Source organism: Acipenser ruthenus, chromosome 11 (assembly GCF_902713425.1).
Source record: "Acipenser ruthenus chromosome 11, fAciRut3.2 maternal haplotype, whole genome shotgun sequence".
Taxonomy (NCBI): Eukaryota; Metazoa; Chordata; class Actinopteri; order Acipenseriformes; family Acipenseridae; genus Acipenser; species Acipenser ruthenus.
Window position 1 is genome coordinate 34,476,095 of NC_081199.1, and position 144,179 is coordinate 34,620,273.

Below are 144,179 nucleotides of genomic sequence, written 5' to 3' on the forward strand. Positions count from 1 at the left end.
ACTGCTGCCCTACTATGGACAAGGAAACACTACCCACAGGAATTTCTCATTCATTTCAGTGAGATGTGTTCAGAAGGTGGCATTGGTCTAACACTTGAGAGAATATTACCCAGACGTTAATACAGAAAATCAGTTTCTTGTGTGCTACATTTTTTTTAACATCATCTAAACATGATAAACCTGGCCATTGCTTTTCATTCAGTACTTTGGGTATGATTTTTTGTGGAGTAGTAGAGGTCACTTGAAATAAAAGGCAGTAGCTGAAAATGTAATCTTTTCCTTCATGCATCAACCAGTTCCCACTTCAACAAATATATTTTTTCCAAAAGCATTTTTTGTTAAAATAAAGTTTATTTTCACAAATTCAATACAGTTCATATATTATCGGGCATTTTCCCACATACAATATTACGTTTTTCATTTGCCAAGCCCTTTCATTTAATTTCCAGTTGGTCTGAATTTTTAAATTCAGTATTCTAAGGGAAAGCAACATTTACACCCCCCGACCAATTATTACATAGAAGATAGAACCAATTCCTCCACACTGCCATAACTATGCTGGCCAGGAGCTCAGCATGGGCCCATAATCGTACCCACACTACCTGCCAATCTTGAGCTGTAATTGACCAGCCAAAGACACATATTTAGTGAACAGGATGACATCCTCCTCTTTTCCTTTCACTTTCTGGGGTGTCCTTGCTACACAACACAGTTTACCCCTCCTCCAGCAAAGCATCTGAGGACTGGACTTGTCAATACCACTTTGTAATTAGCTAACCTAAATGTGACATATTGAAGATGACATTTCCTCAACTGTTGTGCTGACTGGAATATCTGCCACTGTGCTAAAGGGTAGTGACATTGCTATGGGGTGAGTCACTGGGAGGGGAAACCCTTTAAAAGGTGATGCATTTCACAGTTAATGCATCTCCCTCGTGATTCACTTTCTCACCTCTGATTCTAAATCGAAGGCAGTTGTGGAGAAGGGTCATTAACCCTTTCTTGAGTGGACATTTTTTGACACATGGTGTTGAAAACTTCCAGCTGTCCTGTTGAGTTTTGTGCTGCTCATACTAACTCAGATGCTGTAAAAGCTTAAAACACAGTATACAGTCCACACATTAAACCCAGACAATGTAGTGTAGTCATTTTATTAAGAGGTTCACATTACTCATGAAATGTGCATTGTTAATTTGTAAAACACAGGCACACATTAATATTTAATTACAATATTCCAGAAATAAAGTTTTAAAAATATTTTCAGCATGTAATTATTAATATTGAACATCCATAATGTTTACACTTTTATAATTTTTTTCACTCGTGTGAATACTGACAGATAATGTATTTCTTATTATACATGTATCGCATATTTTTCCTTAGTGGTGCATACTATATATATATATATATATATATATATATATATATACACACACATACACACACACATAAACACAGAGAGAGAGAGAGAGAGAGAGAGAGAGAGAGAGAGAGAGAGAGAGAGAGAGAGAGAGAGAGAGAGTACAGCATTTCAGCCCATAGACTGAAATTGATCAAAAAAAATAAAAAAATAAAGCATATTATTTCGAATGAGCAACAAAAGTAATATTTGTTTGCTGAAGGCTGTAAATAGGTAGTTCACAAACTCTTTAAAATGCATCCATATTGTATTGTTTAAATTGACATTTATTGTTCTGCACATTAGTGGAAGGAAGAATTTCAACAAAAAATAAAACACAACCTTTTCTGACAGAATAGTTTTGTAAGCCCACTTACCCTGTATTCCATTGGTTATGTTTAGTACAGATTCACTGAGTAAGAAACCCCAATATTTTACTTTTAGCTCAAAGCTCCAAATACTTTAAACAGAGCAGCACAGAGCTGTCTTTAAAGTTGCTATGTTGTTTTTCAGTTAAACAATTTACCACTAGAGGCAATACTTGTAAATAAATTGTCAGAACAAATAAATGCATTATTTAAAATAAACTGGGGAAAAAAAGGATGATAAGAAAAATATTGAAATAACAAAAAAAAAATTGAACCTCACTGGTCTCAGCCATAGCGGTAAAATACAAATTCCAAATTCTGTTGTTTTAGGCTCTACTTGGGTCCAAATGCACATGTTCTGCTATGTCAAGACAAATTAAAGCCACAAAGAGCAAGCTGTGATCATCTCTTCCTTGGTACAGGAGCCTGTTAAGGGCAGAGTGGATTGACACCAGGTCCCATTTAATAAAAACATGCTCTTAAGGAGAGGAATTGGAGTTCATACATTTACAGCTTGGGGAAGGAGATGGCATAAATGACAGGGAATTTGCACTTGATGCTCTCAGAAGCCTCCTGCTCATTTTCAAAAAAGCATGAGTAGTGTTCTTAAAAACAGGAACAATGGTGCAAGAGAATCTGGGTTTGCCAAAATTTAGTTTGATTTAGCAGCAACACATGTTCAAAATGCCTCCTTTCATATGTTCTGTTATAAACACTGCACTCCTGAATATTTCTTTTTTATACTTGAAAGTCTGGGTAACAAATACAGTTAATCTTTTCCTTGCTAGAGAGAAGATGCAGGAGTTTGTTGCCTTCTCTCTGACGGGAGTCGATTTTCTCTAGTCTGAATTCAGTAGCTGAGTGCTGTTTTTTGGTCATCAAGCCAGCGTGTTGTACTCTCGTTTCAGGAACAAATGTCTCAGTATGTTTCGAACAGATGCTATTCGAAAACAAGCTTTCCACAGAGACTGGGGTCACTATATGTGATAACAATATTTATTAGTAGCGGTCCACACCCCTTTATCATTGAAGTGGAAAAATAAACTGTGAAATTATGTTAGAAATAATACTTGACAGAGTGTGCAATCCTTGTATGATATACAGGTGTGTTAAGCATGATGCAAAGTCACATGCTTTTATAAAATAGGTATCGTTTGGTTAAGAAATGGTAATCCGGTCATGAAATCCAATTAGTAGTGCGATTTTTACTTTGGTCTTTGTCAACCAGAGTGCTCAGTTATTTTCTACATGTTAATTACTGTACTTGATCTGCCTTACTGTATATTTCTTATTTTAAAATGAATGCATTTCATTATTTTTTATTGGAATTTTGTTTAGTACCCAAAGATTAAACATGCTTTTTATATATATTTCTATATTGTGAATTGTAGTTTGCCTGTGTTTTTTGTATGAGAATAGCAGCGCACATCTTTTGGGGTTCATGATTTAAGATCCAGTCTTAAGTTTGAATTTTGTTTTCTTAGATTTCTACCCAGACATAGAAATCTGGCACAACATTGTACCTGCATTAAAAGAGCTGATCATGGATTGCTGTTGACAGGTTTGGGAGAATCCAGAAGCTGCAGTTTTATTTCTCCTGTCAGATGAATGAGCAGGATTTGGAGATTTAAAGATAGTGAGAGCTCAAGTGTTTGTGTCGCTCTCTGGAATTAATCAGTTAAGGTTTTGGATCTGAACTTAAATGTCAAACATTTGGTTCCCAATTTTTATAAGCGATTTCTTTAAGCAGAACAACACACTAATCCTGCATTCACATATACAGAAGGTCAAAGTTGGTCAGTGAGCCAAGAAATACCATATCAGGGTTCCTTTCCTCTTCAATTGAAAATCATATAAATTGTGGAATTAGTGTATTGATTGAATGCTACAGCTTCAAGCAATCACTTCTACAGGCTTGACAAGATTATTTTATCCTACTTTTCTTTTATTATTATGTGTTATATTTGAGTCATCCTTCAGGCATATGAAGTGACAGCTTGAATTTACTCAATAAAATCTACCAGTTAGGAAACCTACTGAGCCGAACAAAAGATGAAAACGATTGCGTGGGGAAGGTGCACAGTTTGTGTAAGCAAGCATGGCACTCTGCTAGAAAGGAATATTAACTGAAATTAAATGCTGATCGATACATTTCTACGGAAACAAGTGGCAAATTTGTAAGATCCACTGCGCGTACATAATGCCATCTCACAGAAATCTTTAAATATTGCAGATATTACAGGGGGAAAACAATGAGTTTTGCTAATGTCCTCCATTAAGTTTAATTGCAGTGGTTCAGGAAGCAATCAAACAGTATTTAGTGTTCAAAGGAACCTGCCTGCTGCCTAGAAACATATTTTGGTTACATTCAATAAATGTTAATATTATTGCATGTATGGTGTAGCTTTGTTTTATTTGATTGTATCTGCATTTTTACCATGGATTTACCCTGAAAGCACAAAGTCATTCATGTCAGCAGGTTATAAGAATGTTGGTAGGTGCACCTTGCGGCTGGTAGGTGCAATCTTTTGTCTTGAGAATCACTCAGGGCTTGAATTTAAGCGCAGGATCGCGGGAATCGTGCATTTTCCAAGTTGCTCCTGCATATCTGCAACTTTCAGTGCTGGAAAATCCCGCAGAGACATTTTAAGACACCAAGCTACTGTATTTTTCACCCAATTTAGAATGCCTGAAGCTCTACAACAATGTCTAAGGAAGTGGGTGTTAGTGACGAAAGCACTATGAGCCGCATTCTGAGTAGTTCTGGTTAAAATAAATAAATACATAAAAGTAGCCCTGGATATTTTAAGTGCTGCAAGACTTTATTCTCTCATACAATATTCTCAGCTGCTATCTTTAAGCATTATAGAAACTCAGTACACTGCAGTAAGTAAACAGTTTTGAAAATAAAAATGTGATATGAAGTCTATGTAGGTGTTGTTTTGCAAGCAGTGACTTTTGCTTTAACTCTTGAAACTCAGCCCCATTAATTTTGGGGCGCCAGCGCACCGAAGGTTATGCACATATTACTGTATGCACTGTAAAAGTACAGACTAGGGGCTTTCCAAAGACCTATTCAGTGTGTGTATGCGGTACTCCTAGCCAGAACTACGACTGCCTGATGTTAAGCCTCTCATCATGTGACAGGGTTCACAGCTTAGGTATTGTTTTGAGTCTATTGCTCCGTCATTGTAGCAGCTAGACTGAAAGGGGTGGTATTGTTGGAAAGCTTAGAAGCTCAGCACCCCCAATGTTAATTTCATATTGAGGTTCAATGGTGCAGTGTTTTTTTTTTTTTTTTTTAGCCATCAATGATTACAATATATATAGCAGTGACCAAACAGTTTAAGAAGTTAAACATACATAAATGAAAACAGTGAAAAACAGGTGGAAATAGGGCTGAGTGTAAAGAGTTAAAAAAAAAAAAAGAAATGGAGCGCTGGTTTAAAAGAAAAGCACCTTTTTCTTCTGCTGCAAAAACTTCACGTCAGGCAATGGCAAAATCAATGAAGAATGCTCTGCCTCACAGTGATGAACAGCTGTAGGTCTCCTGAAAGCAGCTTATTTTAAAGAAACACCAGTGTGAATGATGGTGCAGAAATATATATATATATATATATATATATATATATATATATATATATATATATATATCGTTTTTTATATGCAAAAGTGCCTTTTTTTGTCATTCCCCCATAACATTTTGGAATCCCCCCCATTGGCTGCAGCATAAGGGGGAAATCCCCCCAGCACACAAAAATGAAATTCAAGCCCTGATCACTTCTTCAGAGGGCCCTTAAGTGTTTGTGTAAAAGACCCGAAAGTCCAGTGCACAAACTACATAATCTAATTTCTAGACGATAAACTGAAGTTCTAGAAGCTGGCTTCTTTTCTATATTTGTGACATGTATTGGTTATAGCTTGCTGCATTAGGCAATAAAAAGCTAAGAGGATCATTAAAATAGCTTGTCATTGTAAAGCGATTCATCTAGTTCTGTTTGGATGAGAACGGACACTTCCAGGAAAGCTCAGTTTTTGGTGCCAAACCCTTTTTTTTTTTTTTTTATGTCAGTCGCACAGGTTAAAGCTATAATTCAAAATACACTATTAATGTGACAGAAAGACCACAATGAATTTTGATACAAAAAACTCCTGAAAATATGATATGGATGGCAGATAAAAATGCAGAATGACCATGTGACATTCAAATAATGTATAGTATTAAATATCACACCTTTCAGTTAAAGCAATAACTACTAAATTGTGGAGATTGTAGGTGGCAACACTACAAATTCCAACGCTGATTTAATTACATAACCAGAGAAGAAAAATAGATCCTTACATCTACAGATTTTTTTATTATATATTTATATTTATTGCATTTATGAGGTGTTTTTAATACAAAATAATGTGCAGTACAAAAGGACAAAGCACAATACATTTGTATAGCATGTCACACATACAACTGCCACAATCAGACCATTTAAATAGCAGTATGCACATAATACAAAAGCAGCAATTTTATAGTTACATTAAAACCCACTAAGCTAAGAAAGCCATTTTTATAAAAGTGCGTTTTTAGTCTTGACTTGAAAACTGTAACAGTCTCAGCTTCCCTGTCAAACGAAGGCAGAGCATTCCATAATTTAGGAGCTCTACAAGAAAAAGCCCTACCTCCCGTGTTGCTTTTGTTGACCCTAGGAATAACCAGCAGCTCTGCATCCTGTGATCTCAGAGTGCGGTTTGGAAAATACGGGGTCAGTAACTCCTGCAAATAACTAGGTGCTAATCCATTCAGGGCCTTGTAAGTTAACAGCAAAATCTTAAAATCAATTCTATACAGCACAGGGAGCGAATGTAAAGAGGCAAAAACAGGGGTAATATGTTTACTTTTCCTGGTTTTAGTCAGAATCGTAAAGGCAGTATTCTGAACAAGCTGCAAGCAAGATACCACATGTTTTGGGACACCAGAAAAAAAGTACATTACAATAATCAATTCTAGATGAAACAAAGGCATGCATTAGTCTCTCAGCATCAGATACGGAAATAATTGGTCTAAGTTTGGCTATATTTCTCAAATGGTAAAAAGATGACCCCCAAACTCTTAATTTCTAGTTTAAGTTTTGATGAGTTACTGCAAGGGTCGAGCTCATGTAATCCTACATTTCCTTTTCAGTTAGTTCTGTGATCCCACGAGCATACCCTCTGGTTTATATGAATTCAGCATTCTGTGACATCCAATGCTCGATGTCTGTAAGGCAAGTAGCTAATAACACCAAGGCAGAAGAAATTCCGGGTTTTAGGGGTAAATATAGCTGGGCATCATCAGCATTGCAATGGAAGTTCTCTCTGTGTCTGCAGATAATGTCACCTAACGGTAGCATATATAATGAAAACAGCACGGGACCTAGAATGGAGCCCTGTGAAACACTACAGGCAACTTCTGATAATGCCGATTTTACCTCGTCAATAGAGACAAACTGAAACCTATCAGACAGATAAGGTTTGAACCAGGATAGGACAAGGCCAGAAAGTCCTACAGTGCTTTCAAGACAGTTCAGTAAGAAAGAAAAAAAAAACCTGCCAAGTCATCCAGTCTTCTTTAATTGGCTTATTAACATTTCCAGAAATTAAAATGTTAATTTACAATCTGTTTGGTTAAAATTCAGAGCGTGTAAGTTTTCTTTTCCCCCTTCAATGGTACTAGTATGTTTTTATTTAAAAAAAATGGGACATGAATGTCGACAAATGGATATCATTCATTCCACTGTACCTCTGCATTACGGGTTCCAGTACAGCAATGAAGTCACATAGAAGTAACCTTTAAAATAGATCTTTATATTGCTTGATGGCATTGAGCTGGGTCAAGGAAGATTTTGTCAAGGAAGTATGTCTTAAAAGTAATTTTGAGAAATTTGAAAAAGATTAGAATGATTACAGGGGAAAAAGTTAAATTTAGGGAACTAATTGGATGAGGTATTTCAGCAGTCCATGGAGAAAAAAACAAATGACGATTGGGTAATGTTTTGACCCATTCCACATTTATAATCTTATTTGTAATGGGTTTCAGTCCCTCTATGGTATGTGTCAGCCTTACACCTGATTTTTCAGACCACCAGATTGATACTCTTAAGTAAATAATGGTCCCTATACAGTGTAGGGTTACTCTCGCGCACCATACAGTAGGTCATTTTTATAAATGCAATCACTATTTTGTTTTCTCTAAAACTTTATGTATTACTGAAAAGTCCAACCACATTCTTCACACTAACTACATTTGTTCATTATAAGCCAGATAATGTGAAAAATAAACTTTTATTATATATTATCCTGCTCACAGGCTTTTTTGATTTCCCAAAATTCCATTAATTCTTCCCAATACAATATTTAAGTTCCCTTTATAAAATGCCTTTATAGTAGTTTTTATTATTTTTTTATATATAAATAAATGCATGGGTAATGCAACTGACTTTGTTATAACTGGATACCAGGGTTCAAGCTCCTCTCCTCCCACACCACTTGTGAATCTCTTGAAATTTGGGGGAAATGGTACTCCGTTGTCATGAATACCATTTTCATATGGGGAAAGCCAAGATCAGCTGTTGGCAAAGTACTGTGCATTAACATTTTCGAATAGGCGAGTTGAAAGGACTGTACATTCAATGCTAATACACCAAAGGGTTAAGAAATGTTGCACATGCCTACTTTGCTGATAGACAAAACACCACCTGCAAAGACATATAAAGTAAATATTTCCTATATGGTGAATGATGACACGTTGCATTCAGGTGATTTTATAAGGAAGCAATACCTGCCTACCGAAAACAGGACAAATTAAACTTTGTAGCATTCTGCTATTTGAATGACCTACGCAGTGGAATTACAACAGCAAACTAATCCTTTAGGAGAGAGGGCTCTATCAATCTTTGGATTTTTCTAATGCGGAAGCTACTCAATTGCATCTCAGAAATCAGGGAGGTAATTACTCATGCAGACAGCACAAAATGAAAGAAAAAAAAAACAAGTTCTGCTGAGTATCCCTTTTAGAACAAGCAGCAGAACAAGCAATGTAGCTGCTATAATCAGTCAAATTCTTCCACTAATTTTTCAGGTGGTGAAGGCTCTGGTAAGAAAACATGCTATGAAAGTTAACAAAGCAAAGGGGACTTAATTCATTTCAGCAGGTGCCTGTTAGTGACAAACACTGTAATACTCTCTCTCTCTCTCTCTCTTACATATATATATATATATATATATATATATATATATATATATATATATATATATATATATATATATATATAACCTTGGGAAATATCTGTAATAAATAAAGTCACTTTCAACCTGAAATAAGAAGGGTTTCATTTAAGAAACAGATGGCTCTTTGATCTCATGTTCTGAAAATAACCCTTAGCAGCCAAAGAAATAAGAACCTCCCTTCTATGTGCAAAATAAAGCCTTTTCTTAAAAATAAAATAATTACTACTATAGTTACTGCAGTAAATTCTAGAGGAAAATAAAAGAAACATTTGGTTGTTAAAACTTTTTTTTTTTTTGTGGAATATGGCGTTAAAAAACCCCACTAAAATGGTAAACCGCACACAGTATATGTTGTCATTAACATTCAAATGTCCTTTTTTTTCACTGACAAGATCTTGGCTTTTTAGAAAGTGTTATGGTGATGATGGTCCTGCTGATGATGGGTAATATTATGTTTGATTGGATGGTGATATACTGAACACATCACAATTGTTTTCCTGTAGAGTGAGATTGACCTGATTAATAAAAAGCACATTATACAGTACAGACTTCTTCAGTTTACCAATTTGAGTTAATACACCCCATTCCTCTGATTGTGTGAAGGTTGTTGCTGCAAGGTTCAACTCTCAGAGCTGGTCAATTACTGTGAGATATCTTGCAACCCTTTATCATTAGATTTTAATTAGTTTTTAAGAGCACAGATTATAAAGTATGCACTTATAGACTGTGGTCCAGACTTTGACTAGAAATACGGTGCTTAGGTCACCGTGAGCAGACGACCTCCTATTTTTATATATACTCTTAATCCAACACCACCATTCAAACACCACTAACATCACATATAGAAAGGTTGCTTGGGTTTCAATCTTAGGTTAAAAAAAAAAAAACAATAAGATATTGGAATTTGTTTTTTGGCAACATTTAAGTACAAAATATATAATGGCAGATGCATAAGAAACAACCTGAGCCTGAAGTTCCTCGACTGTATTGGGTGCGTTCTTCATTAAAAAAAAAAAAAGGCTTTAAACATCTAGTGAAACTTTTTTGTCAGCCACTCCATTTTCCACTTTATTAAGCCTTTTAACACTAACTGTGACTAAAAAGTGAAAAGGTTCTTCAACAACTGGGGGTAGGCGGATTGTAGGATATTAAGCATACTTAAAAATGGCTCATAATAACATCCCAGCAGTATAAAGGTGCCTGTCAGATCTCTGGTTAAAGTGACTTTTCTCACATTGTACATAACTTTCTGAAGTCCGCTGGAGGCTGACAATCGTTGACTTAGGCAGTACAGCAGGTTCAAAAAAGGAATGTTTTCTGTGTGTCTTACTAAGATACTTTAAGCATTCTGTTAAAACTTGTAATGAAGGGAAAAAAAATATATATGAGCTTTTGTAGTACCGTAATCTGGGGCTATTTTGGACAGTTTTGACACATTTTTTGTAAAACCTTTTTTATAATCCATTTTTTAGAACTAAATTTGTGATATATTTACAGGTATACCTTAGGGCTATATAATAGAGTTGAAACATTTTTGTAACACGTGACTTAAAGACCCTTTTTTTTAAAATGTGTCCAATGTTCCAGGGCTTTGTGGAGTCTTTCGACACCACTTCAAAACTGTGACTTAACCATTAAACCTTCCTCATTTCAACATTGGACACCTGAAAGTTTTTTTTTAAGAAATAAACAAAAATACTGGAGTTTGTCCACAGGAGAAAATAAATTGTGCTTTTTTGGCCAAAAAAACAAAACAATTTTGCTGCGGAGGCAGAACTCTAAACCCCTGAACTAGTTTTTTTTTTTTTTTTTGCTTTCATTACTCAAAAAGCTGTTGAGAACAAACATAAACTGAGTAATGTTAACCTGTAAACAAATATTTGGGTCCTGTTTTTTCTTTATTTCTTTCATTTTTTTTTTTTTTTAAAGTTTCACTGAACACTGAGATCATCAACAGGCCTTCTTCAAACTGGACAGCGCCTTTTCGTTGAGTTCCGTATATGGTAGTTTCGAGCACCAAGTTTTCTTTTATACGTTTGAACCATCGTCTCTGCACTCTAATGCCCTTCCGCTATGAGGATTTCCTAGTCTGAAATTCTTATCGCGAGATTTAATGTTAACACCCTCACATGATCAGTGACGAGATGAAAATCACATGTGGGATAAAAAGTAGTATGCGGTATAATAACGTAGTACATTCAAGGATAATAATAATTTTATTATCCTTGGTACATATGCAGAACTATTTCTGTCCCGAGTTACCCCAAAGAAGTCGCAGTACTTGGAGATAACACTGGACAGGTCATTTTCTTGGCCATGTAAAGGCTACAGATTAAAAACAAAATGTCCTCAAATCAGTGATTTGTGCAGATTCTGACAATACAGAGCAGATCTACCTGCGAGCTTCAGGCTGGGCTGTACAGATGAAAGTTTGACGACGTTTGTAGTCGTTTTAACGCCTCCCACAAATCATACAACAAAGGTAAGTAAATCCAAGAATAGAATAAAACTAAACTGCTCATTAGAAAGCTAAGAACCAGAGATTTAAAACGTTGTATAGTTTGTTTACGTTTTTTAAAAAAAATAAAACGTAGTGTTTTATTTTAAATTTCTGTCCAATGTTCAACGACGTCCAAAATATCCCCGGATTACGGTACGTAAACATTTAGAGCTCTATGTATCACTGATTTATCTTTCTTATATTGACTTTTCGTAGGTTTTTGTGACTTCGTAGACTTACTTTAAAGTCATTTTCACTCCAGTAAGTTAGTTTCATCCCTGGTGCAGAAGTTTCATTACGACTGTTCGTTTCAAAGTACTTTTGTATTCAAATCTCATTATAATATCGAAGTTTCGCGTTTACGACTTCGGTTTGTGTCATTTGACGCATGCCTCTGACTGGTGTAGATTGAACAATCTGTTCATATGTGAAACTTTCTGTTTAAACGTGTGCATTTAGTTACTTAAATATATATATATATATATATATATATATATATATATATATATATATATAATTACTAGTCTATATTAAATATCAATGGCAATAAATACATTTTATTTTGGTTTATTATTTATGTTAAAGCATACTGCTTTTGCACTGGATATTACTTGGTGGAATGATAGGCAGTGATACGCTGCTCTTTCTAATTGCTTTTAGGTAGGAAAAATATCAAACATACACCACGAGGTTCTTCACATAATCTAAACAAACTATACAGGTAATACCACTCGAAAGTAAACATTTTACACGTAGTTTGAAAGCAAGGATAGCAAAAACAGCCTTCATTTTTTGTCCCGTCAGAAAAAGTAAAATTGTGAAGTCGACCCTTGTTTTTAAGTACAAAACTGCATCGGTGTGCTCAGCAAGATAATAGCAGAGTAATTTATTAGGTTGTGTTATCAAAAATAAATTATTTATTATTATTTGGATTATTTTGTTTAATCATACTGATTGTGTGTTTATCACGTTTATCACGTTTAAATGGTAATAGCTGATCTACTGAATCTGGCTTTTTGTACATTTACATGTTATGATGACAATATAAAGAAAACACGTACTTGTTACCATTTGCAATAGGCCTGTATTATTACTGTATAAGATACAAAATCCAAGCAGAACAACTTGACAGAGCTCACATATATTCAGTATTTTCTCAAATTGCCTCCAGTCGGAGCACAGTGCAGTAGGCTACAGTACGGCGGGGGCAGGTGTTGGCTGAACAATACTGTACTGTAACAATTAGAAATAAAAGTTACTGACAGTACATAGACAAATGGAACCCGACGAAAAGTATTTACCTCCGTAGCCTGCTGTATGTACTGTACTTATTTCCTTTACTTAACTAAAATATACATAAAACAACATTTTTCTGCAATATTCTTAAATTAAATTAGAGCGCTGAAAGCGTGTAGGGAAGCAATGGTGTGGGTGCAGCATTACCATGCATATGTAACATGTTAAACTTCTATATGTAGAAACAAGCTTAGTTTTATTCATGCTTTTCGTGTTGGGGACCCTTTGTTTTAGATTACATTTTGGTTTGTTTTCGCTGTGCCCGGGGTCTGCATGTTTGCGCTACATTATTACATTGTAATGTTTATTTTACTTCCGTAAGTTCTAAATCGTGACTTTCGGCGTTGCGAATCTCTTTTTATAATGAGATGCAAACTACGAACTCTCTTGTATAATGAGCAGTAATGTATCGTGTTCGTAAACTTGCGGTCAAATTACGATAATTGTTCACGAAAAAGAGCTGCTTGGTACATCGCACGCAGAAATTCTACGTAGGACGGAGGCTACGAATTCGCAGTATTTACGAACACGTAAGTAATATTAGCCCCTAGCCTGTATTTCCAACCATAAAGCATGCATCCTCCATTGTACCTTTTTAACTCACTTACCTGAACAAAATCTCTCACCCAAGGCCTCTCTGAATAAACAGGAACTTCAGATGTGAAAATACATTGGCTTCACCAAAAGTTCAACTTGCCCTCTGAAGGTGGCAATTCCTTATATGTCTCACTAAGCTTTTCAGTAAGCCCCTTACTATAAGATAAGTATGGTTATACACTAATTGGTTTATTTTTCACAAATATCCCAAAAGGGAGTTGTCATGATTGATGGATAAATTCACCAACCAACAATCTTCTTTTGAAGCCTATAGACCAACGCAAAAGGTCTGCATTCTTTGAGGAACCGGTACTATAAATCTCCATGTTTTGACAGTGTTACCAGTACTTATAGAATTTGTCTAGCAGAACATAATGGCCTTTCTAATGTACTGTAAGCTAAAACACATCTGGCAGTGTTATTTGAAAGGTTTCAAACAAACATTTATTGTACAACTTGTATAAGCTGGTTTGGTAAATAAAATCTTGTCTGTCAATTTTTTGTCGAAATAAAAAATTGTAACTTCACTCAGAAATCAAATAAGTAACATCATTTTTCATTGCATCATATGTAAAAGCCACAAGCCGGTGACCAGTCACAGAGTTCAGAATCCATAGCGGGACGCAGTGAATCATCAGACACTGCTTGTACAGTGCAATATGTGTGAATATTATAAAGACCACTCCATTTGTGTGGTAGGATTCACACCTCCATTAAAATGATCAATAGACTATTTAAAGCCTCAAGAGATCAATATGCTTGTCATTTTATAATGATTTTAAGAGGCTGTCAATGCCCCGCTTATTAAAATCTGTTTTCAGATTATCAAGAACATGCATTGGATTCTGTGAGTATACTATTTAAATAGTGGCATACATTCGTTTCCTACCTCTAGCAATACAATTCTTATATTGTGGTATTTAATTCAACAAAACTGCTGAAAGGTCATGCAAAAGAAGAATGTCATGCTTCCTATCCTCTCCTAAGGTCTCTAATAGATTTTTTTTTTTAATTTAGTAAACACTCGTCTCAAGCAAAGGGAGCTAAATGGCTGTTCCCTTTCAATTCGAAGATGACCACCAACATTACTTTTGGAATATGCCTGCCACAGGTCAGGTACTCACTGAGCATTTTATGTCAGAGCTGCAGATAGGCCCCTCTGTGGGGTGACGTCCTCGGTGCTGCCTACCGAGGGATTAAACATTAAACCCGCAGAGGCCATTTCCTCTTTTGCCTCTCACTTACGGTAAAGTAAGCTTAACCTGTGTGTTTTTGAAAGAGCTCTTCTGACACGACTGCAGTTCCCTTGCAATCGTGCTGAGAGTTGGCCTTGCTGCTTTCGTGGAATCAGCGGCTCCATTTTGAGTTGCTTGCGTCGCAGGCTGCCTGTACTACGACTGTCTGTCGTATGTGAGTGACTGCCTGTGCAGTATTGATTAAAGTGTGTGTGTGTGTTGTCTTTTCAGCCTTCACTTTCAGGGAGAACACCATTCCTCCGCCAGGGCGCAGCTTTGCCGTATTCCCACTGTTGAGTGTCTCCGCCAGCTGCCGTTTACATAGCTTGGGTGAGAATATAAAATATATATATATATATTTTATATATATATATATATTTTGTGTGTTGTTGTTGTGCGTCCACCTGTGTGTTGACCCTGCCTCACGACCCTGCTTTGCCTGTGTGCTGAAAGCGTTGCAGTTGAAAAAACAAACAAACAAAAAAAACAACAACAGCCAGTCAGTAGTGGCGTACATCAACCACCAGGGAGGGCTTTGGTTCCTGGGGTTACACTGCATATCCTTTCGGCTGTTGAGCTGGACACAGAGGCACTTCTATCCCTCCAGGCTGTCCATCTTCCGGGAGTGGTGAACTGGGCAGCGGACCTTTCAAAGGAGGGTCCTCAACCATCAGAATGGCGACTGCACCTTCAGGTGGTGCAGCACATTTGGTAACGCTTCGGGGAAGCCCAAGTTAATCTCTTTGCCACGGCAGAGATGACCCCTTGACCCCTGTAGTTCTCCCTCCGCAGCTGTGGAGGTCCACTAGGCGTCGACACCCTAGCCCACGAGTGACTCAAAGCTCTTTTGTACACTTTTCTGCCGATACCACTGCTCCCTGCCTTCCTCGAGATGGTCAGGAGAGACAAGGCGACAGTTCTCCAGGTGGCCCACAGATGGCCCAGGAGATATTGGTTTTCAAACCTCTGCCAGCTGCTGCAGGGCCATCCCTAGGAGATCCTGCTGCGCATGGATCTCCTCAGTCAGGTGAAAGGCACCCTGTAGCACCCAGAACCGGGGTCCAACTGTGGGTCTGGCCCTTGAATGGGACCGCCAGTCCGCCTTAGGGCTCTCGGACGCAGTCGTCAGTACACTGCAGAACGCTAGGGCCTCCTCCACAAGAGTGTTACACACCTATAAGTGGAAGTATTTTCAAAACTGGTGCATGACCAGAGGTCATGACCCCATTTATTGCCCTATAGCAACTATTTTGCAGTTTCTGCAAGATCTATTAGAGGCAGGTTGATCCCCCTCTACGTTGAAAGTGTACCTAGCAGCCATAGCTGAGGTCCTCCGTCTCTGGCCTGCTTGTTATCCCTGAGCAAAAGTGCATGACGCTTCCACTGTCGCTTTCTTTAAATCAACTCTCAAGACCCACTTGTTCTCTCTTGCTTTCCATGCTCTTTAGCCTGATACCTGCTATTAGCTGCTGTGTTGTAGCTACTATTTCATGTATTATGCCACTATATATATATATATATATATATATCGTGTATTATGCATTTTTCACTGTATTGTATTAGGCATTGTTACCTTACTGTATATCATGTATTATGCACTTCTCTGTATTTAAAGTATTATTGATTTTGGTGTTACTGCATCTTGTAAAGCGCTTTGTGATGGTGGTCCACTATGACAGGTGCTATATAAAATAAAGATTGATTGATTGAATGATATCTGCATGCCATGTCCCCATTGACTCAGTGTCCCGGGTGCTCATATACAAGCGACCCGTTTTCTGAAGGGTGCTCTGCGGTTACGCCCTCCTAAGAAGGATGTCCTCCCCGAATGGAATCTAGACATGGTACTGGAGGCTCTCACTAAGGCTTAGTTTGAGCCTATCAGTGGAACTAGAGGCTTTCTATCCCCCTCCTTTTGCGGAGGAGAACCACCTGAGATTGAATTCCCTCTGCCCTGTTAGGGCATTGAGAGATCATATGGATAGGACGAGAGCGTTGGATCCATGCTTTGATGCAAAAGAGGAAATGGTCTCTGGGGTTGACTGTTTAATCCCTCAGCCGGCGGTGTAGCATTGGCTACATCACAGTAGCAAGCAGAGTAACTGTTTGTTACAGCGGGACCGAGGACGTCACCCCATGGAGGGGCCTATCGGCAGCTCTAACATAAAATGCTAAGTGAGTACCTGACCTGTGGCAGGCATATCCCAAAAGTAATGTTGGTGGTCGTCTTCTCTTCAGGGCCCTTGTCTATTCAAGGATTACTTAAGACATGACAGCCTTTGTCGACCAGTGGACTCTAAGTGGCATGCTCTGTATCGTTTATTTTGGCTCCATTCTTTCTTTGAACATTTAATTTACAGTCTTTTTTTAATTAGTTAAGTGTTGGCTTTGTTAGCACCCCCTTTTGTTTAGGGGGTGCTAAGTAGAATTTTATCACCAGCTGTCACTGGGCAGCTGGTGAAGGACCCCACACCGGCACTTAAATAGGACTACTACTACTGATTTCTGAGCTCCTCAAGTAGTGCAATAAAACTACGACTACTACTACTAATAATAATAATAATAACAATAAGTTTCAAGTACAATGGCATTCCTCAACTATGTAACCAAGTTTACCATAGCATTTGGACAGCTGTGTTTCATAAGAATCACATACATCAGAAAAGTGAAAAAAAATAAAAGTGCAATGGTTTAAATTGGTACTGGCCCTTAAAAATAGAAAATAGAAAATAGAAAAATGAAAAATGCTTGTTCTTCCACCATTAGAACACTCTGGTATATACTGTCAGTAGCTGCTGATGGTGGAAGTCCTGTTCTGTACCAACGTGAAGATCTTCTCTGTCAGATATAGTTATTTAGCTATTTAGGTGTCACTCTCTTTGTGTTGAGGTCAGCTAAAACCAAGAGCTTATCTGTCTGTACCTGCATATCGGTCCCCTAAGGAACTAGAGCCCTGAACAAGACATTAGACACATAAAAAAAACTAGATTGAGGTCCAATGAACCTTTAAGCAGGCCCCTCCATAAAGAGCAGTATAACTGATTAGGATGAAATGTGTGCTGTATATTATCCAGTTCTGTTTCTTTCTGTGCTTTTCCTCAATGAACAGGGCTTTGTACAAACAGCGATGTCTTGCTAATCTGTTCAGAATTGCAACACAATAATAATATTGTGCTATCTTGCAAGATTTTAATTTCCTGACTTCTTGTGACTTCTAACTACTCTGAGATTTGTTATAACACATTCATTATAATATGCAAATACAGAACTCACAAAATGCATGGTTCCAAAAGACGGTTATAATGAGGGCGGAGGGTGTCTGTATGTGCTTACATTCAAAACAATATCCATCATACTGTCAGTTATTAACTAAATAGAAACAGGGGGCCTTGAATTCATCAGTGTATTCAATGTGTGACAAATAAGTAAAATGGTTTATTTACATCATATAAATAGGGATACAAATAATTAATTATAAGGGATCAGTGTAAAAAAAAAAAAAGTGATGCATTCTGCATCAATTGAGTTAAGGCATAGAAAGTGGTGGACAAAAGGAAATTTTACTCTTGGTCTAATTGACTGTCCAGTCCATTGTACAATGATGCAACAGGCGCAAATTAAATCAAATAAAAATTTCCATGCTATGGATTCAGAAACGGTACTTATACTGTTAACTGCCATTCTCATTAAAAATAAGTGATTTTATAATGCACATTTCCTTTAATATGATTTGATTTCTGTACGCTCCAGCAGTATTAGTCATTTAATAAAGCTTGAGAACTAAGCCATTAATTTATTAATTTGTTCATTATCGTTAGAAGCATTGGGCAGGATGGTCTAATTTCCAAGTGACAGCTGGTGGTGCATCCTTGTGATACATGCTAATCCAGTTTTTATTATGAAGAAATTGCCTGTGTTTTCAGATACAGAAGGGAACGAATAAATACAAGGAGGTGACATGGAGCCTGAGCAACATGAACCATTACTCAGACCATCTCAGCAAAAACTGTGGAGAACAAGGTACATATCAGTGTGTTTTGATTAACATTGTATTCCCTGCAACTGCTTTGATTATGTTGTCTGAATCAGAATGAAACCTTCATGGTACAGCTTATAGGTATTTTATGATACATTATTTTAAAAAACATTAAACTGTATCACAAAGTGAGACAATTAGAGATTTAAATATAACTGAATATTAATAAATCTTCTTTAAAACACACACACACACACATACATGAAACAGAGCATTTTGAGAAAATACACACTTGACCTGAATCTGTTCACTTGCAATTAATGAATATTACCATTATAAATGACCAGATTATATTGTATTGTTCATTTGTGTATTGCGCTAACTGAGGCATCGGTACTGTATTTATAGATAAAGAGCAAAAGGTATAACAAAATTTTAAGGAAATCCCTTTCTAACACTGGCACTAAATAATAATAATAATAATAATAATGATAATAATAATAAACCTATTAGGTGCACGTTTTTAGTACAGCATCGACACCTCTTTTTAGCTACTTCTGCTGCAAACAGAATGATCTTGATTAAAGTTTAATTAAGGATCACATCTGGCAGTACTTTTCACACCGATCTACACCAGCAGATTTTCTAGGGCTTAACTTTATCGCACAGAAAATCCTCTTTTATTACTTTCAACCTGTTGTAAAAGCTGTTGGCACAGAGCGATGGCTGCTTCATTCAGTGGCCTTGTTTGCTGCTGGAAAAATCCCAAATCTCAAGAGAGCCCCACAGTGGTTCAATTTAATATCGGTCCTATCACTACAAGGCTCCAGCTCATTATTAATGATACTATTCATTAATTTCTTGTTGGGCTGATGTTGTTATTTATTAAAATATTAAAGAAAGCTCCTGAGACACATACATAATGAGGGACACCTCCAATCCCAGAGCACTGCCAGCTGAAGGGATGAATGTAGTTTAGAATTACCCACACCACAATACACTCTCTTCCTTCCTCATTAGTCCTTCTTCTACTCTGAGTGACACCATAAATTCATTTTGTGCACTGTCCAATCAGGGCTTCATACAAATGCACAGCACTTTTTTTTTTTAATGAGCCATTCCTATGCAAAATGAATTGACTACAGTCTAACTCAACTATTCTGCCTGTATTTTTTTAGGAAGGACTAAATTGCCTGTATTTAATTATGGGATAAATAACATCTGACATTTTTAATTCTGAATTAGTATACTTGATATTACAGGGACTGGTCACATCAGTGTGATAAAAACCATGTCATTCACATGGCTTTGACATATTGTATTCTAACAACTAGCATCAGGTATCCTCAAAGTGACTTTTACACACAGAGACACACACACACATAGATAGATGGATAGATATTTGCTTATGGTGCCTGACATGGAAAATCTTTTATGGTAAAATATAGTGTAATCAATTTATATAGATAACAGTATGTTTTATACTAGCAATAATATTTCTATTTTCTGTTTACCATATACTGCATTCAAATTAGTCTTCTAGTTTGATTTCTAGATTGAATACAGTAATACAAAATAATATTTACAAAATGTTTGATATTCAACTTGTGTTAAATCTTTATTACAACAGGTCTGTTTTCATCAAATGCATATTTTAAGGTTTTACATCTATGTTGCACTACAAAAGGTAGTGAAGATAATTGATGTGATCTGTGCTTGATTCAGTACAGCAAATGGTTATTAAAACCTAGGAGCTACTAGTTTAAGCAACAGTACTCCACTGCCTTTAATTTGTCCATGTCTTCTATTTGATACCACCAGTATTAATAGCTTTGCATTGAAACTCTGCAGTCATTAATCATAATAATTAATCAGATCCAATTATATTGCATATAAATGTGAACAAATTGCTGGAAAAATAATGATCTATCACCAACATGTCATGAGGAAAAAAAAGACTAAAATAGTAATTAGAAGCAAGGATTTAGTTGCATACAAGTACACTGCAACTGACTGTAACAGTATTAGGATCTGATGATATAATTAGAGGAAAGTAAGTGCAGCAGGCCTTCAGTAGACTTTCTAATGAATGTATGCACAGAGGAGATATACACAGACTTTCATTAGGGAGGAATTTGAAAGGTAATGAATTCCTTCCCAATACAAAACTAGCGACTTATTGTTTTGCATCATAACGCATTGTTTTACCCATACAATGTCCCTTTGGCATAAAAGAAAAACATTTTATGTAGAATTAAAGACATCAGACAGAAATGCAAATCTAAACATGTATACATCAATTATACTTATGCACTCCTTTCACAGATTTGAAGATTGAAATATGTTCATTTAAGTGTGACACAAAGTATTTTTTGTGAAATGGTAACAAAAATGCAAAATCAATGTATTGGTGTTATCAAGCCTGGGTAACACACAAACACACACACAGACACACACACCCACAGATCAGATTGAATATGGCACAGCTGGATAAAATGTGTGTGCTAAAACCTTATATTATATTGTAAAACCTTATATTGTTATATTAAAGTACTGACACTGAAATTTTTTTCAATGACATTGACATTTTTCACCATTGTAGAACAGAATTATTGTGTGCAATATGAAAGTCGTGTTTATGTTTAATTTAATCTGGCCCTTGATGAACTGGTTAATTTGAGCAGAAAATGTATCCAAAATGTTGAAATCATCAGATTGTTCTGGAACTGAACAATACTAAGAACTGCACTTTCCCCGCTTTGATCTCAGTGTTCCGGCTGCTACAAAGAAATGAAGCCTTATCATACCTTCTCCAGAATCTACTGCTGAACACCGCAATAATACCCTAAAACATTTGAAAATGTAGTAATTCTACCAGTTGAAGATAAGAGGAAGCACAGAACAGGTAAATCCCACACATTCTATATCTGAATTAATGTTTTGACACATGAAACAAGTGTACACTCTCTGAGCTGGCAACATATTACCCATTTAAGAGAAATGACATGTCATTCATATTTTTCTTTCATTATGTGCAGTAGTGTGATTTAGAGCCAAATAAAGTAAACAGTATAATATACTCCATTTAGCCATATAGAGCTATAAATGAGTTCATATGAGCTAATATATATATATATATATATATATATATATATATATATATATATATATAATATAATATAATATAATATAATATAATATATATATACTCCATTTAGCCATATAGAGCTATAAATGAGTTCATATAGATAGATAGATAGATGACCACAATAAGGATGTTTTTCAATTGCATTTTTTTCCACTGGTTGCAAGTGCTAATTGCTGGTTTCTCTGGGGCATAGAATTAATCGCCTGCTAGATTTATAGTCTCTAAGCTAGGACCCGAGGACAGAAGCAATACGAAAATTCTTGAGGGACACATCATATGGTGAGTATAAATATCAGTCTCTGTGCATATATAAATTGCTAAAGTTTTCAAAGCTCAAGTGTGCTAATTTCAAACAGCCAAGACTAAAGGTAGCTTTTAGTGGCTGAGTAACGCCTGTCTGTGGGTGGTATAGATGCTCTGAATACAAGCAAACAGTGGTGCATGAGTAATTAAGCAACATTTTTCTGAGCATAAATAATTCTGTTTACATTGCTCTCCTGAAGAGTGTGAAATGCAGGAGGCAGACTGGGTGCACGTGTGGGCACCAGGGGTTAAATCAGCTTCCTTTCTGATTTTGCTTTGACATCCATATCTATTCCACATGAAATAAACGTCAGACAGCTCCTGTTACTCTTCCCTTGTTTTGTCTGCAATGAGGAAAGGGCTGCAGGGAATGCCTTATATACTAACCATACCTGATATTTAAAATGCTTATAATAATGCTCATAAACTGAATATATGAAATGTAATAGAAAAATAACAAAATGCATCTTACAGATTTAATATTTTTTCGAACAAGCAAAATACAAATGTACCTGTTTTGGATAAAGTTAATAGGTTATGTTTAAAATATACTGTAATTCTGTTATAGGTTGCAGAACAAGATGGTTTTCTGTTTAAGTAGTCAATATACATGTACTGTACATGTACTACTATCTCTTTCATATCAGTGGCAGTGTGGATTATATATGATGCCTTTGATAGTGAACAAGCATTTGTTTTAATTAACACAAGTTTTTATCTATCTATCTATCTATCTCTATCTATCTATCTATCTATCTATCTATATATAATATGTGTGTATGTGTGTTTGAAAGGAGGTATAACGGCAGTGTACAAATAACAAGTTACCCTGTGTTTACTTTTCTTTTTACACAGCTGAAAAAGGCCTTTTGTCAGAAACATGCATTTGTATCATTTCAACCTTTAAAAAAATTATATATATATATATATATATATATATACTGTATATAAACAAAAAAGTTGTCTCTTTTCAACATAAACTCTGTAAGGTGTATATATAATTATAAGGTCAATCATGCAGCTTGTGTTTTATAAAAATTGGGACCTATTGATTTGAAGTAGTAAAGCAGTTTAAGTTTCCTTACAATTTAGCAAAGCGGTAGTTCAGGCTGGGAACTCACTTTTTAGATTAATCGGAAACATCAAGCATATTAGGCATCCCCATTTTCAGGACATCGTCAGTTAAATGGTGAGTATTTTATTCATCACCCGATAAACAACAAGTCTAATGATCAGCTAGAAAGAGCTTTATCTATCGGCAAACTCAACTATGAGCAGGTTTATCACGAAATGTGAGGCCAAAGGCCAAAGATGTAATGAAAATATGTATAATGTTTTATTTGTTGTGTAAGCTTTAATAAATGCTGTTCTGTATCACATGACTTTTCCTAACTGAACAAATGTTCCTTATCAGGAGACAGTTAAGTGATACCTACAGTTGCTCCCATAGTTCTGCCATGTTGTATTTTTTATCTGATAAAAATAGAGTTGCCATCTCACACCTTTAGAGGCACGCTGACAAGCCAGACCACAGTGTTCAAGTGGGTTTATGGTCAGTGAGCAATCTTAATGCAATGTCTGTGAATGTCAGTTGGGGAAAGCAGCCAATACAATTCAATTGTATACGCCATGTACAGTACCTTATCCATGCAAAATGTAGACCTTTTTGTAAAACCGTTGAACATTCATTGTACATTCTACCAAGGGAGAATAGAAATGTCTGCAAATGAGCAAAGGTTATTTGGATAGTTTGGGGCAGCAATATGTTTGTTGAAGGTACTGTACATCTATGCCCTCTTTTCCATGGAAACTGTATTTTTTATATTATTGTGTTTAGAATATCCGTGGAGACATATTTGACAGCTATTCTTAAGCATTAGAATGTTGTGGGTGTAATGTCAAAATAACTAAATTGTCCACTGCTTTGTTTTTTTACTAAAGAAAATAATTTTACAGCATCGATGATCAGCCTGGTGGTTAGCAATAGGTGCTTTTGATTTGGGAAGCTGTAGGTTTGAATCTTTGGCTCACCTCTGATGTACTGAACTGAAACAGGCCCTTAAGAGTAGGCTATTGGCTAGCTACAGTACCAGTCAAGAGATAAACAAAACCCTTCATTGCAATAGTAGTGTAGATCAGAAGGCTAACTGGACATATAGTCTTGCAATAATGATAATAATAATAATTTATTATTATTATTATTATTATTATTATTATTATTATTATTATTATTATTATTAAAAGCATAATATTACTGAACAATTAATATATTTTTTCCAGCATATTCCTGTTAGATGATTTTATATAATGGTAAAGATGTTATACTGTCAGTCCAGAACTAAAGGAATGTAAAAGATGCATCACCATGGATCCTCTGGGTGCAATTATGTTATGTTGCTCCCTGACAGAAACATACTTAGCCATGGGAAACCTCTACTGTATATGAGTGAAAACCGTTTAGTTGTCATGGCTCTGTGACAGACTTTAGTCCTTTCTAGTGAGTTTCTATATCCCCTGAGTATAAAGATAATAGTGTCCTGCACAAAGAACCAATAAATCAATTAGTTTTAACAGCAACAGTTCAGGGAATTGTATTTAGCCTCCTCAATAAAAAACATGATTTTTGTGCTTGTACTCATATTTCAAACTGTTTTGTTCAATTTTTCATTCTGTTTTTTGTTAAATTGACATTTCTATTTACAATATCACCCATTGGTGTACATTCCTTTTGCTTTTTACAATCTTGTAATAAAAAAGCAAGCAGTCTAATAAATTGAGTAAAAAAACGTAGCATTAGGGATGCCTTTCAGTCCACAACACAATATATAGGAACCTGTGTTATATAAATAATGATTGACCAACTACAATTTAGGTGAAATTGATTTGAATCCATTTTTACTACTGGATTACTAATTGTTATGACACCATTAGGTATATTTTAATGTTATTAATACCACTGTCCAAAAACACAATTGCATACCTCTTTCTAGTTTATATATATATATATATATATATATATATATATATACTGTATATGTATGTATATATATATATATATATATATATATATATACTGTTAAATAGTATTCTGAATTTAAATTTGCAAAAAAAAAAACACCACACAACAAACAGAGGTACGTATGAAGCAAAACATATTTTATTATGATATTCTACACTAAGGCACATTTACGATGGTATTCTTTTTTCGTTTTTATGCAGAGCAGAAACTACACATACTAAATAATTGTTGTTGCCAGCATGAGCTTTCTATAGGTTTATTATACATATTTTGCCCTCTGGAAGTGTAATACATTTTAAAGAACAGAAGTGTCTTATTTTAAGATGCTGAGATTTGTTTTGTACGACTGATACAAGTTTTACAACAAATATGGCCATGTTCCTTTATTTTACTGTCAAAACACTTAATCATTTGTCACTGTAGTTTACAGCAGTGATGAAACACAAAAATATGAATGTTTATTCCTTTGTCAGAGAAGATAGGATAGCTACTGTATATAAGTGAAGGAGAATGCAATGAGTGGCAGATCTTAATACCTCATAAAACCACAAACCTGCTGATCTTTATCCACCATATGTTGTATTGTATTCACAATAGTACTGTAGGGGACTAATAAATAAACCCTCTGAAAAAACAACAACAAAAAAAAAAAACCAGGAGTAATACCGGTATACAGTTAAAGAATGGCGGTATTTAGCTCTACTGCTGTTTAAATTATTATAATATATTTTCTAACTATTCAAATAGGAACAAAAAATAATTCCAATGGCAAGATATTCTGAAATCTCTAAAAATGATGAATAAAGTATTATTATATTATGAACAAGAATGTGTATTATATAATCACTAGTAAAATATTAAGGAAAAAAATAATAATAAAAAAACTTTTCCCCCCTCAATTGGATAACATTTTACATTTACCTTTTTTTTAATTTGGTGTTTCAATGAATCACCCAAAAACATGATTTCATTTAGGAATATTATTTAAAAGTGTAATTACCTACTGGGATTAAACTGAACTCTGCTGGCCGCAATTTTCCCCCACTGTGATCCTACACTGAAAAATGTTGAGTTTTAGATTAATATGCATCTTGTAAGTACACGTTTTAATCTCAATCTTAAAGGACATTTAAAACGCACTTGGAACCTTCTATGCAATCAGGCACAATGTGACTACAACGTCCACCATGCTAAATTTGCGATTACATTTTTCATGTGCATGATTTAAATCGCTTTAGCAGCAGTACGGGGAGCATTTTACCGTGCATATTCATTTCAGAAAGGCTTTGTCATGTGAGGGTCTCAGTGGTCATGCTCTGTAATCCAGCTCATTTGAACTGTGAGCATAGCTTTTTGAACCTGCTGTGCACATCACGCTTTTAGTTTGGACAAAAAAAGTAGAGATAGATTGCTGGTGTGATTACTGGTATAACGAATAAATACCAGTTGTTCACTCACACCTGCAGAATAACATATTTAGCATCCTGCAATAAGATTAAAGCATACCGATTAGACTTTGTATTAGAGACCTAATGGGTAAATATTGGAACAGATGATGCTTTAGCATTTTGAGTCTTTTAACAGAAGGTGCACAGACAAAAAAGTGAACTTAAAAAATCACATTCTGGCACAGGTCTTTTTGTTGCGTACATGAGGTTTACTAAATGTGAAAGATCTTTGGTACAGTAAAGTTAAAATCTCCACATTGTGTGCCTTTAATAAGCAATCATATCTGATTTTGTTGCCTTTTTAGTTTTTACTGTAGACAGCTACTTCAAATTACAGATAATTGATTTCTGTCAAATTTCCCTGATAGGTCATTTACTTGTGAAGCCAGCCTTTCTCATTGGTTCAGGTACTTGACTTCCTGATTAGGTTGTTGTAATGGACTGAGATTAGTGGTAATCAGGGTATGTGAAACCAATAATAATAATAATAATAATATACATTCCCTGATCCACATATCTCTGCAAGTATGCAGGATTTAATGACAATCCCCCTTATTTACTGTAAGCGCTGCTTCTTCAAGAAGATGAAATATGCAATTCTACATAAAGATATATTCTATAAAACAAGGGTCAATTTCTGGAGCACTAACATAAAAAAAATGCAACTTCCAAAATGGAGCTATAAAACCTTTCATTTGTTAAGAATTCTGGCTTAAACATACTCGCAGCAATATACAATTTCAATTTGGCTTGAGCAGTAAAATGTATTTATATTCTGGTTTCATGAAAATCCGCCATCTTTTATATTAGTTTTGCTCCTTCAACAAGATCCTCCAAAACTGAAACATAGGAATAATGGCATTCCCACGGTTCCTGATGTAGAGGAATCTCCAGCAGGGTGCTTTGTACTAAACCTTCACATGATTGGGCATTATTTTCAGTCCCTCTAACTGCTCGGTTAACTTCAGGTGACCTCCACTCTTCTAGAACTTGCCTCCAAGTCTTTCTGGATTGCCCTCTCTTAATCAGAATTTGGGCACTCCTATTTCACTGCTTGGTGAAATGATTTATGGGGTCTTCTTCAGATAAGCCTTAAAAACTCACAAAACACAGTGGCGCCTGAATTTCCACCCGATGTCTATCTAGGACAGCCATGATGGATGGGTGTAATGTAGGATTCACTGAACTGATTGCACTCTTTTCAAGTAGGCATTTTGAAATACTCCACATGTGTGAATGAATAAACGAAGGAAAAAAAATACATGAATCAAGTTAGATCATAGAGCTGAAATGTGTTTGTTAATGTTATCACTCCAATGCTTTGCTCCATAGAACATATAAATAAAAAAACTTCGGCATGCACAGACACATACAAAACAAAATGTCAACATACATGAACAAACTGAAATTGAATTTCAAGAAGAAACTGTTGGTCAGTGACACTGCTGAAGTACTCGTTGGGATGCACTGTACCACCGAAGACATTCCATATAAATCAAAGCTCAAGTAAATTCCCATATACAGTATAATAAAATACCACATACCATATTACCCCTGAAATGGAAAAAAAATAGATATACACCGCTACATTAAAAATGTAATCCATAACAATAATGGGGGGCTTCATGAGGACCAAACTTAGTTCCTTAATAAATTGAGTTGTAAAACCCTTCATGTACTAATAATTTTGGATTAAACATTTTCACAGCAATATACACTAATTCAATTTAAACTTGTCTTGAGAATTAGAATCTGTCAAATATTAAGACAAGCCAGGGTCAACTGGGCCTGCTTCTTATTGGAGGAGCTGGCCCTTCTGATTTACAAACCAGACCTGATGGGGGCCTACAGGGTGCTGACAGTAAGGACTGTGCTGCACGTTGACTTGATCCTCTTTCTTCTGAGTTAGTCCTGATGATAGATGATACAGTAGATCTAAAATGAACATATAAAGGTATGTCAAATCTAAAGCCCTGCATGCACGGGGAAACTATTCATTCCATTTTTTAAAGGAAAACGTTTAGGGAAACATTTTCAGGAAACGCATTGAAGCAACAGGTGCCTGGCTAGTGTTGTGTTTATTTATTTATTTATTTTTTTTTAAACTGCACTGCAGCTAACCACAGCACAACATAGGCAAAGCAGGGTTGCACGAACGTATCAACAACAGGCTCATAACAACAACAATGAATACTTTTATTTTGTCCAACTGCACACACGGCAGCCGACGGAATCACTCAACAGCGGAGGTACAGCAACGCCTAGCCCCGGTGGAGGAACTGCGTTCTCCTCAAGAGTGTAGGCTAGAAAAGACAACACACGCTCTCCTTTAAATCAATACTGCACAGACAGTCGCTCACATACGACAGACAGTAAGACAAGGCAGCCTGCAACGCAAGCAAGCAGGCTGCTGAAGAAAGGAGAAAAAGAAAAAAGATGCTTTGATTTGGAGCTGCTGATTCCACAAAAGCGGCAAGCCAGCTTTCAGCACGAATGCAGGGGAACTGCAGTCGACTGAGAAAAGTTATTTATCAAAACACGCTCAGTTCAACACAGAGGTCATACATTACCATCTTGAGAGGCAAAAAGAGAAATGGCTCCCGTGGGCTGACGGTTTTAACCCCTCGGTAGGCGGGACCGAGAATGTCACTGCAGGAAGGGGCTTATCGGCAGCTCTGATATAAAAGAGCTCAGTAAATACCTACTAATAGGCAGGCATATTCCTTAAGTAACATTTTGGTGGTCGTCTTCGAATTGAAAGGGAACCTTCCTGACACCTTATCACCAGAAACTGGAAGTTAAAAAACAAGGAGAACATGAGAAAAAATTTTAAGGAACATTCCCCAGCAGAACTATCAAAAAAGTGGATAAAAAATTTAAATAAAGCAGACATACAGTATAATGCACATTCTGCATTGGTAATGACCAGTGATTGTGAATTGCTTAAATAGCAGCTTGCAATTTAGGACTTTAAAACATTTAATGATAACATAGATTCAAACTGCACTCTTTGTGATGGTCTAGTACAATAATAGCTTCCTAATGTCAAAACGCACACTTTGAACTGTTCACATGTAATACAGAAAACTCAATTACCTTAATTTCATTGAGATGAGAAAATCAATGTATTTTTATAGACTCTCATTCTCTGTCTTTCTAAGAGTGAATTGTCTAGTAGCCTAATGAATTAGGGTGCAACATAAAAAACTAATGTAATATGCAACATGTAACACAAAAGGTAATAATTTACCTAAGGTACAAAAAGCAAAAAACAGTATATATCAAGGTAAAGTCATACAACTGGCATTTCTTTTTTGCTAGTTAATATTTAAAACAGCAACATAAATATACTTTCAAAAATATCTTTCACTGAAGTTTTACAGTTATTTCCATGAACTTTACATTCAAATATCACTGAGAATGGATTGCATTATTCTGCCAGTTTTTATATTTATATATTGTGCATACACACAGTTGAAAATTAAGTATATATTTGTTTGCAATGTTTCCAAATTGGTTAAATGCTATATAAAGTGTTATTTATAAATGTAAAGATGTGTCCTTTACCAGAGAACCTAATAAGTTTCTAATTCTGAAAGCTCGGCAAAATTGATGATAGTTTACCTTGATGAGGTAACATTTAATGAACACTGGATTGGATCACCTTTGTTTCTGGGGTGATGGAATAAATGACAAACAGATTTTTCTTACTGTCACATGCCTTTCCTTAATAATACGATTCCTCTCTTCCACAGTAATGGAGGCTGTATAAAATCTCATTAAATTATCCGGGGAAAAAATACACACCTTTCTTCAGCCCATAGTAAACTAAGCAAAAGCATTGATTTGGTGGAGTTCTGCTTATTTGCACATGCATTGGGATCCACTCACAGATATGTAAATTACTCTGGCTAAAACTAAATGCTAAAGTCTACACCATTAGTTTTCCACTTCATGATCTCCACATGGGGCTGTTAGAGGGATAATGTACCATACAATACATGGTTTACTTTTAATTAATAGGAAAATGTATTTTGAAATGAATATTAAATCTAGATTAATGTGAAAAAGCTCAAAGCAGTTTAGTTCTTTTTAATTTAAGGCTCTATTACATTACAAGAAAATAAGAACTATAAAATGGTCTTTGTGACAAAAGCTTCATAAATATTTATATTTAAAAAGCATGAAATTGTTTTTGGAACAGTGGCATATCACAAGTTTGTAATTCTGTATACAAAAAAAAATGTGTAGCAGTCAACATTTACTATCAGAGCAAACTACAATAATGAAAAGTGAATAAAAAACAGAAAACCTTTTAATTAGGCTCAAAGAAGAGACATTCTGATGTTTCTGAGTGTTCATGAATAGATTTGCATATACAATTAATCTAATATATATATATATATATATATATATATTTATATAAGATTATTATGATATATGTCGGAGGAGGGGGTTAACTAGGATTACACCCTTTAAATCACAGAAAAGGAGAAAAAGCCTTTTTATTAAGATTGTGTATGCAAAATGAAGGGTGCTCATGAACTGCAGTGTTGAAAAACTAGATAAATAGACAATGGTCTGGAGTTTCTATTGAAAGAATTTCTAAGTGGTATGACTTACAACATTCAGTGGTTGTTTTTATAAATGATATGGATTATTCAAAAGCATACAGATCCAGGCTTTCTGATCACTTAGAAATTGTTCAGGAATTGCAACATTTAAAAACGTTGGATCGGCAGATCAACTTCCACCAGACGTCCACCAGGCAATGTTTTTGGAAAACATGCCCCTACACTGAAAAGACTTGTGCACTCCCGTATGACTGGAAATGAAAAGTGCCTGAGATTGGTATGCCTATGCTTAGCAGTGCCGGTGAAAAGAGGTGATTAGCAAAACAGTGGAAATTGTGTGGGACATGTATCAGTCCTGGGAGTTGTGGGTTGCAGCAATGAAAACATTCAAGTTTGCTGTTAAAACAACATTTTTGCAGAAATGTTTAGTTTTGTGTTTTTTTCAGTATCCCTATCCTCAGACTGCCTAATTAATAACATCCATCATTGCTTGTGTTCCTTTGCTTGGCCACATACAAAAAGCAAAGGAGTGGACAGGGGGAATGAAGCAGAGGTTCTCACACAATAATGGAGGTTTCTGATTGGAAGGTGATGGTACTGGCAGTTTCTGGTGTCTACAATTTCCTGCTTGTGGGATTCAACATACTGTGTTTGAAAAGTGAACCAAATACGCAAATGCTGTGTATTCAAAGTGGCGATAGTAAAACATGAACATAAACACTGCTATAGGAATTACAATAGAGAAGCAATTGATAACATTTACAGGGTGTGTAGAACTTCTTTAAATGTAACTAACTGGCAAGCAAAGAAATGAAAACTGAGAGGTGTGTAGTAAGAATTCCCTAGACACAGCAGCTGTAGTTCAGTGCTTTACTAACTAAGGCAGTGAGAGTTAAAACTAAGAGGAACAGCATCCATAAAAAACCCTTAGCTGTTTGTTTAAAGGTAAGTGTCCTAGCTGATTCCTATATTGTAATTGAACATTTTAGTAAGGTGTCATTAGAGAACATACAGACGTGCTCAAATTTGTTGGTACCCCTCCACAAAAAACGAAGAATGCACAGTTTTCTCTGAAATAACTTGAAACTGACAAAAGTAATTGGCATCCACCATTGTTTATTCCATATTTAATAGAAATCAGACTTTGCTTTTGATTTTTTTATTCAACATAATATTGTAAATAATAAAACAAATGAAAATGGCATGGACAAAAATGATGGGACTGCTAACCTAATATTTTGTTGCACAACCTTTAGAGGCAATCACTGCAATCAAACATTTTCTGTAGCTCTCAATGAGACTTCTGCACCTGTTAACAGGTAGTTTGGCCCACTCTTCCTGAGCAAACTGCTCCAGCTGTCTCAGGTTTGATGGGTGCCTTCTCCAGACTGCAAGTTTCAGCTCTTTCCATAGATGTTCGATAGGATTCAGATCAGGACTCATAGAAGGCCACTTCAGAATAGTCCAATGTTTTGTTCTTATCCATTCTTGGGTGCTTTTAGCTGTGTGTTTTGGGTCATTGTCCTGTTGGAGGACCCATGACCTGCGACTGAGACAGAGCTTTCTGACACTGGGCAGTACGTTTCACTCCAGAATGCCTTGATAGTCTTGAGATTTCATTGTGCCCTGCACAGATTCAAGGCACCCTGTGCCAGGCGCAGCAAAGCAGCCCCAAAACATAACCGAGCCTCCTCCATGCTTCACTGTAGGTATGGTGTTCTTTTCTTTGAAAGCTTCATTTTCTCATCTGTGAACATAGAGCTGATGTGACTTGCCAAAAAGCTCCAGTTTTGACTCATCTGTCCAAAGGACATTCTCCCAGAAGGATTGTGGCTTGTCAATATGCATTTTAGCAAATTCCAGTCTGGCTTTTTTATGTTTTTCTTTCAAAAGTGGAGTCCTCCTGGGTCTTCTTCCATGGAGCCCACTTTCGCTCAAAAAGCGATGGATGGTGCGATCAGAAACTGACGTACCTTCACCTTGGAGTTCAGCTTGTATCTCTTTGGCAGTTATCCTTTTCTACCATTCGCACTATCCTTTACCATTACCACGCTTGTCTATTATTTTCTTTCTGATCTCCTCAGACAACTCTCTCCTTTGCTTTCTCTGGTCCATGTTCAGTGTGGTGCACACAATGATACCAAACACCACAGTGACTACTTTTCTCCATTTAAATAGGCTGAATGACTGATTATAAGATTGGAGACATGTGTGATACTAATTAAAGAAACTAATTAGTTTGAAATATCACTGTAATCCAATTATTTATTATCTTTTCTAAGGGGTACCAACAAATGTGTCCAGACCATTTTAGAATATCTTTGTAGAATAAGCAATAATTCATCTCTTTTCACAGCTTCTTTGCTTCTATGACATACCAAAGGCATGCAAGTATACATGATAAAATAGCTTTTAATTTCATCACTTTTCAGGAGGAATGAAGCATTATTTCAATGAGTTGTAAGGGTACCAACAAATTTGAGCACGTCTGTACATGGGTTTAGGATCTGTACATTTTTATGCATTTTTTCAGGGTTGCCATGTCAACCAAACAACATAAACAATTATTTGGTTTATGTCACAGTCTTTCTGTAATACAGTTCTGTTTTATGACCCATAATGCCTTATGCCACATAATGGCGTGGCTCCTTTGATATGTGCGTCAGAGCGGGTATGAACACGTTAAGAAACATTCTTTGATCTCCATTGACTGACATCACATAAAAGGAAAAGGACAGTAATTCAGCAGACAAAAATGTTTTAAGATCAACAATTTCTAGTTTATTGCAATTGTTGTACATAGACAAGGGCTTAGGAAGCAACAATTGAAAATAAAACATCATTGTGTTTCTGTTATACTTTGTTTCTATTCATTACACACTCCAAGTCAGGGTGTTATTTGATGTTGGCTATATGGTTTACTTTCAGAATCATGTGATACATGCCCATGGGCTTCGACAAAGTATTAAAATCCACACATTCATGCCTTTTCAGTTATTTGGTTTCACATTTTCATGCAATAAAGCCATGTGTTCTCTAACAGTATTTGACTTTCCTTAATAGTATGTGCAAATGCATTTAGTGACAGTGCTAAGTGGGACATTAGCTGTTTACATCAGTTCCAACAATTAATGCATGTTAATTTTTAATTACACTAAATGTACATGAAATTGGATGTGTGGTTTTTAACAGAACAGCTGTACTAGTCAATCTGCTGGTAAACACACAGATGTATTATGTGTTAATGCTCATGACACTTTCACTATTTTTTTGCGAAGTGTTACAGTGTTAGGAGTCTAAATATAACACGTGTTGTGTTGTGTTGTGTTCTGTAGAGACAATTGAAAAATGTGGTGCTAGGATTAGACAATAACGGTAACAAAGGAAGATTTTATATACAAGATTTACAGACATTATTGTAACAGTCTGCCTATACTTCACAAGACCAGATTAAGAGCACCTAATGTCTCTGGGCCACATATCACCAGTGTCTACTTTATTAAACAAATAAAGGCATACTAGCTTGTCGTCTGGGGTTGGTTCACCCTACTGTGCCAAAGTGACCTCTTCTGGTCAGGTGCCAGACAAGTTCAGCCAGAAACCAGTCAGGTTGAAGTATGTCCTCCTGAGTCGAAGAGCTTCACAATATCTGATTAAATTTGCCGGGTGAAAAGAGGAGATTGTCTAGACAGTAGAAATGGAACTTTATTCTTCCTGGGCCAGTACATGGGTTACAGCAGTGAGATGACATTCAAATTGGGTATTTCAAGATGGAGGGTAAACAAGGTTAAATAATTGGACACTTAAAAAATACACATTATTTATGACCATGGCAGCCTTAGCGGGAACAGTCAACTTGGCTTAATCTAAATTGGGATTTGTTTAATAATTTGTATATCACATATTTTATATAAGCCATTATGGTATCTTTCAGTTCAACTTATATGTTTACACTATACTGTGGAGAGACCATATTTTTAGACAGAAAGAGGGTAGGTCAATGTTGGTCACATTATATGATCTTTGGCATACTATGTAATGATGGTTTGTGATGAGAGCATCTTGCTCCTAGGACTGAGAAACACATTTCACAAAAGCCACCAATGGCCAGCAAAGTGAAGTTAGTTTCAGACACTGCATAGTGAAACCTACAGGTGAACGGCTTCTTAATGCATTTAAGTAGTAATCTATGAAGTTTGAAGTTTTAGAGTTTTAAGCACACATATTATTATTATTATTATTATTATTATTATTATTATTATTATTATTATTATTATTTATTTCTTAGCAGATGCCCTTATCCAGGTTGTATAACAAGTTGTAGTTTGCAGCCCTTGAATACTATTAGATTTGACTGTAGGAATGTATCTGGTTTTGCACAGTTACCAGTGTTGCTCATGCTTTATGAACATCGTCATTACCATTTTGTTTTTTATAACCTGATCATGTGTGTCTTTTTCTTGTTAGCTGATTGGTATTCTGCAGTTCAATATGTCATTGCTGTATCTGGAAGAAAGAGAAACAAACAGAAGAACACTATTCTGCTGTGTCTGCATATTAAAGGTTTGCATTTTACAAAGAATCCCAGATCTAAGCTCTGCCTCCTCAAACAGAACAAGTCTGTGATAATTTTATTGATTGAGACTTATATATGGCATCAGCATTTCATTTTGAAGAATCATGGTTTTGTTACATCAGGAAAATTAAATTGGGAGTTATTTTCTTTCCCAGTGATTGTGGCAGTTGGAATATTTCACCTGTAATGAGATGTGTGCGTTATGTGCCATAGTGAACCACTACTGAGCCATTAAATATATGTAAATGAAGAGAAACACAAGAGAGCCTGGGCATAATAACGTGCAGAACAGAGAAATGGATCCTGGAAAGTGATTAATTTATTTGATGATGCCTCAAGTGAGGAATTTTAGGTCACAAATGAAGTGACAGGATGACAAATTACCATTTTAAAGAATTTACTGGGCATCATTACTGAACAATTGTCAGGTAGTTTATGGTGGCTGAGAAGATGGTATAAATATAGATCTTTTTCTTAACCGAGATGAATTATTAATTAGCTTTTAAAAATCTTTGTGAGTGATGACCGGCTGTCTGATTGGAAATAATATTCTCTACAGTCTTAAGTAAATTATAATATGATTTGGAACAAGATTTTTTACAATTAAATTATTGGAGTAGAGTGGTAGGAGTTTTAAAGCACATGGCAGTTAAAATGTGATAGAAGAGGATGAATTTGCCAGTACATTTCAATAGCTTTGCTTAGCTGTATTATCCCTGCTGAAATTTTATTCAAATGTTCAGAGTTTATTTTAATTTAGAAATGGCATTCAGGTACCACATTTTACTGGTTCAGTAGTTAAAGAAAATTAAATTGCAGAAGTCAGTAATTTTTTTTGCCTCCTGTCACATTAGTTTAAGTCAAGTGACCATCTTTATGTACTATGTTCTAATGCATTGTCTCTAGAAAAACGATTTATATTTATTTTTAATAGGGTGGCAAAAACGTCTTATAGAATAAACAGGTAAAGCTTCAAAATAATATTTTCCCATTTTTTCCTGTAACATTTTGCTTTTTTGACATGCATTGCTAATATTTCTCATCAAATTGATTAAAGAATGTATTTCAATACTTTTTAGATCTGAAGATGCTTTGATTGTGGTGGCTAGACGGTTTCATATTTCATATTTTTTTATTGATCTTTTTGCAGTTGTAAGATAGTGGAATTCTAGCTGTTGAATTATTACATTTTAAATCCTTCAGATTTAAATTGTATTTTGATATTATTTTATTTCTCTAATAGGGAATGTCAAATTATTTTATTTGATGAATAATGTAGACTGTATATATAAAACAAACTACATAAAAAGCTATTTTATTGATATTTGCAGTTGGCGCTGTTGAATCAGATAAATGCTTTTGCTTGGGCCAGCTCAGATACTTAACCTCTTCATTAATCGTAGTTAGTAATGCAGCACTGGCGGCAGAACTGTGGGTGCCCCCCCTCCCCATTCTGAGTCTCTTTGAGGCATGTAAGAGGTATGTCTGTATATTAAAAAATGGATCAGAGATTTCCTTTAAGCTGAAAAATACATAAATACAGTATTCTTTTTTTCTGCTTGATGAAAGAAAATATCCATGAATAGGGCTGCCAACTGGCCCTATAATTCCGGGACACAAAGACAGGTCAGGTTTTGTAACTTGTCTCTATACCACAAATAAATCGATTTTAAATCAACAAGTAAAGTGAGTGTGTGAATTTGTGTGAGCGGCTTCAATAAATGTGTTCAATTGTTTAATTGCAGTGGCGATTCTGATACATGTATTAAAATGTATTGCTTGAAATTGTATATGGTAAACAATATCTATCAAAATAGTGCAATTCCGTCATTATAGAGAAACTTGCACTCACCTGTACTCTTTCTCGTTTAAGTTTAGTTAGTGAAGTGAATGCCTTAAATCAAGAGGCTCTATCACTATTTACATTGGTACATATTTTAACATAAACGTAACATAATTGTGTGTAGAAAATAAGTGAAGTACCTTTTCAATCATTATGACCAAGTTGGTTCATATGGTCTTTGGGCAATGAAGTCTATTTGTCTACAGTATTTATATTGAATATGTATGAGCACATTTTATGGACAAGAACCAACATCTGTGCAGTTATGACAAGTCCAGGCATTGTCATTATTGCTTAGATTTGGTCTTTGGGCAATGAAGTCTATTTGTCTACAAAGCAGGGAAAACACAAACAGTGGGAATGGGTTCCCCCGCAGTGACCCTTCAAAATGCCTTAAACTTGTCCTGGAGGAACCACCCTCTTCAGGGGTCGAAGTAGTCTTCAAAATTGTGTTTCAACAAATTGTTTTACACATTCATACTGTATACACATATTCATTGTATAATGTCATGTGGTTTTACCAAAACAAGTAAAAAAAGCCCCCCTTGAATAATAGCATGTAGCTCTACAAAGGAATTCCACACATATTGTTATAAACAGGTTCTCCAATTTATTAAAATCATTTTAAAAAAACAAGTTTATTTTTATTTAATATTTCTTCCTGCTTCACACAGTCCCGCGCCAATCAGACAAATACAGCAAATCAACAAGCTGTATAGGTCTGATTGATGGAAACGATCCTCACAGGAAGTAATTCCCACCTCCGGACAGGTGTGTGCTTTTAGTAACTAGTTAGCAAAACAGTTCAATTCCTTTAGCTTCTTTGCTGCTTTGTGCATTATTTGTTAGATCAAATCTGTATTAATGACATATGCTGCTAATAGGTTAAGTAATGAAAATGAAACCTTCACTTCAGAATAGGGGCTCCAAAACCCTTTATTAATAACCTATATGCTAATAAGCTCTTAATTAATGAAAATGAAACCTTCACGTCAGAATAGGGGCTGCAAAACTCTTTACTAGTGACCAACATCCTCCTAATAAGCCCTTTATTGGAAACAAAGCCCAACTCTGGGACAGAGTGTTATCCATGCATGGTCCACTTTGTTTTGCTGCTTTATTACCAAGGTATTAATCATATACAAGCTGCTAGTAGGACCTAATATGGCCAAGAACAGTCTTCATTTCAGTATAAGGCATGCAAATCCTTTATTATTATTATTATTATTATTATTATTATTACTATTTATTTCTTAGCAGACGCCCTTATCCAAGGCGACTTACAATTGTTAGAAGATATTTAAGAAATTGAGTACAGTAATATAGTATACGCAGCATATAAGGCAAGCAACTGAATACAGGTAGGTATAACAAAAAAAACCCCCAAAAAAACATTGTGGACTCACTTGATATTGATGAATCCTGTCATCTGTAGAAAAATTCCACCTGTCTGTTTTTCCTCTGTGGATACGTGACCGTGTGCTGTTGCATGTCTTTTTACAGCCCGTGGAAGATTTTTTAAAATCACTGTAGCCCACAGAAACCCATGGGGAAGACGTCAAGATTAAGTCTAATTATGAGTGGTGGAGGCTAGCTGCAAACTTGTATCGTGTAGCCAATACAAAGACAGTAAAACTTGACAGACAAAGGGTGATTTAAGATGGAATACACAGATTCCCACCCATTTTGAGGCTACATGTTAGCCAATAGCAATACTGTAGACCTTGGAAAGCATGATGTAAGGTCGAAAATGTATGGAACAGGCACTAGAGACTAAATGAAACCCACCCGCAATATACGGCTTTCACAGATCAGTATGGTTATTGCACTGTGATTATTTTTAAAGTAAAATACTTATTTTACTTTTACAAAATTGCACGTAGGGTTAGCCACCGTAGCCTCTTATGAGGAGCTGCCACTGTCAACACTGCAGTATGATCAAACAACCCAATTTAAGAAAGATATATGTGTAATAGTCTTGATTTTCATACTTTCTGTTATTAGGCTGTCTTTAAAACACCCCTTCACTGAAATCAAGTAGCCCAGGGTTAAGGGTATTGCAATAAAAAGTTAAAATAATTTGACAAATTAAGAGTGATTAAAGCATAATATTTTAGGGTAAAAAAGAAAGAAAAGAAAGAAAAAAGTCTTATTCATCAGTCATTATGCCTTATCATTAGAGCATAGGGTCTAATATAATCATGTAACATTGGTGCATATTCTAAACAGTTACATCCTATTAGAAAAATACAACCATCATGCATTACTGTTTATTAACACAGATGCTATACCAAGAGTGCAACTCAGTAAGCTGTTTGAGCTTTTGTTAAAAACCAGATGAAAGCAAGCATTGTTGACAGTAAGAACATTTGTTGTGCACATTAATCAGACAGAATCCTTGATTTCCCTACTGGGCCTACTTGTATGTGTATGTGCATTGAGTTATATTAATCACTACAGTTTTAGGTTTTATAATTTTATTGGAAAAAGTATGACAAGTACTATTGGGATATCATAATACCATCATATTACATTGAAGAAACACTAGCAGAAGTACAAACAAACAACATCATTCCCAGCAAATGAAGCCCAATGGTCCTACTATGGTAGTACACTAGATCCATGACACTGCATTGTGAAACTTGTAAAATATGGAAATGTAACCACTGTGGTATACTCTCCTAGTTGAGGTAACAGAGTAAAGACTCTGCTGACAAATTAGCTTATTGTGTCCATTCAATAATGTGAAATGTAACGTGAAATATACTGTAAGCTTTAGTGATTGCATGACTAATGTATGTCTGAAATTGTGCCCCATGTTTTTAAAATTCCTATCTATGGAAACGCTGATTGGCAGACCTGTAAACCACTTCAGTTATGTTCTATCCTGAAATAATTCTAGATCTCATAAAGCTTGTTATATCTGCCTTAGTCATGTGAGTATTTTTCAAAAGAAGTATAGCATTGTGCAGAATGCTTGTAGCATTTATTGGTATCCTAAACAAAATGGAACACACAGCTGTTTAAATTGTTGCAAATCGTTTCATAGTTGCACGTTTATTCATTATTATTAATATATTTTGAAGTAATGATGGTGTTGCACATATTCACATATTCTATCCTCTGTGGGAAAGCAAAATATTCTATGTTCTTTTATCAGAATCACAAACTAAAGTGATGTATTGATTATTTAATAGGGTGGTTAGTCAATTGTCAAGAAGTCTAAGTTGCAACACTCCAAGTATAAATCATGTTTCACTTAAAGTTTCATTTAAACAATTCCATTTTAAAAGAGCTCCCCATCACACGCATATTTTTTGGCATATTTTTGGGCTACAAACCACCACTGTCATGTGGCCTATTGTGGGGAGCACGTGACTAATAAAACATCTCCCATATAAAAATGTGACTAATTTTAGAAGTAATTCACCATGCCGGTCTTAATAATTTGGGCGCTGGTTTCTTTATGTTTGTGATGGAATTTGCGACTTGCTTGGGGTGTTTGTCAGATTCATACTTATGGAAGGGATCCTTGCTAAATTAATCCCTGTGGTTTGGCTTTCTTATTGTAGGGCCTCCTCTGGAGCCAAGACATGAGAATGCGCCACAGTAAATGGCACAGGATCAAAAATCAATAGTCTGACTACGCCACCGAGGGAATTGCACCATCAGAATTTAAGTCATTTTAATTGACACATCCAATTAAGCTCCTTATAATTCAAAGTTTCTCGCAGGTTTGTTATATAGGGCAGTGGTACATAACTGGGATGCAGTCAGAAGAGAAAATGCACCCAGACAATAATAATAATAAAAATGAAAAAAAATCAAAATGTTTATTTGGGAACCGTCATTTAAAAGTAGGATAGTAAAGTTGTTTTATATAACATCAGCTAATTAGTACAAACAATCAGCAGCTTCAAGAAATACAGCAGTTTTGTGCTGTACTGGATAGTACCAATAAAGAAACATGTGCAAATATTACTAGCACTTAATAAATACAAAAGAAAAGAACAAAACTCACAACAGTAAATCAAAATGCATCAAACCAACAAAATCACAAATGTGCAAAGTGCAAACCTTGCCAATATTTAACTATATATAGCTATCGCCGCACAGCACACACAAAGCAGTATTGTCATACTAGTTTTATCTAAAAAAAAAAACAAGACAAGTAGTTTACTGGGTGAATTACCTCACGCTAACACAGTACAGGTGTATTTTAATTACCAAGTTCATTGTAATTATACATTTGTAGCAATTACATTCCAAGCCGAGTGCTTCATAAAATATTATCATTAAAAACCCGTCCCACTAAACACCATACATTATAGACTAAAATCAGGGGTGGGTGTTTCTCTAAATGAGGAACGGAAACTAAAATAAACAAACAAACAAACAAACCTGTACTCTACAGAACGACAGCCTGTCAGGGATTACACCATGATATACCAAGCCTGTGTGTCATTTTACAAGCAGCCAGCCACAGTACATGTAAACTTGCTTAGTTTTGAACAGTACATTTCACTAGTCACTTCCCTTAGGGATTTACCCCCAACAGCCAGCTGCGGCTGTAACTAAATACTAAAGATATATTCAAATTGGTTTACTCATGCCCTCTCATGATTCTGAGAATACTTTGCCCACTACTTGAGGATCTCACAAAGGCAGGTTTACAATCGTACACTCGCAAACATATAACAGCCGTCGGATTCTTTTGTGAAGAAAGTTAAACACTAGCACCGGCGACACGACACATACACGCAACACAGGTGCCGCCACCCCGACAACCTCTCATTCTCTCCACATTCCATTCTCCCTGCTACATAGGAACACAGCCTTTAAAAAGATCCAGGTGAGGCAAATCAATATATTTGATTGAGGGATGGGAAAGCATGGACAATCAGGGAAGGCTGTCCTAAAACAAACAAGCATAGTGGCGACTCGCCAAATTATATTTGGTTGTTTTGATGGTCAATCTCTTGCAGAGCACACATAGGGTGGATTTAGGACCGAGCACCATTGGTGTCTGGACCATGATGTTGTTAATTGTATGTTAGGCATTATATTTACATATTGCTCATGAGAGTTAGATTTTTCCACTAACAGGTTTGGTTTGCTTTGGGTTAGTTAGGGTTTGAAAATATATTTGTTTTAATTAGAATTACCATCAGCTGTCAGCATAACAATATTTTTCACCAAATTACTAACAGTGTGAGAGATGTACCCCCAAATCTATATGAATCCACCTCCATCAATCACTGTAGGTCTCATACAGATCTCCAGGTCAACAATCTCTAAAAGGTTTATATCTGTTGATCTTTCCATTGTTCCCTTGGTTGATTTCCTCTTGTTGTTTAGGTTGTTCATTATCCACTTCACTGGTGTTGCAGTAACATGAAGGCTTATTTTCTTACCTATTTTGTTAGCATAATCTCTGGGTGTTTATATTTCACTCAAGGCACTAGCGTTTTTTTCTGATTGCCCACACCCTTTTCTTTAAATTCCTTTCTCTTCTATGGTTAGTTGCTCATTGCCCTCGTGCTGTCAGTCAGTACCTCCTGTTAATGCACAGTAAACATATACGTTGGAGGCAAACAATCTGCTTTCATTTGGTGTGTTTTTCCCTTCCGTTTGCCATGTGGGCCAGATCCTCAATTGATGTTCAGATTCAAGGCTTATTAAAAGATTTGAAATCACACTTTTGATAAATGTGTAGTTTTTGAATGGCACATTTCAACATTATTGTTCAACCAGTAATTATATGACTGGATGCAATTATCTTCTTTACCTTTTAAGTGGACTTTAGTTACAGTAGCTTTTAGAAATTGTGAATAATTAACTGTACTTTGTTATTAGGTGAATTGGTTTAGATTATGTTTTTAATTTATATCTGCATATGTAGATAATGTCTGTAAATGGTAAAGAATACAATCAAGTATTTAAACTGCAGAGTATAATATTAAAGTCATTTTATTTGGTGTGTTTCTCTATCTCATTACATAAACTAGTTCTTATCAACATTTAATCTGACATGTGGACAGCTTATCAAGCAGTTTCCGATATACAATATTTTGTTTGTGTGTGTGGTGTGATTAACCACTGATCAAAGCTGTTTCTTTACAAAGCATCACTGGCTATTGACCTAACAGAGCTTATTGTTCAAGCCAGTACAAAGGTCTGGAGTTCGGGGACCAGCAGTAGTTGGAAAGTAGGTCTAATTGTCTGTTCTCTTTAAGATGGAGTTATTGGCAGCTGCCATTATATGAAACAGTTTGCTGTCACCCAACAAAACTAACCAGCACACACTAATTGCAATGGCCTTTTCATCATCTTATATCAACCAGCTTACCATGAACTCATATAATGATTTCTATCAGCCTATTAGCAGGGATATTGGATCTACTGTACTAGGCTATGGCGAATGCATACTGGTCAGACAGGCAATCATTTCTTTCTGGTGGATTCTCAGTTTTGGGAGCATTTAGCAGCTGCCCATTTGACCCCATTTTACCTGAGTACCATAACCTGATTGTACCAATCATTTAAGAGGGTACTTTGGGTTTTCAAAGTTCAGGGGCACACAATTGTAGGCAGGCAACTGGTCTCTGACAAGAGATCAATACTGTCCTTACAGTTGCTGGAGTCAAGCTGCTGGGTCTGTCAGGGGGATGTGTGCTGTAATTGGATCATGGGCGCAGTGAGTCGTCTGAGTTTCCCTTCAGCACTGTCACAGCTGTCAGATGTCATCCCTTTGTACAGCTGTCACCGCAGGAAGGTTGTGGCTCTTTTGCCGTTCTAACCCAATGCAAATGTCCACTTAGCCGATGAATACTGAAGATATTAGACACCTTTTTCATGCTTTTATGCAAAAGAAAGATCTGTGTCATCTGAGAATTTCATGGAAATAAGTCACAATTTATTCATTGTGGAAAGAATGAAACAGAGCCTGTAAAAGCTGGAAATTATTTGGTTCAGCCTATTAAAATAAAAAAAAGCATTTTTGAAAATAAACAATAAACTAAAGCATTTTTTCTTCTACCCAGAACACATTTTTTAGTAAACAAAAATAGACTAGAAATTGCTAAACTTTAATACATATGTGATATTATTATTATTATTATTATTATTATTATTATTATTATTATTATTATTATTATTATTATTATTATTATTATGAGAAATAGTAGTAGTATACACATAATGTGCAGTGTGAGTGTACTGCTTGCATTTGATTATTAACACCTATTATTAGGTAAAAGCTTCAACATCTGATAGAAACTGAAGAATTCAACTACTAGACCTGATTTAAGGTCAACAACTCCCAATAAACATGTAACAAGTTGTTGCCTTTTGCAATGAGAAGTTATTTATTCATGTATTTGGAATATTTTTGATGACATTAATATTTCCAAGCAATCCACAAGTTCTGTCGGATCTGTGTGGTGTGGAATCTGTATTTCAGAGACGCTTAATTTACAAAAGGATTGCCCAGGTCACCTTACAGGAGGCAAGTGATTACAGTGGGGAGGTGTTGCACTCGTAATTGCTTTTAAGAAGTATTTCTCAGCAGATATTCAGTAAGTCATTTCATTAACGTTTTGATTTAAACCAATAAAAGTTGTTCTTTGCTAATTCAGTTTACAGCATTGGTAAGTTAATTGTCATTGATTGGTACTCAATTGTAAACGTGAGTGAAGGACAGCTTTTCTTGTTTTGAAATCAACACATAATTAATAGATTTATTGAATACCTGCTGATAAATACTTCTTAAAAGCAATTACGAGTGTGAGTATGAGTAACAGTACACCCCTAATTACCCATTCCATTCATTTGTGGTGTCATAGAAATCTTTGCATTTTTTCCTGTGATTTGATCTTGATATTGGTTTAAAATTGATAGAATTTCAATACAAGGTTCAGTTTATATGTTGCTTTCAAAATAATATAAATAATTACAGTGTAAAGTGTAATTAAGGCAGCTGCTTAAAGTGCTATGGTTTTCTCAAGATGATGTGACGTAAATCTGTCTTTAAGCCATTGCTGTACTGCTCAGTCAGCTCAGAGCAGTTTCTAAACCACCTCCAGAGATGGTTTGCAATGAATGTCTAAGTTTACACTACCTAAGGTGTATTGTAGGAGATTTTAGGTAACTAACACCAGTACTAATGATATTATCTATCTACAGCACTTACACCTTTTTAATATATTAGTAACTAAATCAATCAATCTGTTGGCATGGCTAACAATAAAAGGGTTGAACAATACCTGTGAGATGTATTAGACCTGTAGTGTTCCCGGTCCATTTGAAACAACTTTCAGTACTTTTTTAGAATTATAAAGAGCTTCATGTAACTGCTAATCTCCCCCGAAGCATGGTGGCCGTGTTTATTACTAACAAGATGCAAAGCAAAGTTAACAACAACAACAACAACAACAACACAAATAAATAAGTACCTATCTAAGTAGCATCATTCATTATTATAGGAAAAAGTGAATTGAATGTCGCTCTTATCCACTGTCAGTATTTACATTACAGTTTACTTCTATTGAGGTGAGCAGGTAAATCTCGATCCCACAAAACAGATTGGCCCTACCTACCTTCCAGATGCACTTTGAGCTTGGTATTTTTATTTCCAGTCATTTTTTAATGGATTGCTCAGGTCTCCTCACAGGAGGAGGTTCTCTTGAATATGGGAAAACAAAAAGGAAAGGGAACATTTTTCATAATAAAAACGTATGTACAATACTATGAAGGTTTAATTATGATTATTAAAATAAAGGAAATTCATTTTCTGCCTTTGTCTTTTTACAGTGAATTAGTCACTGCATCCTGGGAGGGAAGTTTTGGCATTTGACCAGGTGCCAGATCCATTGGTTTTGCATTCTCTAAGCCTTGTATAATATACCGTTTGTTTGGCTTCTTGTGATTCAGCACAGCAAGAATCTAACTTTACATTCTTGAATAAAGGACTTGCTAGGTTTAGACTCACTGATGTATGGTAAACACATTTTACTGTGAAAGCCATGACTAAAACACTTCCCAACCTAGCCAGTTAAAGGCTAATTACTCTGCATTTTGTATCAGAGATTCTAAACAGCATTTGTCACATTTGCATTAATACAGTGTGTCACATGACCCACGCTGGAATTTAAATAGCAGACTTCAGAGACAGGTGGATTAAAGGTTGGTTAAACATCAAACTAGAATCCATATGTAAATTTCTAACACCAATTAGGATACAGAGTTTGTAATGTAATCCTCATAGAGATAGTTTGCCCTCCGTTTTCACATCCTTTAATCAAATTAAAAGCTCAGAACTCTCGGTTAAGGATTCAGAATGATTCATGTATATATCTTTTTATTCTTTTGGGCATGGCAATTAAGTGTTTTATGAGGCACTGTATTGTATAAAATAGACCATTGCAGTTCATAGCAACAGTTTGGGTGAATGATTTTTAGATAATCTACAGTGCAGAATTTATTAAAATTTACCGGTATTGTATTTCCAGAGTATAAAGTGACAGTGCTAGTAACCATCTTTACATTGCCTGCAATTCTATCTAAAACTAACAACACGTTTATTTTCCCAGTCCCTTGTGCCAAAAACATACCCTTTACCTTAATTGTTTTCAGAAATCTTATATCCATGTAGTTTTGTGGTTCACACTGTATATTAGGTGTGTGGGTACACTATACAGTATATCATCAATATGTGCAAGCAGTGCACAAATTAGTCATTTTATTTTGTTATGCTTAATATTTTATATTCGTTTTGGTCATTCATATCACATGATAAAATGTCAGTATAAACTGAAGGCATGAGTGTTCTTGGCTTAAGCCAATGTTACTTGAGCCAAGCAACTAATATTGCAACTGACTTATGATACTGTAAGTAGACTTAAAAAAAAAAAAAAAAATATATATATATATATATATATATATATATATATATATATATATGCACTGAGAAAAGAGTTATCACATGTTCCTTCTCTGTAATTTAAACATCAGAACTAAAATGACAGTGTGTTTTAGTGTTCAACGCACTTTCTCTGCTGTGGGGATTCAGTGCTTCAGTGGTTCATCAGAAAGCAGGAGCTAGAACATACAGTTCTGAGTCCGAATCCCACTTTCACTGTAGCATGTCAGACCATTATTATATCAGAGACTGCAGTGCCACTCTGGTCTCAATGGTTCGTCAAATGGATATGGTTAACAAATGTAAAAATCAAACTTCAAGGGAGATGCTTTTTTGTGCTAAGTGATCTGTATTCCCTCTGAATTTCCTTTTCCCTAACCCCGTGAAATTAACAGTACTATCTGACATTCGACCTCTGACCTCAAATATAATAAGAATTTAAAAAGCAACATGCATGAGTGTGCCTGTGTAATGTAAAATCCCAAAATGACCATGTCCTTGTTTTATTATACAAAGCCTTCTGAACCTACATTGCATGCTTCATCTGTGAGTGTCGAGTTTAAAGAAAGTTATTTCAAAGGAGAAAATGGTAGATTCAGAAACTGTAGCAATTTATTATTTTTGACTTTTATGGACAAAACGATTTTAAAAAATGTGTGTGTGTGTATATATATATATATATATATATATATATATATATATATATATATTTATATTGTAAACGGCCGGCACCACTCACGGTTCTTTGCCCCTTTAAAATCAGACCCAGGACGTAGGAAATTGATTTTTTACAGCGCTGACGCACTATTTTTTTTAATAAGCACAATAAACAAAAACCAAACACAAAATAAACACCTAGCTCCTCAATGAGCACTAACAAACACACAGGAACCTAACTAGCACAGGACAGCTAGGCCGTTTACCTGTAACACAAAACCAACCTTATTCAAACCACGCAGGTTCACACTGCACGTTGTTTCCTCTTGACTGCTAGGAAGCAGAGCACCTGCCTCCTTCTCCACCGCAGCCCCAAGCAAACTGACTGCCCTCCTTTAAAACCCTGTACCTGGTTCTAATTTAACAATCCTCACCAGGGGCAGGGGATATTTAATAATAAAACAATTAGCAAATTAAAATTAAACAATAAAGCAAAACAATCAAACAATAAAGGAAACTAACAAAAAGGTGCCTGCGCACATATCCTACGCAGGGAGGATTTTAACCCCACTCCCTGCTGTCTTACAATATATATATATATAAATAAATACATGGACAGAGGCTATATTTGCATCCTGAGCCATTCGAAAAAAAGGCATAATACCACAGTAGTAACGTCAAAAAGTGACTCTAGAGGAAAATATACTTGAACTTTGACCCATTCGACTCACTTTCAATTCAAACAAAATGTCTTGTTTTCAATCACTTGACAACACCCACAGTACAAAAATGTTCATTAATTGTCAACAAAATGAGAATACGTTAAAAAAAAAAATTATGTAAAGCTGGTACATTTGTATCTCAGAGAAACTGGAGAGGAACGGGAAATTAAAACAAGGTAAAGACAATCATCCAAATAAAGCTGAAGCACTAACGTATAACGGCATAGAACGTCTCTACAGCACTGAAACACTACGTTTGAAAAACCCCAACTGTACTGCTGAACCTCGTCTTCTTTAATATTAGCATCCCAAGGGTATCCATGTATTATAAGAAACCCTAGATGGAATTATTTTCCTGTAACTCACTGAAGCCCATCTATTATATATATATATATATAATACACGCACAATACTTGTGTCTTAAGGTTTTGGAGGCAGAAGAGGAAAAGTGTATTGTGAAAATTATTTTTACAGTTATCAGGCTCTGGGGATGACAGCATACAAAAGTATGAACAAGGTGCTATGTGGCGTTTGCTTCTCTGCAAAGTAAAGATTGGCAGCTGGAAGTAAGGCTTACAGGCAGACCTGCACACAAGACCTCTTCACCTAGGACTCATAATCACTACTCAAAGGGAAAAGCATTTACCAGTAAAAGGCTGTTGCATCTATCAGAAGTGTGCTTAAAACCACTTAAATATCACTTTATAGGCTATTGCATAAACTGTGGTTTGGTATTTAAATTATACTTTTTATCTGCTTTTTGGTTAGGTAATAAGATGGCTTTTGGGTTAAAAATAAAATAAACGGAAGGCACTTTTACAACATAACTATATGTCCTACAATGCTGAAAGTAACAGGATGAATTAGGACTGAGATGTGTCAGTTCTGCCGCTTAAAAGATCCTAAATATTAATTTCCATTGTATTGCAGTACATGTTGAGAATGAGATGGACAATAATATGTTTATAAATAATGACCAGGTCTATGCCACAGCCCACGAACAATGAAACAGTTAATTTATCTATGTTATTGACTATTCTGAGCTGGCATTTAAAAAACATGTTAACTATAAAACCATGGTTACCAACAGAGCAGAAATATATGTGGTAGCAAGCAGGACTTTTTATTTATTTATTTTTATTTATAAATACAGAAGTGTGTTTCCAATAAACAATATTGTTCAGTACGTATATTGTATATGGAATACCCAGTATAACTAATATGTTTACAGACAAAAATATATAGATGTCCTTGAAAGAAATACTGAACAGCTGACAGATTTGTCTTGAAACTGTCATTGCAAAGTTAGAAAACGGTCAATGACAAGCTTTTTGGCTAGTTTTATTGTGGCATGAAATAGTGTGCTTACATCGTGTATTGCATGACGGTAGCTCAGTCTCGGAGCAGGATAAACTTGGATCGACAGAGACAGGGCCTACCCTGGGGTTAGTTACGTCCATGCCACTCTGATGTGATGTGTAGTTGGGGTGATGGTGTGTAAATAAACTGAGCGAATTGCAAATCTTGTCATGGCCACACAGAACAGCTCAAGCATTTAAAGATACTTGCCCGCAAACCTGACTGGAAGGTGGTTGCACTGTGTGGTGGCTGAAGAAATAGTGAGTCCTCTGCCACAGTCTTGTTCTCCTTCCTGACATATCTAAAAGCACTGACCCAGCATTTCATTGCTGACATATGACTTAAACAGTAACGTGTGAGCTTGTTTATTATTATTATTATTATTATTATTTATTTCTTAGCAGACGCCCTTATCCAGAGCGACTTACAATTGTTACAAGATATCACATTATACATTATTTCACATTATACAGATATCACATTATTTTACATACAATTACCCATTTATACAGTTGGGTTTTTACTGGAGCAATCTAGGTAAAGTACCTTGCTCAAGGGTACAGCAGCAGTGTCCCCCGCTGGGGATTGAACCCACAACCCTCCGGTCAAGAGTCCAGAGCCCTAACCACTACTCCACACTGCTGCTGTTTATGAATAACAAAACTATAAGCACAATAATTTGTGAGCTTTAATGTATTTTGAAGATTACTGTGTGTGTGTGTGTGTGTGTATATATATATATATATATATATATATATATATATATATATATATATATAATTTATTTCTTAGCACAATTAGGCACAAGATACAAAATACAATGACTTTAGTCCTAATAAGAGCATATATGTATGTATGTGTATATATATATATATATATATATATATATATATATATATATATATATATATATATATATATATATATAATCTCATGAAAGTGTATAGTTATGTGTTTTTCTTAAGATTTATAATTGCATTGATTTGCAATGCCTTTTCACCATAACAACATAAGAAAGTTTACAAACGAGAGGAGGCCATTCAGCCCATCTTGCTCGTTTGGTTGTTAGTAGCTTATTGATCCCAGAATCTCATCAAGCAGCTTCTTGAAGGATCCCAGGGTGTCAGCTTCAACAACATTACTGGGGAGTTGGTTCCAGACCCTCACAATTCTCTGTGTAAAAAAGTGCCTCCTATTTTCTGTTCTGAATGCCCCTTTATCTAATCTCCTTTTATGACCCCTGGTCCTTTTTTCTTTTTTCAAGTCAAAGAAGTCCCCCGGGTTGACATTGTCTATACCTTTTAGGATTTTGAATGTTTGAATCAGATCGCCGCGTAGTCTTCTTTGTTCAAGACTGAATAGATTCAATTCTTTTAGCCTGTCTGCATACGACATGCCTTTTAAACCTGGGATAATTCTGGTTGCTCTTCTTTGCACTCTTTCTAGAGCAGCAATATCCTTTTTGTAACGAGGTGACCAGAACTGAACACAATATTCTAGGTGAGGTCTTACTAATGCATTGTAGAGTTTTAACATTACTTCCCTTGATTTAAATTCAACACTTCTCACATTATATCCAAGCATCTTGTTAGCCTTTTTTATAGCTTCCCCACATTGTCTAGATGAAGACATTTCTGAGTCAACATAAACTCCTAGGTCTTTTTCATAGTTCCCTTCTTCAATTTCACTATCTCCCATATGATATTTATGATGCACATTTTTATTGCCCGCATGCAATACTTTACACTTTTCTCTATTAAATTTCATTTGCCATGTGTCTGCCCAATTTTGAATGCTGTCTAGATCATTTTGAATGACCTTTGCTGCTTCAAAAGTGTCTGCCACTCCTCCTATTTTTGTGTCGTCTGCAAATTTACATGATTCAGTTTGTTCAGTTTATATGGTGTTGTATATAGTGTTGTTAACTTAAGAAATTGAGGATAGTATTTATGTTTTTGATTCAGTGTAATTTTCATTGAAAAGGCTTAAGATTATTATAGTTTATTGAAGATTTGACTTGGCAGCCAAAATGCTTGGACATGCTTTGGATGGAATGTAGCTTATCATGTATTTTTAACAGACCAATTGTTTGGAAATTTTCTAGAATCACCACCAACAAAAGTTGTTCACATAAAAGCTCTTTCATTATTCATAGTCCTTTTCTGTTTAGCTTTTATATGCCAATTTCGCTGATATATTCCAACATTGGTGGCTGCATAATGTGTTCAATTGCGAAGAAGAAAATCTTTCAATTTTTTTTTTCTTAAACAATTACAATTCATTACAAATTTATAAAATGATGTCCATTTTAGGAGTTTGAATGTTTCTTCTGACATTTGGTACCTATTACCATGTTCTAAACTGTCATATGTTTAGCCATTTAATAAAAAATTAAAAGGGAAAGCATTAGACAAGGTGAAGCTATGTATTGTAGTGTTATGCATTTCACTAGAAATACCAGCTTCATGTTGCAAACTGTGATGTGAGGTGAAGACTGTGCCAATATATGTATTTGTCATAACTGTCACAGAGTCCATGAACTAGCCAATCACATACCACTTAATTAGATGGTTACATTTTTGCCTTTTAAAAAATGTCTTCACATGATATGATTTTCTGAGACTTGACAAAAGTGCTTCAAGTTAATGGGGTTGAAGAATTTTATTTTAAAAGTACTGTCTGTCTGAAGACATGTTTGGTATTCTCTAACCATAATTCTTCTATGTTTTAGATAAAAAGGACAGTTAAACAAAAGATTTCATTTTTTAGTCTTAACCCTTTTATTCCACAGAACTCCTGTTTCACAATTTCAGATTTAGAATCCTGAAATCTAGTAGGATTTATGAATATTGCACAATATATTTGGAAAGTGACAACGTTAATTTAATCTCTGTATCTTCTGAATTTCATTCTGTAGATTTATATTAATCAATTGATTGTATAAATCCAATATATCTAGTGAAGAAATCTAGTTATTGTATATTTTCTTCTAAAAAGTACAAGGTTATGTCTGTATTTTATCCAGTGTTTTTCAGATACTGTTTACCATGCTGATATGCATAACACACACACGCACACACACACACACACACACACACACACACACACACACACATATATATTCAATACCGTTGTATATAAGGCAAATGCAGTTTCTGTCAGAGCTTGTCTAATATGCAGCAGGCCACAAGAAGGGTTTGTCAATGTTTGCCAGTAAATTTACTTAAGGATGAGAATGTGATGAATTTTTCACTTCCTTATATAAGTAGAAAGCTCTATTTTAATTCACAGTAAAAACTCACGCAAAAGCTAAAGCCGGTGCTCGAATCAGTAACTGTTATGTTTTTCAGCATGAGTGAAATAGCTAATGCTTAACAATTCTTCGTATATTTAGAGATTCTGAAGCAGTTTATAAAATGCGTCTTACACTGTGACTTGCCTTAACATAGCTGGCTTTTACCTTCAGGAATAAATTGGCCATTTTTCAGGAGAAAGCATGGCATGGATCATTTTTCAGGAGAAAGCATGGCATGGACCATTTTTCAGGAGAAAGCATGGCATGGACCATTTTTCAGGAGAAAGCATGGCATGGACCATTTTTTAAGGATGAACCCTTGGTTGGAAGGGTAACCTAGGTAACCTAGGTTGGAAATTCATGGTAAAATTCCCAAAAATAATTTGGATAAATTGCATGGTTCGTTCCATTTTAATTCTTTATTCAACAGGCATATCACGGAAATTTTAACTGTCATAGAAGATTAACATTGCATGTGCTTTTTGTGCCTATTCCTCTGATGAATTTACATGCAGCAGGATGAAAAAGCTGTTTGGAGAGCGATTGAGGGTTTATTTGATTCAATCTCTTTCTTCTCTACCTCGACCTCCTCCTTTGTGGAATAATCAGAACTGTTAAGTTGGAATATTTAGCCATTAATATTGAATTGTTTGCAGTTGAATTTATTTGTGCTTAGAAACCAATATACCTAATGTTTGTGCAATACTTTTTTTTATCTTGTTTTGGGATCAGCCAAGAAAATAAGCAATGTTCTTCAGTTGCAATTTCCCCTCTTGTCTGGAGACTATTTTAACATCTAAAAACATACAAATAAACTTTTTTTTTTTGTGATATTTAAGGAAGTTGCTAGCATGCTGAAGATGTGTCATGTATCATGCACTGCCATTAGAAATTCATACTTCTGCAAGATTAGGTTAAAAACTGCTTGTGCAAATTACTCTTTTGTGCAGTGTTTAAAGGACTTGCTTTGGACATGTGGTCTTTTGTACAGTGGTTAAGTTGCACATTTGGGGAATGAGTGGCATGGCTGGGGAGTGTGTGGTTGTCGGTTCACACACAACCGAAGCCCTGCACAATAACTATAAGCTTTAAGAGAGCCTGGTTTGCCACTCTGATACTGCTTCATAAAGGAGCTATGAAACTCCAAATTAAAGCAGATACAACACTAACACGAATAGTGTTAGTGTTGTATTTAGTGTCCAAAACTGATTGTTGTATAGCACTTCAGTAGTTGCTGTATTGGATGTTCAAAGGATTATGGATTAAATAATTCAGCCTTTAAGGAAATGGTGGTACAGTATTTTGATGGGATTTTTACTTAGGGTTTTGCTCCACCTGGTGGCAAAATATACAGTCATACACAAATATCAAACCGTGGCTGCAAATGAAAAAAAATAAAAATCTGTTTGTTGGCCTGATTGAGTGTTTTTATTAAATAAAATTCATCTGAACACCACTGCCTTGGTGTTAAGAGGATTTATTTTCATAAGTATTTTATATTTTATCAATACTATTTTGTTCAGTTAAGTGCTGTTTCATCAATATATGTTATCATGTTTAAAATAGCCCCTGTATTCAAAGGTTTATTATGGCCATCGTGGTAATTTGCCAGGACAGTGGAGGGTCCTTCTCTCAGATACAGGGACTGAAGCCTTCGGTTTAGCGCATAGTGTATGTGGCATTGACAGCAGCAGTGCAAGCTTGCCAATATTTCCCTGTCAAAGTGTCTGAACCCTGACCTGAAGGGACCACCCTGAGGTGGTTAGAGGGCAGTCCCGTCTCCATGGCCATCCCTGAGAGATTGTCATTTGGGATGGTGCTCTTGTGGACCATCCTAACATATTGTGTGATGTGTTGAATGCGGTTCTTTTATCAAAATTAGTGCAACCTGTTGAATTTTATTGTCACATGTCTGTTTTGATTGCGTGATTGAAGTGACTAAAAAGTTTGAAATATAGTCTGTGGAAGTCTATGATTCTCCAAAAAGCATGTAATTGAAGTGGTGTTCTTAGGGTGCATCTGTGTCAAATCCATCATCTGTAAAGCTGGATGGTGTCAAGTGCCATTTATCTGCCTCCTCTGAGATTTGTGGAAAACAAGAGGGAGTGGTAGTGGTAAGACAAAGATGTATAGCTATGCTGACCACAGAAGTACATGGTTAACAGCTTAATTATCCAGGTTCAACGGTCTGCAAGGATAACATGTTCCCAGATTAGACACTTTTAGTAAGCAGATGGAAGCATTGTGTGCACCATTTTCAATGAGGAGCTCTGCTTTTGATGTTGAGTATGCCATGCAGGGAAAATACCTTACAACAAACCCTCTCTCAATGTGTACAATGTTTTTTGTGTGGCTTTCAGTAGAGTCAGGGTTCATGTCTTAACCGTTACCTTTTTAAAAGTATGACTTTAAAAGTATGACTTTTAAAGTGTGTGCACACAGTTAAAAAAAATAAATAAATAATTGCCAAAGAAGAAAAATGCCATATTAATGTATTCCGTAGCTAAACTAGGTTTCCAGTTATTTATTCAGGTTGTTGTTGTTGTTTTTTTTTGTAATTCACTTTTACAGTGCTTGCTATACCAATTAGAGCCTAGAGGCAGTTTTATGCCTCTACTCTCCTCTCCTCAATGAAAGCCTTCTTGTCCCCCACACTTTTTGGTCAATTGCCCAGTTGCTTGTTTGTTTATAACATCATAACCTGTAGGCATCCACTCAAATGTACAGATTTAGGGGTTTAGGGACGGACTTTGTGCACACCCCTATTCACCTGGCAGTAAACTCCTAGGAGCACAACATTTCACACACATACAACTAGATTCAAAATCATTTGAATGACCATTGAATAAGATCAAAACTACCATCAAACAACAATGGTGTCAATTTTTTATACATCATTGTTGTCCTTAAAACACTCCACGGTGCAGTGTAGTTTCCAAAATTGAGAACACATTTTGATTTTGAGAAGACATCTAGACAAAAATGTTTGTCTTATTTTACTGTGGATCTTGTATTGCTTTTTCATAGTTGCTTAGATAAATAGCTCCAGTTCTACATTTTAAAACTTTTTAGTTCTGTATATTATTTTAAATGTATCAATGTACCTTAAACTGTGTTACTTTCTGCAATTGCTTAATAAAACTCTTTTTTATTAGACAACTTTTATTTACTGATTGGATCTATAAAACCTTGTGATGAACATGCAGTATTATTTTTTAAAGAACAGTATATGTTAATCACAGAAAGTCTTCATTTTAGCCAGTTCCTATTTTAAGACTATGCCAGTATTAACGACTTTACTTCATTAAGCAACCCCCCCCCCCCAAAATAAATAAATAAATAAATAAATAAATAAATAAATAAATAAAATAAAATGCCAGGCAGACCAGCTGTTAATCAGCAAACTGATGTACAAACGTTATTAGATTTACCTCTGTGGTTCATTTAAATCTTTTGAATTAGAATCAGATTATTAATCATTCTCCTGGCCTAAATTAAATGCTGGAATCCCCCCAAAAGACTTAAAAAAAATCTTTATTGGACCATCTTTATTGTATGTTTAGCTTTGTATTTGCTTTGCTCCTTTGCTCGTTGTCTTAGAACAATGTAATTTCTCTCATAACATAATGTTCTGTGATAAAAAAAAAACATTTAAAAAATCAGCTGGGTTTGTTATTATCTTTTAAATATGTATACATATCTTAAATATATGAAATACAAAATACTTGATTAAAGTCAACATCTTATGTACTATGTAAAAGAGTGAAAAGTCTTTTTTTTTAAATAAATAAATATTGTATCAATGGTGTTGCTTCTGTGATGTACAGCATGATATAAGAACTATTGAACTTTATTTGTATTTTTTTTTTAAAGGGGTATGCTTCCAAAATCCTGTTTTTTGCTTAGTATATTAAATGCACCCTTTATATATATATATATATATATATATATATATATATATATATATATATATATATATATATATATATATATATATATCAATTACTATGTTTTGTCACAATAAGCACCAAGAACTGTTTTGTTTTTTTTTTCTCCTAAAATTGTATTTTAAGGTTTGAGTGGAGTGCCTCTGTTGAAAGTGTTTGACATTCTAAAACGAGACACAGCTAATGTATTTTAGATTATATATTACACCAAAGACATATTTTATTTAAATATGGGATGGTCTCTTGAGATTCTGGTGACAAAATATATTATACAGTAATTCTTGTATTTTTTAATACTGTTCGGTGCCAGAGATATTTTGTGAAAGATAGGCATATCCGAATAAATATTAAAATCTCCAGCCTTTCCTGTTTTTCATATATAATGAGGTTTCTGTAGGAGGAGATATTGTTGTTGCTATTCATTTCTATAAATATAGCGTGAGAGAGCATAGGGAAATCACTCTGGATGTGCTAACATAGATAAGTGCACATGCTGGGTGTCTTCTAGAGATTATTTACAAAAATACATGGAAGAAAAGGGATAGATCTAATTGACTTGTAACAGTATGCAGCATCTGTATGATGATTTTTGAGTTATCTGTATTGGGCTTACTGCGAAGTAGACAGTGCTATAGATTGATGGTGACGTCCCTGCCACATCAATTATGGCTATGTGCCTCATTTAGGATGTATCCTAACCATTATATCTTTATTGAGTTCGTTCCAACTCAGCATGTCAGAGGTCATAGAAGGGAGGAAATCCACAAGCCTGGCCTGCACAGCAGGGGGAAGTCCTGCAGGCCCAGTGGTTCAGAGATCCCTGCTGGGGAAGGTGCCAGAGAGAGGTCCACTCCAAGGACCACTGCTGGCACTCAAAGCCCTTCTACAAGGTGGCAGCTCTCAGTAAGAGAAATTTCAAACTAGAGTCTTAGCTGGATTTTTTTTTTTTTTTCTCGGTTTATAGCAGTTTGAACAGTGTTAAAGAGTAAAAAGCAATTTTATACTCTAAATATCTTTATGTAGTGCTATCTTTATACTGTACTTACTTGGATTGTACTGAAATGCTATTCATTATACAGGAGCAAACACTGTATAGCTGGCCCTCTTGAGAGGAAGAATACAAAATAGTAATACTGCCTATGATAATACTCTTAAGTACTATGGTTCCTTTGGATGTTAGACAAGTCATTTCATGTGGAGGCACATTTTCAGGCATTAGTAAGGATCTCACATTCTTCAGTAGGCCATTACATTTCTTTTAAAATATTAAATCAGTGGGTTTTATTAAGTTGTTGGCCCTCCTTTTAGCACATTGCAGATCTTAGGTCTTTCTATAAGTAAGGATCTAAGTTATTTTCAGTTGTGAAGGCATTCCTATTTTAGGACCGCCATCACCATCCAACTTAAAGGTAACCAGCTTAGGAAAAATATACACTATATGAGACTAATAATGGATGGGTTCAGGTTTTCCTTAAGATTCTCAGACGCATCCTCATCCCTAGTGGTATCTTGGCCTCCACTGTTCTTCAGTGTCTGCTGCAGCATTCACCTTAATCTTAGGGATTAAAATAATGATTTGATTTTGTATTAATGATGATTCATATTAAACTGAATATAGCTCATGTATAACAAACAGTAAAATGTGCATTTAACCGTGAATCTGTATTGTGATGTAAGTAGTGGTTAGGGCTCTGGACTCTTGACCGGAGGGTTGTGGGTTCAATCCCTGGTATGGGGCACTGCTGCTGTACCCTTGAGCAAGGTACTTTACCTAGATTGCTCCAGTAAAAACCCAACTGTATAAATGGGTAATTGTATGTAAAAATAATGTGATATCTTGTAACAATTGTAAGTCGCCCTGGATAAGGGCGTCTGCTAAGAAATAAATAATAATAATAATAATAAAGTAGGGGTTGGGGTGTGGTGGATTAGGGTTCAAAAGAATTTTCAAGTTATAAAATTAAAGAGGGAATAAAGAGATCAGCTTCGTCCCGTTCACTGATTATTTCTTCGACATATTAACAGACTGAAGGACTGTGACGTTTAGAATTTCTCTATAAACAGGGCACAGGAACTGCCACCTTTCTCAAATACAGAAAGCCAAGGGGCTACCTTGGCGGGAAGCAGTCAGAGACAGTTATATACACAAAACAACGATACATCACAAGACTAGTCAGATTCACCACCATACCACATATATCTCCATTCAAATCGGCAGGGAGTGGCCATTAGACATTTATAAAATGACTGTGTACATTATCAGAGGGAGGACAAGATACTGAACCCTGTGTCTAATGCACCTAAAACAGGACCCTTAGTACTTGAGCTAAAGAAACCGTTTCAGGTCATCTAGTCTAAAGAGTAGCAGCTGAACCTTAAATAAACCCATCTTTGTCCAAAATACTGGGGTGTTCAGACTCCTTTCAGCTAATTCCCTCTAACATGAACAACACATAAACACAAAATAGTAAAACTATGTATGTAAGCAATAAGACCTAACACAGAGAGCATTAATAATATGTATCCTTTTTTATATGTCCTTTTACAAAGTATGGTCCTCCATTATAACAATGTTGCATATGAGCTTCTCTATAAAAATTAGTGTACAAAAAAATGTATACTTTCATTTGAATAAACTGAGAACAAAGATCGGAAGAAAAGATTGTGCACGTTTTAATTATTATTATTATTATTATTATTATTATTATTATTATTATTATTATTATTATTATTATTATTATTATTATTATTATTTTCCTTGGTAATTGAGTTGAACATTTGTAGATATTGAGCAGTTATTAAAAATTCTTCTGGGGAAGTTGCCTTGTAATTGGACAGTAGAAGGGTGTCACCTCTTTGGAAGTGGTTCTACTTGCTGAAGATGGAGATTGAACGTCTCCTGCAGCAGACAGAGTGCGTGGTCAGGTTTTGCATTGCTCTTCGTTGAAGGTCCTGTGCTTTTAAGGCTCCTTTCACATCGATGAACACTCACAGATATGATTTTCCTGCTTGGTAAACCAGCGTTGAATAATAACTGGATTGTTGTGGACCTAATTCAATGACTTGTGTAGCGACAGCTCAAACCTGCAGCAATACACATTTTTGTAATCATGTTACCGATTTTTTTTTTTTAATGGCCTGCAAATATACCAGATATTTGTAATATTTCCATTGAAGTATAATGAGAAATATATTATTATTAAGGCTGTATTTTCTTATGCTATAATATGTTCACAACTTTTTTTTTTTCTTTGCTATGCATTGAAAATTCTGCATGTTGGGGCAATTTAGTGTTTTTTTTCTTTCCCCTCCGCAATCGCAGAATCACATTTTTCTGGAGGAACTATTTAATCGTGAAATATCTTGAAATACCTATTTTTAGGCTTTGAAATGACATGAAAAAAGCCTTTTTCTTTTTTACCGTCAACCCCCTCAGCCCTAATTATTATAAGAATACTGTTTTTCATTGTTAACTAATTAGCTGGATGATCTACATCAAACAGTAGCAGATACTAATAATGATAAAGAACACCTTCCACATAACATATTTGTAAGTGTGCACATATTTTCTAAATTCTACTAGACTGAGTAATAATATATATATATATATATATATATATATATATATATATATATATATATATATATATATATATATATATATATATATATATATATATATATATATATATATAATAACAATTCTAATCTTATTGTGTTTTTCATTTGGCTGTTCACTCCTGACTAAAAATATGTTTACTGGCTGATTGCTCGCCTGCATGAATTATATATGTACAAGATCTACAAAACGATGATTCCTAGCAGGGAACTTCACATCAATCATGTTTCAATAAAATGCTGTTTTCACTGGTTTTGCCTTTGATGTATGTGAGAATTGGGGACACAAATGGAAGATACAAATCAGTTGCATTTGTGTTAACTAATAATTGAGTATGTTTTTTTTTTTTTATACATTTGTTTATATTTACAGTATCAGAGCATGTCATTTCAGAGAAATGTGGAAAGTAATTAAGAAATGTGAAAGGCATTATGACTGTTCTGCTTTAATATAAAAGAAAACTATAAATAAGCAGTATAATTTACTGTACAGAGATTCCAACCTTCATATAGCTAGTATAAATAGATCTTAATGCTGATGAGAGTTTAGATCAAATGGCTTCCATTCATAGATATAAAGAAGATTAAACATAAATGAGTATGAAATGGAGAGGAAGCAATCATATTCCTGTGATAATCTTCCAGATGTCCATGTTTTAATTGTCAGTATTCATTTCATTATTACAGAATGTTACCACTTTGCTAAGACCGTACCTTACAACCTCAAACCTTAATGCTCTGCTTGATATGTAAAGCGACAGATCTGTGAAACATTTAAGACAACAAAGTACCATTTGACAGCCTAGCCTTTCAGTGGAGCAGCTCATCTTCCTGTCTTTGATGTGTTGATGATTTATTTAATCAATTATTAATCAAAGTTGTGGTATTTTTCTTGTATTTTTTAACAAACTCAAAGACACTTTCTCCAGACTTTATTTGAACAGACATCTTTATTGATATAGCTGAAATAATTTATTATTCTCTTATTACGTTCAAAAGGCACATTTTAGACCGTACCAGCTTTAATAGATATGATGTAAACTGAGAATTGTGGGCAAATCTTCTAAAAACGACAGTGTATTTGTAGTTATATATATATATATATATATATATATATATATATATATATATTTTTTTTTTATTTACTGAGTACCAATTAAGTTATCATAAATTATAATAATATATTGCATATATCTTTAAATGATAAGAAACGTAACATTTTAATACGCTTATTCTACACCCTATTCATATGAATGGAGACGTGTATGCTGTTACCATTTATTCTCTTGATGTCTGTATGTTCCTGAAGTAGCTTGAGATTCATTTCTCAAATACTTTACCAGGCTAGGAAACAGCAGATGCCCCTGTGAAATTTTGGGGCAGCTGGACAGTTTGCACTTGGCTGGACACATTTGGCTGCTCTGCAGAAACATGACTGGTTGAAGAGTCCCAACTGGTGCTAGTTAGTTGCTGTGACTTATGGGAATTGAAGCATATGTTTTTACAGTGCATCACAACACTGGGATTAAAAAAATAAAAAAAAAAACCTCTCTTGCTGACTCCATGGGTATTTGTTTTTTAATGAACTATTCTAAACCATTTAAAAAAATCGGCAAAGCCTTTTTTTTAAGTTTAAATTCAGTATATACAAGCCTACAACTTAAATTATAAACATATTATATTAAAAAGCACAAGGGCCATCATTTTATGTTTCATGTGCTGTTCTGAAAGCATATATATATATATATATATATATATATATATATATATATATATATATATATATATATATATATATATATATATATATATAAACAAACTTTTACTTTCATGGTTTGAGAGAGAAAATGCTTGTTGTCTCATGTTCTGTAATAAAATAACAGTGTGAATAAATAAATAATTAGACACACATTTCTGAAGAAATCATTCATATATACTGTATACACACACACACACACACACACACACACAAAATAGCATACAAGCAATGTATGAAGCAACAACAGAATTTATTCCAAAGGTGTCTTGTCTAAAGAACACCCCAGTTCCATATAAAAATGTATTTTACAGCTCAATCCAAGCTTTCTATAAAAAATTAATCTATTCTTTAGCTTTCTGCTATTCTGCCCCCTTTATTGTTAGACAAATTGAAGTGTGCACTCTGAAGGAGAGTGATGGTAAACTGAGAATTTATTTACTCATTCCATTCTCAGATTGAGAGGAACCAGTCTTGGTGTTCAAAGGCTACAGCAACAATGTGAGTGACATCAGGTCATCCTGGCTCTTCACAGCTACCTGTGAGATAGAATTGTTCTCACTGCAGAAAGGAAGTCACTGAAGTCTCTTTTTGTCATCACCATCTGTTATGATTGATGGCTCCACGGTCACAGTGAATATGGCCTTTTTAAATAATTTATGATGTCATCACTATAGACAACTAGTTTATAGCTAGGCTGTTATTCTTACATTTACTCAATGAATCAATAGTTTAGAGACATTGATGGCTGTTAATTGAATGTTGAAAAGCATCTCTAGAGATATTATACTGCACCTTTAACAGTGCTAACTAACTATATATAAATAAATAAATAAATAAATAAATAATTGACAGACACTCATTATTTTCTTTTTTTTTGTAGTACTCAAGTTTATTTATTTTTTTGTTTTCATGTAAAGCTATCATGGTATATTTCATACAACTGCTAAATAAGAAAGTCTAACAATTCCTATAAAAAAAATTATACTCGTTGTGCCTTCTCTTTTTGATTAATAATGATTTACAAATGATAGTTCCTCATGGACGCACTACAGCAAAGGAAGTTCTCTGGTTCAAAAGAGACGATCCACAACCACTTCACGTCAAAGCTTTTTCAGTACACTGGGGCCAGACAGGATAAGTAGCATCAAAAGACGCCTGCATTTCTTAGAATAGTTAAACCTGCAAGTTGTAAATCAAAGCTTTCTTTTTTTTTTCTTTAAAGTGACAAATTAGCTAAACAATACAGTTTGAATTCCTATTAAAATTGATTAATATATATCATTAGTTAATCACACAATAGCTCGTAAAAGTAGTAAATTAATTTGTTTATGATTAATTCATGAAACACTTGAATTAACTTTAATAAATCAATTTATAAATCAATTACATTATGATTTTTAAATATAGAGCTAATAGTGTTCATTAGCTTGTACCTTTCAAAATGATAATCTATCATTTAATATTAAAATTACTGTAGATTTTGGGAAGTTTAAAAGACCAATGGATTAAGGTATCATAACCATGGGTCAGAACATTTCAGTGGCTTTTAGTGCAGTACAATAAAACAGCAGTTACATTCTGTTTGGAGTTCTTAGTCACACAATGACCAAGAATAGCAGAGAATATCTGAGCTTGAGGGTGAGACAGTATTTTGCTTTCAAGTTCTGTGAGGCCAGCATCAAGGAATTTGTTAATTAAGGTTAACATTGGCCTTGGAGCAACATATCATATCAGTATATGTTAGTACCCAGATAAGTATATGCTCTTAAGCCACTTACTGGGCATTTCATTTCCATTTTTTTCTGTCTGTGTCTACAGGCATACCTACAGATATCTGTTTTAATATCTTTATATTTAATCCTGTATACCTGTATCTTGTATCAATATTTACTTTACACACCCGCATGCATGTTTCCCAAAGTATAAAAAATAAAATAATTATTATTATTAATTTCTTAGCAGACGCCCTTGTCCAGGGCGACTTACAATTATTACAAGATATCACATTATTTTCACATACAATTACCCATTTATACAGTTGGGTTTTTACTGGAGCAATCTAGGTAAAGTACCTTGCTCAAGGGTACAGCAGCAGTGTCTTCCACCAGGGATTGAACCCACAACCCTCTGGTCCAAAGCCCTAACCACTACTCCATTAATTAGCTTGGTAATTGAGGATGTGTTAAGCTGCAATATACTAAGCTGGATTTTTTCCCCCTATGTTATCAGCAAGCAGTTTTCTATAGATCTTTAGATAAAAGGACTAAAACAAGTAGAAGCAGGCAGCTTGCATTGGTCTCCAGGCACCAACATGATAACCATTGTGTTGCCTTTATTCAAAGAAAAAAAAAACAAATCTGGATGTTGTTGAAGCCGCTACTCAATGGCCAACACATCAAGAGGGCTAATTTGTGGAGTAGAGGTCTCCAATGTAAGGAACTTGTTCTTTAAAGCTCCAGAGAAATGCATTACATGTATCAGCTTTGAGTGAATATCACTGTGCTTATAACTGAGTGGAAGCACCATGCAATTTTGCTCTTGAAATTGGTTTATATAGATGACTGGTTGCTGTGAAGCATATGTCAGAGTTCCATGCGCCCATTATGAAGTAGTACAATTGGCATCACTTCCTACTACATGGTTGTTGAGAAGAGCATGAGAGCCCAGCTCAGTCAGCTGTTGAATAGATAACCCAACACTGTTAACGTGGCATACATTGTACAGGATTACATGCCTGCTGCAATGAGGTTTGGGCCTTTGGTCTAGTTAATAACTATGGTGGGTGTACTGCATGTAGTGGCTGTCTGATCACTCAGCTATAACTGAAGAAACAAAAAAATGTCAGCTAAGAGAACAATGTACCTGTAACTTTTTAAGGTTCAAGTGAGTGTTGTGGTTTCTTATTAACCCCATGGCTACTGAAGACTTGATAATCACAATATAAAGAAAGGCATGGAGAATGGGTTTCTCTTTGAGCTAACATGTCAGAGCTGTCAGCTTTGACACGCACATTGTCACATGCATAATGTCTGAGTGTACTTCCCTTGTTATTTTGCTGTACCTTGGGTCTTTTTGTCAGTTCGCCGGGTTGGAGCAAACAGCTCATGTCATGTGTATTTTTGCTGTAAATGTATCCTTGACAGCTGATAAATGAATTAGCAATACAGTCTAAATGTTGTTAAATAAATTAATACAATTTGTTAATTCATTCATTTAGTTATTTATTTTGGTTTTCCACATCTCAAAATTAAAAGTGGTATACCATAATATTTGGAACATAACGCTCACATTGTGTATAACACACACACACTACTGAGAACTGCTTTGAAGTACATCCCTTGTGTAATAGCCTATCAAAAAAAAAAAAAACATTGTATATTATATAATACAATTGTCCATCTGTACTTCACACCTCTTAAATAATAACAGTATTTACTGGACTTTTTTTACAAACTGTTAATTAATGTGACTAATCTTTCCACTGTCACGTGAATGCAATTAATAATTTCAATATAACTGTTTTTTTTAGAACAACAACAACAACATAATAATAATAATAATAATAATAATAATAATAATAATAATAATAATAATAATAATAATTATTATTATTATTATTATTATTATTATTATTATTATTATTATTATTATTAACATACTGGAACTTATTCCTGTGGATATCACAGAGCATTTTAAAAAGGATTTGTTAGCATATACAATCCAATATATCTACAAAGCCAACTAAATACTATATGTATATGCTGTCATAATGTAAACTATTTTATGGACTTGTAAATACAAACCCACACAGTAAAAAAGCATTACAAGCAAAACATCCCTACCAAGAATCTCCCTCAGGCTTGTTGTTTGTCTTCTTTATATGCAGTATTAAACATGTGTGATACAGCTGCCTGTGGTCAGAGGACTCATGCATATAATAGATGCTGCTAGAAAGTTCACTGAGATCAGGGGCTGCATGCAGCAAATATAAATTGCATTGCTTACATTTTGGGACCACCAGCATTTGTACTTGGATGCTTTCAGGATAAAAAATGTCTTACATTCGGCAGACAATTCATTATTAACCGTTGCATTGCTGCTATGCAACCAACATGGTGTTTTGAAAGACCTGCTTAGTCTGAAATCTTTTTCGAAAAAGATGTTGAATGTAACATTTTTTCTTTTTTTTGGTTTCCATTATTGTGAGGGGACGTCTAGGGTGGCTTTTAGGCTGCACAAGAGAAAAAACAATAAAAGTCAAATAAAAAGATGCATTCATCATTTTGAAGAAAGATACAGCTGTAAATTGTAAACCTTTTTGCTTTTGATTTAAACATTATTCAATTGATCTTTGCTTACAGCAAATGCAGACATGTAAACAATAACTATTCTCATACAATAACATGTCTAGTGGGACGTGTATTTTTAAAGGTAATACTGTATATTTATATTGTTAGACATATTGGAATTAAAGCTATAATCCAAAACAAAACAGAGTGTAAATGCATCCTCCTACATTGTGAAAAAACACAGGTGTATGTGCTAGACTCGACTAACATTCCCTTGGATAAAACTGTATAATGAGCGCTCCATATGACGATCCAGCAGGTGGCAGCAGACCATGCCTTTGTTAAAGTCTAATACAATATTTAGGGTTAGAAGCGGCTTGGAAGATCCTATACAGATATTTAAAAGAGTAGTGTGGACTTGTGGAAAGTTTTGGACCAGGTGACAATTTTGGCACCATCTAAGCTGGAGCCTACTAAGTAATACCTATTAAAGACAGTGGGAGGTATGGATATTTTTCAGTTTATAAGTAAATGATTCAGATTATAGAAACTCATTTTTTGGTATACAAGTGGGTGGCCTTACCATTTCATCTTCATGAAGAACATTACATTGCCAACAATCATCAGTTCAGACTTGACTAAAAAGAGAGCATGAACATTGAGCTTTTCAAACAGAAGAGGGTGCTAAACAGTGGGGTGGAAGTGTGAAGCTTTAAATAACAAGGACTCGCTTGCATGTTTCATTTAATATTTTCTGTCATTTTTTCTTCCTAAACAGGCCATGACCTAAGGACATGTAAATAAGTTAAATCAATGAAATTGTAAGTATGAATTAGGTGTATATATAAATGCACATATATGTGCATAGTGTAGATAGTATTCCTTCACCATACTGCTATGACTATAGCATGCTGAAAAATAATGCACATTATTAATTATATATGATGACAGTGACCGTGGTAATAGTTTGTTAATATAATTGAATAACTCAAGTTCAAGTTCAAGTAACATTTTTTTTTTAATTTAGGGATGATGGTAATTATCACTAAAGATCATGAGTCACTGTCATCTTCCTAATACATTTTTTGTATATTTTAATAATCTCTAATTCTATAACAGAGGTCTATATCGGTTTAGTGGAGTGTGTTTGCATATGTACAGAGCTGTTAATGTGTCCTTCTTTCTGTTTCTTTGAGGAGTTTCATAGAGCAACCTTGCTACAGGGGACTGCTGTTTAAATCACCCAGGCCACTAATGGATGTGCAGTTGTAAGCTAACTATGTAATTAAAACACATCTTGCATATGATACAAACAAGATTGATAATTGTATCATTATGAACAAGGCATAGTCAACAGAAAAGTGAACCTTTGACTTGCTCATTTGGTCATTGTCAACAATTGCTTAGCATGGTTTTTGTGTTTTTGTAATTCAGAATGAAGGAATAGTCATAGACATATTGGCAGTATGTCCTATAAAACTACCACCAGTGCTATTGTTGATTTACAGTATACCATGATTCACAGTAAACCTTACCAATAAAGGAGGATTTCCAGATCTTTCCAGAAGTCCAATAACTTAGTTTTCTTTTCACAAGACGCAACTAAACAAGCTCTGTATTCATTATGAATGAAGCTTAGCTATCACCAAACAACCTTTGTGTTCTCTGACACAAAGCAGAAAACAAATCCAGATTGTGTTGTCAAACTGAAAAAAAAAGAATAACTGTGGTGGTATTTGACATTCATTTTTCCCATGAATTTGTCAACACTGCTATGAAAATAGATGTCAACCTCCAATTCAAAGGCATGGTGACCTCAGCTCTGTGATTGTGCATAACTTAAAACCATTGTGAGCTCTCAAGAATCAACTTCATATTGTTCAATATTTTGTATGTACCTATGAATATGTACAGTGCTTGTTACATAGTATGTGGCATACTGTAGTTCATTCTTCCATCATTATACAATACAAAATGTTGGAACACATAATATTATAACTATTTGTTGATTATCTTATTTGTGTTTTACACACAGTTCAGTTTCCATGACTATAGCTGCCATTCTTTCTGTGTGTGTGGACAACAAAATAAAACGGTTACAATTTAAAGTAATCGTCTGAATTTCTATAGTATTTCATCGGAATTCATAATTAGAGAGGAACAAAAAGAATATCAACTAATCCATTGGAATTCATATAAAACTAACAACAAGCCTCACCACCAGTGCTTTATGTAATTGTACTGACCATCAAATATTGTAGTTATTGTAATGATTACCAATGTGCTCTATATATTCAATAATATTGCTATCTGTAAATAGGCACAACCACCCCCAACCCCCCCCCCCAAAAAAAACAAAACATTAACTTAATTTTCTATTTTTGTTTGTCTATCTGTATATGTATATCCAACTGGATGAAAGAACAGATTGGTTTCCAGATCCTTTTTCTTTTTTGCTATTACCACTAGTGTTCACAGTCTTCTGTTATGCTTATTTGTTCTGTCTTAATCAGATACTGACATCGTCACAGCCAGATTTCAGAAGAGCCTAACTCAAGCTTCAATGATTAGACCCAAGCTCATATGATTCGTGGCAGTTTTCTGTACCTTGTATGTGGCTTTTGCCTTTTGATGCTACATATATCTGACACTTGGGGTCGGACCAAATCAAACCCTGATCACTCTTGCGAAAGAATGTTTATGCGATAATATCGCTAGTTTCCATATCACATTTTCTTTATCCCAAAATCAAAACTAGTGATTTCCAATCTGTGAAAGGGGCGGAGAGAAGTTTCGCAGGAGTAGGAGGGACCGCCGAAAGCAACATGAAAACAGCTGTTGACCAATCCCCAGCCGGTATTTGTGACAGTAATAATAATAAAAATATGTTTAATAATAATAATAATAATAATAATAATAACACAAAGCTCTCCTTGAGTAGAAAAGCATTTATTGTTTGTACGTATTAAAGAAATAATACGTATTGCTTTATTAAACATTTAACAAGAACTGTGGCAAAAAAAAAGTACTAAAGAAGAAAACGGTCTTGTGCGTGTTTCGTTTAAGAGTGCAACAAACACAACATATATTATGATAATAGGCATAATACATATAATAATATTTGATACTGTAAATTATTAATTTTAAATTATTCAGTGTTGTGTGCAAGTGTTCGATATGAGTTCAGTGGAGCGTCTTGAGGCATGTACTGTTTTTTTTTTTTTTGCAAATATCAGGATGTTTAGTGTTATTTTGCTTAATACGCGATAGCTTTTGACAAGTTCAAAGTTGAGTTTAAAAACCGTTGCTGTGAAAGTCTTGCGATGTGATTTATAGCTGGAATTGAGTAGATTTGGTCGGGCAATAGCAAACAAACAATAGCTGCTTTTTGAAGGGCTTGTTTTTGTTCCACGAGGTTTCGCTGTTTTATTACCTCAAATGCTTTTGCGTCCTCGTTCGCTAAGTGCTAACTTTGATTTGGTCCGGCCCTTGGTGTCATACAGGTCAGCTGTATTGACCCTACTCCTTACTGCTGTTGAGTTCACTTCTGATATTGATAAACCTCTATATATGTTCTTCAGATCGACCAGCCTTTACACATTTAAACTTGATTTTTAGGTTGGCTAATTCCATTATGCTCAGCACGTACAAAGTGAAGTCAATAATTACTTTTTAGTACAAAGAATGCTATTCATATCAATTATTTGTACCATAGCAAATAAGATATATTTAACTATCTATTCAATTACAAACAAAGTCATATATCTTTAATAGCTTACAAATATGCAGTAATTGTAATATAAATATCGTAGGAATTCAGAGGGATTGGCAGATATTATTTTTTAAAAACTATTACTGGTACTATTTTACATAACATCAACCCATTCTTGTTGTGCACAGTTCATTTTTGCCATGTTTACTGATGTTTTAGTTTATAATTTATTGAAAGATTTGTTATCCACAACCATCACCTTGAAATAATTATTTACTATTGTTAGCGCAGCAGTATTTAGATGTGCCGCTTTTTTTTTTTTTTTTAGATCATTGAAATAGGCCCTTGCATAGTTAGATCACACTTTAGTTTAAGGATCCCTTTACAAAACATCAACACCTTGTATGTATTGCAAAAAGGTTTTGGAGGATTATTAACAAGCAATAACAGTTTATTTCAATACAGTTTTACTGACATGTTACCATATAAAGCTGCATTCCTTACAATACATTTATAGATGCATTATTGCTACCTGTAAATGAATAAATAATAGAACACTTAAAGACCAGACCTGTACAGGAAAGATAGATGTCTAGAGTACAATTGCAGTTGGTAGTTGAATAATTTTTTCTCAGTATCAGTGAAACCTACTGTAAATGATCCATTTGTCATGACACAACTTCAGTGGGTACGGAGAAAAGCACACCTTTCATTATTGTTATGTTCATACTGTAACCCTGCTATAAATACCTTTATGTTTAAAAAACGCTTATATCCCGCAAGTAGCAAATTGTGAACACATGTTACTTTTCAATTGCCCTTTTATATTGGCTTTTACTCTGCTTAACCCTTGCTACTGATTTATATCATTGCTTCCTGAAGTAGGTAATTACAAATGCATTATAAAATTAAAATGCTTACCAACTTGAAACAATCCATTATTACTGATGTGTTGAAATAATGTATTCTCCTGCATCAACAATTGCTTGATGCATCAAAAGATAATTTGCCATGTAATTCTTTTAGACCTAAAACGGTAGCATATTTTCTGATAATACCATTAATATATCAAGAGTAAATAAAATGTTTACTAGAAGGCACATTAATTAGCACATTCATCTACTGGTATTTAAAACTAAGAAATAATTAAATGTGCTGTAATAAGATATTGTTCTGGGAGAGCAGGACCATTTATGAATTGCTAGAGGTGCATAGAGCAGCCTTTCCCCTGAGAGTCAGAATTTATGCCGAACACCCTGCTGATTTTTCAGGAGGTAAAGAACCAATAGCAGCATGTTCAGAGGTTTAATTTAAAGTGCGTTTCTCACTAGGCTGCTCACAACACTTAATTAAACTCTGCTGTTTTGGCAATGACAAATGCTGTAGTGCAAAAGGAACCAGACTAGAGTAGCAGTGACTGAGAAGCTTTTGTAATTTCTTTCATGTGTGCAGGCAGCCAGATTCAGGTCAGAAAGTAAAGAATTAAAGAACTAAACAAGATATGGAATGTAAGTGTGTTTGGCTATGGTTACTTCTTAAGAGTACACACTATTGATATCTCTAATTATTTCCAGACTTTGTTTTTTGAAGCTTTATATGATGAATCAGCAACATATTTGAATGCTGGTTCTGCTTTTTTATGTATACTGTGAATCTTAAGTATTTTTGCGCAAATTAATTGTACATGTACTTTGGTTAATGCATTTTAAACTTTCCACTGCAAATATTGGAAGTTAGTAACAAAAAGGAAATCTAGACCTATGATTGCTATTTATTTAGCCCCTTTGTTGTGGGCTAGTTTTAACTGTTTTACATACTGTATTTATATTTAAGAATTAACTCTGAAGCCCAGGGTTTATTTTGTATAATTATAGCTTTGCCGACAGGTTCTGAATAATACAAAAGCTATCCACGTTTTCCAATGTGGCAACAGCTGTGATATTAATATCATGTTGTGTTATAGCCACATCGGTATGGATAATTATGACTGAAGCTATTAGGGGCATTTGATACCCATGACCCAGAGTAATTAGGCTATTTAATAACTGGAGATCAAGAAAAATGCTGTTCAGTTACCTACAATAAAGTTAAACATAGAATGAAAGAGAGTACCACAGTATTGATCTACATAGTATACTTTTTTATATGATATTTATATTACAAAAAACGGTATTGCACTTGTAGAAAACATTTTTAGATTAATAATACATTATTCAGTTGTTGAATTGTTTTAAAACGCTGTGTATGAAGCATATCACTGGGCAGTGACATACTCATATATTATTTGCCAAAGCTCATTTTCACCTGGTCTTTGACCTATCAAATTGCTAAATAAATACATTGTCACCCATAGTAAAATGGAATTGCAGTGTCTTGCAGGCTTTTGCATTTTACTGGAAAATAAATATGAAAACGTTTGCCTCTAGGGCAGGAATAGGATCTGAAGCATTTCATTTAGTAATGTAATGTAGACTTTTAAGTAACAGACCCACTGCACCTCATTATGTCCATTTTATTACTTGACTGAATGACACAGTGGCTAATACAGCAGTTACTCTCAGTGTGCGGCATGCTTGTCTTTTTGCATTTTAATAAATACAATATTAACTTGGATTATGAGTGTCTGTTTATGACAAAAAGACAGGTGTATATTCTATAGTCTGAGAAGTGCGTGTGCGTGTGCGTGTGTGCGTGCGCGTGTGTGCGTGCGTGTGTGCGTGTGTGTGTGTGTGTGCGTGCGCATGATGGTAGCATATAGTACAAAGCTGGCTAGAGGTCTAAAAATATTCTTTATTGATATTTGAAAATTATTCAGTGCAGTTAAGTTAAAATTCTATGTTAAAATTAAAATAGTTTTAAATCACTGCATTGTATGTATTAACCAAATATTTGTTTAAGACTTCATCATACTCCTACTCTTTTGAATTGTATTTGTTTATACTGATCATCAGTCATTCATTCATTTTACTGTAATTTCTGCAGCACAGATGAGCACAGTAATTACTCTCCTTCTAGATCAATAATTTGTTCACTGTAGTGGAGGGTATTTTTAATATTATTTCTGAATTTAGGAACCTGTCACTTTTACTTCTAATTAGGCTTTTAAAGAGTACAGACACTTAAAACATATATATACTGTATTCTATTTCTCTTTTGTGATTTTTTTTGTTCAGTATTATGTAATGCATTTGTTCTTTCTGTGTTATCTATGTGTTATATATTTGTGTTTTTGAATTGTCACTATATATACATGTGCATAATGGTTTTGTTTTGTGTTTTTTTTTTACTTTGCACAGATCTTTTACAAGAGGCAGCACTCATGAGAACTATATTTCTGAAATTCAGATAGCCAAGAAAGGTTATTGTGTGGTAACTTTAATATACAACACTGCATGTATTTCACTGTTCTGTAAATGCCAGGGAGATGCAGCATGCATTGGAGTTAACAGTGCAGCACTTTTGTGTTCAGTAGCATGACTCATTAATCATGAGACTGGCCATATTCTTGTACTGCCTTTGCTTTCATTACTTGGCCTAATTAAACAGTTCTCTGAACTGGAATCTCAGATTCCTCTGTTACAGATTATCATTAATTATGGTGAAAGTGCTCAGAGATGTTGGACTCAATTATATTCTGCTCAACCCTGGCACTCAAGTGATTCATTGCTTTGCCTGCTTTGCAGATGTACTGTCTTTCCTTATCAGGAGCTTCCACTTTTGTAAATTGGGCTCTGCCAGCCAACAAACTAAGAAGTATGTGCTGCTTTTTCATTAAAAACATGTTGGAGAAGCACAGACCAATTAAGGATTCCTTATTTTATCTGGAGTGATGAGATGGGTTTGGTGGATACTTGGAGAATCAGCTGAGTCAAGATCTTGACCAGGAAACAGGGTCTTTCCAAGACATTTCTTTACATACAGTTTAGACACTGATCCAGCTTATTAGAATATTATTTCGTTTTTTCTGCCATACATATATACTTACTAATTAAGAATCACAAAAGGCAACTCATTTTAAAAACAAAGGTTTGTAAATGAAGTGGTGCAAGCAGTCCCAGTACTGTCTTACATGTTTGTTATTTTTCTACTTTTATGCTTTCATTTATATGAAGATTTTGTAAATTAATCCAGTATTAATATATGTGGTGTGATATGCAAATAAGAATGATTAGGAATAACATTACATGAGAGAGTATCATATATGTTTATAATCAATCCAATCCATAGATTAAAAAAACTTAATGAGTTGAATTGACTATGTGTATGTTAACAGATTAATACCTACTTTTAGAAATTGGACTTTTTCCCATTGCTGTTATGATATGATACAATGGGACAGATAGAAAAACAGGTAATAAATGACACAAATTAAGCCTCACATCATCCTGTTTGTGAATTTGGTCTGTATGGAAAGTGCTAATGGGTTTGTGTGAAATATGGACAGATTAGATACTTTCCAAAACAAATAGTATCAGGGGATAGATTGATTATGTTTTTCAAATATGATTAATAAAGTATCAGTTCTTAATTCGTATATGTTTGAGTTATTGGACAACTATACATTCTATTATTATTTATTTCTTAGCAGACGCCCTTATCTAGGGCGACTTACAATTGTTACAAGATATCACATTATACACTATTTCACATTATACAGATATCACATTATTTTTTATGTACAGTTACATTTATACAGTTGGGTTTTTTTACTGAAGAAATCTAGGTAAAGTACCTTGCTCAAGGATACAGCAGCAGTGTCCCCCACCTGGGATTGAACCCACAACCCTCCGGTCAAGAGTCCAGAGCGCAAACCACTACTCCACACTGCTGCCGTATACAATAAGAGAAGTATTATTAAAGTTTTTGGCATATATAATATATTTTTGATAATTATTTGTCACATTATCTTACAGTATGAGTGTTCTGTTATAAGTGTAAATGTTATATTTATATTTGTGTACAATGTAGTGCGGGATACCAGGAGATCTTTGGCGTATTCTTTCAGCATCAGATTATTGCAAGGTATTGTATGCTATATACAAGGGTCATATAACCAAGAAGTAAATCTGAATCAAAGTGAAAAAGAAGTTCTAACTGTAAGCCATTGCCGTAACAGTTTGCACTGTTTCATATCCTGCAGAAGGAGCTGGAGGATTTAATATATATGAAAATCAGCAGTCATGTATCCATGCATATGTGCTTTCTATAAAATCATTGTGACAGATGTGAGCTGAACAAAGCTGTCTCTGCACCACAGAAACTTAGCACAATATTAAAACTTGTCAGAAAACAGTGCCATTGTTTTCTTTTTTCTTTTTTAGTGATTTTTGTTTTTTTAATATGGGTTAGACAGTTTTAGTATGAGAGAGTTATTGGGTGCATATATATATATATATATATATATATATATATATATATATATATATATATATATATATATATATATATGTATATATATATATATATAAGGGCAGTTGTCTCTTTGAGCTAATATATATATATATATATATATATATATAGATATAAAGAAAAGTGTAAGATTATATGAAAACTGACTGCTGCTTTGTCATTTTTATTTTTATTTTCCCCACAATTCCCACACCAGTAAAGGACCAGGAAACAGGGTCTTGCCTACCAGTCCCAGACAGAGCTCATTGAAAATGTAATACACTGCTGCCATGTCACAGGTCAGCTGGCAATCTGAATTTTAAAAGGAATATGAATAATATTCTGTTTTATTTTGAAAATGAACTTTGTGCCCTCCATCATGAATCCAATATATGTCTTAATCTTCTATGCTCTTGAAGCCTGCGGCTCCTGGCTGAGTCCTTTGACTCCTGAACCTAATAAGGAAATAGGTTGTTTTCTCATCCTAGTCTCATTTTTATAGGGACTGAGACAAACAGTCCTTATTTCAAAAGTAATTGGCAAAGCATAAAAACATGTATGTTATATAATTTTAGGTTTACAAGAGAGTCAAGCACTTTCTTTTTTAAATTGGATTAAGACATTGCACCTAGCTGAAATATACTTGACAACATTTTAAATAAAACATACACTCCATTTTTTTTTACCCCTTTTACAGTACACGACAGATGTTGTTTCTTTGTTGAAATCTGGTATTTGTGTCAGTGTAAATGGTTAATATTTTCCTCTAGGACTGTATCTTGTTGTGATTAATTGTTTACATTACATTGGATTAGCAGTACTCACAGCAAAAAAAAACATTTTAATTTAAACTGGATAAATGTACTTCATAAATTAAAAATGGAAACATCTCTGCTTTTCTATAGCATAGCATGTGTTATTATCTTAAATCGTTGCAGTAGCAGTTATAAATATGTTTCAGTTTTCTTTTGCAAAATGTATTGAGGTGGCACTTATCTTAAAACCTACATGTATGTATACTAAAAATCAGCTGTCAACATACCTTCTCCTGACAGATCTTGAAATTGCATCTATGTATAATCACAGTCTGATTGCTGAGGTCTTGCAAATTGTTACTGGCATTTGCATGCACAAGGGGATTTCATAACTTCTTTGCTTTAAGCAAGGTGCCTGCTGCTAGGTTATTGCAATGGCAGACAACGTGTAGGAACCAGAGACATGCTATCTCTGGGATATAGCTGGGAAATACTTTTATAATAAAATATGACAAGGACGTCAACAACTGAATAATGCACTCAAATTAAGAATACTATGCCTTTAGACACCTCATTGTTTTTGTTTGTTTTTTACATTTATTTATATGCTTGTTTATCTCTGTGCATTAATCATATTGGTTTATTTTTTGTCTTCTCTTGTTACAGTTATATAGAAAAACCACAATAAGAGTTTGCCTAAATGTCTTTCTCATTAAACTGGGAAAACTGTAAGCAATGCTATGAAAAGCTGACTGCTTAGTTATTTTATGATTTAAAACCTACATATATCTCGGGCGGATAAAACCATTGTATTTTTTTCCGTAGATTAGATGTTACTACCTTATGGTACATTTCATTGGCTCCTCGGTTTACTCATTCTTCTTTCTTCTTGTATCAAAATAAATAAATATCCAAAGATATGTTGTACTGTATGTAATGGTGAAATGCACATAGCATTACATTATAATGCTGAAGTGCACACATCTTATGCAGCTCCAGTAAAAAGGCATGCATTACATATTGAATTGTTATTATTATTATTATTATTATTATTTATTTCTTAGCAGACGCCCTTATCCAGGGCGACTTACAATCGTAGTGTTGAACTGCAAAAAGCTGTACTGGTACCATGCTTATGTAGAAACTTGTTCAAAACTGTTTTAGATCTATACTATCTAATTGTTGTAAATGCTCACCTTGGTAATTCTTGTCTGTTTAAACAATATATCAAGTACAGTACAGCATATTCTTGATGTTGTAGTGAAGAGACCAAAAAGACTTGCTGTCAGATTTTTGGAGAACACTTCACAAGGATTACTTTGATATTGCAGCATCACATACAACTTGTTATTGTAGTAAAAAATATGTAGAATGCATCATACGTTTAAACTTGGAAACAATAGCTTCCCTTGGCATAAAGCGTCTCTTATTCACAGGTAGCCTTCTTCTTTTGTGGCCATAGGAAGGTACTCTTTACCTGTATTTGTTTTCGTTGTGTTTGTTTAAAAGCTATTTGCAATTGGAAGTACTAATTATACGCATGTTAAAGTCTAATTGAGTTGCAGTGTTCATTACATGAGCAAATATCTAATGTATCTGGGGTTGCAGATTGTCACAGTTAAAACTTTTCATTGGAGAAACCTGGTGGGCTGTATTACAATGTTTAGACTTTAAAGTTTGAATATACATTATAATGCATTTACTGGAATTGTGGAATATTATGTGACAAGTGGAATCTTTCTGCTTTTGGTATGCTGGAAAAGAGAAAGAAGTAAACATGCAAAGAAGGGGTCTCCAGAGATGGAGACTGACACAAATGAAAGCAGATAATAATAAAAAGTACAGGGTTTCCCCTTGGCTCACAGGGGTGAGACCAAACCGATCAGCCTCCAAGACTGAGAAGCAACCGTTATTTCCTCCAAGGGGTACCTAGAGTGAAATAGAATGGGAAAGCAAAAGAGCGTTAGGATAGATTTGGCCGGGGTTCCCCTCTGACTTGCAAATAACCTTCCTGGCAGAGGAGGAGGCCAGCGCGGCCGGGTCTGAAAGGTTGGGCTTCACTTGCCCTCAGAAGGAGACCGTTGCAGAGGTGGTACAGCGTAGTAGAGGAGGAGAGAGAGGAGGATGGTGTATAATGAAAAAGCAAGACAATTCATTGATATTTTGACGGGATGTAATGGGGCAGGAGCCAGAAATGTTCAAATTAAAATGTAATTAAGAATGGATTTAAGAAAACAATTTAAGCTATTGTTTATTGAGGAAACATTTATACAGTTGTAGTCAAAAGTTTACATACCCCAATGGAAATTTCTAGAAAAGTTTTGCTTTTGTGGATGAGGAAAAAAAGTTACAAGAAATAGATCTACAATTATTTATTTCAGCAATTTTTTTTTGCAAAACTCCAAAAATGCTAATTGTTTGTTTCATAATTTAAACGGCATGCAATAGCTGCAATATCAGAGACATGTCTTAAACTACAGTGCCTTGCATAAGTATTCACCCCCCTTGGACTTTTCCACATTTTGTAGTGTTACAACCTGGAATTAAAATGGATTTAACTGGGATTTTTACCATTTGATTTACACAACATACTTAACACTTTGAAGGTGCAAAATATTTTTTATTGTGACACAAGAGTTAATTAAACAAAAAAAAGACATTTGTTGGTTGCATAAGTATTCACCCCCCTGAGTCAATACTTGGTAGAAGCACCTTTGGCAGCAATTACAGCTGTGAGACTCTACCAGCTTTGCACATCTGGATCCTGCAATTGTTGCCCATTCTTCTTGGCAAAATTGCTCAAGCTCTGTCAAGTTGGATGAGGACCGTTGGTGAACAGCAATTTTCAAGTCTTGCCACTGATTCTCAATCGGATTGAGGTCTGGGTTTGACTGGGCCATTCTAAGACATACAGGTTCTTGTTTTTAAACCACTCCAGTGTAGCTTTGGCTGTGTGTTTAGGGTCATTGTCCTGCTGGAAGGTGAACCTCTGCCCCAGTCCCAGGTCTCTTGCAGACTGAAACAGGTTTTCCTCTAGAATTTCCCTGTATTTGGCTCCATCCATCTTGCCCTCAATCCTGACTAGTTTCCCAGTCCCTGCCAATGAGAAGCATCCCCATAACATGATGCTGCCACCACCATGCTTCACCGTGGCGATGGTGTTCTCAGGGTGATGAGCAGTGTTGGCTTTGCGCCACACACAGCGTTTTGCGCTAAGGCCAAAAAGCTCAATTTTGGTCTCATCAGACCAGAGAACCTTTTTCCACATGTCTGCTGTGTCTCCCACATGCCTTTTGGTAAAATCCAAACAGGATTTGATATGGGTTTTTTTCAGCAATGGCTTTCTTCTCGTCACTCTTCCATAAAGCCAGGCTTTGTGGAGCGTCCGGGTTATAGTTGGCCCATGGACAGTTTCTCCCATCTCAGCTGTGGATCTCTCCAGCTCCTTCAGAGTTACCATTGGCCTCATGGTTGCTTCTCTGACTAATGCCCTCCTTACCTGGTCACTGAGTTTTGGTGGACAGCCTTCTCTAGGCAGAGTCACGGTTGTGCCATATTCTTTCCATTTTTTAATAATGGATTTAATGGTGCTCCGGTGGATCTTCAAAATTTGGGATATTTTTTTATAACCCAACCCTGATTGGTGCTTCTCCAGAACTTTATCCCTGACTTGTTTTGATAGCTCCTTGGTCTTCATGATGCTGTTTGTTTAGATATGCTCTCTAACAAACTCTTGGGCCTTCCAGAAACAGGTGTATTTAATCTGAGATCATGTGACACTTTAATTGCACACAGGTGGACTCCATTCAACTAATTATGTGACTTCTGAAGGCAGTTGGTTGCACCAGAGCTTATTTAGGGGTGTCACAGCAAAGGGGTGAATACTTATGCAATCAAGAGTTTTCAGTTTTTTATTTGTAAATAATTTTGAAAAATATGTCAATTTTTTTCGCCACTTCGACATTATGGACTATTTTGTGTAGATCAGTGACAAAAAATCCTAATTAAATCCATTTTAATTCCAGGTTGTAGCACTACAAATGTGGAAAAGTCCAAGAGGGGTAAATACTTATGCAAGGCACTGTATGCTGTTTATCTTAAAATAGCTACTTAGCTTTGACTGACATTAATTTTCAGTACAGAAAACCCTAGAAACTCATTTTTTTTCATAGGAAATTACAACAGACAGAGTTTGTGATGTCCCCACTGCTAGATCCTTTATGCTGTCCGATTACAGCATTGATATGACGGAAAGGGATGTGTTCCCTTCATATGCCAGCAAGAAGAACAGAACCTGTCACCAACAGTGTAATGTACTGTGTATTATCACTCTGACTGATCCAGAGGCCCAGAGACTGTCATCTTTTTAGACTGTACAAGTCAACACAAATAAAACTGAGAAGGCAAATGATAATGGTTGAGAAAGATCCAGACTCATTCTGGCCATTACGTTTATTCAAACCTTAGAGATGACATGATGTGAAAAATGAGCCTGTGTCTAGTTCAGTGCCCATTAGTGTGTGAGCACATTATCTTCCACTTTTCACATTGAATCTCTCTGTACACACAGTGGCAGCTGCTCCTATGAAGCCACTCAGTTTTATGGGCTTTTGACTGCCTTAGTCTTTTAAATACAAGGCAAGTAAAATCCAAAAATGACTTATGACTGTCAGTGCTGTTTGTTTTGCAGACAGGTGCTTTTAGTAGGCTTTCACTGTGGATTTATACTATACAGTAAAAATACAGTAACCCTTTTTTAGATGTGTATTAAACTTATAATATTGTAGCACTTGAATCTTTCAGGTCAATAGCATGTTATTTTACTACTAGTGCTGTTCAAATCCTCAGTCCAGCAATAAGAAGTAGCATGCAAGACCTCAGTCAGTGTTTGGTGTATTTGACTCAGCTTTACGCTGTATTTGTTTCATCACATATCTTACTTATTAATTAAGGGATTTTGTAATTGCTCAGTATTAGACAGCTGATCTACCTGGAAAGTAGGATGTGAAGACCAGATCTTTGTCAATTCCCCTCCTGCTGTTTTTCTTTCTGAGAGTATCTTATTAAGGCGTGCACTGAAGTTCAATCCTAGACCATAATATTGTAGCAGTGCTACTTCATCATTATGCCATCAATCTTGAACAAATCTCCAAAATAAATCATCAACAGACTGTAAGAGAACCTAATCTGTTTTTGACACTACCAGCCATCCTCTCAGATTTAAACTTCTCTGGTTGAGATCTTTAGACAAACTGGAAAGTGTCCATTATTGGCTGTGTGCTGTAATGACACTACATTATTTCCCGTTTCCTGCCACTTTACAGTCGTATTCTCTGTGACACCAATCTCATGCTTTTCCATCAGCTCTGCATTCATTTCTTGGAAGGTTTTGAATAGATTTATCAACTAACTTTGGGGTTTGTTGGGACTAGTTTTGAATGATGTGGTTATTTAGTTTGGATATTAAAACACTTACTACTGTACTGGAAATATTATTATTATTTATTTCTTAGCAGACGCCCTTATCCAGGGCAACTTACAATTGTTACAAGATATCACATTATTTTTACATACAATTACCCATTTATATGGTTGGGTTTTTACTAGAGCAATCTAGGTAAAGTACCTTGCTCAAGGGTACAGCAGCAGTGTCCCCCACCTGGGCTTGAACCCACAACCCTCCGGTCAAGAGTCCAGAGCCCTAACCACTACTCCACACTGCTGCTCATATTGAAATAAATAATAATTTAAGTAGTATCATCAACAAATGTAAACAGGACTGCCATTATAAATTGTATGCAGATGAGAAAGGAGGCTGTGTGGTCCAGTGGTTAAAGAAAAGGGCATATAACCAGGAGGTCCCTGGTTCAAATCCCACCTCAGCTACTGACTTATTGTGTGACCCTGAGCAAGTCACTTAACCTCCTTGTGCTCCATCTTTCGGGTGAGACGTATTTGTAAGTGACTCTGCAGCTGATGCATAGTTCACACACCCTAGTCTCTGTAAGTCACCTTGGATAAAGGCATCTGCTAAATAAACAAATAATAAAGAAAAAAAACTCAGCAATGGAATTTCTTGAGTATCAGTAAACTATTAAGACAAAAGACAGGATACAAAATTATTTTCATTTAAGATATTTTACATGTGATCAGTGGCGTAGCTAAGGGGGTGATTTTAGGGGTTTGAAACTCCCTGAAATTCATTATTCAACGGAGAGAAAAAAATGTCAGCCTCCTACGACACTGTAAACGCCCATCTCAGCGCTGTTTGCTTCAGTGCCTGCCTAAGCACACTTAAAACATTTTTTTTTTTAATCATTCAAACACATATCTAGTGGTTGGGCACCTAGTGTGTCCTGTCTTTTTTACACGAGGTTCAGTGTTCAACTCCTTTGATTGGACAACGCGTGTGCACGTACTGTTCAAACCCACGTGCGATGAGACGTCGAAGTCGAAGATTAATATAGAAATTATGGCCTCAGCTAATACTAAAATTAACTCATCAAATAACTCATTTGTCCAAATGCCTTTCAACCAGTGGTTTTCAAGCTTTCCATCTCAAGTACCAGTGTTTCCAGCAGGGCCCACCAGGTGTACCAGGCAGTAACTATGTGCAATCTAAAGTCCGATTCAGACCAAAAATACCACATAAACAGGTGGTTAATTTTTACCAACATCTGTGAAATTTAGTCCCGTGTGAACCATCCATTTCTTTTTATCCCAGATAATTTTCTCAGAGGTCCTCTGATTATTTTACAGGACATTGGGACCTTCTGTAAAATTTCAAACTCAGGCATCCTGTGATATAGCATTTCCTGGGTATTTGCCTCATAGCAATAACAGCCTTGGCAATAAACCATAATATAATATTAAAATTGGTACGATCTGTCCTGAGATTCTATAGTTCAGTAAAACACAACGATTGGGCATAACCGAATTGGGGATGGTTGAAAATACAAAACATAATTGGCGACTCTTAAAAAAATGTATGCTTTTAACGGTGCATTTGAAATACCTATCACTCAAAGGACGAAATGGTAATTGTATTAGACGTTGTCTGCTTTTGATCAACTCTGAGGACACCTGGTTTTTAGTACTGTGCAAATCATGTTTTAAACGGCTGTTGTAAAACCGAGACCTATAAGTACTCGACAAGTTTTGAAATGAAAAACAGGAGGATGGACTTGGGGATCTAAACATCAGGTAAGTTAGGTTATTATTTCTGTTATTTAATGAGTATGTTTGATAACTGCATAGTAGTGGTGTGATTGTGAGGTGAAACACACAGTCCTTTATAAGGTGATTTCGAGTTCATGGCAAGTTTTGAGTGTAGTTAATTTTTTACTTAAACAAACATTTTTATAAATGATTACCTATCTGCACAAATTTCCATCACCCCCCGAAACAAAATCCTGGCTACGCCACTGCATGCGATGAAATGCTTGTCTTGTCATCAAAGAGGGGTCAGGGTCCTCATGAACGTGTAAACAGATACAAATTCTCTCGTGCTGTCAGCCGTCTGTATCATCATACACTTTGTTTGGCCATAGAATCATAGTGTTGCCGCTGGTGAGGGGAAGTCAGTTAAGTTCTCAAATCATTCTGTTAGTGTCACATTATTTTGGCTGGGATTAGCAATATGTGCTCAGAAGTTGTACCTTTCAACAGCTCTTGCCAGTATTCAAACTGACAGAATTCAACATTATTTGCCTTTGGATAAAATTAAGAAAGAGTCAGCATAGAGATGCCTGAGGAGGTTTTAACACTTTCACTAACACTCTGAATGGGCTCTTAAAATCTCTAACTATATTACAACTTTCAATTCTAAGTCCCTTTCACACCCAACTTATACTAAAATGACCTCATGGGCAGGAATTGTGCATGTATTTTAAATTCTCCCAGGGAAATCCTGGTAAGTGTTTCGTGGTTTATTTAACACTGGGTGCGTTCCTGTAGCTTAAAAACGTATACTTAGCGATTCCACTAAAGCATAATTTCAGGACTCCTTTTTTCATTTTATAAGAAAGAGGACATTTATTGGCAAGGATGCTTTAGATAATGAGAACACAGTTGTGTCATGTTTTTATTCAGTTTCTAAACACTTTTTCCAAGGTCTGAAGACTGGTAACCCTGGCGATAGCTCGACATGAATCAGGTTCATTGGGTTGCAATGCAAGCTGTTAAGGCATGGACAGAACAGTCTAGTAGAGTTATAACATTCTCAGCTGGTAATCTACTCACTGCATGAAGGACTCTACTTCTAAATTGTACAAAAAACCCTTGAACCAAAAAATTACTTGGAATAGTATAATCCCAATTTACTTTTTAAGGTCTGCCCCTCTGTGCGTCTTCCCTCTAGGTTACTATCTTTATAGGTTTATCAGTGAATTTAACACTGAATACTGCTGACTCAAAGGAAAAGAATGACTCTGTTTCAAAAGGACAAAACAGACTGGATTCTAGGCATTATTTAGTCACGGTTTTCTAAGCTAATGATGTTAGATACTAGTAGAATACTTTTTTTTTGCAAGATATGGACAAAAATGTGCTTAATTAGTTATACAGGTAGAATAAGCTTTGAAAAAAAAGAAATCTGAATAATTTAACCCTTCCTACACCAGTATCACATAATTGAAAGTCTACACTATAACAGTCTGAGAAATTTGTTATAAACAGTAATATATCTGCATAATAGGCCTAACTATTGTAGTGTTGGTTTATTTCCAACTGGTTATCAATATTGTACTGCAGCAAGAACTGACACATGCTTTACTCAATAAAACTGCACAAGGACAGAGATTTGTTTAAAGATGATTGGTAAAAAAAACAAAAAAAAAAAACACTGTATTATAGGTGTCCAATAACCTTTGCTGTAAACATCTGGTAGCAGATAGAATCATACCCTGCTGATGGACACAGAAGCAGTCCGGAACTGTAGAAATTGCATTCAATGTGCATATGGAAACAGTTCCAGGGATTTTACTATCATTTTATTAAATTACATTTTACTAAGATTAGGTTTTGAATAGTTATTTTTGTAATATTAGTGTGCGTCTGGGGGAGAAATGTCCTTTAGATTTTATACAGTACAGGGTTGAATTTGTTTCATAAATGGTACATATTCTATCCGTGTTCATTCGCCGTTTCTAATATCAATTGATGAGTTATTTAAAATGCAGGCAACATCATAATGTGTACAGCTTACTAAGCAAAATTACGGCTGTGATGTATGTGACTTAATATTATCTCTCGGCAACAACAAGAAACAAAATCATGCTTTTCTATGAAAACATTTCTTCCAATGTGCACTACATAATAAATCTAAATTGATGTTTTGACATACTCTAGTCATAATCAGTTGTGTGTTTCTTTATAATTAACTCCTTAAATGTCAGTTATATTTAATTATAATGTTATAGGAATAATAAGTAAAAAAAATGCTTATTATCCTCTATAGTTTACAAACTAATGATAAGCCAGGTTGTTAAGAGCCAGGTTGTTTTGCCATGTTAAGCAATAAACTCCTGTGGTTACAGGATGCTTACTGAGTGTAGGTCAGCCAAATTAGTTTAATCTATAAAAATGCCCAGGTACTGTTACAAACACAGGATTTAAGAGAAAAGTAGTTTCTTTGAGACTATCTTGAGTTGATCAGAATTGCTTAAAGTATGTGCAAAATGTACATGTAAATGGAAATCTGTAGCTTAACTTAATTTCACTTTATACACAAGTTTTACATCCATTAATCTTTAAAGTACAAAAAAACAAAATGTCACAATTGAAGGGAGGTACACACCAGAGGCAATGTGACAAGTAAATCTTTGCAGTGACGTGACAAAACTCATAGAATCGATACTTTTTATAACAACCTTTCACACCGCAGGTGATATGACTTGCAATGCCGAGGCAACACTGGAGTCACGCGACTACAGTAGCTCATTAAGGACAGTGGGGGGGAAAAAATGTTTTGTCGAGATCAAGAGATACATCATGTTAGGAACTTGACATTCCAAACTGTTATGTCACGATCACAAGATAAAGTATGTTAGGAACTCGGCATGTCGAGATCGCGATATACAGTATTCCTTCAAATTTAAGATGCACTTTTTAAACCCATTTTTTCTTCTCAAAAATTGGCTGGCGATTTTAAATTCGAATATAGTGATGTGTGTATTAAAATCGCCAAAAAAAAGGACGCGACTGCCTGAGAAAAGACAAAAAAACCCATTACTGTCCGATCTCGAATCATCCATGACATGCCATTCAAAGAAGCGAGAGGAGACGTCAAGTAATAAAGATGACTCCTCCAAGGATGACAAGGAGAGATTTGTTGTTGTTACAGGCATGTTAATTTACCAATATACAATATGCTTTGCCAATATGACTGATAACATATTACCCTCTTTTAACTACTGTATGTAGACAAGTATGTAGGTCTACAATAAACATTATACTGTGTAAATATGGCTAGTTTTTATTTCAATGAAATAAAGAAAAATAAACTATTCAGTTAACCTAGGGTTAACGATCTGTTACGTAATTTAAGGGTCGATTTGAGCAACATTTATCCCCAACGCTCCAGATGTTACCTATGATACCGTATTTAAATTGAATGCATTAATGCATATCCATAGAAATGTTGCTGCACAGCTTGAGTTTACATGTTTAATATCAAACTTCTTGTACTTCGTTGGTTCTCGCCATCTCAATATACTGCATGCAGTAGCTACTGTAGAGAGCGGATCCTAATAATGCCGGGACAGCTATGCCGGGTTTTCTCCATGCCGTCTTAGTCCTGCTCCACCTAACCTTCCAATTGACCTATCTGTCAACCACATTTTTGGAAGATAAATCTATATAATAAATACAATATTCTTTATTTGAATTTAGTGCAGTATGGGAATAAGATTATTTGTTTTTTTGGTTGGTTTTTACATTTGTTGGATTTTCAGGTGGAAAATAAGGAAAGCCACATGTACAGTATTTATTGAAAGTACTCATGACTTCAGGGTAATATTGCATTTTACTCATCCAAAATACATTTTACTCACATGGGTAGATCCGCAATTATGATAATGAGGGTCTCAATGAGCATATCGGTCTCTGCAGGTGTGTGGTTTTATACAGCTCTTAGTTACTCACTTCTACAATGGTTTGCACCTTGTAAGAAGAGGTGTAAAGTTTTTGGAGGGTCAGCAATTGCCTAAGAGCAAGGCAAAATCCTTACATCACATTATAATGTTTGTGCCCGCTTAGTATCCAGATCCTGCCCAATTCCATGCTCTTTTCTTCATTTGAATGCATTTTAACATAATTATAATGGATTCATGATGGCAAAGTGATGCCAGGTCAACACCATTCTTTACATACACCACATTTTTAGCGGCCAGTAAAATCAGACTTTACAGCGGCATAACATGGTTTACGACAGCATTATGGGGGTTTTGCACCCACAAATCACTTTGCGCGTATCCTTACATCTGCCCCATAGTGTCTAAATTACTCAATGACCCAAACCCTTATCTGGAGGGCTATTTATCCCACCAAGATATGCCACCCCCGGATTTTATTAGAGCATTTAAAAACAACAGGGAATCCAAATGGATCGTGGTAAACCCAGGATTACCCCTACAAATAATGATGGTTCATGTTATCCAAGGGGGTTCACTAGTGCTGCAAATGCTCTTATAAAATCCATATACTGTAGTTTGATCAAATCAACCCCCTAGTGCAGAAAGAGTTAAATTAGTTCTCCATGTACTGTATAGACTGAATACTGTACTGGTGTTTACCAATGGTAAAATGTATTAAATGGCAGTACAAGCACCAATGTTTTATTGGATTATGTATCAGACTAAAATTGAAATTTGACTAAATACATGAAAGATAAGCCTCATGCTATTTGTTCACTGGTTAGATACATAGGAACCCCAAATATCTATGAATTTCCCAGTTGCTCTGTAAATAGGATCGCAAGCCCCGGCCAGAGGGTCAGTAAGATCTAAAGTACCTTTTATTTCCCAGCTGCATACTCGGTTAGAACAAGGAGTTTGTCCAGCAAACATACATACGACTTGTCTACAAGTTTTCTCTAATCATTAGTTTTCTTTATTTATATTCCTAAATGTAATTTAATATTACGGAATATATGACTATGATTTAATATAAAAATTCATTGCTTGAATATCGTATACTTGCTTAGGCTAACAGCCCCAAATACATCTAGATGGATCAATGGACAGATGGATAGAATATGTTAAATTGTATATTCAATGTACTGCATGCAATATTTGAATGGAATACTGGGAGGTAAATTGATGAGGTGGTTTAGTTATTTAAGTTTGAATTAAATTAAATACAATACTGTTTGTGAATCCATTTTGACTTTTTGTTTTAGATTCATTTTTCAATGCTAGAATTAATTTTAATCGTATAGTGTTTATTTATAACATGTTAACGAAAGTAGACAAAGGGACTTGGGGCACACTGTATGTCTTTCAGATTCAATTTCCATAGAAACGTCTACTCCACAGGAGCAAAAAAGGCTTCCCTACTGAGCTGTATGTTGCATAGATGAACTAGCTCAGTCGCTTCCCATGAGGCTTCTACCTAGGACTGCAAAACCCCATAACATTGTAGATGACCTTCAGAAAGAACAAACACATGTACTTGCAGGTACCCATGTAAACTTGGAAATGAAATGCCTAGCAGCTGGGAAGTACCGAAACTCCATAATAATCAGATGTATTAAAACACGATTTAATTACTTTATTTCCCCAGAGGCATCTGACTTAAGACCATATAACTGCCATTTCACCCAAGGATATGCACACATTTCATCTTGAGAAAATGCAGATTCTACATAAACTCAGGAAATGTATCCTTAAAATGAATAAAGATAAAAAAAATATATTTTTTTTAATTTAAGTTTTGGGGCATAACAATTTCAAATGCATTTAATAATATATTTATTTTAAGACCAACCAAAGGATTACATTGTACTGCTGTTCTTATAGTGGATTTTAAAAAGTACCAGGAGCCACGACCCTACCGTGATATAACCGATTCTGCACTATAACGAGGCACGTTATAACGGGTGAGTACTATATATATATATATATAACATGGCTTGGAAAAATAACAACCTCTGATTGGTTAAACAGCATCACATGGCCGTGTGTATATATAGCATATAGCACGGCTTGCATACTAATGCGACACTTCACACTGAGTAAATCACTGCGCACCACTACATTCTAAATTCCATGACAAACTGCCATTTTATTTGTTATTAGTTACAAAACCACAGCCAAAAATGAGTGGCATTTGACCTATTTTCTTTAATATATTTGGGGATGAAACTCCACATAACTGGTACAACACTAACTTTCTGAGTGAAGACAGCAGTCCATCTGAAAAAAATAAATAAATAAAATAAGTGCACCAGCAAGAGTAGACACATAACAGTAGATGAGGAACAGCTAAATGAAATAGAAAAAAAGAAAGATTGAAAAAAACACAAAAAAATACAGCATGGACTGGTTAATGTACTTAAAGAAAAATATATGGACATTCATTTTATGGAAATAAGTCCAAAAAATCTCAACAACATTAAGGGAATTTTATTCTAGTGCAGGAAGTTCAACTGGGGACCAGTATTCTGTCTCCAATTTTACAACGCTGAGCTGGACTAAATACATATTTTAACAGTAGAAGTTTTAACATCTCTGCTGACAGCGAGTTTAAAACCAGCAATAATGTATTCCTGTCAGTCAGGAAAACTCTTAGAAAAGCAGGTAAAGACAAGGCCAGACACCACCCCCCGAATTACCGGCCTGGATTTGAAGTGTCTGCGGGAAACTGAGGTACTGTCCCCTGACACAGCGATCGGATTGGTGCATAAAGTCTGGTTCGGTCGTCAACTTAATCTGGGACAACTTGGATGCGAGGGTGTCTGTCAACTAAAAAAACATATTTTTGAGATCCAAAAGGATGAAAACGTACTAAAATATGTGTGCCTCGCATATAACTCACTTCAAGATCCGGCTTCAGTCTCCATCGCAGCTGCTCCCCTTACTTCCTTAGTGTCATTTGAAACCCATCATCACAGCTGACGCCTCTATACAAATGACAACATAAAAATACTAATATATGGCCTAAAACTAGGAAAGTCAGAGTATACTGTAGCACCACAAATAAAGTGTGCTGCTTTCTTAAGTCCCAAGAGGCATGGCATGATGAACATGAATGTGGAAAACTTGAAAAGAGAGATTTGTCTGTTTTAATTGGTTTAATGTTTTTGTTTGGCATGCAATAACTCATGGAGGATGGTTTAGGGATTTTGACACCTAGCAGTTTTTGCGAAAAGATGACGACTGGGTAGTATACTTTTGCAATTCATTATCAACTTAGAGCTGCGCAGCAAATAAATACTGCACAATGAAACCAGTTTGTAAAATATACACTGGTGCTGCTGTCTCTTCCTCTTCCATGTGTGCAGTCTGCCATCCTATCTGAAACCGTGTATTTGGTTTACATGCACGTGAAAATCGACTCTACAGTTGTGACTGTGTGACGTTGTCACGCGAATACATCGTGAAACAGCAAAAAGACCTTTTGGCAGCGTGACTTTAAAGGCAGGGTCAATCGCTTCCTCACGCTAAAAATAGCTGTAAAAACCCATGTAAACCTGAGCAGGAATTGTGCTTGTGACTCACAAGAGTTCAGCAGTCAGGATCCAGGTTTTCTGACTTAATCTCACGTAATCTCCAGCAGAAAGGATTTACAAAACATATACCCCGCCCCCCCCCAACACACACACACACACACTATACATTTATGGACGACTTCAACACTAGAACCGCCGCGGTTATACTCATACCAACCACTGACGGCATGACGGTACATTTTAAACATCATCAATATTAAAATGAAAGACAAACTATCAGATACAACTGAAAAGTTTTATTCAAGCACATCATATCAAACATCTGCACAGCCGAAACGCCATATCATAATTAAACATAAAAGGGTTTACTTTCTAACTTACCACATATAAAGCACTACTCCAATAAACATTTCAAAAGAAACTAGTGTGTAAACAGGTTTATGTACATACAAAACTCTAAAAACAAAAGTAGTTTTTAATCTAAAACGAAAGTAACATATGATTTCTCTTGTGTGTGTGTGTGTGTGTGTGTGTGTGTGTGTGTCACTCGCAGCACAGAATCCAGGTTGAGCTGCTGCAGCCTGTAGCTTTGAAGTTTTATGATTGAAATGTTTCTGCTGTGGCTAGCTTCAAGATGAAATCCCTCCTACTGATATTTTCCCTGGTGCATTTCTTGTACAAAACGAAGGAATTGATGGCTGCCAGGTACAGTAGAGATAACAACAGGCTTGTGTGTATATATATATATATATATATATATATATATATATATATATATATATATATATATATATATATATATATATATAAATAGAATATTGCAGGTTATATTCAAAATAAAAACATGTATTGTAAAAGGCGGTTCTAGTGTTAATGAAATTTAACTTTTAGATGTTCCATAAACACACACACACACACACACACAAATATAAATTCTAAGTGGTAAAACTTGTATTTAGTAGAAATTTTAATTTATATATAAGTGTGTGTGCGTTGGAAAGGTAACCAGACAAATAAGTAGCTAATGTGCGGCGTAATTCAGAATGTGTGCGACACGTGAATTAATTTCTCTTGTTAAATGTTTTTTTTCTTCATGGCAACGCATGAAGCTCTCCTCATGATATTCAGAGTCGTTCTTTTCATACTTAGTAAGCAGACACGGACATTTAAATATTCCCTTCCCCTAAATGACTAATTGACAGCAACGCATTTCCTAAAAAGTACGGGAAACACATTGTGAGGAAAACTGTCATGACTTGTGCATGTAAACGCCGCAAATGTTTCTCCGAGAGACAGCCCCACTTTAAATTATTATTATAGTGAACTGTTAAATTTAGCCTAAAAGGAAGGTAAAATATTATGGTTATAGGACTAGCTAACATTTATTGTAAATCTAACTCCTAAATTAACAAAGATTGCATCTAAATTTATTTTGATAAACAAATTTAATGGAATATTGTTATTGTAACAAAATATATCCTCTTAAATAAATGTAAGCTGATATTTAAAAAAACTAAAAAAATACATCTTGAAATCTTGTGCTTTAGGCAGTTACTCTCTTATTAATTCTATATTAATTCTATAAGTCACCTTGGATAAAGGCGTCTGCTAAATAAACAAATAAATAAACAAATAATAATAATAATAATATTTTGCAATCTTAGAATTAAAGATTCTTGGAAAATATTCCATTGCCCCAGTGTTTAGTTTTAATAGGAACTTTCTGCTCAAATACAGGCTGACAAACATGCAAAAGACAAATACACACTCTCACAGGCACAAAAATATACACTCTCAAATAGACCTGTACTCTTTGAATTCACTGTGTGGGTGAAATCAAAGCACAGAACAAACAGCGTTTTGATATGGCTTTGAAGATGATAACAGCTTCTGACAGAGAAAAGAGATGGCTTTGGGTCTGTGAGAAAACATTGCTTGTGATTGACATGACACCCGACCTATGAAAAGTTTACCTTTTAATGAGTACTCAGTAAGACCTTCTCAAAGACCTCGCCAAGGTTTAGACTAAGGGAAGTAGTTCACTTGAAGCAGATTTCAATCACAGGCTGCAGCTATACCAAATATCTTCTTCCTTTTAGGAACGAGCTAGGGATGTTGGAAGAAAATTAGTATATTTAGGATCAAGAGCCTTTCAGGAAGAATTTTAGTTTGTTTGAGGATTATGACTTCTTCATCCAGGGTACAAAGCTGGACAGAAAATTCCTATAATGCTTTCCCCAGGATGCAGGGCTTAGCATTCCACTAAATAGTGAGATATAATGATAAAATACAGTTAAATCTTTACAAAGAAAGGAAGTTTTTGTTAGCACAAAACTTGGCAAAATATTTTTAGTTGTAGACCAGCTTGTAAAACCGTTGATGTATTTTATTGCATGTAGTTCCCCTTAGCTAAAGTTCTCAAACATTTTTCAACCTGAGCATGTATTGTCGTTCACTGCCAGTCGTTGCCCCCTCTGTGCCTCTGTCTGTGTGAAAATGTATTAAACATCAACTGAACTTTTCACCTTGTCACATCAAATATATTATGCCATCATAAATATACAGTATATGGATGTTTTGTATTTTGTATTTTTAATTATCTTCTGAAATACCACATGTACTGTATCTTCTCATATAGTTTTGTCTTTTTAAAGAAAAAATCCAGCCTAATTTTCAAGTCTTATAATAGAGATGTTTTCCCTCAGTGCTTCCAGTTTTAGGGTTAATCTACCATAGCTTTTATTATATAGAAAAGCCTATTTAAATGGTTTCTTTAGATCATTTAGCTGTAAACACCATACTCGCAGCCTAACAAAGGATACGCAAGTTTCTTGCAACTATCTGCTTCAAGGGTTTTAATTAACCTTTTGTCTACAGTATCCTAAATTCACAATGGTTAATCATGTTTTTTTTTAAAGTTGCATATACAGTAGTAATGTTTCTTATATATAAGTAAATATATTTAAGTTATTTAGCAATGCTTTGGAAAAATATGATGGTATACCATTTCCCAATATAACTTTTGTGAACTAAGTTAATAAAGACTAAGTGAAGGATGCTGTTAAAAATGATTTAGTCCAGTCAGTTATTTAATTATCTTTAATTCCCACTTATTTATATCCCACTTACTTTATAATTCCTGTTTAATTAACATCCCTCCAGCACTTCCTCCTGCTGCTGTTTCCCATTACCTGCTCGTTCTAAACATGTACAGATTGATCATAGTTTTAAGACAAATTTCTTATTGCCCAAGCTGAATAAAATCATCAATATTTTGGTCTTAGAGCTTTGCAATTTAAGTTACGAAATGAGGAATATTTTCTCATGACGGAACGTTGAGTAGATTTTCATTGGGTCAGTTTAAAATTTTGGTACATTTTGTTGCAATTTAGTGTAATAATATTGTTTTAATGTAAGTACATTTGTATCATTTCTGATATCAAAGTTAGCCTAGGCTATGTCCCAAATTTCTAGTTAGTCTAGGCTAGGTCCCAGATGGAGATAGTATGACTTTAGGTACACTATACATCAATGTAACAGCCCAAGGTGTAACATTAGCTGAAGCACTGCATAATTCATAAGGTGTGGTAACAAACTGCCAGAGTTCTTCCCTGCTGGGAGTGTGGTCTTTGATAGTTCCTCTGATGCAATATTCATCTATTGCTGGCCACTCTTCAGGATGAAGCAGGACCACCGGGTTTGTCTCTCCACAAAAGTGAGATTGAGTCTTTTTTTAAGACATTGTTTAGCAACTGATAATGTAGAGAAAACCTGTAGTGGTGTAATGTCATGTTTAGCACTGAGGGCATCTTCATGAGCTGCTGTAGTAGGAATGGGCTTTGCTGCTGATGAATGGGCTGAACATCCCTAGAGCAGATTATATGCATGTCTGTACCCAGCTAATCTTTAAACCAGCAAAAGCAATACTCATGGGTTGGGTTTTCTGTATGCTAGTCATACATCAAAATGTGGTCAACCGTTCTAAAACATAACAGGCAGACTTTAGATAGAAGGGTAATTTGCATGAGGATTGAAAACCAAGTCCTGATGCTTCTCTTCTATGCTGTGAAACACCAAAAGGTGGACTCTATTTGAATTAGTTTACTTGTCTAGTATCCCCCACTTGTTGTATAATACCAGCACCATACCTCAAAGAATAGCTTTAAACTGAGCAGGCTATCATAGCCAAACTCTGAAAAGTTGTTCACTGCACTGAGAAATAGAAGGGTTTGATAGTCAGAATTACAGCATGCATAAAGTTCCCAAGAGAGCACCATTTGTACATCTGCAGGCCTACATCTGTCAGAGCTTACCGTGTTCACAGCATAACTTGAAAACAAAACAGACAATCAATACCAAACTAGGATATGCTGTATATGCCAATATTTTAGACAGGTTTGACAAAGGGCTTTCTGGTGCTCATAATTTCCATGGGGAACCTGGTTTACTTACTTTAAGGTATTAATGCTTATATGTATTGCGCCTAATAACACAAAATATAAATGATCAGGTTATTTAAAAAAAAAAAAAATACACATGCACATTCAAATTGTGTATGTTAGAATGCTAAACAGAAATATATATATATATATATATATATATATATATATATATATATATATATATATATATATATATATATATAATTTAAATCCCTTGCATATATATATACTGTATGTAGGTATTTAAGTTCCTAATGTTACATAATATCAGTAATCATGTATAATTTGACATTCTGTAATATCATGGTATTTATTTTACTCATCATAGAACACAGCTGTAACAGGTAAACAAGTATATTTAAATAGCATTGTATCAATAAATGTGCAGTTTTGTAGAAGTGCTAGTTCCTATGCTTTATATGTGCACAACTACTGTATATGTTAGGAGGTATTTAACCACAACCTATTTCATGTTGCTGTTTTAGATGTTTGATAACTATATACTGTACAGGTATGAGCCAGAAAATCATTCCTGTGAGGTTTGTTAAATTCTTTTCTAAGAGCATTTAACAGGATTAAATTTGGTTTTCAGACCCCAAAAGGCAACAGGTACTGTATGCCATTCTATTACGGTTACATGGCAAAAATGCAGTGTTCGGAAGTAGCAACCCTGCTGCCAAGTTCCATCTAGGTGCCCTTCAGCCCACTGTAAGTGAGTTGCAGTTGAGCTTGGCTGAGCCTGTGCTTGAGATGCACTCACTCTCCCTGTAGGACATCTTATTTTGTTGAGACTGATCATACGTCTAGGATACGGGCATTGAGTTTTTAATATAGATTCTATTTTAGAAATGTGCTACAAGAGAGATTTCCCTCCATTAAATAAGAATCTGTGCTTACTGTTTTCAGACATAACTTCTTTTTTCAAACAGAGCCCTGCATCTTTACTGTCTGCCAGACTGACAGTATTTGGTCTTATATTTAGTACTTTGAGGAAACTGAACTTGTTTTTAACAAACCAGCTTTTCTGTGCCATTCAATTTCTCAAGATGGTATTACTGTTTTAATACAAGCTAAATTGTGCAGTCAAAATTGTATTACCAGTACTATAGAAAGGAGAAAAGGGAATGAAGAGAATAATAAATTTAAGAAACATTTACGTACAAGAACCATTTAAGCAGTCGGTGAGCTGAACAATTCTTCAGCGAACCAGTTTAGCAAAAAAAATTCTGCAGATATCTATGATCAGAAATGCTGTCTGTGTCACGGGTGAGGTGACCAGTGGTAACCGTAAATAAGTATTTAACTTGATCTGTACCAACTACGCCACTTTGTGTTTGAAAAGGGCAAGGACCTTTATGACCGAGTAATAGTAAACCTTCCCCTAGTAAGTACTTTATATCCCTGGGGATCCAACAAACACACAATGGAACCTTAGGTAGGCAAAAACGATTTTTTTTATTTCTCAACAGGGTAAAATAAATCTTTAAAATCACACACACACCAATCCAAAGCAAAGAAAAATATAACACAAGGAAAAACCCAAAATGCAAACTGGGATGATCCCCTCCTGTTGGTAAAGCTCTAAAAAGAATAAAAGTAATGTTCGTGCTTAGCCGTAACACAAGAAATCCAATAAAATATCCAATTACCAGTCTCTAGTGGTTCCTCAGGAACCCAATTGTCCACTCGTACCAACGTCCGCTGTCCTCTAAGCCCAAAACGCCAGTGGACCCCACTGCAAACAATGTACTGAACCGCTGATAGAAATGCAGACGGAGATCCTAGAAAACCTGAGAAAGGGAGAGAGCAAAGAAGGGAGGCCGTCAAGGACGTTTACAACGGTAAATGGAACTATCGCATTCACCAGTATGGTCCAGCTGGTTACTTCCCCTTAGCCTATCTTTGATCCTCGTGGATCTCCCTCTCTCTCTCTCTCTTCTGTGCTGTTGCACCCTGGACTGGTGGACCACTGGACCTTGACCCTCGACGTTGGACAGATAAGGGTCACCCTAGCGGGCCTCTAGCATGCCCTGACAGAACACACACGCGGAGCCAACTCAGTGTGGGTAAGTATGAGTTATCAATGTAAAGTTTAAAGTTATCAATTTCTCAGAAGTAGATGAATAATAATAAATGTCACTTCCCTTCTTTTCCAGGCAGTACTTGTCCTCTGGAACCGGCAGCGAACTTGTATTCTCACCCAGGTGATCCACTCTACAAAACTGCAGCTATTCTCTTCGGCAATCCTTCTTTCTTTTCTTTCACAGGTAGCAGGCCTTCCGACACGGTCCACTCAAACCCGAGGCACCTCTTCGATGGAGCCGGACCCACAACAAGTAATCGTAACGAGCAAAGTCTCCAACACGCTCAGTGACAGCAAGAAGGGAAATATAACATTTACACAATCCCACGAGAGCATAAAATACAGCACCTTCTAAAATCCCAAGAGTCTCGCAGTGTATGTTATTTCTCTAAAAACAACCCAATATAAACAGTGTAAGAAAGAACTAAACCATAAGTTGGGGCAGCACAAAACAAACAAGAAAACTCCAAAAAAGTAAACAAAAATCACAACACAGTCCCGTATCAAAACGAATCCCAAACAGCCAAATAGAAATCCAATTCAGTTCTTTACCCTCTGATCAGAATTCTTTCTCCTATGCAATTGAAGACTCTTTCCTTTTTCTTTCCATCCATCTGTCAATAAATCTATGAAGCCTGCCTTCTCTTCCACAGCCACAACCCGACTGCTTCCCTACACCGCCTCCCTTCCTTCTTCCTGTCCTTCCTTTTTATATCCCCATGGATGCTCTCATTCACTTGACTTGGTGTGGAGTGGGACTTCCTACTAATATGGTGAAAGTGCTCATACAAATGATAAAATACAGTGTACAGAAAAAAAAACAGTGATTCGACTCAACAGATTCTAAGGTGTAACAAAGAAACAAAATACAAAAGCAAATGAGATAAGTGTTCATGTGCAAAAAAAAAAAGAAATTACACAATAAAACACCAGTTAAGTGCATAAATAATAATTAAAAAATGTCACTTGTGATATCTGTCTAAGATTTTACATTAAAAATGTAAGTTTTCTTCCTCATATTGTAATGCGTACTATGTAAATGACAAAAAACAATAATGTTGTTTTTTATATAATTGTATATCTCTCTGCACATTCATCAGTTTTCATTTTTGTAATGGTATATCTTAAGCGTGTACTGCAGACATTTATTTCCCATTTTATCCCACAAATATTGGTGGTATCCCTGATTAGACAATCATCCCATTTTACAATATTTGCAAATAAATTCAGGATTTAATTAGTAATCTGACCCAAAAATGTTGTGGCCTCCCAAATATTATCATAATATTTCAATTGACAAGGTGGGACATGTGTTCTTCATTTTACCCCAGAAATGGGTTTCTGCAATGGTGATTGACAAAACTAGAACGATATTAAATGTGTTTAAATGCTAAAAGTTAATCTGCATGCACGTCAGCTGTGTGCTCAACTGCCCCCCACTGTGATCATCTATAGATCCCAGGGCAAGTGACTTGGATTGTTTACAGATGTTGCCATGCCGACACGGGCCTGTCGGTGAGACAGCCATTACTTGGTTGATATTCTTTGGGATGGATTAGATAAGCAGAAAGCTTATACAAGGGAAAAAATGGACACAAACTGGTCGTATGTATCCAATAGTTTTTGCAACAACTAAGGACATTTGACAAGGGGGATACCTTTAAAATGTAAAGAATGAATGTCAATAAGAACAGTTTTTGCCCCCAGCTGGCTTGAAAAATGAAATTTCTAGAAAAATCACAGGAAAAAAAAAAACAATTTGATGATTGTCTATGGCCCTGTAGACTTAAAACTTGTCAAGAAAATTTTACTGATTCCTTAGGAAAACAGTATAACTTAACTGAGATTTGAAGAAGGCCTGATAATCCCTGGATCCCATCTCTGCTTTCAAAGTGCATTACTTAAAGAATCAATAATATAAAATAATAAATAATATATACTGTATATATATATATATATATATATATATATATATATATATATATATATATATATATATATATATATAGATATAGATATAGATATAGTCCTCCTTTATATGATTTGGTGCCGGTTATGACAGCAAGGTGGGCACTGTAAAGAAATGTCTTTTTATCTAAATAAAAAATAAAAAAAATCTAATAATGATTTGATTGCAAATCATTATTACATTAATTATATATGGATTACATTAATATATATGACACTCTTTCATAAAATGAAACTGACAATTTTATATAATTGTTGTAATTATTTACACATGCAGTTATATGTGGTTGCAACATGTTTTCTGTAATCCAAATGGTTCTTTTCATATTATAATGTCAATATAGTGCATTCTGTGTGCAAGAAATAATAACACAGTAAAAAAATAACACAGTTAAAAAGGGAAAAGTTCAAGAAGAATAGTGCAAAGCTTGTTAAAGGTTAGGAATTAATCAGACTTGTTATCTATAGTACAGTTGCATTGGGTTTTGTTTCTGGTAACTGCTTTCTCTTAACAATTAAGGGTTGTTTTCACAATAAAGCACTGACTACTATGAATGTTCTGTAGAATATACACTATATATAAATCAAGTTCAGGACAGGTATGTTTCAAGTCTAGGGCCACTGTCAATTAAGATTGGTAGAGTAGCCTTCCCAAACCTGTGTTAAATCTTAGAGAAAGTAAAATACTATACTTCAGTTTTGAATGGTTATAAACTTGCTTACTGTTCAGTTCAATTCAATATTCAAGCATGTCTTCATTTTAAAGTACTGTCTGAATCACAATGTAAACAGTAGCTTTGTGGTTCTGTGCATGGTTGTGTGACTTGAAGAGTGTGGCTGGTGGCCCATCCTGTGGAGATGAAATCCTACTTAAGGCCGTGGGGGCCTGAGTTTGTCACTTGATCCCATAAATACTGGAGAGATGGTGAGTGCCAGCAGCATAAGCCTATAGAAACTCACCATGCAAGCCTGCTGATCCTATATGCTATCAAGTGGCACAGGAACAGAGAAAGATTCCTATGAAAGGAAATTATAAACCCACCGATTATAGGGCTGCTTTTTTTATGACTGATAGTTTGGAACCACAACTAATAAGCTTGGATATAGACACTGACCATGTAGTCATCAGAAAACTGTGTAATTATTAGTCAATCATTAGAGCGAATGTCATTAGAAAACATATTAATGAGACTAGCTGGCCCAAAATGCAACATTGCTCTGACAATTACAGCCCTTGAGAAGCAACATAAACATCTTAACAGCCGAATCAGAGAAATGGCATGCCAGATGTACACTAATTACAGAACTCTACATTACCTTAAAATTATTTTGAATAAGGTTGTGAGCTGTGAACATGCATGAACTGTACACAATGTAGGCTACCAATATTCAAACAATAATCTGTTACATAAGTAAAGCACAGTTAAGCAATATACAGAATCTACAGAAATCCAACTCCTGTGCATACAGAATATTCTAGTAGGAATCCTCCATTTTATGTTTTCTCTGACAAACAAAAGAAAGAGATTAAAAGTGTAGGCCCTTGTTTGTTTGTAATTGGGGGTTGTAAAAAATTCACATTACACCGATATGAATATAAAATACAGGCTTACTTTGGTGGAAAGTAAAAGATTAGTTAAATTAACTTAAAGAAAGGTCCAAATATACAGCATCCCTGTGAAATCAAATGCAGTGTGTCATTCTTCTGTAGTTATTGTTTCTCTTTTGGTTAGTTATTTATTTATTTTTACAATCATGTCATCTTAATCTTTTCACAACTAATGTATGTCTGTTTTGTAAGCATTAGTGAAAAGATTAAGATTATCACTGAGCTTGAATTTATTCGTACCCAGTGTACAGTAGGTGTATATAATTGTACACACAGCCATGCCAATGTTTAAATAGTGTATTGTGCTCATTAGCAAAACATGACTGCTGGCAGGGTGTCTTTTTTGGCAGCTCCCCGATTTGTAATTTGAAACTCCAGACCACAATGTGAATTAGACCTGACATTAAAACACGCACATTTAACAAAATAAAGTGATTACGGTGTTTTAAGCCATGTACATGTCTTATATTATACTTAATATTAAAATTAAACTTAATTAGCACACTTAACTATTGTCTTTAAGAAAGAAAAAAGATGGAAACACTGAAGAAACGATACTATAAGTCACTTGCTCAATCATTTCAGTAAGGGAAAATATGATATTAAATTTTTTTTTTTTTAAACAGAATTAACCTTTTGTTTTTGCCTCAAAACAAACAAAAAATAAACTACAGTGTATGCTCTAAGGAAAGTCTTGAAAATAAAAGTGCACAATATTCCACATTATATACGTGTCATTTCAGAGTGCAGTTGGAATGACGCAGTGTCAAATCTGTGTGACAGATTTAGGTGAAAGCTGGGAAAAGAGCCTGCATGAGGAAACTGCCTTGTCTGAGTGAGACACCCTATAGAATCTGTCCTGCAGGCTAAAATGAACCAGTATTACCACACTGAGCAAGGATTTGAAACAAAGTAGTAGTTTATTTATTTTAGCTGTTTGTTTTGTTCTGTGCTGGATTCATGGGTATAACTTGTAAATGCAACACAGATGCAGCATTGCCATCTAGTGAACATACACTGTATTCTTTATGATGTGTTTCCAAAGTACTGTATCTGACAATTATGTGTAGGTATCAGAACATCAGAGATTGCTGGTAAATGCCTTAATGGTAATTGGATTAGATGCCAGCAGGTGTCCCTCCTTATATTATATACAAAATGTGCTGTGGTGCTGTGTAAGAGACACGCTCACCCACTTAAGGTCAGAGTGGTCATTAAGCCTTGAAATCTTGTGGTGACGATGTCAGCTTCCATTATACAGCAACCTATATATATGCACATATATATATTTAATTTACCTCGAATTTAAGACGCAGTCCAAATTTACCACCAGCAATTTGAGGAAAAAATAAAACAAATAAAAATTAATTTACAAAAATACAACCTTGTTTATCATGTTATTGTATTTCTTGCTCTTATTGTATTACTTGTATTGTAACACTTGAAATGTATTTGCTTACGATTGTAAGTCTGCTAAGAAATAAATAATAATAATAATAATAATCATGCTGCGCACTGTATAATACTTAAGACGGCGTCTCTGTCGTACACATACCACCACTCACTTATGGCATCACACACAACAGCAAGCACGACACAACACTCCATGGCAAAATGTAACCCAGCAACCACAACAGCATTGAACATTGCTTGGCATGTTGAAAAATACGAGGTCTGATCAGCATTTCCGATCTGTCCAAGCTGGTACTGTTTGTTAGAAATGCTGCAATTGTAAACGTTTCTCTTGGAATTCCTCAGGAAGCTTGGTTTGTTTTATCTCAGCAGTGTCACGTTGCTGCTTGTGTATTTGGGCAGACGCCTTTGTTGTCTTTTCTCAGCAGTCAGTCACGTTGCTGTTTGTGTACTCGGGTAGTCACGTCTTTTGTTGGCGATTTTAATACACGCATCACTATATTGTACTCGAATTTAAGACACAGGCTATTTTTAAGAAGCAAAAAATTGTTTAAAAAGTGTGTCTTAAATTCAAAGGAACACGGTAGTAGTCGCCAATTGATTTCACCCTGTTTTTCTCTGAAATTGAAATAACCAATTGTTATTCACTCTGCAGGCCCGCCATGCAGCCAACCCAGAGCTACAGCGTCAGAGGACAACGCAGCTCTGGGCAGCTTACAGGCAAGCCCGCAGGCGCCCGGTCAGTCTACAGGGGTCGCTGGTGTGCAGTGGGCCAAGGACATCTGTCACTTCATAACATTCATTCGAACTGCATATTGTTTTGTGCAGACAAAAGCATATAATTATGTGCGTATGCCATGTAAAGGTGCGAAACAATGTCATTTATAGTCACAACCACCTTATTTGTGTCACTAAAAGTGAAATATGTAAGAAAAGACGTAGAAAGTATGTTGGTAGTTGACAGTGGTATTGCTCATTTACCCTAATAAGGTTTCAAAAAGAATATCGTTTTTTGTGATTATGTCATTTTGATCACATTTAAACAGCTTGTTGATTGCCCTTTTTAATTTTTATATTTTATGCAGTGTCGTTAGAAATATGGTAATTAATAAATATCAATATCTGTATCATTATATTTGAAAGTTTCTAAGTAGAGAAAAACATAATAATTATATTATAACAAATATATTAAACTATATATTACCACTAAGCTTTTTGCTAGGGAACAAAATGGAGATTCATACTGGGCCATTTATTGAGTGGCTGATTGTGTTAATTGACAGTTTGACCTGTGGATTATAAAAGACACAATAAATAATAAAAAAAAAAACTCCCCTTCGTTGAAAATATTTATCCATGCTTTTCCCTTTTAGCTTCATAACCTTTGTAAGAAGAAACTGTGGGATTTATCCTAGAACCTTGGAGCACCTTGTACAGTAAGGTTCAAGCGTTAGCCCTCAGGGTGTTGTCAAGGGAACCCCCCCCCCCCCCCCCCCAAAAAAAAGGGGGGGGGGGCGGGAACCAGATCAGAACAAATCAAATGCCACACAGGCAATTAAATTCCCATTAAATTCAGAAAAGTCTGTGAACAACCTTTACCATGTTATTATAAAAATAATAAGAGGTTATACATACATATACTGCCATCTAGTGTTATATATTTTAATGCATTCATGTAAAGCAAATTTTCATGCACTTGCACAAAATAATAAACTGAATCTTTACTGTCTACAGTGTTTTTCTTACCAATTTCTCCAATGATGCATTTGATTACTCTTGTGTTTCCTGATTCACCTTTTACCTGGTTCATACAATCCTAAATGTGTTCAACAATATTCCCATCTGGATAATAAAATCACCTTAATGTTCTTTCTTTTCTTTTTAAGTATGTACTGACTGTATTAGAACAAAAGTAAACAGTACTGACAAAATAAATATCCGCAATTAGGGCTGATGAAGATAGTTCTCTTCAACTTAAAATACACAATCAAAAGCTATTTTAATTTGTAAAGATTCAATAAAAAACAAAAGAATTGATATTAGAGGTATTATGTTGTCTATTTTAGGGTGGTTAAATATTGTACCCCTTTTTTCTGGAAGGGGGTTATGTATTTTTCCAGCTTCGTGAGTGCTTGAATATCTTTTCATAGTGGCTACAGAAACCATACAGGATTATTTAGTAAAATAACTGAATCTGGTGAACTCAAGAATACTTGGATTAAACTCCTTGTTTTTTTTCACCCTTAATGCATTCTCCATAAACCACTTTTATAAGCTATAAAAGCAACAAGAACATTAGAAGATGTCACCAGATAACACTTGGAATTAGACGGATACGATCTTTCAAGGATTTAGGTCAAATACTGTTTAATGTTTATCACATGCATGTGATGGATTTATACCCACTGCCAGGGGGTTATTTTTCTGACTCAGATAGTTTATTTCAAACACTACAACCCCTGTCATTTCAATATTAATGTTTGCTTTTAAATTACAGCTACAGTAATCCGTCACTTATGCGCCCGTCACATATCCACCTTAACTGTTTATCCGCCATGATCAAGCTCTTCAGCAAAGTTAGTTTATTATTGAACAGAGAAGATTAGTTCACAGATTGTAGATCCTGCAAAGTTTTTGTACACTGTGTTGTATGTGCTCCATGAGCTGCCATTGCTGGTAGTGTCACGTGAGCTGTTCACAGTATGTTGATATGTAAATAAATCCTGTTTGTCTGTGCGGTGTATCAGCTTTAACCTCCTTAAACTTTGACTGTTTAAATCTTAAACAGAAACTTATAGTTTCTAGGAAGCAGACTTGTAGTTCCACCTCAGGTCCCAGCATCACCAAGCCTTTAAACATCATATTTCAGAGTAGCGAGTAAAAATAAGACTAAATAATAATGTCAACCTGCAAGCCAAACCTATAGTGGACAGAACTTTTGGCAGACTTTTATATATGTTAGGTAGCCATACATAAAACAGATCACTTCACTTCCAACTACTGAACTGTACAATTTATGTTTACTACTTGTCTGATCCAATAATTAAATTGCTCTTTAAGACTGGACTGTAATTTTCTTTTCAAAAAAACGTAATTAATGTAATTTTCCCTATTGTGCGAGACACATCTATAGCAGTTTTGACAAGTTAACTGCTTTGCTCATTCAGTCCAAGAATGACACTTCAGTGCTTATGAGAACTACGAAGCCCCACACGGAAACCTATAATTCACAAACAATGCCTACCGTATTATGCTGACATGAACAAATAATTAATATGTTAAGTACAAAGGACACCACCACAGGGAACAAGCCTCACTGCCCTTTACTGTCGTCAGGACAGCACAGGACACAAGCTTTACTCTCTTGTCTTGTCTTTTGCTGTCCTTAGGATTCCACAGGGCCCTGAATGTCTCAGGGCCACAGGCCAGAGAATGGGTCAATTCTAACTGAAGTATTGTACCAATGTATTCTGGAAACTAATTTTAAAATAGTCTTTAAGCATAAGGGGTGATTAAACTATAATTTGTTTGCTAATGCTACAGTATATGCTTGAAGAGAAGTATAGCAGAACCCACATTCATAACTAAAACAGGCAGTTTAGATGTGTAACTCCTTCTTTAAAGATTGTCAACTCCAAATTGATTTTTTTTACATTACTAGTAACGAGAACAGATTGTATATTTTAGTCTTCTTTAACATATTCTTTAACCTATCTGACACCGTTTATTGCAAGAAGTACTAGTGTTACAATTTGGTTTCAGAAAAAAATAAATGGATGTTGACACCTTTGAGCATCTAGAAGCTTTATCGTCAATTGTGGGCTATAAATCAAGAAGTGTAAGCAATTACAAGTGTCACGTGTGTGACGATATAGTGCACTTTATTATTATTTTTTGTGTGTATATTATCTTTTTTTACTAATGATTTGTGTGATTTATTAGTCTGCACTTTAGAATCAACATTTTTTTATTGCATGCTTGTTTCATGTTTATTTTCATTGATTGCAATTTTTTATTTTTTTTATAAATTTAGTCGTTGCCAATTATTTTTTTTATTATTTTCTCCTAATTTGGAATCGCCAATTATTTTATTATGCTCAGCTCACCGCTACCACCCCTGCGCTGACTCGGGAGGGCGAAGACGAACACGCTCTGTCCTCCGAAGCGTGTGCCGTCAGCCGACTGCTTTTTTTCACACTGCGGACTCACCATGCAGCCACCCAAGAGCTAAAGCATCGGAGGACAAGACAAGGACGTCCTGCTTAGAGATCAGTTCATTATGGGATTGAAGGATAGCAACCTACGGAGTGAACGTCACACTAAGCTACGTCGGGACGATGACTTGACGTTTACAGCAGCCAAGCGGGAGACGGTTCTTTATGAGGAAGAGTGTCAGCCTTGCCTCAGGAGACTGCATCTTGGAAAGAGGATATGAGAGATGCTGTTCTTCAAGAAGTAAAAGAAAACAAATGTCAGAGCTGAGTAAAGGGTTGAGTGAGTGCACTTTTACCTACAGGCAGATCAACTTACCAGGCTGTGGATCACTGGGGCTCCAGAGGGCAACCCATTTGCCATCGCTGTAACAAAGCAAGACATATTGAGAGACGATGCCCAAGAACAGCTTATCCATCCCAGGAGCCTTTAAACTAGTAAGACCTGCTGCTACTGGGCAAGCGGCAGGTTGCATTGACACTCGTCCCAAGGTACCAGTACAGGCTGTAGTTGGAGATCGTCCCATGGTTGGGGTTATTGTGAATGGGGTTATGGTACAATGTCTTCTGGATACAGGTTCGCAAGTCACAATGTTCACTGAAAGTCTGTATACTTTGCAAAGGTTGCTGAAGGGCATACTGAAGATGCTTCCTGGCTAAGCTTGAATGCTGCCAATGGGCTTCAGGTTCCTTGTGTAGGGTATGCCATGATGGATTTTGAGGTAGGAGGGATGAAGATACCTGATCAAGGGGTTGTTATTGTTAAGGACCAGTGCTTGAATTCCTGCAGGGCGCTGCTGGGCGTGAATGTTATTACTGCTTGTTGAGAGGGGTTGTTTCAACAAGACAAAGTTACGTTTCTCCCTTCACAGCAAGATGCTGTCACGCAGCAAGCGTGGGCTAAAGCAATCTCAACCTGTCAATGGACAGCTCAACATTTGGGATGTGATGGGTTCATGGGATTTGTACAGCCAGCCTATCGACAATCTATAGAAGTACCAGCTGGTGGTGAGATGTTGGTCTAGGGTTGGGTCCCAAATGAGACCCAAATATTGTTGTATGATTGAACCAATTGAAGAACAGCTCATTAGGTATAGCTAGGACTGTGGGTGTTGTTGATCAAGTGCGTATTCATGAGGGTACAAAACCTTAATAGTTACCCAGTTCAGCTACAGAGGTATCATAAACTGGCTACTGCCTTCTTCGTAGACCCTGCTGACATTGAGGGAGAAAAAGAACTGTGTTTGACCCCTACTAGACCTGGTGTTATCGAGGTAGATGTCCGTTCTGTCCAGGAGAAGCGAATAGAAGCTGAGGTGGCGCCCTCCTTTCAGATGCCCGAAGCAGCTCGCCTGGATGACACCCAACAACAACAGTTAGACACACTGCTGGAAAAGTGGAAGTCTGTCTTTGCAGCTCATGAAGAGGACTACGGCCAGGCAGGTGCTGTTCGCCCCCGCATTCCGACCAGTGATGCAGCGCCATTCCATGAGAGATATCGACCTGTTCCTCCAACGCTGTAGGAGGTGAAGCTGTTCTTACAGGGGATGTTGGATTCTGGGGTGATTTGGAACAGTGGCAGTCCTTGGGCCACCCCTGTTGTATTGGTAAGGAAGAAAGATGGTTCGTTACGCTTTTGTGTTGACTACTAAGTTAAATGGGGTAACTCATAAGGATGCCTACCCTCGCCCGTGTATTTTAGAGTCATTAACCAGCTTAACAAAAGCTGAGTGGTTTGGTGTGTATGAATTCGACAGAATGCCTTTCGGCCTGTGCAACGCGTCTGATACTTTTCAAAGGCTAATGCAACACTGTTTGGGAGATACAGTGTTAGAATCCTTATTAATCTACCTTGACGATGTGATTATTTATTCGGCTGATTTTTCATCTCATCTGAAGGACCTGGACGTAGTTTTTGAGAGGCTGAAGTGCAAGTTCTTCCAGTCGGAAGTACAATACCTGGGGCACATCGTGGGCCATCAAGGGGTCTCGCCCGACCCAAAGAAAGTTGCTGCTGTACGAGAATAGCCAACTCCTAAAACAGTTAAGCAAGTACGCTCCTTTCTTGGGTTCGCTGGATACTATCGGCAGTTTATACCTGGCTTTTCAGTCATTACCAACCAATCACTAATCTTTTGACAGGGGTGGCGAACTCCAAGTCGGGGACTGGAAAGAAACCAGTGCAGTGGACTGAACAATGCGGGGCTGCCTTCCAACAGTTAAAAACTGCTTTACTAGAGGCCCCAGTACTAACTTTTGCAGACTCCTCACTCCCTTTTGTCGTTTATACAGATGCCAGTAAGAGTGGGCTTGGAGCTGTGCTGGCCCAGCGGCAAGATGGACAGGAAAGGGTTGTGGCTTACGCCAGCCTGAGCTTAAACCCGACTGAAAGGAATGATGCAAAGTATAGTTCTTAAGTTAGAACTACTTGCTTTAAAATGGGTTGTGACAGAAGTTTAAGGATTATTTGTTAGGTGCCAAACTCTCACAATAATCCTTTGGCTCATTTGCGCACTGCTAACCTGGGAGCTGTGGAACAAAGTTGGGCAGCACAGCTAGCCAACTTCCAATTTGACATTCTGTACAGACCAGGAAAAAATAATGTCAATGCAGATGTACAGGTAGTGGACAAATAAATGGAAACACCAATGTAAAGTCACTTAATAGGGAGTTGGGAACTATGGCATCCTGCTCTGTGGAGTTCTCGGAGGACCGTTTTTGATGAAACTGGCTGCTCGCGCCCCAGGTCGAAATTTGCAGTCAATTGATCTGCAGTTGCTCACCTTTTTTGCCTTGCACTTCGAATTAATGCACGGATATCACGATCCAGACCTTGTAGAAGTTTAAGATAAATTACCACAGCGAAGAGTGATGGTTAATCATGACAAAACAATTACACATCTAAAGGTGAACCAAAGATATGATCATAATATTCTTTACAAAATTGCAGGCTGGTTTCACAAAGCTGATCTTGTAAGTTAACAGAAACTTTGGACCAAGCAGAATAATACTAAAGTTTAAATGTATTAATTCTTTAGTCCTGTGAATTGTTTGCTAATGTCTTTTAAAGTGCTAAGGGCTTGATGTACAAAAATCCTTAATTTAGAATCACTAAAATAAACTTAAATACAATTCAATTAAACTTAAATTCACTACAAAACATGTATTGAGCTATTTTGGTTGTGTCATTAACAGTCACACCAGTCAAACTATATGTGTGAAGTGCCACATATTGGCCAGAAAGTGGCACTATAGTTATATTTTGTGACAATCACAGATAAACTGAGAAATATATATTTTTGTTTTGCTACAATATTTGCTAATATTCTTTTCAGGTTTTCTTTGTTCCTGTTTGAAAGCAAACACAATTATTTAAATAACAGTGCATGTCATATTAAATGAGGATATGGCTCAACTGAAACATGGATGCAATTAATATATTCCAAGAATCACATTTTTGGGATTAAGTCATAACTGCCTATTGTCTAGGATCACTGCATTAGTCTTTGTCCATATTAACTCCCTGTAATTCAACTATTTCATGAATTATAGTTCGGTAGTTACTGAGATGAATGATACAGTAGTTCTCCGGGCTATTCAATTGAAAAGTTCTAACATCCAAAAATTCAAAGATACTACAAAAAATGTTTGTAAGCTCTGCAGAAACCTTTTACAACACAAGAAGACTCTTCAAACACTATTTCCACATACAATATTGTGTTCATCTGCTGAAATTAATAATTAAGTAATAAAACAAATTATATATATATATATATATATATATATATATATATATATATATATATATATATATATACTGTATATATATATATATATATATATATATATATATATATATATATATATATATACTGTATATATATATATATATATATATATATATATATATATATATATATATATATATGGGTATTTTGGGGTGCTTTCAACTATTTAATAGCAGTAGATTTTTAAGCAACACAGTTTAGTCCAATTGATTAAGCGTCTTTAACTGATGAATTTGGGGTCAAAACTTGCGTCACCCCAAATTTGGTATGTGAAAGCAAAATACTCAAGTGTATCTGATTAGGTGCTTGGCAAAAAGTTGGAGATGATATTGTAGTAAAGATTCTAGCCTGCATCTGCTTTGCAAATGGTTACTTTAGACATAAACATCCAGGCCACACTTTTTGGCTTTGAAAATGTTCATGTACAGATTAAATAATTAATTGTGATTATCTGTAACTGTATCAATTTCTGGCCTTGCTGGAGTCCACTACAGTGACCAGGGACACACTGTAAGGAGCTTGCTGAAATATGCATGTCCAAGGCCAATAATGACCTGTGGCAACGTGGCCACGCCCTTGTGCGTAGTTTGTGTTATATGTTGTATGTTGTGTGTGTAAATGTTGGTGTATAGTCATTGGTACACAGGATATAAATGGGTCTGTGTAACACGAGTGATTTAAAAATGTAGATTTGTATTTAGGCACGAGGATGGCACAAATCACTTCACGTGCTGGTTAAAATGTAATGTGTGGTCACGGGAGTACAATTAATTAATTCACGTGCAGTTGTACCGAGATTCCAATTGAATGATTGACTAGCAATCGAGTCTTGGTACAACTGCATAAAAGCAGCATGTTTTCACTCACTCGGGGTTGGGTGTTCGTGAGTGGAGAACGGGTGTGGAGAGGAGTTAAAATAAACGAAAAGAATAATAAAAAATAATAAGTGTTTTCACTCACCGTGTTTGTTCGTTTGTCTGTGCATCCACCGTTTGTTAATGTTAGTGCGTTTCGTTTGTCTGTTTATTTTGGCTCAAGTGCCGTGTCCTGTTTTCGTGTTCTCTTATTTTGTTTATTAAATGCTGAGCACAACCAAGTGCTCAGCTTCACCAACCTCACTGTGTCTGTCTGTTTCTTCCGGGCCTGCACGTATTCACCACTTTGCCACATGTTCACCACTTTGCCACAGTTAATTGATATGAAACTTAACTGGCAGCGAATGCAAGGCCTTAAGAGCTAGAGTGGTGACTAGATTTCTGCAGTGCTCTCAGTCGTCTATTTAAAGAGGCATCTGAGAAACAAGCAAGTCATGAGTTGTACTAATCAACATGTGAGGTACCGTAACAAAAGCATGAATCAATATTCATTAACTTATTACACTATTGGCCTCGAATTTTAACATTAAGAGAATTAACTTTAGAAATTGAACAAATGTGGTTGTCAAATGCAATTTTAAGCTGCAATAGAAGGATCTCTTCAAAGAAACTGTTGCGAACAAAAATGCAAGATCTAAATTTGGCTTGAATCTAATTTGAGATGATTTGGACGACGAGCAAGCAAACAATTACTTTACTTTAATAAGACCAGATTTTCAGTTTTACAATTAAAATGCATGTTTGCCAAAACATAAAAAATAAATAAATAATCAAATCATTGAGCCCTTTATATTGAATGAAAGTGCACAAAAACTTAAGCAGTATTTCATTATCTGCAACCACTTTAAGCAATGGGGTACCAGCAGCCACACATTTTGATTTGATTATATAAAAAAAAAAGCCACAAAAGTGCTCACAGAAAATGGTGTGCTGGGCATTATTATTTTATTATCATTTTGAATATTACTATTTAGGTTGTATGTGTCTTATTGTAATTATTATTGGTGTTTGGTTGTGGGTAAATGTGTATATAGTGGCGGGTTATAAATGTAGTGTTTTGTATTTTGTGTTTTCATGTGTGGAATGCAATTATCAATTATCGCATTAGCTCCTGACCTCCTGCTATAAAAGGTCTCACTCGCCAGACTATGGGGAAGTGCATAGGAGAGCACGAATGTTACCGGTGTCTGTGTGAAAAATGTACTTGTGTGTTTTTTGTTATTTATCCAGGGTGACTTACAATTGTTTCAAGATATCACATTATTTTTACATACAATTACCCATTTATACAGTTGGGTTTTTACTGGAGCAATTTAGGTAAAGCACCTTGCTCAGTGTTCCCCACCTAAGATTGAACCCACAACCCTCCGGTCAAGAGTCCAGAGCCCTAACCACTACTCCACACTGCTGTTTGCTTCATGTAGAGTTTGTTTGGGCCCGCGTGCCCCTTTTCTTTGTGTAGTTTTGAAAAGTGTTTGTTTGTTGTGCTTTTGTTTTCAATCTATTATTTATTAAAATACTGCACAGCCGCTGCAGTTTCACCTATACTCCTATTTGTGTGTTATCCTTCTTGATTCTGACGTCCCATTCAGGTATATCAGGATCTCATTTACACAGTAGTAAGCCGACTGTTACATTTTGTGTGTAAAAGTAATGTAGTTGTGTGATTAAAGGCACATAAACTATAAAACAACAGCTTAGTGAAAAACTGTTGGGTTATCAGTCCATCAGTCTAAGTATATTTACAACATATAGTGATACAAGGTACAGCTGTACCTTTGGTCTATTCATTTTTTAACATCATTTGTTTGCTCAACTGCTTTTTGTTGCGTGTGACGTCAGTAGCACGGTTCGGCTCTGCAGTGGAAAAACAACCCAGGCTCTCCTTAACCACACCGTGAGGGCTCGGTACGGCCCCAGCGCAGTACGATTGTACAGTGGAAAAGAGGCTGCTGGGAACTTGCCAGTAACTGGCTTGTAGATTGACCAATTAATAAAAGGAAGTATAGATTCCCTGCCTGAAAACCTCAAGAGCCTTATAATCATTGCACTTTGCTTCTATTCCCTATTCTTTTTCTGAAGGTCACATTAATTGCTCCATGCACAAAAAATATGACAAAGCAATCACTTGATTGTATTTACTTTTAAATTTTCCCTCTGAGACCAATTAGCCTTATTGTGCAAAGTACAACTTACAAATAAATCTTGAAATTATCATTTTATACTCATATAGCAGAATTCGCAGTGTTCTCATGAGATTTAATTACGTGTTTGCATTTGCAACATGAATCTGATAAGCAAGGCTGGTACAGTTTGGTACAGTAATACAAGATACTTTTTAATAGATACAGTTTTTCACATAGGTTATTTTCAGTATAAAAATGTTGGAGTTGTGCATTAAATAATTTATGACTGAATAGGATAATGTATGAAAAAAGGCTCAAAATGGGTATAATGATAATTTGCCATAATAGTGAACTTGCATTGATAATACATCCTCATTTCTATTGCTAGTAAAAACCTACAGTATATTTTTATTTTATTTGAAGCAAATGAACAGTGCATGCTTTTTCTCAGTGTTTTCTTTTCTGTTCTTATGAGCTGATATGTTTAATGTAACAGGAAAACAAATAGTATCCTAGACTTTATAATACAAACGCCTCACTGACACACTATAATAAGAAAAATAAATCTTAATAATCAGACTGACATTAAAACATAAAATTATTATTATTTATTTCTTAGCAGACGCCCTTATCCGACTTTTTAAAGATATGTTCAAAACATTTGTTGCATATCTCTCTGCCTCGCTAGTATAAAAGGTGTTCATCCTATTGGGAGTCAGTTATTTTCTCCTACACTCAACCAGCCATAAAGATCACTTAATTGCCTATGACAGCAGGCACTAACAAAGTCAGTGTTGGTTTATCAGTCCATCAGTCTTTTTATAATATTGGATATCATTGTTGATCATTTGGAAGACGTTGGAAAGCAAACAGATGACTTTTCACTAAATTAGCAGACATGTTTCCAGCTGTTAAACAGTTTGCTTTTATATATACTGTAGTACATTTGTCACGCTCAGATAATACGTACAATTCCTTGTTGGAAGTACTGTGTGTTCTACATTCCAATGTTTAGCACATGGATGTTTTAAAGACTCCTAACACCTACATGTTACTTTTCATCTAAGTTAGCAAACAGCGTTATTAGCTTGGTATCCATGGAAACTAGTGTCACCTCTGTACCCCAGTGATAGGTTGAAAATAACTGAAGTTGATCTTGGAAAAGCAGCAGCAGTGTGTACAATCAGAAAATACTAATTCATTCTATTCGGCTTCATGTAGTGGATTTAAAAAAAAAAAATGCATTGATTTTATTGTATTTGCCTCAAGGCCTATGGATCTTTTGTAGATGAACTCAGTTACACCCACAATATGTCAGCTAAACATTTTCAGTCACAATACCAGTACCCAAGAAAATCAATGATTTCTAATCCACTGTTCTTCTTGGAATTGATATCTACTCAGTGTCTAGCAACAGAACTGTCAGAGAATATATACTGTGGCAGAGTAGGGGGGATGTAGTCCAGGGGTTTGCTGCAGAACTACACACCCCAGAATGCAATAGGGTTGAAGTAGCCAGAAGTGGAATCACCTGGCTCTAATGAAATGAGGGAAACCTGCCAAATTTGGTGAGAGCAATAGCAGGTACCTAATGGGGAGCAGATCAAAATAGTCTTTTAATAATATACTGTATAAATGTACAATGAGAAGTGTAATAGATCATGAAAGCCAAGTTATAGAGGCAGCAAGAAGAGTTTAGAAGCAATAAAGACACAGGCATTAACAATATGTACAGGAACAATTATTATTATTATTATCATAGACTCCCTTATCCAGGACAACTTAAAATTGTTACAAAATATCACATTAAAGATAAGAGTAGTTATAAAGTACAGTAAAATCAGTAGAAAAAAAGATCAAATTCAAATAAGAGCAAAATACAGACTACAGTAAACAATTACATTTAAGAGTGAGTTTGACTACGAGCAGTTAACTTATAGTAAACATATTTGATTATATGAGTAAAGTCCATTAAGAGCACGTAGTAAGTACTATAAATGGATGAGAATGATTTCAAATAAGAGGAATTACAATGAGATCATCACCAACTGGGGCTTTGAAGGTATTGACAGGAGAGATGCCATTAAGATTACAGAGAAAATTACTTAATATAAGGTATTGGAATAAGGTTAAATCTTTTAGTGAGGAACATCCAGTGAGGGGGAGTATTGGGACAAATTGGTATCATGAAAATAAAAAGAAAAAATGGGAAAAAGCTGGTGGAACATTAGCATTTCATATGACAAATTGGGAAAAATAGATTATGATTGAGGAAATAAAAATAATGGAAAATAGAGATACAATATTGATGCCAAAATGGATGTTTAAGAAACTGAAAATATGTAAACTGTTAACCACAATCATTAGCAAGAAAGGCAATAAAATGGAAACTAAGATAAAAGGACAGGAATATGTTAAAAATGAGGAAGAGATGTTACAGATATACACAGATGGATCAGAAGACCCTAAATCTGAGAAAACAGGATATGCTTACTATATACAAAAGTTTGAAATATGTAAAAGGGGAAGACTATCAAACAATTTATCAGTATTTACTGCAGATTTTGGTGGCAATTATTATGGTCATAGACAAAATAGAGGAATTTAAAGAACATCATAGTGGTTTTTACAGATTCTCTAATCTCGATACGGGCATTAGAATCTGAAAAAGGAGATAGGATAGCTATATCATATAAGAAATTATCCAGAAATCACATTCTAGCTATAAAATGGGGAAAAAAAATCTGATAACCTGGATTCCAAGTCACTCTGGTATCTTAGGAAATTGTGGATTCTGAAGCAAAAAAAGCAATTCTAAATAAAGAAATAGACATAATAATACCTTTGAGTCCTGAATCCTGAAGAGGTGAATGCTGTGGCAAAGATAATGGATGGATGGCAAGAAGAATGGGAAAACTGTGGAAAGGGAAGATTTTATTATAAAAATCACTCAAAAGTAGGGAAATATAAACATACTGGGAAAGGGAAAAAGGAGGAGGAAACTAATATTAATAGACTAAGGTTAGGACATACAGCATGAAATTATCATTTATACAGGACTGGGAGTTATGAGAATGGGTTATGCAGTAATTGTGGTGAACAAGAAACAGTGCAACATATATTAATGAAATGCAATGCATATGATCAGCAAAGAAACAGATTAAATAGAATGTTAAGGGATATAGAAATTGAAGTAGTAACAGTAAATGATATTTTGAAGGTAGAAGGGAGAGTAAAACAAATAGAGAAAGACAAATATATATTACAATTTATAAAAAGCATAGGGAAATGGGAGAACATATAAGGAAAGAACTGCAGTAGCTACATATATAAAGGAAGAGGGCGCTCATCATCTCAATCTAGACAACCCCTAAAAAGATGAAGTAGTTTTATAGGTTGACTGTGTGAAGGCTAAGGCCTGTGAAGAGGCCTGGGAGGGTGAACCAGTGTAGTTAAAAGGTACTGTGTGCGAAATCTATATTGTGTGTAAAAGTGTTTTTGTTGACCAGTAAATGGCTTAGCTGTCTGGATTATAGTTAAGGACTGGGAAAACATTTAGTTAGTGCTCCAATCTGGAGTTAGGCTTTTGTTTTGTTTATTTGTATTTGTTAATGAAAGTGTGCGTCTGTATTTTCAAAGCAGCCTTGAAAATGGGCACCTGTAGAACATGGTGTTTGTAGAATAACAACAACTTCACAGTACCTGCAAATCTTGTTGATTCAAGATGAATTTAGGATCGCTTTCATTTTCTGAGTATGTTTTTGTTGTAGGCAATAAGAAAAAGTGTGCCATATTTATTTTGCTTGAGATACACAATGGAGATAAGGTGTCAAAATAAGGTAGCAGTTTTATTTCTACAGGATGTAGAAATAAATGCTGTTGCTTCTATTATAAGGATACAAATACCCTGGGGGAGCTACTGACTAACAACTCTCTCCTATAATAAATGACTTTTCCTTTGCACATGGCTTCCCTTGCAAGAACAGGCTGCATATCAACTGATCTACTTGCTGTATTAAGACTAGTAGTACGACCCTATTCCACCAGTTCATAGTTTCCATAGTTTCAATCAATCAAGCTAACCAGTAACCCATTTCAGAGCAGTGTATACCTACCTTTTTGCTCAGTTGTGTTTTGTTCCAAAATTTAGTTTCAAAGCACTGTACATTTGTTCAGGAACCATGACCTAGTAGATTGTCCTGTATGTTTATGGTTAGAGGAAGGGCATTTTATTTAAAGACAAGCAAATTTGGAAAACACAGCTGAAACAAAATACTTTATGGTAAATGCAAGCTAATATATTTCCAAGCTGCCATAAATGCCTGAAACTACATAGCTTTGTTTTTTTTTTCTGTGAACCGTTCCTACTGCATTAATATATTTCTATAAATGAATGAACATTTATGTACAGTATAGCCTCAGATGATCCTATTCAAGTTCAAGTGATCCATTAAAGCCATACTAGTCTTTTTAACACTGTAATTCCATGTAGGATCAGTGCTTTTGTGAGAATAAAAATACAAAAATAAATGATTTGTAGGCCATCTCCATTTATGCAATTTGCCTGTTTTCTGTCCATGAGCTCAAACTTTTTTTTGTCAGTCTCTGTACCTACCATTGTTACACCTTATATTTAGACAGCTTATACATTTATATAGGTGAGGATCATTAACATCTGACTGGTCCTTATAGATCCCCACTACTACAGTATGTGTGATACCCAGTAGATGTGTTTACAGATACTAACTCTGCAACTACAGATGCTGAGAAGCCTGCGTTTCAGTAATGTATATTTTGATCATTGAGTGACCATTCTACTTAATTTTTTTTTAAATGATCTTTTCTAAAATGTTCGGTTTCCATGTGCACTGTGCCAACATTTGTGAGTTTAATTTATAAGAATGAAGAAATGATACAGCCTCTGTAAAAACCACAAACAGAATGGGATACACATGTTGGTGGAAATGAAAATCAATCATCAAACAATTTTGCCTGCTTTAATACTAGATGGAAAAGCTGTGTTGTCGCATTACTGTGAACAGCCAACAGGAAAAAAAAAAAAAAAAGTATTGTGTTCTACCTGAGAATTGGTGTATGTATATAATCTAAATAATCAATAGAAGAAGGGTCCGCCAATGTTTAAATCAATTGACTAGACCCCACTATGTATATTTACAAGCACAGTATAGGTACTAAGCAGTCATGATGCTGCACAGTGTATTTCCTCATTATAGACTCTGCTTGCTTCTCTGAGAGAATCTGTGATGTTTCTCTTCCAGATTACTGTACCAAATTCTTCTGCACCTCCAAGTAGACATTACATCAACCGAATCTCAAATGCAACCCCAAAGTAAGTACATCAGAATGTGAATATTGAACACTCCCAACAGAATCCAAGTCAGAGTAGAAGCATCAGTTAAGTAGAATGAAAAGAAGCTTCAAGGTGAATGTACAGCACACAAAATCTACTGTATCAAAAGGCATGGCTGTTAAAAAAAAGGCAATTCTTCCTCCTCCTACTCAACTGCATAATTATAGCAAATCAATCACTAAAGAAGGACAGAGTTTCTGTTCTTTTATTCGAATTTTTGTAGAAGAAAGGAAGGCCCTGCGGTTCGCCCACGCTACAAACCATTACAGAAGCAATTCACCAGTTCTACGTTTTAAATATACAGATACATCCCAGAATTTCATTCAATTAACTAGCTTTCATGCAGCAACAAATAGCTGTTATGTTCTTGGTATATTTGTGCCTTGCTTATCTGTACTCATTTCCCTTTCCATAATAAATCTAATAATATTTGAACAGCTGACAATCTGCTCTATCGCCTCTTTTACAGTTAATTACCATGAATCACATCTACCCCTATAATAACATTTCTAAGGTACTAAACAAAGTCACAAAGTCTGATTAGCCCTTACACTGCCAGAACAATTACTAGCATATTTGATGGTTCAGTTTTTGGACGTTATCCACATTTAGTTGTTTTTTTGTTATTTTGTTTTCTATTATGAGCTTTTTATTGTGTATGGTCTCATTATACAAATTTAATTTTTCACTTTACTTTATTCTCAAAACGACATATTACTTGTTTTTTCAAGATTAAAGAGAATATTTCTTTATCCATTTTGCATTGTCCTTGATTCCTTTGAGGTCTCTTCATGGTTACTGATTATAATTAATAAATTAAAGCATTGATATTGTAGTAGCAGCTATTCTGAGATGTATCTTTACGATTAATAGTAACTTAGTAAAAATAAACAATAATTTTTAGGGGCTGATGTAAGGAAATGTGCAAAGTGATTTGCGGCTGCAAAACACCCATTTGCTGCCCTTCCTCTAACATATATTTTTGTTTGGTTTGATTTTTGTGCTCCACAAATCTCATACAGTGCCTACTGCTCTCTGTACTCCTAACACATCTCACCTCTGGGCCCTAAATAGCCCGATGCACGGGCTCATTATTTGTGCGTATTGAGTAAATGGCATTGCTCTTAAGCTTACATAGGCTGCAGTGCTAAATATTTGCCTGGCCGCTAGGCAATTTGGACTGTGCAGTCGCAACTATGTCTATCCTTACATCAGCCCCTTAATCCACTGTAATATTTTTTTTTTGTTTTCATTGGATATTGATCTAGGGCAAGGGTGGCCAAAGTTGGCCCCTCCCCTCCTGGGATTTGTTCCATCTTCTTAATTGTTTAATTGAATTCAATCTTGTGACAGACAGAATGATTCTTTGTGATAAATCTACCTCCCGACCTGTGAGGGCACTGTGTAAAGGGAACAGAGTGCCCTGGACTGGATGGCCTGACAATTCATTGCAAAAGTTAGGTGGAAGTCGGCCATCTAGAAAGGGGGTGGAGCTATGGTACACCAAGTAATCGACCCGGAAGGGAAGTAATGTGGCAACCGCGGATTGGAGGAGAAACGGTTGCAGTCGCTAACCAAGGGGGCGTGACTGACGGTACATAAGGGGACGTAGCGAGAGTGATCTGTTCCTTTGTATGGTTAAACGCTGAACTGGAATGAGAACGTATTTGGTATCGTGAGTGTTTCGTTTGTTTTGTCTTGTCTACTTGTTCGTTGTTATTAGATGGTTATTACACGATCTGGAGCTGTCACTACAGACCAGCAATAAACCCGGACAACACTGCACATATTATTTACTGTTGTCAAGTGACATTGGATTACAAATAAAACCATCATTTCACTAGTAACTTTGTTGTTTGTCATTACCTTGAGCACTGCATCACCTCTACACCTGTGCACTGCAAACCAGTTTTCCACAACCTGCATCCAGATCTGTAGTTAGGCTTCCAGGCCCATAGGGCTGGGAAGCCTATTGTTATTGCTGGGATTCTTCTTCTTCTTCTTTCTGCCAAAAGTTGCTCGAAAACTGTCGGTCGATGCTTATGGGAAGTTGGTAAATGTTAATCGAACATATGTTGTAGGTCATATGGTTTGGCCGCCATATTGGATTGAAAAAAATGTAAAAGTGGTCTTTCGAAAACCACTTATTGCAGCATGCTGAAAGTTGGCGTACTTATTGAGAGATAGTCCAAGATTAACTGGTGTTCGTAAGAAGCTGATAGGTTTTGTGGTATGGGGCCATTCTGCATGACGTCATAATCACGTGGTACAGACGTCATAATCACAAACTACAAAGATCTTCTTCTCCCAAACCACGTTGGATGACATCATCAACATACAAAACTGGCTTACAAAAACCTTTGTCTCTGAAACCACTAGTCTGATTGAACCACAAATTGGCACACATGATCTTAGTGTGGTTGTCTTTAAACGTTGTTCAAGTGAAGCTGCTACAGTAAAAAACATGGCGGCCACGTTGGATGACATCATCAACATACAAAACTAATTAATAACTCCTTATAGGGTACAGATAGGGCCATGGTTACTTACTATGGAACACATATAGTAACCCATGTATGCTCTATAAAAAATGTCATTGGCCGTGACCTCTGACGTTTCCTAAAGGTCAAATGTAAAACTGGCTTATAACTCCTTATAGAGTGCACATAGGGTCATGGTTACTATGTAATAATGTTATTCTGCACTATTTGCTAAAGTGTTTGGTACTGTTACTGGTACTGGTACTGGAAGCCGCAAAGTTGGTGGCAGCTCTAGTTAATTATAAATTGGACCTGTTTAATAGCCTTCTACCTGAGTGGAATAGCCTTCCCTGACCGTGATTGGACACCCGTGATCTAAGTAAATTTCTAAGGGTTAGGCCAATGCAATATTTGTGTAGTTCAGGATCTGAAATACAAAGCCCCAGTAGACACATCTTTAAAATACATTTGTAAGCTAACAGCACATCAGTTACATAGTTGTATCTATGCTTGTAGGACTTGCAGAATATCTCTAGCCTCTGTTTCACTTTAGAGACACATGATTATGTTCAGTTGTAATGGCATAGTTGGCACAAGCTAAAAGGCCCAATAATTCCTTTATCAAAAAGTAAAAATAGACAGGGACAGGGACAGACTGTAAATGAGTTGATAAAAAGCTTCAGTATTTGTTAAAAATAGTTAGTGCAGCAATGAATGCATTACCCTGGACAAAGGCTGAGTTATTTTGCATGCTAGCGCACATCGTTTTATCTTGTGACCTCTAATAGAATGGGATGGAATTGGGATTTGTCACGTTATCATTTGTCACGTTAATGTCTCCCAAGATAGAACTGTTGTTTAGGTCCAATTACTACCAGACTAACACTGAGGAACACTAATGTAATGCGCTACATAGTTACAAATTGTTGTGATTTAATAAATCATATGGGTTCTGGTAGTGATAACATTTCAGTGATAAAAAACTGTACTCTCCACGATTGAACATTCATCCAACATAATTAACCTTATGTACATTGTTGTTTTAAAGTTTTGTTCTGTAAACAATCTTCAACTCTATTTGAACCTGGCCATCCATAGATTGCCTGTGTGCTACAGAATTGTGTCTGTGGGTCCTCTTGTCAATAACATTGGTTCACTTTGACATTTATAATTTATGCAAATAAGCCAAGCTGCTGTATAATCAGCCTCCTTCATATCTTTGTATACCAGCCTCTACACAAACAAAAAACAACACTACATTAAAGGTAAGTTGCAGACAGAATAACTGTGTTTCAGTTTGACCCTCCAGTGTCCACACCATGACCCTGAATAAAGGCAATCTGTGTAATGTATATATCTGTGAAATAGACAAAGCAAATATGGAGCAGTTGAAAACAAAAGCACATCCCTGCTCTGATGAAGACAGTATAGGTTGGGCACCAGACTGGACTTCCATGCTTGTAAGACTGGTATGTTAAAATGGTGAGAAACAAGATACAGTACTGGGAATTATGGAAAAGAGCAAACAAGGAGGTCAAGGAATATCAGTAGGTTCTGAATTGACCCACACTGCCGATTTAATGTCTACTGAAGTCAGCTTTTGTAAGACCTGCTGCCATGTTGAGAAAGAAGCCCCGGCGGCTGTCTGGCTAGAATGGAGGAATTAAAAGGACTGCAGATATAGAAAGAACTCGAGGTATCCCAGGAAGGTCGTGATGCTAGAAGAAATAATGAGGTATGCGGAAAAGAACTCTGCTTTGAAAATGTGATAAAAAGAAAATAAATTGTTTAGAAAATGTGACAGTGGATGAAAGCCATAGCATTGCTTTGTGTGTATGGGATGTGGGCACTTTGCACATTAATATCGGAGTGTCGTTTTGTCTAATATAAGATTTCAAACATTCTGAAAAAATTAGGTAATACTTTAGATTAAGTGTCTCTAATTACTGTGTATTTACATGGTAGTTGGTAAATGCATGTGTACTTACAAATAATTACAATGTATTATGAATAGTTTCAATGTACAAAATGTGTTGTTTTTTTTTTGTTTGTTTGTTTTGCACAATCTAACCCTATCCCTATCCCTAACCCTGCTTGGTTAATTATTTCTTATTATCTCAGAATTATCATGCTATTTAACAGTACCTTATAGTGAAAACATTATATTTTATATTTTACATAACACATTTAAACAGCTATGCAGTTCCCTTTCAATTCGAAGATGACCACTGTCACAAAGATGGCCGGAGTGGGTGGCGTCAGACCAGAAACAGGAACACAAACGACAGAGAGGTGTGGTTTGGTGAATGCTTTTGCTCAGCATTTAATAAACAGCACAGAAAATAAAAGGTTTGTAACAAAACACAGGACACGGCACTATACGCCAAAATAAAAAGACAAACAAAACGAACTAAACAGTGCACAGACAGACGAACAAAACACGGTGAGCAGATTTAACTATTCACTTGTATAATTCACAATTTCCTCCGTCTCCAATCCCGTTCTCCACTCACCGAACACCCAACCCCGAATGCTACGTGTCTCTATATATACTGTTGTGCTGGGATTCAATTACTAATTAATTATTCACTTGAATCCCAGCACGTGAATTAATTCTGTGCAACCCCGTGCTCACATATTACATTTAACCAGCACGTGAAGTGATTTGTGCCCTCCTCGTGCCTAAATACAAATCTACACTTTTTTAAATACACGTGAAACACAGACCCGTTTATATCCCGTGTACCAATGACTATACACCAACATTAACACACGCACGCAACATACAACACATAATATGCACACAGGGGCGGGGCACATTGCCACACCACCAAAACATTACTTATGGGATATGCCTGCCTATTGGTAGGTATTCACTGAGCTCTCTATATTAGAGCTGCCAATAGGCTACCTAGGGGTTAAAATCGTCATTCCACAGAAGCCATTTTTCTTTTTGCCTCTCAAGATGGTAAGGTAAGACCTCTGTGTTGAAACTGACCGTTTTGTGAAAAATGTGTTTTTGAAAGAAAGGAGGTTCAAAATGCTGACTCACCATCACATTCTCCAATCAGTCCGGCCAGGCGACTGGTTCACCATCGTGGACTTACGGGACGCGTATTTTCACGTTCCCATTTGTCCAAAGCACAGGAAGTACCTCTGCATCGCCTTTCAGGGGCCTCACCATCAACGATGCAAAGAGTCGGCTTACACCGGTGCAGTGCACAACGTACTTGGGGCTCCGGCTGGACTCCAGTGTAATGCGCACATAACCATTGGACGATAGAGTAGCCTATTCGAAGTCGCCTCTCCTTGTTTAGTTTAGGGATCTGCGCATGTGGAGGATGACTTCTCATCTACATGGATGGGAGTGGTGTTAAACTGTCAAGTGGTGACGACGGATGCCTCCAACTTGGGTTGGGGGGCGGTCTGGGAAAGCAGAGGAGCCCACGGATCCTGGCCTGACTGCTGGACGTCCCTGCACATAAACATTCTGGAGTTGCAGGCTGTTTTCCTCGCCCTCCAGCACTTCCTCCCGGTGCTGCAGGGAACACATGTGTTGGTCCGGACGGACAACACAGCAGTGGTGGCATATGTCAACCACCAGGGTGGCCTATGGTCCCCGGGATTGCATCACATTGCCTTCCAGCTTTTGACGTGGTCTCAGAGGAACCTGCTGTCCCTACAGGTGACGTATATTCCTGGAGTGGTGAACTGGGCAGCGGACCTCCTCTCGAGGGAGGGTGTGAATCCGTCAAAGTGGCGGCTCCACCGTCAGGTGGTGGAGCGCATTTGGGAATGATTTGGAAAGGCGCAGGTCGATCTCTTCGACTCGACAGAGATGACACACTGCCCCCGTGGTACTCCCTCCACCGCTTAAGCGGTCCACTCAGCGTTGACGCCCTACCCCACGAGTGGCCCAGAGCGCTCCTATACGCGTTCCTGCTGATACTGTTGCTCCCGGCCTTTCTGGAAAAACTCCAGTTAGAGAAGATGACAGTTCTCCTAGTGGACCAGGAGAATCTGGTTCTCAACCCTGTGCTAGCTCTTACAAGGCCAGCCCTGGGAGATCCCGCTTCACCTGGATCTCCTCAGGCAGACGAGAGGCACTCTCTGGCACCCGGAACCGGGCGGGTTCCAGCTATGGGTCTGGCCCCTGAATGGGATCGCTAGTACATTGCAACATGCTAGGGCGGATTCCACTAGGTAGTTGTACGCCTACAAGTGGAAGTATTTTCAGAATTGGTGTCTGACTAGTCTCTTGCCCCATGCCAGTTATATTACAGTTTCTGCAAGAACTGCTTGATGCTGGTAGGTCACCTTCCACATTGAAGGTGTACTTAGCGGCTATTTCTGCGTGCCATGCCCCTGTAGATTCGGTATCTCTGTGTCCGTATTTTTTAGCTACCCGGTTTCTTAAAGGCACTTGGCGGTTACACCCTCCCAGGAGGGCCGTTCTTCCCGAATGGAGCCTATATACTCCATAGAGTTGAAGTACATGTCTATGAAGACAGCTTTCCTCTTGGCTATCACCTCCGCTAAGCGGGTCAGTGAGCTGCAGGCGCTATCGGTGCACAGCTCCTGTATGCGAATTTGGGACAATGGCAGCAGGGTGTCACTGCGTACAAATCCTACTTTCCTCCCCAAGGTGATCACAGCCTTCCACTGTGATCACCTTGTCTGTGGAACTGGAATCCTTCCATCCACCCCTGTTTTCTTCAGAGGAGGATAGGAGACTGAATTTCCTCTGCCCGGTGCGGGCATTAAGATGCTACGTGGATAGTACAAGAGCGCTGCGTCATTCTGACCAGTTCTTCGTATGTCACGGGATACAGACCCTAGGACAGCCCCTCTCGAAGCAGCGACTGTAGCACTGGATTGCGGACACAGTCTCGACTGAGTATGATAGTGCTGGCTTACCCCCACCTGGGAGGGTAGCGGCACATTCCACTAGAGAGTTGGCTACATCTTGGGCCCTCTTCAGAGGGGCCCCGATGTCTGATATATGTAATGCAGCTAGCTGGGCTACACCACATACGTTCTCCAGGTTCTATCACCTTAACGTGATAGATCCTTCCTTGCCTTCATTAGGCACAAGGGTCCTTGAGGTTGCACACTCACCACTAACCTTGGGTTAGGCGATTCTGATGCATCCCTCGTATGCTGCCGTTCCTTCTCCCTCACTACGGCTCTGGTATACTTTCCCATAAGTAATGTTTTGGTGGTTATCTTCGAATTGAAAGGGAACGTTAGGTTACTTACCGTAACCCTGTTTCCCTGAAAGAGAAGACGACCACCAACTGCAAGGTCGCATCGGTCGCCCTCACGGGTTCAATGCAAAAAGAGAAATGGCATCAGTGGAATGAAGGTTTTAATCCCTCGTCATCCAGAAGGGGCCTATCGGCAGCTCTGATATAGAGAGCTCAGTGAATACCTACCAATAGGCAGGCATATCCCATAAGTAATGTTTTGGTGGTCGTCTTCTCTTTCAGGGAACCAGGGTTACGGTAAATAACCTAACGTTATGTATTTCAATTTGAAAATAAGTAATTTATAAAGGAGAGCATCTTTAAAAAGGTAACCAATTCAATCTGAGGGCACTTTGTACTTTGTGCAAGCAAGATAAAGTACGTCCCTTGGGAATCGCTGAGTGCCCAGCTTTTTAAGTTCACTGGTGTTCACCTAATAGCACCAATTTAAATACAAGATGGTTGAGTACTTACCTTGGCAGAAACAGAATTTTGATTAAAATTGCACACCCTAAGTGCACCCCTAGTAGTCATTTCTATTTTACTGGCCTCATTACAGAAATTCCATCTTGCTCAGGCTTGCTTAGCGACAGTCCCAAAGGTAAAACATGCTGGAGACTATGATTTGTTTAAATAAAACATACAGCAGCTATTGGATATACATTTTTTTAGCATAATCTTCATTAGGTAAAGTTTTCATGGAAGTTATTTAATTAATTAAACACAAGACGTGTTACAATAACATTTTGGTATGACATATTTTACTGTAAGTATTTCATGACAAATGTTCTCATCATTTCCCCATATATTGTAGTCCATGAAATGTATCAACATTGATGGATGGCAGGAAAAAGCAAACACACACAAACAAAACCATGCAAGGTAGCACCACCATGCAATTCTGTGTCTGACTGCAAATTAACCGACACAATGAATGAAAGACTCTGGGTAATTAGAATGCACAATCCGGTTTTTCCTTTGCAAGCTCAGTGTTGGAGATAGTATGTCTCCTATAACCATAGACTACACAGAATTATGTCTGATGTTCACAACAGCTGCTCCAGTACGGGATAATCAATTTTCTGTGAATAAGAATTGCACATATTCTTGCAACGGAATAAGTGATCATCTGTTTATGTTGTAATCAGTTTATGATGATAAAATCTCCAAGCAACAAAAGCCAGTGAGGCACTTTTTATACTATTCCAGCAAGGGATTTTGAAACATATTTCCACACAATTGGGTGTTCTGAAAATGAAATTCTATTTTTAGAAATAAGAAGCGCTATCATCATTAGAGTTCCAGAAATATTCAAACAGGACACGTTATTACAATGATAAGTTGCTGTAGATACATCTCAGCAAAATTCAGCCTACAATATATTATATATTATTTATTTATAAGAAAGGGAGAAACAGGCAAATAGGGAACTCACATATCTTTATGTGAAGCTATACAACAGTATTTAAGGTGCTATGATTTTATTTCAAATATACTTGTATATACAGCAACACCTATGGTATTATTCCTACTCATATGATTCTGAAAGACACAACATTCTTATGTTGGATGAATTTTTTTGTCAAATGTTGATGAAAGGTGATGCCCAATACTGATATATTTTATGGAAGTTAATTTATTGTACCAGTACTGTCATCACAACAAGCAACATTTAAAAAAAATGAAATATTGCAGATGTTAGCATTTTTTTTTTTTTTTTTTTGGCATGCTTGATATACTCCATAAATCCTCCATATCCAATGTAGGAATAAAGCAGAGAGAGAGAGAGAGAGGACTAAAATTCAACCCACAAAGAGTCTCTTTGAATGAAGAATGAACATTATCTGATTCCCAAGGATAATATTTACTGGAGACTAATTCATTAACATTAGTATTGAATGTTCACAGGTAAACGTCAGTGCTATGCTAAATTCTTCTTTTAGTAAAGAATGAATATGACAGCTAAACAGCTTGCTGTCAAAAGCTCACCATTTAAAACAGTATGTTTAAACTGGCTGCATACACTATGTTCAGAATTAATGCAGTATTCTGCTCATGTCTAACATAAACTTGTTCTGTTGACACCAATAAAATAGGTCTTAATCATGGTTTCAGTCCACCCACTTAATTTGTCAGACTTGGCAGAGAAGTGTTTAAACACTAAATAATTTGACAATACAATTTTACAATATTGACATCAAGGATTAAGTCAGCCAATTAGTTTCCACTGTAGAGTACCCATTGCCCTATATCAGATACCATACAAACACTCTCCATTACAAACAAATATATATTTAATATGTATTAATCAAAATCCTTCATTTCTGTACCACAAAATGGCAGTCATTTTTGTATAGTGAAACAAGGCACATATGTACTGAATGGCATTTTTACATATATAGAACTGCTTATTTAATTATGATGAAACTGGAAAATGGCGTTTTAATACAAGTTATTAAGAATGCATAAAGCTGGGACTAAATGGAGTCACCAATGTGTCTGTCTGTATGTCAGACGTACATTTGTATATGTGTATACAGTGCATGTAGTTCATGGTGATCCACTTTGCAATGTTACTGATAGCTCTAAACTTGTATTTACAGATATGGCAGGGGATACATTTCACTGTCACGCCTTTTTTTCTTCCTTTTTTATAATAAAGAGTTTGAATACTAAAACATTCTGACAGAACACAGTCTTGAAGCCTGAAACATATTGAGGTCACATCCTGATGTACTGAGAGTCATGTTACCCACAGCCCCAGATACCAATGCTATGCCAGAGAAATAATCTATAAGACATTGTACATATGGGACCAAAAATGATTATTAGAAAATAAAGTACTGTACTCATTTCTTTTTCAAATACAGTCCCTGCTAGTGTTCACTATCTGACAGGGAAGTTCAAGATATAGACAATCCGCTATATTTATTCTATTTAAGAGTAAGTTATAGAATTAAGTATCAAGTACTACATCTGATTCTGTATCTTATAGGTAAGGCTATGATTGCATATTTGTGTTTATACTTTATATATACCAGTAAGTTATTTCCAGATGTGACTTTTTTTCTACAGTGGTTCATGAGGTTTCCAAACAAAAAAAAAGTGTTTTCAAAGATTTAACAAAAAAGGCTTTTTTACAGAAATGTATATTGCAGTATGCACTCTATGGAGTGCTCGATGTAAATATAGCAACTGATGACATTTTACAGTGGGACCAAGCCTGACATTTACTTACTTTCAATAACAAAAATGTTCACACACACGTTGTTATATACGTTGGTTTTCACAGTCCCCTCGTTTGAATGATTTGGCAGTATTTTTAGGCTTTAAATAAAATACCATAAGTTTATAGCTCATACTTGTATCTAAATTGACTTTTCCTTTCATGACTTTCTATTTTGTTATGTGGATTCCACCTTATTTATTAAAACTACATCTCTAATCAGTTGCAAGGAAGGAATTAATGGTGGCAATCACTGGGGAATAGCGACGTAACCTCTCCAGAACAATAACCATTTAAACAACCTTGCAAACTCTTTTAGTGTCATCTTGGCTGCCCTTGGTGGTCCCACTGCCTTATCGGCAATTAATTTGGCCACATACTGTTCTGTACCACAGATTCTGTTTGCAAAGCATAAAGACTATTGAGATGTCACATTGGAGGATCTTCTAAAGGTCTTTGATCATCCTTGTTTTTAAACATTTCTGTTCCCTAGGAAGGTGGTTTTGCATCGGTCACTTTGAGGTAATCCTTTGGTACATGCAGTCACTGCATTTTAATTTGGTGAAAAAGGACGATGTTAATGGGCTTAATTCCACAATGCATGGCAGCATCATTCAGGGAGATACACCTGGGATCTTGAATTAGCTTGCTCTTGGCAGCTTAAAGCTTTAACAGCTTAGATCTTTATGGAAATCGCTAACTCCAGCACAGTTCTCCTGGGAATCATTACCCCGAATGGCACGAGCTTTCATGAAGTAGAAAAGTACATTTTAATGACAAGGAAGTGAAATTTGAATTGGTAAGTTGCTAGTAAATACAGAGTTCAATATTTATTTTTCGCCATAAAACTGTTATTATTGTGTGCTGTATGTCTAAGATATTTCAATACATGATTTTTTTTGTATTAATCTGCATTAATTAACATTTTATACTTTTTTCATGCATACCATTCCAAATATATACACAATCTCACATGATGTAACGCCCAAAAAGTTACAGACCATGTGAATTACCAAGGGATACAGAACTATACTGACCACTATATACTGTGTATGGTACAATTTGTTCATGTTGGTGTTTTTTTGTATGCTAGCTTTCCATTCTATATCTTCATTACAAAAAGTAACATTCTTTGGAATTCATTAATTGCCCCAATCGGTCACACATTTCTTAATAAAGTGGAGCGCAATGTCTAATTTAACACTCCAGAGACAACTGAGAAATTCACAAATTGGGTATAAATATATTTGATTTGATGAATTATATAATTCTAGTTTCTGTTTGGAGAACATCTAGTTAAAATAAGGATTTTTATTTGTTTGAAAACTGCAATTCCACAGCTGTCACAGGGAGAGAGGTGGTATACTGTAAGATAATGCTGAGTTGTTGACTCACAGTCACTGCACAGTTTCAGGCTTTAACAACAGGAATGACAGCCTGACTCCTGACATGGGATACTTTTTGACAATACGTGTTCCTGGCCACATATAATGATTTTACAACATTGCAACAGGATAATGACTGTGGTACATGCTTCTTGTGTATCTTTGTGTATCGCAGGATTCCATTAAGCAGGAGAAATATGTGTTGCCATGGTTTAAACCCCATTGACTTCAGTACCACCAAAGATGGCCCCAAAAGCAGGCAGAGCTAAACATCAGAAACATGTGCTGCACTATGCAAAGTATAATTACAGTACACCTATTTGATACTCACTGTTTATAATTCACAAGAAAGTAGTACTTCTACACAAGTATTCAGTTAGTATAATTTGATGTTATGATATAAAGGCTGTATTATCATATGGAGTATGTAGATAGAGAAATTGACACAACAAAGCTGACTTTCCCTTCCAACTAGAAATGACAGCACATAAAGCCTCAGGCTCCTGTCAGATATATTGTAACTTCTCAGTCTTTCTATTAGCTAATGGCTAGCTGTCAAATTCACCTGGTGTCAACACCTGGATTCTGTGCAAAGTGAATACAGTTTGTGATTCTCAGCAGAAAAAAACATTGGAGAAAATCCTTCAGGAATAATGGAGGTAGCTGTCTACCTAGGGGACTCATCTGTGCATCTTTTCAACAACTGTGAAATCTCTTGGGGGCATCCTGTTTAGCATGAAAGAGGACCTGCAATTAACGTACTGCAAATAACCATGAGAACAAGTACTATTTGTGTACTCGAGTACTATTTTATCACATTTCTAGACAGTTTTATTGAAAATGAACCACAAAACAGAAGAGGCTGCTGTATTGTTCTGGTTACCATAATCTATACTTCAGAACATTAATTCTGTTAAATATTAAGGAAATATTAAAATACATAATATCTCTTTTCAACTTTGTGGTTCTGTGGTTATGTTTACATACTGTAGGTCATCATTTTTCTGAACTTGACATTTAGTTGGGATGGGTAAGTGGGGCATCTTAAATTCATGAGAAAGAACAAGAATTCACTAATGTGTATTAGTTTGGATGATAATGAGGATGGCAACGAATATGAACTTCAGAGGGAACGTTATACCTCCTGCTTGTGTACAAAATAAATGTAGAGGAGAGTACTGTACTGACAGTATTTAGCATATATCTGGGTTTCTAAAAACCTCTACATTTGAACTGACAGTAAGAATCAATCAATCATTGCTTATGGTTCATCTTGCTGCCACCACACTTACTGCTAAGATTCATTATCAGACTAATTGTGCAAGAGAGTGTAAGATTAATCATCTCAGTTTTTGCTGCTACATCAGTTCCAGTCCCACAGGGAGCCTTGTGAGGACACCAAGCCTAAACTTTAAAAATGGTTTACCTGAATCCAGTCTTCAAGGTGATTATCTGCAACTGCTGAAAAACATTGCTAGCTTGGGGTCTATTTATCTAAAGGGTGGCTGATCTAAACACCAGATCCTCCCTGGCTTTTTATATACTTTTTACGCACAGAATACTATAATGCACTGTTATTATTATTATTATTTGTTTATTTAGCAGACGCCTTTATCCAAGGTGACTTACAGAGACTCGGGTGTGTGAACAATGCATCAGCTGCAGAGTCACTTAAAATTACATCTCACCCAAAAGACGGAGCACAAGGAGGTTAAGTGACTTGCTCAGGGGCACATAATGAGTCAGTGGCTGAGGTGGGATTTGAACTGGGGACCTCCTGGTTACAAGCCCTTTTCTTTAACCACTGGACCACACAGCCTCCTAGACTGTTAGATGTTTAGTTTTCATATCAAGTGAATAGCCCTCCCTGTTGTTATTTCTTAGCAGACGCCCTTATCCAGGGCGACTTACAGTCATAAACAAGTTGGGAGCCATAGTTATGAGACTGTGCTATTTGTGTTTCATCTCACAATGAGAATAAAAGTCCTAGTGGAATAGCATTATGGGACAAATAGGAATAACTAGCTCTGTGATATAAAGTGCTCTTTTTAAGGGGTAGCACTGTATAATTTTAAAACATACATAACAGAAAAATAATAATTTCAGGATGCTGATTTGCTTTTCTGCAGGTATCAGTGGCATTATATGTGTGGGTATTAAATACAATACTGTAGCTTTGTACAATATCATTTAACTATAAGACACTAAAATAATCTAATAGTGTGCCAATATTATATGGTTTGTTTATACTTAGCTTTTAGGTTAAATTAATGTTGTAGATGTATAAAATGGTGTTATATCATACAGTGGCTGAAATGCAGTTTAAAAAAATGATAGCATATGATATTAATTAGCATAATTGCAAAGACTGTACCGGGTAAGATTATTCCTGGGATTCTAAGCTGTCTGCTTCATTGTAGCATTTAAACAGTATCGTTCTTCTCATTGACTCACACAGCAGTAACGTTTCCTAGCAACGCACTCTCCATGTACTGTACTTCCGCATCTCATGGGTGTCTTAAATAATCTGCTATGCTACTGCTATGTAGTTTTTTTTATTTAAATTGATGATGAAGCTACAATAATTAATTGTTCGTTGAATCTTCTAATCATGCATTTTCTCTGTTACTCTTTGGCCTCCACGATTAATAAACTCAACATGATCAGAAGTAGCCACCAAACACTTACAGTATTATAAGAACATTTTATATGCATACAAACATGTGAAGGTGAAAGTGTAAATTGTACATAAAGTGTGGGGGGAGTCTGACAACATTAAATACATTTAGGAAAATTCCATGTCAATGATCTCAATCACATTCCTAGTGGATCTGTGTGCCCTTGTACGCCTGTTCTTCACTTTTGGGTGTATAAGACACAGTGTTAAAAGCCAAAGGAAGCATTGCAAATCTGCAATCACCTAAGGAAACATTATTGTAATATCTAATACAGTATGCCGTTTTCTATACCAAGATTTCAGTTGTATAATTCAAATAAAATCTACAGCAGAGGTCAGTTGTCATATAATATACTGTACATATGCTGAATTCAAATAGGCTACAGTTGCATTGATAATTTCTTGGTACTGTAGTAACATTACACTTCATGCAAATAACGGTATATCATTTTAGCAATACAACAAACATTCTCTAAGGTTACATGGTTAAAACAAGTGAATACATATCAAAAATATTTTCATAACTAAAAATATTTAATTATCTAGGTTGCCTGTAAGAAATTAACTCTGGTCCTGTATTCTCTCTCTCTCTCTCTCTCTCTCTCTCTCTCTCTCTCTCTCTCTCTCTCGTCAGCTATGGTCTGTTAAATTTCTGTTTTAAGGTGAGTTATATACAGTTTTGTTAATTAAAACCCTCCTTTTCTAAGTGCAAATTAACTCCTGATAAATTATGACAATTAACACGGATTTGCTTTTAAATTGGCAGACAAACAAAAGAAATAGTCGCAATAAGCACTGCTCGTTAAGATATTTCGTAAATCAACATAATTTCGGAAATCACATTAGCATGATTATTTAATAATGAGATAGGCATAACGATCTCCTGAAACTGCCATAATCAATGCTGCATACCGATTTGTTGATTAACACTGGAGTTATCATTTATGAACTTATGAAAATCCTGCCCGATGTGTCTATAGACACTGCTTTAGTAGATCCTGCTTCTTTAGCTTTATTTAGTACAATAAATACATTAATGTTCATAGAGTAGAGTTGTATGAATATGGATGGCCGAATAACAGGATTAGGTTATTCTTTTCATATAACAAGTTCAGTGTATGGAACAGAAAGTATGATTAAACCTAAATGAAACTGCTGAATTCAGATAATCGCTTTCCTTAGATCAAGCGCTGTATCTGTTTAGCATTGGATTTGAATAAATGCATGACAGATTCCAAAAATGAGATCCAATATAACACAGTTGTATATCATAATTTACAATTGTGTTATGTCAAGAAGCACTAGCATTAATCCAAGGCTCATGGTGAGTCTAGCCTGAGTCTGCACCTCCCCTCTTGATCACTTACCACCTACCTTGGTTCCTACATTGCCAGTCAACAATTGTCAGGACAATCATCCATGCAGAGTAGCTTCAGCTATGAAAGACATTTATACATTTCAGAACTCTGTACAGAAACTGATTTATATAACAGCAGAATTAAACAAATACAAATGCTATTATGTAGTCTTGGAAATTTTGACAGCAAGATGTGAACCACAGTCAGCTTGGCTTAGTGATAAATATGGTGTAGTACTTAGAAGTCTGATTTAGACTTGTCAAAATACTACAGTGCTGGTCTTGTCTAATCCTTTGATATGATTGGCACTGTAGCCTACTGAGAAGGACATTTGTTTATTCTGAGAGCTGAAAATATACTTCCACTTGAGTTCTTGATTCCAAAATAATACATATGTATTGTTGTATCTTACTGTATCCCAGTAAAACAATAAATACATTAAACAAATAATCTACTGATATTGTACAAATATGGATGGATATTATAACTGCAAATTAAGCCTGACAACATCTATTTAATGGGTGTTAACTGCTTGCATGGTTATGATATTTAGAAATGCAGTGCTTGAAGACAGATTTACCTGTAGCAAATGTTCAGTCTTTAGCTTAAAGGCATTCACCAGTATCAGAGTTATCTTTATGTATAATTCAGTTTTCAGTATAATAAAATATTTTGGGGGAATGTTGCTTTTGAAATTTACCTACATGTTTATTTAATCCATGCATTATAAATGTACTTAAAGCCTGGTTGTCAATTTAAAATGTGAAATGTAACTGTGCCATTACGGACAAAGTTACAAGTCACAACTCGCCTTTTGCATCTGAGAGCAATACTAAATGTATTCCAATCCAGTTAGCTGTAGCTACCATGGTGAATAAACATCTTCCAGTCTGTTTCTCAGACAGAGCATTGAGATCCCAACATGTTAAAATGTTATTGTGTCATACTGCGGCAGTTTCTAATGATGGTGCTTCTAAATGCTACTGTTATTGAAATCATTAATTCAGCAACCAAGCTGTGGCCACTCATTTGACTGAGAGTGTAGCTGTTAGGTGCATCCAATATTGTACAACAGTTCCTTTAAAATCCATATAAGAAATCCAAATGCACCCATACAAAATTGAGTATGTTAGCTGCAGGGAGGCTGTAAAAACGTTTGTGAACTGGATTTTTACTGTTGGTACAGGGAGCCTTCTTTCTGCAATTACTACCAGTTACTACAAAGAATTCTGGAAATTCAAATCTACTGCTGTGGTCCTCACTCTCCTGTCAATCCTTCCCTGATGTGAAAAGCTGTTGTCTCCCATCTGGCTCCCCACCCTTAACTTCTCCTCTCCCCTAACAAAATGGATATGCTGCCTAGGAAAGCTTGATTTGTTTCCCTTCATAATGTTGCTGTCAGCGCCTCTGCTGATTCTCTTAGTATGTGGTCAAATAAAAAGCATTCAAAACAAATCCTGTGAAAACATAATATGAATTATTCTGTTTGCCATATTAGGCCATAAATCTTCAGGACGACTCCATAACTTCTGTTAAGTTCACATGTTTTCTTCCCAACTTCATTTATTCATGCAATATTCCTATGGTAAATGATTAATGTTTACTACACATTCAATTGTAATTAATAAGTAGATACTATGTTATTAAGGAAACTAAAATGAAGGATTGTCAATTAATTCTGAATGTTGGTTAGATGTAAGGGGTTAAACTATTAGACGCTTTTTATAAATTACAGACTACTTTTTAAAATATTGAACAAAAGGGGCATCGATGTTGTAATACAGCACTGTACTTTTAAAGGTCTCAAGGTTTATGTCATGTTCTGTTGCAATGTTACACACTGTTGAGTTTTTTTTTTTTGTAAATGGCACTTTTCATAAGAATAACTTGCACATGCTAAATCCAAACAGACAAGGTTCAGTGTTTGAAGACCTGACCTGAAGCATCACCAGCACAACATGACATTACCTACTTTATATTTACTCTTTGAGGCAAAGAGAGAAAGGACAGCCAAAAAAATAGCATTTTTTCTTCTTTCCTTTTTTTACTAAAAAATACCAGCTACTTAAATGACATTTTCCTATATATGTAACGGATGGTTAGCAGTGCTCAAAGTGGAAAAAAAAAAAATATACATAATGACTGCTCAATCCTGAAATTTCCATTACGTAACTTGTCCCTGAGAACAGATGTTAACAAATCTGTTGTGCATGCTTCCTTGTCAGGTTTGGCCATATTGCTGTTTAGCTACACCTTTGGGCATCTCTAGAGTCTATATGTCGGATGCCAAAGCTAATAACATCCAAGTTACAGGCATTTAAACATCAGATCAAATTGGCTCATGTCAATTGACCATTTTATACATCAAATAAAGCTCATTGGTGTCTTGAAAGCACTATTAGAAAGATATGTTTTACAACTGATAATCACTTATAACCAGCTTAACAATAATCCTCAAATCCCACTTAACTACATATTGCAATGTCCTATCCAGCTAACAAAAAGCTGATTTTTGTTTCAATTATTACCATATCGGTTGATTGTTCCCCCCAATTTTTTTTTTTTTAAACACATTTTGAGTATGGCTTGTAGTTAAACTGCTATATTATTTTTCTGTACAAATTAAAAAATACATGCTTTTTATTTAGTTTCGTACATGGTACCTTGGATCTTTATGGCTTTAGAACCCAGTTGTGCAGTAGTAATTAGCTTTCCTTCTGTCCTGATTTTCTTTTCTGTATGCAGAGATAGCCCGTAAGTGCATGAACGCAGAGACGAGGATATAAAATGACCCAATTCCAATGATTGCACCGTGTGATAATTCCTTATTTAACACTGAATAGAGTTCACACAAACAACAAAACAGTTTGAAACAAGGAATAACCACGAGAGTGAATCTCAAGTGGTTTATGATGGTTTAAACTGGGACAGTATGGAAATATTGTGAACAACTTCCAACATCCAAACTACGGGGATTATTTTCACTTTGGCAATGTTTCATCTAATATCATATTGAAAGTGAATGCAGATGGTGATATTCAGAGTGGAATATTTTATTTTCAAAAACTTTTTTGTGAATAAATGATCTTATTGTCTTTGTAATTTAATTTCTACACAACAAGTATAATTATTACATTACACAGTAAAAATTCAGTAATATCAAATTCCAAGATTCTATTGCTGCAAATCTAGTCACTTTTCTGCTTAAGAAACTGCATCTTCTCTCTTTGATTTCTACTTTTCATCTCGCTCTATCTTTGTCTCTATGCTATCCTCCAGTGTCCAATCTGCAGAGGCCCTTCCTGTAAGAAAACATGACATATCTCAATATTTGTATTTATTAAATGGTTACGAAATATAATCTATTTTTTTTTTCTTCAAAATATTTAATTTCTTAATATTTAATATGGCATGGTATTTGTTATGTATATTTTTTACTAGGATTTTTTTCAGCCACTTTCTACTATTAAACTATTATTATAAAAGGTGATGAAATGTGTTAAATATCCTCTTTTGACTGTGTGCAATAAATGAAGCCCACTAATCAGCTTTTCTGTTTTGTTTAGAAGCTGCCCTGATTGCAGAAACAGGAATTTCCTTCTGAAGTAGTTAAGTATGGTAAATAGTAAACCACTTAGGCAAACCCTTTGTAAGTTTCTCTGACTAGTTATATTTCCAAATGCCCCCTTTAACATGCTGTAAGCTGACAGGCATTGCTTAAAACAGAAAGGAACATGTTAAAATGTGTTAATTGCATGATGAAATTTCCTGTCTATTCCATTTTTTGGTACCAATCAATGATCATGAGAAAGCGTCTTCTGACAATCTAAATAATAGATAACGATGCATTTTACCAAGGCTAATTTCTTTGCTGATCTTAGCTGGAGTTTATTTTTTTGACTAAACAGTATAAGCTGAAACATGGATCCAGGTGTAATAAGATTAAATCATATTCCTTTTCTGATCAAATGACATATTGTAACTTCTTTACTTACAAAAGGAATACTTTCATCTTCCTTAGTAAGCATTAGCTTATGTAAATGTAAATGCAAATATTTTTTAAAGAAAGGTAAAAATGAAACGAGGACGTGGTTCTTTTTTGTAATTGTTTTAAACTATTTGTATCATATACAGTACTCAACTATCAATGTATATTTTTGTTTTAAAGAAATTAAACTGGCACCAGGAGACCTGAAACTATTGTATTTTATTATTGCTAAAAACAACATAAAATGTATACTTAAAGAAATAAAAAAATGCTCTGAAACTTGTAAAATATTTTTACAATATGAATTTCACAAATGTGAAAATAACTAGTTCATAAATGATTTTGCATTATTCACAAACATACCTGTGGTGAACTGAAAGTGAATATAGACTCGAAAATATGTTTCCAAATGCTTTTGTCAGGGCTGTACCCTCTTATTGTTGTGATGGTCTATTTTAATGCACACAGATGTGTGCAAACTACGACAAACTTCAGTGCACTGCGTTGTAAACATGGTACGGTAATGTGACACGACAGCATTGATTTCCACAATTGTCACCTATAGCTACACATGAATATACAAATATCATGGATGAAGAGAATAATTCCAACAATACAATGGTACCTGTATGAGCTGATTACAGTAGTCTAACCTCTTCACACAGCGAGATTGATGATTCAGACGTGGATAGCCGCCGCCAGTGCAAGAGACCGATCCCAGCTGTCAATCAAATCCACATGTCTAGCCAATGGCATCAGCCCCTTGTATCTCATGACGCATGTCAAGAACCATAGGTTACCCCGGCGGCCATTTTCTCAGTCACTCCAAGCAACACACACATACATTCATATGGTAACTAATCTTTTTTAAAGGCTAAAAAAACCAACGATGGTCAAAAACTGCTGTTATGGAACCTGCAACTCGGACAGCAGGTACCCAGATCGTATCCAGGGTGTAAAATTTTTCCTGTTTCCCAATCTTAAAACAAAGCTGGAACAGTGTTTGCGGTGGGCAGGCCCAGTCGCAATTCAATGTTGACAACATTACAAAAGATACTTACATCTGTTCAAGGGTGAGATAAATGTAACGTGGTGTGATAAACTACTTTGTTTATGAATTATAAATAGGGCCCTGTGTTTTTTACAAGTTGTTTTTTAACCAGTATTTCAGTCCTCCAGCCACAAGATGCTGATATAGTGAATGCAATTTGTAAAATCAACATGCAAAGTAATAATAAACAATGTATGTGGGTTTTATGATTATTTAAAAATACATTTGTTATCTTTATCAAACATTTTTCATACGAGTAAATCATGTAAATCATAAGGGCAGCAGTGTGGAGTAGTGGTTAGGGCTCTGGACTCTTGACTGGCGGGTTGTGGGTTCAATCCCAGGTGGGGGACACTGCTGCTGTATCCTTGAGCAAGGTACTTTACCTAGACTGCTCCAGTAAAAACCCAACTGTATAAATGGATAATTATATGTAAAAATAATTTGTAAAAAATAATGTAATTGTATGTAAAAATAATGTGATATCTTGTAACAATTGTAAGTCGCCCTGGATAAGGGAGGCTGCTAAGAAATTTTTTAAAAAAAATGTAAATATCAAGAGTTGCAAAATATGCATTATGTTACAAACGACAGCCAAGAAATTATTTATCATAGAAATTATATTTATTTACAAATCTGGTATGTTACAAGCAAAAACTAATTTTACAGCATTTTGTGGAAGTCCCTGTACCAGCTGATGGAACGGCTGTTTGCCTAGGGCTCGGGACGCATAACTCAAGTCATGGTCATCTATCACATGGTAGAGGCTTCACCAACGGGCTCTATCGCTTAAATATAATAAAATCTACTAGAAAAACAACATTACAAGGAAGACCTACAAAAGTTATAAGCATGATGAAAAATCGTTGGCCGGTGAGAAAATACAGGTCGCATGTGAATAGAGCACTCTATTCCAAGTCTCCTGCAACCATACAAGGGGCGATTTAAGCAACAGATACAGTATTAAAAAAAATAAATAAATAATACTTTACTTACCCAACTTTGCAAGTATATGATGTCAGCGTAAAACTTCTCTTAGACTTTTCAAATACAACGTGCAGGCGGTGTGTCTTATCACTCTTTCTCATGGACCGGTAACACTGGGCTGTCACTGTCACATCATCATTCCCTGACACCACAAACTTCACTCCATGGATGTATCCATTAATGAAAAAAATATATCCTCACTCTTTGCAGCGTCAGGAGATGGCGGTATCGCGAAAAAAGCCAAAATGCAGATGAGGGGGTAAAACACTGACATCTGTGGTGGTTGACATGCTGGCATGTTGGTAGCTTGTCCGAGGTCCTGCGGTTGCTAGAGGAAGCTAAGAGGGGGTGGAGCATAACCCCATTCCGGGATCGGCGTATTCTTTGTGATTGGTTGCAAATATGAAAGTTGACTGTTCAGTAATTCTCCAGATTTGCACGTGCTGTTCAGCCGCTTTTTAATGCTACTGGTCGCTCAACCGTCTTTAGTCACATCATGTGTTGTACTGTAATAAGTTAGATATGGTAGAAACACAACAGCCTGCATGAAAATACAATATTCTCTTACCAGGGAAAAAACAGGACGAAATGACCATCCCAAGAAAGGTCCTGGGCACACTGGGACCAGTTTCCAAAAGTGGGTAATTCAAAGTAATTCACGTCAGCCCCATTTTTTAATTTTATTTTATAATATATGGATTCCACAACATTTGTTAAAATGAATAGGTTTTTAATTTTAAAACGCAGTTAAAAATCACAAACAAATTGCTGTTTCTGTTCTCTCCTACATGTTGTAGGTATTATGTTTTCACAAGGTTTATATTGAAAGCAGTTTTGTTTGCTGTGTTTTTGTTTTTTCAGATGAATGATTCTCTAGCTACTAGTGTGGAATTTCCAAATGGGATGACATTTTCAATGCTTTCAGTTTTTTTAAATAAAAATGACAGTCAGCAGTTTAAAATAGTTGGTAAAGTCATAAATAGGCAATTATAGTACTTATAGCAATTATAGCTATATAATGGATTGATACATTTTTTGAAGCTAGGTTGTTATTCATTTGTACAGTTCACTGAACACAATATTGAATGATCTGGTGCATTAATTCAGCTTGGACAGATATGGCTTGCCTGAAAGCAAAAATGTTGTCCTACTTATACTGTACTTATAAAATAGAGTACAAGCAATGAGGCCACTGTTCATTAGTCAACTATAGCAGACTTTTAGACAGTTTTTGAAAGTTGGAATGTACTACTTATGGCTTTAGCAGTAAATACCTTTTATTTACAATTTTCAAATTTACAGTATATTGATAATGACAAACTAATTGATTTATGTATGCTTAATAAACTGAGTTTCATATGTGTCTATAGTGTTTAACATACAAGGTCAATTGACTATAGTAGTATCCCAACTAGGAAACGGCTTCCCTGACTGGCTGGTGTAAGGTAGTGTCCTTACTGGGCGTGCCCTCCATTGAAAATGTTAAAAGCTCCCAGTGAGGATCTTGTTCCGACAAAGGGGAATGAAACACTTTTCTTTCTACCTTTCCCTCCATTTCCTGGGCAATGAGACACACTTTTGACTCTCATGTTAGAGTTCTGCTGCAGCTACACCGATGAGCACAAACACTTTGCAGGAACACTCCGTGAGGTATACTCAGGTTTTCCAGCATCCTGTTCTTCCGTACCTAGCCAAGATTGTGTTCCGGATCGTTACTGTTGGTACAGGGAGCTTCCTTCCGCAGCACAGTCAGCTTGATAATGACTGATTGGTTACTACCAATGCTCGGCCTACAAAGAATTCAGGAAATTCAAATCTACTGCTGTGGTCCTCAGTCTCCTGCCGATCCTTCCCTGATGCGAAAAGCTGTTGTCTCCCATCTGGCTCACCAACCTTCCCTTCTCATCTCCCCTAACAAAATGGATATGCTGCCTAGGAGAGCTTGGGGATTTGTTTCCCTTCATCATATTGCTGCCAGTGCCTCTGCTGATTCTCTTAGTATGTGGCCATAAACCTTCAGAAGGACTCCATAACTTCAGTACAATTCACATGTTTTCTTCCCAACTTCATGTATTCATGCTGAATTATATTAATTTACATCATGCACAGTCAATTGTAATTGCGAAGTACATGCTATGTAATTAAGGAAATTAAAATACACCATTGTCAGTGAATCCGGAATACAATGTTATTTTAAATCAGGTACACACCATCACGCTAACACTTATAACAAACTAAGCAAAAAAGGTAATAAAAATACAACAA

General features: G+C 35.8%; 2 long non-coding RNA genes across 5 annotated transcripts; one reads left to right on the forward strand and one right to left on the reverse strand.

Annotated features, from left to right (window-relative positions):
• The first annotated feature begins 11,100 nt into the window (after window positions 1–11,100).
• Window positions 11,101–104,637, forward strand: LOC117426197 (uncharacterized). Of its 4 annotated transcripts, XR_009330577.1 has the most exons (6): window positions 11,101–11,509; window positions 14,887–14,985; window positions 18,579–18,675; window positions 21,401–21,536; window positions 21,973–22,058; window positions 74,116–75,290. It is a non-coding gene; the product is annotated as an uncharacterized LOC117426197 (long non-coding RNA). The 4 variants fall into 4 exon arrangements; XR_009330578.1 differs by lacking the exons at window positions 14,887–14,985; window positions 74,116–75,290 and adding an exon at window positions 103,801–104,637 and having other exon boundaries at window positions 11,105–11,509; XR_009330576.1 differs by lacking the exon at window positions 14,887–14,985 and having other exon boundaries at window positions 11,105–11,509.
• On the reverse strand, window positions 90,242–98,905 carry LOC131739476 (uncharacterized). Its single transcript, XR_009330580.1, has 3 exons — window positions 97,722–98,905; window positions 90,997–91,081; window positions 90,242–90,374 (listed from the first exon to the last, which is right to left on the reverse strand). It is a non-coding gene; the product is annotated as an uncharacterized LOC131739476 (long non-coding RNA).
• Window positions 104,638–144,179: the final 39,542 nt, after the last annotated feature.